The sequence below is a fragment of the Nuphar pumila genome, chromosome 11, assembly GCF_984573655.1.
Source record: "Nuphar pumila chromosome 11, dmNupPumi1.hap1.1, whole genome shotgun sequence".
In the NCBI taxonomy this organism is placed as follows: Eukaryota; Viridiplantae; Streptophyta; class Magnoliopsida; order Nymphaeales; family Nymphaeaceae; genus Nuphar; species Nuphar pumila.
Window position 1 is genome coordinate 17,802,301 of NC_143259.1, and position 121,749 is coordinate 17,924,049.

The 121,749-nt window shown below is 36.4% G+C and overlaps 4 protein-coding genes and 1 pseudogene across 6 annotated transcripts; 3 read left to right on the plus strand and 2 right to left on the minus strand.

Annotated features, from left to right (window-relative positions):
- Positions 1 to 7,398: 7,398 nt before the first annotated feature.
- Positions 7,399 to 33,373, plus strand: LOC149822128 (calcineurin B-like protein 1). Its single transcript, XM_089980797.1, has 9 exons — positions 7,399 to 7,496; positions 8,175 to 8,348; positions 12,558 to 12,640; positions 15,216 to 15,275; positions 16,642 to 16,750; positions 16,879 to 16,931; positions 17,159 to 17,239; positions 17,672 to 17,784; positions 32,951 to 33,373. Exons 2-9 carry the CDS (start codon positions 8,270 to 8,272, stop codon positions 33,012 to 33,014), a joined length of 642 nt encoding a protein of 213 aa, XP_089836923.1. The 5' UTR covers positions 7,399 to 7,496; positions 8,175 to 8,269; the 3' UTR covers positions 33,015 to 33,373.
- A 7,181-nt stretch (positions 33,374 to 40,554) lies between these two features.
- Positions 40,555 to 59,677, plus strand: LOC149822129 (uncharacterized). The gene is made up of 3 exons (XM_089981169.1): positions 40,555 to 40,749; positions 53,166 to 53,577; positions 59,489 to 59,677. Exons 2-3 carry the CDS (start codon positions 53,176 to 53,178, stop codon positions 59,507 to 59,509), a joined length of 423 nt encoding a protein of 140 aa, XP_089837295.1. The 5' UTR covers positions 40,555 to 40,749; positions 53,166 to 53,175; the 3' UTR covers positions 59,510 to 59,677.
- A 5,035-nt stretch (positions 59,678 to 64,712) lies between these two features.
- On the plus strand, positions 64,713 to 69,366 carry LOC149822130 (uncharacterized; annotated as a pseudogene). Its single transcript, XR_016425778.1, has 9 exons — positions 64,713 to 65,022; positions 66,107 to 66,328; positions 66,500 to 66,807; positions 67,041 to 67,227; positions 67,322 to 67,431; positions 68,163 to 68,266; positions 68,375 to 68,451; positions 68,545 to 68,635; positions 68,960 to 69,366. The product of XR_016425778.1 is annotated as an uncharacterized LOC149822130 (transcript).
- A 9,593-nt stretch (positions 69,367 to 78,959) lies between these two features.
- Positions 78,960 to 80,703, minus strand: LOC149822131 (cysteine proteinase inhibitor-like). The gene is made up of 2 exons (XM_089980221.1): positions 80,554 to 80,703; positions 78,960 to 79,145 (listed from the first exon to the last, which is right to left on the minus strand). The coding sequence occupies exons 1-2, from the start codon at positions 80,701 to 80,703 to the stop codon at positions 78,960 to 78,962; spliced, it is 336 nt and encodes a 111-aa protein (XP_089836347.1).
- Positions 80,704 to 95,599: 14,896 nt separating this feature from the next.
- On the minus strand, positions 95,600 to 99,507 carry LOC149822132 (rac-like GTP-binding protein RHO1). 2 transcript variants are annotated; one of them, XM_089980680.1, is made up of 7 exons: positions 99,446 to 99,507; positions 98,716 to 98,803; positions 97,523 to 97,632; positions 97,339 to 97,402; positions 96,651 to 96,715; positions 96,127 to 96,192; positions 95,600 to 95,806 (listed from the first exon to the last, which is right to left on the minus strand). In XM_089980680.1, exons 1-7 carry the CDS (start codon positions 99,491 to 99,493, stop codon positions 95,708 to 95,710), a joined length of 540 nt encoding a protein of 179 aa, XP_089836806.1. In that variant the 5' UTR covers positions 99,494 to 99,507; the 3' UTR covers positions 95,600 to 95,707. The 2 variants fall into 2 exon arrangements, with proteins under 2 accessions (XP_089836806.1, XP_089836805.1); XM_089980679.1 differs by lacking the exon at positions 99,446 to 99,507 and adding an exon at positions 99,085 to 99,312.
- Between the last annotated feature and the right edge of the window lie 22,242 nt (positions 99,508 to 121,749).

The window sequence follows — 121,749 nt, forward strand, 5'->3', positions numbered from 1 at the left end:
TGCAATGTTTGATGTGATTGTATCCATACTTGCATGAAGTTACTTTCAATTTGATTATGACTTCCATGTGAAATTGTATCATGAAAACATGCTTTAAATAAATGTATCGTATTATGAAGTCAGATAGAAATGAATGGTGAGCAGTTTGTAAGGTGAGGTCTAAACTATACCCTGAGTATGATCAGTTACAGGAAGACAAGTTAACTAGAGAGAGTGATTACTATCAATCAGATGATATGTATGACTTCTCTTATGGTCACGATGCCACATATGATATGCATGTCATATCACCATCGGTCGATGACACATGCATGGAAGAATGTGATCCAAATGATATACCAAGTGGATGGGCACCCAATGAAGAAGAAGAAGAAGATGACGAAGAGGAGGAGGAGGAAGAAGAAAAATATGAAAGTCAAACAAGTGATGAGGAAAAATTCTTGAGCTAGTGAAATACATCCTATAATACATACCTCTATTTGATGTGAATGATTCGAATGATTTGAATGTATTAAAATGTATTGCATAAAGTTATTTTTGATTTAATTATGTATCTTTGATAGGTATAGAGTTATGATTTGAATGTATTGCAATGACTTGAATCATTTAAATGTATTGCAATGTTTGAATGTATTGCATAAAGTTATTTTTTATTTGATTATATATCTTCGATAAGTATAGAGTTATGATTTGAATGTATTGCAATATTTGAATGTATTGCATAAAGTTATTTTCGATTTGATTATGTATCTTCGATAGGTATAGAGTTATGATTTGAATATATTGAAATGTATTGCAATGACTTGAATGATTTGAATGTATTGCAATGTTTGAATGTATTGCATGAAGTTATTTTTTATTTGATTATGTATCTTCAATAGGTATAAAGTTATGATTTGAATGTATTGTAATGATTTGAATGTATTGCAATATTTGAATGTCTTGCATGAAGTTATTTTCGATTTGATTATATATGCATGAAGATATATAATTATGTAACTGATCCAATTGTATTGCAAGTTAAGGATAAGTTATCCATGATTAGCAAGTGATGTCATATCTTATGTTTTAATGTATTGCAATATTTGATGTGAATGATTTGAATGTATTGAAATGTATTACAATGATTTGAATGATTTGAAGGTATTGCAATGTTTGAATGTATTGCATGACATTTTTTATTTATTAGAATATGGTTTGTGGAGGTTACAGTGGCCGAGCACCCAGTGGTAGCCAGTCTCAACCTTCATTTTCATGGGTTGCTTCGATAGGTATATTATTTAATAATTGTATACTTGATTAGTTTAAATGCACATTGTGTAAATTTCTAACTTATTTTTCTATAAATGATGTTTCGCCTACACATGACCCGCCTACACATGACCCACCTACAAGTCATGAGACAACGCTGGATGCAGGGTCTTCTCAGTCTGACACACGACGACTCATTCAAATAGTGTATATCGATAATCAACCGTAAGTATTTCATTTTCACTTATCCTATACTTATCTTATAAATATTGTATATTGATAGTTAATGTATACCAATTCATGTGCAGTGCGAGGTTTGAGCTACAAGAAGTAATACAAGAGATTAGGCATTCACTAGTTCAACATCTATCAGGATCGATCGCTCAATGAAAAGAGTATTCAAAGGAGGTGTTGGACAGATTGTGGTACTCATTCATGCTATACAATCGTTTCTTATAGTTAATGTGTTTCATATTTAATTTTTTGTTATAGTCATGTCTACTAACTTTCTGAAATTATTTGTAAGCTTCGAATCGCTTCGCGACTACAATGGAGGGGCATGATGCAAGGAAGGTGTGGCAGAAGGTGGTTGCCAATCAATTCGCGACTACTATCAGGTCAGATGTTTGGGATGCAATGTGCGACAAATGAGCGATGCATAAATTTCGAAACCGCTCAGTGAAGGCTGCACATAATCGAGTGAAGATGCCCGATGTCCATCTACACACAGGTAGATCTAGGACTTTTGAGAGCAACCAGAAGAAAATGATAACTCATCAATATATATATTGTCAATTTTATAAGTATTGTTGCATACATGTTAAATAAATTTTTTATCATTTAACTTTGCAAGAAGCAGAAAAATGATGCATTATGCCATACAAGGAAGTGTTTGTTGAAACACATAAACGTAAGACCACAGAAGAGTTCATATCAGAGAAGGCGAGAACCATAACGGTATATATTTATTGTATTAATAAATATTGTAATATACAAGTTATCATAAATATTATAATTCTTAATTATTAATCCGTATTGTAATCATTACTTTGTAGGAGTCATACGAGCAACAAATGGTAGAGCGATATGACAATGACTCTACTCAGTATCCACCTTTTGATCCTGCAACATAGGTGACTGCAACAGGTGAACCCAAAAAGGGTCGTGTGTTCGGGTTTGGGAGTAATATGAACACCTCACCAGTCGTTGCCTCCTCCAATCACGACTCACAGAGTTCTCCCGCCAGCATCCGACTGACCCACCTAATTCTTGGGATGGTGTCTGTCAGCTTGTTAAGGGCACAATGCATGACTATTTACATGAAGCAATTTTTGACGTTGTTCGTAATGAGTTGTGCAACTTTTTTCAGGACAGAGGAACTTCGTTTGCAGGTGCTTGTCAAGTATGAAAGTTTCATGTGATTTGTTTCATGTTGTTAGATTTCAAGCTAGTATATGCATGATTAGAACACATATTTGCATGATTGAATCATTATGAATTTTTTATGTCAGCCTTAGAACACATCTGAATTCTGTTAATATCCTTCACTTTATTGCTAGCTAGATTATGTGTAATTCACTCATGTTACTTTGATTGCCTTAACTTAGGTGCATTGCATATAATTTATTTCATTATATTTTGTTTATCAATACTAACTTTTATTTTCTCTTGTAGGATGCTGGAGATAATCAGCGTAGAGGAGTTGAAGAGGCAGATCGAGACAATGAAGAAGATGACACATAGAATCTTGTCTATAATTAGATTCATGTGTTGAATTTGTTGTACCTTCTTGTTGTTTCAAAAGAATTTTTTTATAAATGTTCACTTGTAAATAATTAGAACTTGACAAGGATTATAGTGGATCGATAAATTGTTTTAGTTGTTTTTTATATGTATTTTTTATGTGTACTTTATTTTTTATACACAGGAAATATAAATTGTACAAAAAATATAATTTGTATCCAGAGAATTTTTTCTTGATATTTATATTTTAAATAATTTTTTTTTTACTTTTTTTTATTGTTTACGACAGATTAGCGATGGATATTATCCATCGCTATTTAGTATCAACGTCTAATTTCGCGACGGATTAGAGACGGATATTTATCCATCACAAAAGTGAATCAGCCAATGATTTGCGATGAATTTTAATCCATTGCTAATTCCGTCGCTATTGTAGCGATAGATTTTAATCCCTCGCCAAACCAAATCTCCGCAGATTAACGACGGCCTTGCGACAAATCATGTCATTCGCTAATTCATCGCAAATTAGCGACGAAACTAGTGACAAATAGTTTCCGTTGCTAATTAGCGACTAGAATTTTGCGATGAAAGTTAGCCATCGCTAAACTCTACAACGATGGATTAACGATGGATTGAGACCGTCGCTAATCCACAGATTTTTTGCAGTGTTGGCATTAGCCTAGCTATTGAAGAGAGCATTAGAAGAACCCCTTGATCAATTAGGAAAACCATGAAGATAATAACATTTTGCCTTGATATGGCCTAGACGCCCACAATGTTCACATTTTTGTCTGGTGCGCGTATGGGCCATCTTTGATAGGTTGATTGCTTCGATCAATTTTTGAGGCAACTGGTTCATGGGCTGGTGTGAGACGAAGGTCATATTGTCATTCTTTTTTAATAATAAATGAATAAGCCTTGGATATGTTTGGTAATGGTATCATGAGGAGTAATTGACTCTCGATGACACTAAAATTATCATTGAGGCCTATTAAAAATTGAATGCGCCTCTCTTGTTATTGGAGTTCTTGAATGACCTTCATGGCCCCGTACGAGTAAGGTGAAATCTCAATGTATGTGAACATTTTATCCTATAACACTTTCAGTTTGGTGAAGTACACTGTTACTGAAAATTGTCTTTGATTGAGATTGATTATCTCTTATTGCATTTGATATATTCTGAGAGCGTTCGATTGAAAGAACCTCTGATGAAGCTCTGTCCAAACCTCAACTGCAATTTGAGCATAGATTACGCTAGTTTCTAGATCATTGTGAATGAAGTTGAGTAACTAGGATAACACCAAATCGTTGCATCGTTCTCACATAGCAACATTTAGTGATGATGATTCAGGTTATGTGATTGATCCGTTGGCACTTAGTGTCATAATCATTGCTTTACTCCACATCGAGTATTTGTCTCCAATAAGTTGTTGAGACACTAAGGATATCCTCGGGTTATCCAAGTGATGAAGAAAAAATGGACTGACTGTCGATTCTTATGTGTTCTCAGAAGAACCGACACCGTTGTCAATGCTATCATAAGCTATTGAGGATAACTCGGAAACATTGCACATGGAGTTTATCTCACCTTACTATCACTTAAACTGATAGGATATTGATCCTCCTGATTATCCATGAGATTTGGCAAAGAAACGAACTATGATGCTTCTAGGGATCTTTGGCCAGCACAATAGACTGTCTATCACGATGAAAAGCAAGAGTCACCGGTCAAAAAAATCCCCGCTCTAATACCATGAAAAAAGTTTGAAATTGAATTTTTGATCAAAATTAAATATCCTTTACAAAAGGTAAAATACATACATACAAATGTCAACCTATTTTAATAGACCCTTTTTCCTAAAATATAGGTAACAAACCAACAAATCGTTATCAGCAGATAACGACTTATCTTGGTCGATCTTGTCCCTAAAATGTATGTAACAAATCAGCTCCCTAAAATGTAGGTAACAAATTGTAATGCCTCCAAAATTTTAACTTTAATTATTGTTTAAATAATTAAATTTCGAGACCACAAACGGTGATCCTCAAAGGGCCCGCTTGTTTGGTAGGAGTTGTTAGTGCATGGTACCTTATGTTGGGACATTTTCTTATGTTGGAACATTTCAAGTTCAAAACCCAATGGCACATTGTATAACTAGTGGGGTCTGCCTAACCCGTCTTGCCTATAAATAAATAAATAAATAAAAAAAGAAGGCGGAGAGAGAGAGGGTGGAGAGAACTACAAATACTTGTAAGAAGTGGATTGATTCTAAGCTAAAGTCGTTCTAGGTCCAATTTCCACAAAAATCTAACAAACTACACTCGAGATGGCCTATTTTTTCAGTAAAATGATGTAAAGTGTGGGAATCCACGACCCCAACCTTCGTGGCACCCGGATTCGATCAAGGTTCCACTCACTTGATTAAGCCGGATCCAGATAAGGAATGAGGAGGATCTGATGCATCAATATCTCACGCCACTTGTGATATTCATTGCCATGAACTATACATTTTGTAGTTTGCCAACTAAGGATGCAAAGGAATCGGATCCGAAACAGCTGAATAGGAGAGTCGGATCAACATCAGATCCAGAACAGCCAAAATTTACAAACCCGCCACCCTGGATCGGACTCATTTGCATCCCTATTACCAACGAGAAGACATTTTCTTCTTTAGAAGCTTGTGATGTAATAATGGCCATATAGAGCCTTAAAAGTAGCAAAGGAGATGGTAAGAGACATCATTTTTAGCAATTTCAAAGTTCTGTTGGTTAGAGCACGTCACCTTGTGTTGGGACGTTGCAAGTTCAAACCCCAAATGGTATGGTTGTATAACTGGTAGGGTCTGCCTAAGCCCAGGTTTTCTATGTTAAAAATAAAAAAAATAAAAAATAAAAAAAATAAAAATAAAGCGACATCCATTTTTTTGGAATAATGTGGTAGAAGCAGCTACTACACGTCATTGGAGGTGTTGCAGGTTCAAAACCCAATGGTACAGTTGTATAACTGTTAGGGGTCAGGCTAATCCCGGCTTGCCTTTAAAAAAAGAAAGATCACAAAGAGTCAAAACAGAAGCAGGTGGCATTACCCATTATTGATAACAATCTTTCAACAGCTTAGACTTTGTGAATCAAAGGACAAAAGCATCTTAAAATACCAAAAGGAATCTCTAGTGAATCACCTCAAGGAACTTATTGAAACCTAAAAGTCACGGATCTTTGGCATTGCATATATGGATGTAAACGGTTCAGATTCAAATTGGATCTCGGCATTATTGAGTTCAACTTAATCGGATCCAGCATAATCAAATTCATACTCGGATTTTAGTTGGATGGGCATCAGCCAAAACAGAACCTGGAGGGTTGAGCACACCTAGGGGTGGGCAATGGGCCGGGAGGCTCGATGGACCAAGCTGACTAAGTTTGGGTCAAGGTTTTAAGTCCAGACCCATTAGCTACTGGGCTGAAACCTGATTCATTATATACATGGGCTGGGCTTGGCTCGACCCATAGACTTTCAGGTCAACTAAAATAGGTGAGTGCAGACCAGAATCAAACTGATGTCTCACTCGGAACTGGGTATGGTTCATCCTGAAAAGTCTTGCAAGGATCCGATCCATCTTGCTTGCCCATATGGCCATTGTGGGCCGTCGTCGGCGTCAAAGGCTGCGCCATCAGTTTAACCCAAAAAGCAAAAAAAGGATGGCCCCGCGTTGCTGAACGTGCTTATTTTTTGCGGAGAAGGAATTAGTTGGATTTTGAAGAGAGAAAAAAAAATGATTTTGTCAAAAAAAATATCGATTTTATTATAGCAACTTAAAAATAAAAATAAAAATGTATCATCTTACAAGTTTTCGGCACTTTGCAACATAAAAAAAAGAATACAAATTTATCATCTTACAAGTTTTAGGCACTTTGAGTTACAAGTTTCTCAAGTAATTGAGACGAGTTTTATGAATATTTTGCATTTTTTATCTTTTTTAAATGAGTATTAGTAAGATTTAAATGCAAGCAAATACATATATTTTAATTTAAGTATAAAATTTGCATTTTTATATATATTAAAAAATAAAAATTCACTTCAAGAAGGTAGGGATGGCAGTGAACCGGGGCAGAGGTGGGGGACAAGGTCTCCACCTGCGCCCCATCTCAAAATCAGGATCTCCATCCCCACATGGGTTTGAATTTTAACCTTCATTCCGGATCCAAACAGGGCAAGGCAGGGCAGGGCTCCGTTTCTCCTCGGTCCATTGTCATCTCTAAAGAAAGATTGGGAATGATATCAATAAAAGATTTCGCTCCCTTTTCATATTTTAAAAGATTTTTTTTAGGACACGAGAATCCCGATCTCCGGCGTCCCCATTTCTCGCCTCCTAGACCATCGTTCGTTCTTCTCTCTCTCTCTCTCTCTCTCTCTCTCTCTCTCTCTCTCGTTAAGGAAGAAAGCTACTGATCCGATCCGTCCGCCTCGCCGGAGAATCTCCTCTCCTATTTCTTGCCGGCCGGTAAGCCGTTTTCCTGCGTTCTTTTGGCTCGTGATTACCGATTAGGGTATACTTTTGTTCCATTGGCGGAGTTTCGGTTTCGGATTCTCAGCGTTTTTGGAGATCTTTTTCGGGATTTCCGTCTTCTTTTTCTTTATCGTTTTTTCCCAATAAAATCCGCTTGTTGTTTTCCCAAACGTTTGTTTTTTTTTCTTTTGGCTTTTGTTGGTTGAATTACTTGTTTTGTGGGAGTTTTCTCTTGTTCGAGAGTTGCATTCTTGGCTTTTTTTTTTCTTTCTTTTTGATCTGCATTGTGATCTTTCGATCCTAATATTGGTATACTTGGTCGGATGTTCTTGATTCTTTTAGAGTCTTGAACTTCTTTTTTGGTTGATTTCAATTTAATTTTATTTTAGTGAATCCTTGTTGATTCTGTATGGATTCAAGGGTGTTTTTTTAATGTTTTATGCCTTAAAGCTATTTGATCTTCTGGAATTGCTTTCCCTGATTTCGAATTACTTTTTTCGTATAAAATTCGGTTCTTAGGTGGAGATGTTTTTGTGTGAACTGTATGTGATACGCGTTTATTAGCCTTTTTTCTGACGATATTTTTAGTTGTTCTTTGTTTTTTTTCTTTAATTGGGGAAGTTCATTTTGCTTTATCGTTTGATGTATACGGTTTTTCTTTCGGTTTTATAGGTGTAGATGTTTTTGAGGCATCTTCACGCAATCTACGTCTGTTGGCCTCTCTGAGTGCCTTCGATTCTGAATCACTTTTCAGCCGGTTACGCTCAATGGGCTGCTTCCAGTCGAAAGTTAGCAGGCAATTTCCAGGATATGAGGACCCTACCCTTCTGGCCGCACAAACAGCTTGTAAGTTTCGAGTGGATCGTTCGTGCTCGACGTCGCATGATAGGTTTCGTTTGTTGATTTTATGGTTTATTTGTGTGATTTTTAGAGATGAAAGTGTGTTTTGTGGATCATGTGATATTGATGTCTACTGGGGTCAGTGGCATTTGTTTTTGGCATCCTGGTGATTAGTTGCATCCATAACTGTAGAAGTAGGTTTGTAAATTTGTTTGGTTTTGAGTGCAACTTCTGGTGTTTAGTTTGGAGAGAATATCAGTTGAAGTACGGTTCTTCGTTACTAGTTGGAGGACATATGGATTGGACTTTGTTTGTGGTTGTGAGAGAAAAAGTTTGATATAGAATTCCATTTGAAGTTGTTAAACTCTGGCTCAAAGCGTTGAGCGTGATAGTTGGGTTGGTAGAGTCGCACACTAACTTTGGTTGAAGGGCCCACGCAGCTATCCCTCCAGCTTGCCTATCAGGAATGAGAAGAAAAGGGCCTAAAATGTGTTAGTTGGAGTTTATTTGGTTGGTCCAAGTTCAGCAGCAGTGTTTTCTTGGCTCGATTACTCAGGCGGTTCAGTAGGAACGGAAGAAGATGGAAATTGTGTGAATTGCTTACAAATAAAAATAGAATAGTGCGGAGTGTGAGAGGATTAGGGAGGCATTGGGCAAGAAGGCGAATCGCAGGTGACTGTAGAGAAAGTTGTTCAGGTGACTCAATCCCAATTTCCGTCTTAGATTTTTTGTTCAGTAGAGTCAATATCTTTGTAATTAAAACTTGTCATGCTTTAGATTTTTTGGCCAGACACCTAGCAAAATTCGCTAGGTCGAGGATGACAAGAATTTGGAAGGATCACCCTCCCGACTGGCACCCTTTAAGGGTATAAGTTTACTGTACAAAGCTTGAATTTAGTGGAATGAACCGGTAGGGGTCAGCCTAACCCCAGCTTGCCTTTCCAAAAAAAAAGAGAGAGAATAGGATGGGAACAGAAATAGAAAACATACAAATGACCTGTGCTTATGCTCATGAAGTATTTTTGATGGGCTTGCTGCATTGAGGTTCAGTCCTAGTGAGAAAATAATGAAAAGTGAGGTAAAAGTAATGTTTAATAGACTTAAAACAATGAGGAGTGATTATCATCTTAAAACAATATTCGATATAAGCAGTAGTAGTATGATGTGTCAAATTTGAAACTACTATGAATTTTCGACCTTCAGTTTTTGGGCAATAATAGATCAATAATCTTATAAAAGTCACACTAAAGTATTATTGTAGCCATCAATTGAGGTGAAATGCATGTGATCTGCACGAATAGTTGAAAGTCCTATCTTTTACGGTTATTGATCGTATAGGGCATTTATTGTTCCTTGAATTATTCACTGCATGTAATGTTTATTCAGCTAACTCTTGGTGCAATAATCCAAAGATTTATTTATTTTTATTCCTAAAATTAACAGATTCTTTTCTTTGTTCCATCCTTATATTTTAATTGGATAATATGGTCCTTTATCGATTTCAGTTAATTAGATGTGAGACTTTTCCTTTATTTTCTTTTGCATTTCAAAATTTTTATGTAAGCGTGCTGCGTTGCTCAGCTCACTACTTCCACTGAAATGCTAGCTTGCATACATACCAAGAAATATCACTGATAAGTGCAAGTTGTTGGTTTATATTGGCTTCTCAGTTGAGAGCATATATTGGCTTAAAATAAGCTGCTTATATAAACTGTTCAACTATTGATCTTTGCAGATGTATTCATGTGGCCAACTCTCAAACTAGCCTCAGTTTCTCGCAATATTTAGCAGCCTGATTATTTTTTTACACTTATGCATGCTAGGACATGTTTTAATAACTGTGCTGGCTGGTGGATGTCAACATACAGGCGAATATGAAATACATACCAGCGATGATGTAGGTTTCTGCTTTCACGTGCAAGCATATGTCAGTTTTACTCCCTTTATATGGGAGTGTGATCTATCTAGGAATCCATTCTGTTAATTAGATTAATATTAGCAAATGCCACGTTAGATGTGAAATCACGATGTTACTGGATGCATGGTAAGTTTCATGCTTGCTTTATAACTTATTTTCATGATCAGCACTCAGCTTCTACTTGATATATAGCTGTTCAAGTTGACGGCTGCTCATGTTTACTGAGTATGCTAGGACCAACAACTTGCACTTACCAGTGATATTTCTTGGTATGTATGCAAGCTAGCATTTCAGTGAAAGTAGCGAGCTGAGTAGCTCAGCACACTTACTGACATAAAGATTTTGAAATGCGAAAGAAAATAAAGGAAAAGTCCCACATCTAATTAGCAGAATTAGATAAGGGACCATATTATCCAATTAAAATACAAGGATGGAACAAAGAACAGAATGTCTGTTAATTTTAGGAATAAAAATAAATAGATCTTTGGATTATTGCACCAAGAGTTAGCTGAATAAACATTACATGCAGTGAATAATTCAAGGAACGATAAATGCCCTATGCGATCAATAACTGTAAAAGACAGGACTTTCAACTATTCGTGCAGATCACATGCATTTTACCTCAATTGATGGCTATAAGAATACTTTAGTGTGACTTTTATAAGATTATTGATCTATTATTGCCCAAAAACTGAAGGTCAAAAATTCATAGTAGTTTCAAATTTGACACATCATCCTACTACTGCTTATATAGAATATTGTTTTAAGATGATAATCACTCCTCATTGTTTTAAGTCTATTAAACATTACTTTTACCTCACATTTCATTATTTTCTCACTAGGACTGAACCTCAATGCAGCAAGCCCATCAAAAATACTTCATGAGCATAAGCACAGGTCATTTGTATATTTTCTATTTCTGTTCCCATCATATTCTCTCTTTTTTTTTTGGAAAGGCAAACTGGGGTTAGGCTGACCCCTACCGGTTCATTCCACTAAATTCAAGCTTTGTACAGTAAACCTATACCTTTAAAGGGTGCCAGTCGGGAGGGTGATCCTTCCAAATTCTTGTCATCCTCGACCTAGCGAATTTTGCTAGGTGTCTGGCCAAAAAATCTAAAGCATGACAAGTTTTAATTACAAAGATATTGACTCTACTGAACAAAAAATCTAAGACGGAAATTGGGATTGAGTCACCTGAACAACTTTCTCTAAAGTCATAAAAAATACTTCATGAGCATAAGCACAGGTCATTTGTATGTTTTCTATTTCTGTTCCCATCCTATTCTCTCTTTTTTTTTTGGAAAGGCAAGCTGGGGTTAGGCTGACCCCTACTGGTTCATTCCACTAAATTCAAGCTTTGTACAGTAAACCTATACCTTTAAAGGGTGCCAGTCGGGAGGGTGATCCTTCCAAATTCTTGTCATCCTCGACCTAGCGAATTTTGCTAGGTGTCTGGCCAAAAAATCTAAATCTTGGCAAGTTTTAATTACAAAGATATTGACTCTACTGAACAAAAAATCTAAGACGGAAATTGGGATTGAGTCACCTGAACAACTTTCTCTAAAGTCACCTGCGATTCGCCTTCTTGCCCAACACCTCCCTAATCCTCTCACATTTAATGAAATATGTTCGTAACTGATATTTAAAAATAAAGGAGCAAAAAATCATCTTGAAAAATATGGTATCTTTATTAATTTGGAGTTAGATATGCATTTACTTAGTCAAATATATTCCCTGTACATGCTCCTGCTATGATTCCCATTTTTTGGTCTCCCACTCCTTTTACATCGTACTTGGTGATTCCTATGTCTGTAGGTAGTTATCTATCTTAATATGTCATCCTGTGGTGAAGTTTTCGTAGTTTTCAGAATGTGTATCTCAAATTTTCACGGGTCAAGTTTAATGTGAATGGATAACATCACCTATGTGTCAATAGCTGTGTTCTAAGTTATGCTTGATGAGCATCTTTCATTTTCTTTTTGCTAATATTTTAATTATGAAGCACTCATGATAAACAATTGAATTGTGGTAAGCGATTGATTGTTGTTCATCGTGCAATGTACTTCTGCCAGAAGTTTGATTAATATTTTCGCTTGAAGTTGCTTATTTGTTCATTTTCTTGAATTGCATATTTTTGTTGAATCTATGCCCAAAGCTTTTTATTTACCAAAGTATTCTGTATCTAACCAAGTGTTTAATCTCAATGTCTTTCTCTTTACAGCTTTTCTATGGGTTTTCTTCCTGGATGCATCAATGAAAATAGCTGTTTGTTTCTTCTTGTTTGTTGTTTACAGTCAGTGTTAGTGAAGTGGAGGCTCTATTTGAGTTGTTTAAGAGCATAAGTGGTTCTGTCATTGATGATGGGTTGATAAACAAGGTAATTCACAAATAGTTATATTCTGTTTTGTTTTGAAGAGCCTTTCTTCCTTTATATGCACCTTTTAGCACTTATTGATTTGGCTCATCTTCAATGGTATATGTATCAAGTAAATCATTTTTATTTAAAAATTAGTTAAATTCATTCCTTGTATCTTATTTTCTAACAAGTCCAATAATCACTCACTTCATTATATGTTACCTAGACATGGATGCAGGTGTTACTGTCAAACACATCGCAGCTTAAAAAAATAAATATGTGGTCGTGGCTAGATATATACAAGGGTATACAGTATCTACACACACCCCTGTGCAGATATGTTGAAACTTCAAACTAAAAAGGGAGATGGCAAAACATGTGTGTAACATCGAACTATAAAAAGGATAAAACATATTTTTACATTGAACTGCAAAGCAAAAATGTGCCAAATTGGTAATGCAATTTATGGAACTGTAAATCAGTAAGATACAAATGCTTTACTGTAGTTATTTCTTTGATGGTTCAAAGGAAACCATAAAGATATGGCCATTACAAAGTAATTAAGGTGCCTAGAATTGTATACCAAATTAGTAAAACTAATCATAAGAAGTATGTTTATGTCCAAAACAAAAAAATCTCACAAGTACAATTGGAAAGAATATTTGGTTCTAAAAGTGCCAGTGTGTCCAAAGCAGCTAACTGGTAAAATCTCCAGGTAGCGTAGCTTTTTTGCAGAACCCAACTTGGAAGACAAAGCAATGATTAAAAAGACAAATATTTACTATTGTCTGTCATTTTACTGTGATAGAAAAGTTAATGTGCCAGGCAGCAGAGCAAAAATGAGATGCTTTGAAAGTCATTGTAGTATCTTTACAGTGCCATAATAATGTTGAATTGACATATTTTAACTATTTGTCACTCTAAATCTGTTGTAGAAAGTATTTGTGGATTATCACCACAAACATTGTCACTTACCATTGCGGGTTGTTCCTATCTGTCAAGTAGGCTGGACCTGTTTTCCCTCGATCAGGTCCAGTCATCTAGGATCTTTCCATCTAGCTTGATACTAAGTTTGGTGATCTTATCAGGTGGGTATATTTTATGTTACACTCTGTCCAGGTTTGAGCTGCCAGGCTGACTGTCCTAGCTCTAACTTCCATCCCTATCTGCCATCAACATGGTTCCGATGGAACCCACCTGGTTTTAAGCTGGCCATTTGTGTGGTTGCTCAATACCTCAACCATCTCGGCTACTTTATTCTTGGTCTTTCAATTAGAAAGAATGGTCCTAACTTGCATCTCCAGGGAATGGCTGAGCTATTTGCTTTTAGCAGTATTGCATCTTCCCTCCCGCTTATCTGTGTAATGTTCATAAAGTTCAAGGAAAAATATTGTTAGAAAAAGGAAGTAAATGTTACCAATGTTTAGTTGTTTATTGTTTCCGGGCAAGAGTCTCTAAAGCTTTTGTATGGATATAAAGGTCTTTGAGGATATCAATGACAATTCTGTACTCCCAAATATTGGATCATTATAGTTTGATCCTGCGGTGTGACATTGATGAGGAAACCAGGATATTGGATCTCCCCTCTCAATGAGTCTGCACTCTGCAGGCAAAGCATGTCGAGCAGACCTCAACATAAGGCATCTAGTGTCATATAAATATCCGCCTTGACTCTGGTCTGCTTAAATGTGGGGAAAAGGTATTATGCCTTCCTTTTAGCGATTTGGACAAATATTTGTTGGAAGGCAAAAGGTGAGACAATTTGAGAATTTTATTAGGTTTTTCTGGGAAAAAAATATTTTTCCTTATTCATTCATGATAGGAAGATGGGTAGAAAGAAGAGGGAAACATGTACCGTGTGGTTATAGAGAGAGATATAGTCTTCTCTTTCGTGGTTATGCATTTCTAGTTGTGCTCTTTCATTACCCTAGTTTCTAAACGAGACATTTATAAACTATATGCCCAAGTGCCAAAAACGAACCGCCGGCCTTGCACTCCCTTGTTGGGATGTAAAAGATTCAGGTTACATATCTGATTGAATCCGAATCTGTTTAGCCATGCTCGGAACAGATACTGGTATCCGATTACTAATAGGGCATAAGTGTATATCTGTATCCAAATCCAAATAAAAAACCCATGGCCAACTTAAAATCTGATAAAGTCCACTCCAAACCAACTATATGTAAATATCTATCTGATTATGGTATGGGTTCGGTAGAGGCACTTTACATCTGAGTCCAAACAGATTAATTTAGATCCCACTATGTCTGACCTGAGACCAACCTGTTTAGATCTCTCTCTGTAGCATGCTCGAGCATGTTCATGTATCAGTGAATAATTTATTATCACAGTTTGCCCCTGATTACCTTTCTTTTATTCCTTTTTTGTTATGTGCGTGTGGGAGTGGGGCTTCCGGGGGAGGGTTGTTTAGTTGGGTGCATTTCAGTTCTTCGTAGACCCATAGCTTTTTGATAAATCATGTAATTCATTTTTTTTTTTAATTCTCGTCATTAAGTTATGGGAGATCATGCCTAGTTTTTTTTCATGGAGAAATGCAAGTATCTTTAATATTTTCTTATTTTGTGTTTTCATGTAGGAAGAGCTTCATCTCGCTCTCTTTAAGAACAGAAAGAAGGAGAACCTATTTGCAAATCGGGTATAGTAACCTTTTAGAGATCATTTTGATTTTGTTTTATTCAGTTTGAAACACAATAGAGTGGTAAATATTGTCTATGTTTTATTCAACTTGAGTTTCATCCATACTTTCTGGTAAATATTGTTTATGTTTATTTGTGTTCTCTACGTATGTGTGTGCATACCCACAACTTTTGTTACTAGGTAATATGGTTGAAATGGTTCTCGTTGAAACCTGGAGTTCCTGTCTTCTTGCTTGTGCACCTCTACTATAATGTATGACATCTATCCAGGATAAAGGTTTGAGTGATTTGCCAATAACTGCCCAAGTTATCAGCTATGTATAGAAAGCCATCTGACATTTCAGTAATTACATTTAACTGCCTGTTTTTGTACTAACGTTTTGAAGACATGCTTGGTCCTAAAATCATTCAGTTGACCTTTGTTTAGTTAAATAAAGTATTAAAATATGTTATTTTGTATATCGAAGACCATAAGATGACATAAGATGAGTTCTAAAAAAGACAAAAATGTCATTTTACTTGGGCAGGTATTCGGAATGCATTCAAATAAAGTAGGTGGTTGAATGTAATAACCCAACCATTGGGCAGTTTTCTATAAATGGTTGATATGTTAGGGGCTTTTTGTAAATTTCTCTCAAGTTCTCTTTGAAACAAAGACCAATGCCCAAATCATCTTATGTCTAGAGCATAGTCACCCAGTAGCTGTTATAGTTAACTAAACTCTTTTGGAAACCAGAACTTTGGATTAAAAAAAAAAAGAACATGTTTTGGTTAACTAGTTTGCCTAAAACCTGAGGTTGCAATAAGCTAAAATTAAGTAGGGTGAATTGGCAAAAGTCAAATGAAAAGAAGTAAACCTCTAATCTGTGAAAAGCAACACGACCATGATTAATTAAAGTTGGCAAACCCTTAGCTGGGTTTATCATGGGTCGCCCATTGTTGGTTTTGCATGATTAAATACTATATTTAATAAAAAATTGTAATGTTTGGTGAGTACTGATTTATCAAGCTAATTTTATGTCTAATACTCTAATTCCTTTTCCTTCTAGTATTACTTCCCTTCAGTGTCCTGTAAATACAGTATCATTTTTTTCCTTTTCCAAGATAAACACTGAAGTTGGAAGTAATGCAAGTGCTTTCTTCTCCTTTAGGTTCTCCTTTCTTTTTAATGTGAAAATCATGAAGATATATTTGTGTTCGATATTTTAATATTAATTGCAGAGTAAAAGTGAAAAGAATTTAAACACAAAAGTTTTCTTCATTATGTAGTTTTCTCTAAACTCCTGATATTGGTGAATGATTTGTGATATCTGTCTTTCTTTGCATTGTCCAATATTTTGAGATAGTTTGCAATTTTTTGAACAGATATTCGACCTATTTGATGTGAAGCAAAAGGGGCTCATTGATTTTGGTGACTTTGTTCGATCGCTTAGTGTCTTTCACCCAAATGCACCTGAACATGATAAGATAGACTGTAAGTTGATTGTGATGCATGACTGGATACATGTGCATACATTTTATGTTCAAGTTGGTGTGTTTTGTGTGTATGTGTTCAGGTTGTTCTTAGAATACTTGCTCAAATTGCTTTTTGCCATGCTGCAGTTTCATTTAGACTTTACGATTTGGATGGCAGTGGCTTCATTGAGCGGCAAGAGGTAAAACTGAAAGTTTGGAACTTGTATTGGGCTGCATATTTATTTTTGGAATTTGATATGTTAAACTGATGTGCATTGTTTCTAACGCTTGACTATATGATTTTGCCCCAATTTGTTCAATTAATTGAGAATGAAGTATGGGTTTTTATTTAGGGTTGATCAACATCTACTATTTTAGTTGTTGATTGCAAAAGCTTTGTATTTACATAATTCATCTGCTTTTGCAGGTTAAGAAAATGCTAATTGCCCTTCTATGTGAATCAGAAATGAGATTGTCCGATGAGACAATTGAGACTATACTTGACAAGGTAGCTTACAAAAAATTTCATATGAATTGAAAATTTATTATCCACTCAGCTGCTGTGTAATTAGGGCTGTCAATGAATTGCATCATTATCCATATTTGAGGATTTGGAATGGATTATCTGATTCAGATCCAAATCATTTCCCATATGAGAGGTTCTAAAAACCACAGCAGTTCTGGTTCCCTCTGACAGCAACCATCAAAATCCTGTTAATTTTTCATGTAGTTCCGGTTGAGCAGGATTCTGATCTAACTGGATATATGTGTAGACAGCACTATATGCCGTAGGCACTTTCAATTAGTCAGTTCAAGCACAATATGAAGAATTAAGAACTAAGGCTCCACCTTGTTTGAAGTTTTAAATTTGCTTTCTGGGTCCATTGCAACTATTTGTTTAGCAGTTCAATAATTTAGTGCTGACTCTCAAAATTGACAGACATTTTTGGAAGCTGATGTCAACCGGGATGGGAAGATTGATAAATGTGAATGGCAGAACTTTGTTTCTCGGAATCCATCACTAATGAAAATAATGAACCTTCCTTACCTTAAGTAAGTGGCTTTCCCAATGAACCACTGTTCTTGATTAGCATGCTTGTCTCTTTGCATACCTATGCATGAATTGTAATACTCAACTGTCCATGTGCGTGACATTTCTGCTATTTAGCTGATAATAGAAGCTTTTGCATGATCATGATATATATGGAAGTTCATGGTATACAATCTTTCTTGAATTTGGTGGAAGCTAAAGCAAATAAGTTGCTTGAGAATGTGAATTGTTGATCTATAGTATGCTATGTCACATGGGTGCGGGTGCGCACTTCCAAAAAACCTGGGTGCGGGGGTGCGGCAGGGGCAAAAATGTATATATATATATATATATGGGGTCGGGGGTTCCCCCAGCGCGGGTCGGGGTCCAGTTTTTTTTGCTGGTGTGTTTGTTTGAAGACTTGTTACCCACGTTCCGCTTGTTGTGTACTTTGGCTCAACGGGACAAAATTGATGAACCGAAAGGATTGGCAGTCTGATCGACCCAGCCTGCTGCGTTCTGCTGACTGTCATGATTTAATCATGTCTGAAACTCCCTGGTCTTTACGAAAAAAAATATAAGCGAAAGGTTTGACGTGGTTTGTTGGAGAGAGAGTCTTCACGAGGCCTACGGCGCCACTGCCACGCCACTGCCTAGGGTTCTTCAAATTTCATTTTATATACAGTTGCACACAGATGACAGCTAAAAGAAATTTATTGGATTTGACATGTGGAAAAGAGAGGTCTACACAAGGCTATGGCTAGAGCACCCATCTCGTCAGGAGAAAAGTGAATACTAATAGCCACCAACGCTCTGCCACCACCACCATTATCATTTATTATGGAGAGAGGAAGTTAACAACATGTTTTCCAATGCTGTGAATTAATTGTTTGGAGGCAGGAATAGCATGGGATGCCACTCCAACAAAGCTCGTCAGATGTTGACACAAGTGCCCCTTTATAAAACAAGAGCAGCAGCTGTCAGTAGAATATATATTTTTTTTAAAATTCCGCAGCCCATTTCGTAGGGCAATTTTTTTTTTAAAATCCAAACAAAAATGGACCGAAATGACCCTGGGTGTAGTCAACGCACCCAGGATCGGGTTGACCTCACCCTGTGCCGCACCCGCACTCGCGTCGAGTTGCGTCAACGCGGGTGCGGCACCCTGCTAGCCGAATCCCTATGACATAAATAGTATGCAATAGTTAAGAAGACTGGCAGCATCATAACCAAGGGATCCTGTGCTAGAATCTGGTGCTTATCAGTCAAAGGAATTCTTTTATCTTGAGGCAAACACTATGAAAACATATGGTTACTATATATATGTATGTATTTTCTTCATGTTCTTTGTAATGCCCAGTAGGGGAAAATTAGTCTTTTCACTTGTTAATACACATGTCCATTAGGGACTTTTTTCTTGTTTTTATTATTTTTGTTTTTTGTTTTTTTCTTTTATTTTTATTAAGCATTTGAATGGGCCCTCATAAGAGTCGTTGGGATCCTCCCCAACGGTCACAAGGGGTGTGGCACTTTCAAAAAACTTGGGTGCGGGGGTTAGGGGGTGCGGCAAAAATATAAATTTTTTTATATATATATATATACATATAAAGTCCAAAAGTTGGACATAAATGACCCTGGGTGCGTTGACTGCACCCAGGGTCAGGTTGACCGCAGCGGGTGCGACACCTAGTTGGTGAGTCCCTGTGACATATGAGCAACTTACTTTTTAGAATGCTTATCAGTTTAACTTTTGTTGTAAAAATTCTCAGCATTTGGTTCTTGGTTGCTAAAGTTGTCAATATTGTTGTATTATGTATGGCATATGCTCAATAGTTTAAAAATTTTACGCCTATTGATGGTTTAGTATCTTTATCTTGTCCTGCTGCCCTTCAAGGGTATGTGGCCACAACTTGACAAGTTTAGGAAGGGAAATTTTGTTTTTTAAGATGAGGAATGTTTGGTATCTATGATATGACTTATGACATTTATGGAATGAAGATGGAAAATCAACATTTCACAACTTGAGTGATAGAAGAATCTAATGCCTACACGATGGAAGTGTCTGTGCATAAGTAGACTGAGGATCAATCTTATGATATTTTCTCTGTTGTGTGGATACATTAATATGACGCAGAATATGGTTATTTCATGGGCTTATCCCATTAAGAATCTCATAATGGTATGGATGCGGATATAGCATGAGTAAGCAGGAATCTTATGGTGTAGCTTGTTTGCCAGAAACTGTTACATGATTGTGATCAGATTGAATTGGCAAGAATGTGCATTCTCCATGTTTCTAGTCTGAATTCTTTTCAACCCTCTTCACGAATGCTAATACAAAACACAAAAACTTTTTATTGCACTTGTTAGTTGTAGCAAATGATATCGATAAGTGGTATTTCCTTTTGACTCTAAAAAACTTTTTATTGCATTTCTCTCAATTTTTTTTGTCTGAAAATTGGACGAAAATGACCCTGGGTGAGGTCAACGCACCCAGGGCCATGTTGACCGCACCGGGTGCCGCATGCACACCCGCATCGCATCGATGCGGGTGCAGCACCTGCTTTGCCAAATCTGTGTGACTTAGCAAGAAACTTTGGGGATATGTATGTAGCATCGTTCCGAAACCACAATTAAAGCTCACCAAGAAAAAAAATGAAGAAAAAACTTTGGGTGATGAAGAAAAAGTCAAAGCTATTGAAGAATACCAATCCAAAGTTGAAAATTGGGGAAGTGAGCATGCCAAAATATTGGCATGGTTCATGAATAATGTGGAGATCAAGGTTTTAAAACCCGTGACTTGGGACTCGACTCGTTCTTTATTGACTCGTGACTCGGCGGGTCAACTCGGTGACTCGGACCGGGTTTTGTTAACTTTTGATTTTAAAAGAAAATAATATATAATTTGTCTCAAACCACGTTTTTCAGTAAACAAGAGATGATAAACTGATATTAAGGGGCTCATGTTAAGCAAAATATGTCTGTAGTTGGGACTTTTTAAAATGGTCCATGCTTGGTCTGTACTGAAGTTGATGAGACCTGACCAACTCATAAATGTTGTAATGGCCAGTTCACCAGGTTCTACCTTTTGTAGGCCCAATCCACTTCAAAATCAGAGTTTGATCCTGGCTTAGAAAATATTGGACTTGTGCTTTATGAAACATGCCCACATATCAAAAGTAATCATGTACAATATAGAATTACACTTTTAAGCTGCACTAGGATGACTGCCAGAAAAAATTGGCCACAGTATCTGATTATGCAGAATAGACTCATAAGGAAATCATCTAATAAAAGACAATATTGAACAACAGAATGAGGGGCCGAGGCTTATAGTTTTTGAGATGAAACTATGAAGGATATCCAATGTGCTTTGTAAGAGAAATTCAGCCATACTATAGGCTCAAGAATCACAGTCATAACAAGCATATGAAACTTGCTCATGTAGTGTACACTTCCAACTAGACATAGCTAAAGACAAGTTCTTTTCAAAGTCATGATCCTATTCAGTCATAAAAAATAAATTAACATTATAGCCATTTCAGTAATTTGAAAAATAGAAAGATATTTGAGAGAAAGTATGGGTTACATACTATGTGCGAGAAAATCCATAACAAAATCAAAGAAGAAATCCTCAAGACAACTAATCCAATTATACAAGCCAATTAATTATTCCCTATTGATGTAATAAACATTTTTTTTATTCTGAAATACCCAAAAAATCAAATTTCAAACATCCCTCGTCCGAGTCAAGCCCGAGTTTTGGCAAACCGAGTTTGCCTTGCCGGGTTGACACGCTGGAGGGCCGAGCTGAGCCGAGTCAACGAGTTGACTCGACGAGTTTTAAAACACTGGTGGAGATCAAATTTTTTGCTAATCTAGCCAAATTTAAGAAGGCGAATGGAACATGGTTCTTTATGAAAGATATGTATCCTAAAAAAGACCTTGCTAGGCATTTCTTCTTACAAGAAAAAGTAAACAGAACCAAGCAAGGGGATATGAGCATTAGAGACTATTATAATACTCTATCTCCTCTATGGGATGAACTTGCTCTCCTTGACCCGCAATGAGAAGGAATTTTTTTTGCCATGATGCAAGAGCAAATGGAGAATGAAAGATTTTTTCAATTCATTCATGGGCTTCGACCCAAATTTGAACAACTAAGAGGATCTCTTCTTTATAGGGTGTTTACTCCTATTAGTGAAATTCTTGCCGATCTATGCCAAGAAACTCACTTGGCTCTTAAAAAAGACATTGATGAGGTCCATGCAGTTTTTAAACCAAGAAATAATACGAGGACATACAAACCTCCTCACTTTTGGAAAAATAACAATGGTGGAAGTAGAAGAATTGTTTGTTACCATTGTAATGAATTGGGACATCTTAGACCTGATTGTCTTAAGCTTAAAAAGAATGTGGCTTCTTTAACAGTTTATGAGAAACAACTCTTGCACACCTTTCACCTCTGATGTCACTATCTTATCAATTCCCGGTATGTATTCTTGGATCCTTGATTCGTGTGCTTCCTTTCATATGACTCTAAATGTATTTCTTTTATCCAAACCAAGTCTTAACCCTTTTAAATCATTTGTTTCCACGATCGATGAAACATCTTTAGATTTTAAAGGAGTGGGAAACCTTGAAAAGCTTTTAAACAAAGTCAAAATATTTTATGTTCAAAAAATTGGAATTATTTCAAAACTTAAATCTTTTTTTCATTTCTCAAATAACCGATCTTGAATGTGGTGTCTCTTTTTCACCTACCAATTACTATGTGCAGGATCTTTGGTTTGGGAAGTAGATTTGGCAAGGCCATAAAAGAGGAGACCTATATTATATGAATTTTTTGTCATTACCATTCAAATCATTTTGTAATCATGTCCAATCTAAAGATGTTGTCGCTTGCACAAAAGGCTTGGTCATTCTAGTGTCTTTAAGTTGTATCTTTTTCCTTTTTTAAAAAAAATTTGTAATGAAAAAGAATTTACATGCAATGATTTTTTTCTTGTAAAAATGCATTCTCTTCCTTATCAACATAACAACTTTATTTCTAAGAGACCATTTGAATTAGTGCATTCAGATGTATGGAGACTGACATCGGTTATTTATAAAGGAGGATATTCATATTATGTTGTCTTTATTGATGATTTCACTAGATACACTTGTGTTTACTTTATTAAAAATAAATTCGATATTTTTTTCATTTTTAAAGAATTTTATATCCTTATTCAAAATCAATTTCAAAATAATATAGTAATTTTTAAATTCGATTCTGGAGGGGAGTACATGTCAAATGAATTTCAAAACTACCTTAAACAAAATGACATTATTCGTCAAAGATCTTGTCCTAAAACTTTTTAACAAATGGTCTTGCCGAAAGAAAACATAGGCATCCTATTGAAACAACTAGAATTCTTTTTATTTCTAAAAATGTTCTAAAGAACTTTTGGGCCGAAGCTGCTATTTCCGCAATTTATCTTATAAATAGGATGCTATCTTCATCTTTAAAAAATGTTTTGTTATTTGAAAAATTATTCAAAATATCTCCGAATTTCAAAAGATTAAGAATTTGTTGTTGTAAATGCTTTGTTCTTTTTCAAAGACAAAATAAACTTTCACCAAAAGCTCTTGAATGTGTTTTTATTGGTTACGGTGAAAATCAAAAGGGTTATAGGTGTTATGATGTTAAAAATAACAAACTTTATGTTTCAAGAAATGTGACTTTCCTTGAAAAACAAAATGGATTTGAACCTCAAAAACCCAAGGAAGATATTGATTATTATTTTCTCTTTGACTTATTATCTAGGAATGAGTTTAAAGATTCTAATGATACTATTTGTGATAATGGTTGTGATGACAATTCTCATCAAAATGATGATTCTCTAAATGAAAATCCTAATGATATCCATGTGTATACTCGGACGGCTTGAGGGAAATGAGCATTAAAATGCCTTGATATATATTCACAAAATCTCCCTTTAAATGACCAATTTGAGGAACTCCTACCTCAACGATCCTCTAGAAACATTAGACCTCTTCAAAAATTTGTGTCACATGACTCTTTTTCTCCAAATTATAGAGTTTGTCTAATGCTGTTTAATGATGATACATTCACATCATGAGCCTTCAAATTTTAAAGAAGCTAAGCAATATTCATATTGGGTAAATCGATGCTATGCACCTATAATTAGAAGCACTCATCAATGCTAACACTTGAAAAATTGTAACTATCCCTTTGGGTAGGAAGGCTTTGGTTGTAGGTGGGTTTATAAAGTAAAAATTAAAAGTGATGGGTCATTAGAAATATATAAAACTAGATTAGTTGCTAAGGGGTATGCAAAAGAATATGAAATTGATTACGAAAAAATATTTGCACTAGTTGCTAGGATGACTAGTGTAAGAAGTCTAATAGCTTTAGCATCTATCAAACAATGACCTATTTACCAATTAGATGTCAAAAATGTCTTTTTAAATTAGGATCTTTGTGAAGAAGTTTATATGAATCCTCCGCTGGGTCTTGAAATAGAAAAAAAAACTCTTAAGCTTAATAAAACTTTTTATGGTCTTAAACAAGCTCTAAAAGCTTGGTATGACTGTTTCAGTAAAGTTGTTCTTGATAGTGAATTTACTTCTTGTTATGCTGACACTGCTATGCAGGGGGAGAATGATAAAAGAGGCATTGAATCTATTAAAAATATTCTTAAAAGTAATTTTGATATGTCTGACTTTAGATTTCTAAGGTATTTTTTGGGCATTGAAGTTGCATATTCTCTTAGAGGATATGTTCTTTCTCAAATGAAACTTGCACAAGATGTTATTGTTAGATCTGGATTAACTAACGAAAAGAAGGTGGAGACTCCAGAAGTGATAAATGCTAAGATGAGAGTCAATGATGGACCTCCTTTAGAAGACCTCACTCCTTATAATCAATTAATTGGATTCCTTACATATTTTTCTATTACTATGCTAGACATTTCTCATGTTGTACAGAGTGTCTGTCAGTTTCAGAATTCATATGACAACTGTCATGAGAATCATTGGATATCTGAAAGAAACTATAACAAAGGGCTATTATTATCTTCTTATCTCTAACTTTAATTGCTTATACCAACTCTGATTGGGGCGAAAACCCCCGTGATCATATTTCTAGTACAAGTTATTATGTTTTCTTAGGATAATCATTAATTTCTTAGAGATGTAAGAAGCAAAAAAGGTGTCTCTATCTTTCACAAAAGCCGAATACAGGGCTATGACCACCACCACAGTTGAACTTGTTTGGTTAAGAAGTCTGCTCAAAGATATGTAAGTCATTATTTCTATTCCTTCGAAGCTATGTTGTGACAACAAAAGTGCCATCTACATTGCCAATGCATTTCATGAACGAACAAAATACATTGAGATGAACTGTCATTATGTTCGAGATGAATTCTTAAGAGATAAATGCTAAGATGAGAGTCAATGATGGACCTCCTTTAGAAGACCTCACTCTTTATAATCAATTAATTGGATTCCTTACATATTTTTCTATTACTATGCTAGACATTGCTCATGTTGTACAGAGTGTCTTTCCGTTTCAAAATTCACATGACAATTGTCATGAAAATCATTGGATATCTGAAAGAAACTATAACAAATGGCTATTATTATCTTCTTATCTCTAACTTTAATTGCTTATACCAACTCTGATTGGGGCGAAAACCCCAGTGATCATATTTCTACTACAAGTTATTATGTTTTCTTAGGATAATCATTAATTTCTTAGAGATGTAAGAAGCAAAAAAAGTGTCTCTATCTTTCACAAAAGCCGAATACAGGGCTATGACCACCACCACAGTTGAACTTGTTTGGTTAAAAAGTCTGCTCAAAGATATGTAAGTCATTATTTCTATTCCTTCGAAGCTATGTTGTGACAACAAAAGTGCCATCTATATTGCCAATGCATTTCATGAACGAACGAAATACATTGAGATGAACTGTCATTATGTTCCAGATGAATTCTTAAGAGACACTATTGAACTTCCATATGTCATCTCAGAATACCAACTTGCAGATTTCTTCACCAAAGCTTTACCATCTCTTAGGTTCTCCTTTCTTCTAAGCAAACATTCAATGATCTCAACGTTAGTTTGAGGTGGGGTGTTAAAACATATATATATATATATATATATATATATATATATATATATATATATATATTCTTCATCTTCTTTTTAATGCCCACTAGGGGCAAATTAGTTGTTTCACTTATAAATATGCATGTCGATGGACTTTTTTTTTGTTTTTATTATCTTTGTTTTTGTTTTTTTTTCTTTTATTTTTATTAAGCATTTGAATGGGCTCTCATAAGAGCCGTTGGGATCCTCTATGGGAGCCCCTTTGCTTCTATTAGTTGTATAAAAAAGGGTTTTTGCCCCCAGTTATTTGTAATGCTTTTTGAAGCATTTTCAATAAAGAATCTGTATATTTTTTCAGTCCTCTCCCACTTATATTGTGGGTTCTCATCACTTGCGCCCTTGCCCTTGTGGCTTATTGTATTTATTCCCATTAGTGGCTTCTTGTTTGTATGCTTGTGCATCTCTTGTAGTCCGGTTGTGACATTGTTATTTGCACTAGTGTTTCATTAACAAACACTATGCTTGAGAAGAGAGGGGTTGCAAGGGACTAAGCAGCTATTCTGCTGTTGAACCTTTGATTCCATATGCAGTGTTTGATGTCAGCTTCACAGCTTATGCCTCAACCTAAGCTTCCTATCTAGGATCCACTGTTCTAGTTCAAAATTTCCCTTATTTCTTCTTCCCTAATGAAGAGAATTTGGGATGAATAGGAAATGATGTGAGCAAGAGGTATTTGCTTCTATTCCAAGATTGGCTAGGCTTTCAAAATTCGAGAAATTCCAGATATTGTCTGCTTAGCAGTCTCTAGTCTCAAAATCTACTTATATGGTTGTGGCTTGGAATATTTTATGTTTAGCGGTACATATCTTCCAAAGAACGAAGATGAACTTATTCAAATCTGTCTTGCTTTGGGCATATGTTGTGAAAGCATTTCTCTAAAGCAAAACAATAGATAAAACTCATGAAAGAAACTATTGCCTTAAGCAAAACAAAATGTTCTATTAGCAAAGAAGGAATATTAGGTGAATAGCAAGATTGTGGAGCGTTTTTCAGCCTGGAGAACAAGCTTCTAATCAGATATGGGGCTTTTGTTAATTATGAATGGCTTACCACTGATAAGTATGGTTCTATTCACATTTGAATAATGAGAACTTGATTACAAAGTAAATATTTGTGTAACGCCCCAAAATTTTTAACCCAAATTTAAGAGGATTTTTTTTATAACAGCGGAAACAAGTAATATTATGGGGTTAAACATTCTGGAACATTACAGTGGAGAGAAAGCCAAAACGTTTATTTCATTTCACTATCAATGAATAATGACATCAGAGTTTTAAAAACATAAAAGGAACTTAACTATCCCTGGAACAATAAATCCAAAAATCTCGATCCGATGCCTCATCCCGCAGCCGCTCATAAACCCTATTCTTTACCTGAAAATAGTAAATTGATTGGAATTAGACTACCACGTCTAAGTAGGAAAACTGTAACTCTTAATGCAGGTATACCATGTGTCAAGTATGTGACGTGGGTGCCGTGTGTGATTTTCAACCTGTACAGAATCGCGTAAAGAAGACTATGCAACAACAATAATTAAGTAAAGCATTTTATGCAACAACAACAATTAAGCAATTAAGGCATTAAGCATATTCTGCAACAACAATAACAATAACATGCATAATATTCATGTAACAACCACAATATGAATCCAATTATCTCATAACTACACATTTTAGGATTTCGTTTCATCCCAATCTCAGAATATAAAGCATGCTGAAAGAATATGCAAATGTCTCTTTAATGACTCCACTCACTGTGATACCTAACTGTTCTAAATAATAATTATTTTATCTATTCCCGCGGGTACACGCGGGCCGAGACAACCATCACATAAGAGAACGTTCGGGGGTATATTATTCAAGGTTATTTTATTAACCCGAACATTCTAACTGAGACTGAAATCCTAAGGGAGCGGCCAGTGACCGAGAGAATCTCCCAAAGGCCAAACCAAAACAGGATGCATCCCTAACTTCTGCAGAACAACAAAGAGCTACCACCTAGGACATATTGGTAGTTCGGGTCCCCCCAACTCGGAGGACTGGGGACCATCGAGTCACTTTAGCTCGAAACAGTTAAACACATGTCTCCGGAGTTTTGTACCTCCTACCCTCTCCAAGGTAAGCCCGAATCTGAGTGGGTTAATCTTTTCATTTAATTATTTTTCCGAAGTATGAGAATTCCTTCTACTATCATAGCAGTAGAATTCCCAACCTTAGTCATTTTACCAAGGTGTATAAAACAGTCCCAACACTTTGTCATATTGATTGCATAAACCCACTCAAAGTGCTCCGGTGCCTTTAAACCAGTCAAGCACACAAGCCCCAGTACCTTTAAACCAGTCAGGCCACATAATTTAAATTTAAGTTTTTCTTCAGTCTTATGGTTATTACCCAGAGTGCTTCGGTACCTTTAAACCGGTAAGCACCGATGCCCCGGTACCTTTAAACCAGTCGGGCACACAACACTTAAGATTAAGTTTTTCATTGGTTGCATTGCCATAGCACAAAAGCTAGCAATCCAAGTACCCACATCGGGTATCCATTTAGTTATGCAGACCTGATTCATATACGGACCATGCCATGTAATCTCAAAAGTGTTATAACTCATTACATATATCAATTTCATATGCAGCTACATATCAACTCGACTAACAATTTAATATGCATCTAAAAAGGTACTAAGTATCAGCTTAGTAAGCAACTTCCTATGAAACAGAATATTATCATCAATTAGGCAGCTAACTAGGCAATGAGCATCAGGTTACTATGCAATTTCATATAAAACATAATAGCATCATAATATGCAACTGAATTAATCATAGAGAAACTATTCATAAAATGCCATGCTTTGAATATTACAATTTCATAATCTGTGGTACTTAAACGGAGAAATAATCGTACAAACTTCGAGTATTAACACTTTCAGAACATGTGACAAGTATAAAAATTTAAGAAGTCGGAATATTGACCTGTGTCATACCATATTAGAACCTGCACAGTAGTTTTCATTCTGCCAACGCGTTCTACTTTTCAGACCAATACTCAGATTATGTATATTGTAACCGAGTGCTTGACATCCTCTAACGGGGTTAGTCAAGACTGATTTTCAGGACTCAATTGAAAAGGAAATCTTAATTAAGTCATAACGCTGATACATCTAGATATTGTCTATATTATCAAGAACCACATAGGATATAAATGCAACTATTTCTTTGCTATTACAACATCATGATATCGAGGGGATTGTGCAACCCCCTTTCCAGAACACAAACCGCAACCGACATTTATTATAAATCTTACATGCACAACAAAGAAAGAAAGAACTTCTGACCTTTACATCTAAAACATCACTTCTTTACTAATGAGAAATTCGGAAATTCCATAGGGAAAACAGACACATAATTAATCAATGAGAACCAAGGATCACCACTTAATCAAATGAGGAAGGAAACAATGTGAGGAGGCCATCCTATGAAATAATAGGTTTGCTAAAAGCATTTAAAGAGTCTGTATGGCCATTTAGCAACTAAGCCCAAGTTCTCACTCGTTATCCGAACATATTTGGTGCTTCATCAAATGCAGAAAAACTAAACATACCTAATGCCATTGAATACTTCAATAATACCTTGTACATGTTTTTGAATATGCAAGTTTACTGAGACTATGCATGTGAAAAATGAAGACAGACTTCTCATATTGCCAATCATATATATATACACCCATGAAGAGAAATTGACATTATATTCAATTTATGATAAGACCGTACCACATCTTTCTGGCTACTTACAATAATGCAGTTATTGATTTTTAACAAGAGAAACAACAACGGAATGGTAGCTGCCCTGTACCCAACCGAACAATACTTTCTGGATCTTGGAGTTCAAACAGAATTCGATTTCAATCAGTGCATACAAACTTCATTGTCATCAAACCCCATCCATACCAGTTTCTGTCAAAATTCCATACCTCCCACAATCCATGTTAAGATCAGGCTAACACTGAATAAATAAAAAAAAATGTATATATATATATATATATATTTTTCAGTGTCACTCTACAGATTCAACCTATGTATATGATACAGATTTCATATTATATGTGAGCAAGCATATCAGCAAGCCTTATGGCATATTTTCAAGACTATTGTTCAAAACTCAGTCCACCCGAATAACTGAGTAACTTCTCATAAAGTACTCGAGACAATCATTCTATTGAATCATGGAAACATCGATAGGAAAAATCGATATCTCATAAAGAAACTTTTCACATCGCAATATCGTGCATACGGGACATCCACGCATGAAAAACACCGAAACCCTTTACCTAAATCCCAAGGGTTTGATTTTGGGGTTTTCCTTTTTGGTTTCCTACGCACACACCCGAGCATATGTATAGCTACAGGAAAAGCTACAGAGATCCTACCTGATCCGGCGTTTCTCCTCGGAGATGCCATGGATGGAGGTGTTGCCGACCACCCCTTCCTCCAACAGCCCTGATTTCGGAATTGCCATCGGCTACACTCGCTCCTCTGAAAGAGGGGTCAACGTCGTCGATGTTGGGCTGCCCTGTGAGGTCGCTGGCGACGGCGATTAGAATAATAAGGAGTCGGCGACGGGCTGGGTGGGATACCGCAACAAGCGAGGGCACAGCCGAGAGGGAAAGAGAGAGTGTGAGAGGAAGAGAAGAGAGTGGGAGGAAAAGAGAAACGGGAGGGCCTTTGTAGAAGGTTGCCCGAAAAGGGAGGGTCGTTACCCTCACCTGTGGCGGCTGCACATCCCCCTTCCTTTGCCACTTTGCGATCTCCCCCTTACGAGGGTTAGGGTTCACTCTGAACCCTAACCAACTTTGTTTTATCAGGCAACCCGTATCGGGTTGCCTTATATTACATTCTCTTTTTTTTTTCTTTACTTACCGTATGTACGCAGGGTGCAGTCCGGGTCCGGGTCCAAGACCGAGACCAAGACCCGGGATTCAACCGTGTGTTGGATCAGTGTGTCTCAAACGATATGGATCCTTAACAGCTTTGCAGAGTGGATCCGAAGGTCGGATCCAAATAGATCCAACAACGACTCCACACATTATATTTATTTTATATTATATATATATATATATATTTGTACAGTTATATATATATACATACTATTATACATATATATATATATATATATGTGATTCCTTTGTGGATCCTTACTTGACTTATCCGGATCGGTTCATGGATCCGAATCTCTTTCTTAGGTGTTAAAGTATTATATTTTTATTTTTTGAATGTAACCCCAAATAAAAATTTTATTTGGGTGCAATGACGTTGTTATGGATCTCCCATAAACTACTATGGATCCAAGATCCATCTTGCGCATGAAACCCTTTATGAAATCCAGAGTTTTCTTCACATCATGGATCCGAATTAAGATACTTGGATCCAGACAAAGCTAGTATGGATCCACACATAATTTTGATTGGATTCTACCCTATTTACCTCTTCGATGTCTAGGATCCAAATGTGGATCCAACCATCACCAGTGCTACTTCAGATCCCTCTAAAATGTTATAGGTCTGATATAGAAATTCTTCTTATTAAGAATCTGATTTACACTTCGTTGATCTGCTTCATTCATCTTGGATCCGATATCAAATTTGATCTTGATAATGAGGATCCAATACCAGAGATCCAATCCATTTGACCGAAATCCATTATTAAATATCAAATTTAGTGATCCATCATCTAAGATCCAAATGTAATATCGAAAATCCAAACATGATATTATGAATCTGATATTGAAGATCCAAACAAAATATTCGATATCCAATTACGAATAAACAATTAAAACAATAAAATACCTTTGTACCAGCTCAAGGATATAAATTTCAGGTTTATCAGATAAAATTCACGGGTATTACAATTTGGATGTCTTCTTTCCATGGATCTCAGTTGTAGCTATCTAATTCTAACTAAGTGGCAAGTTGACATGTTTTTCCAATTGAAAGGACATTACTTTTGATCTGTTAGAGTTTTTATTTACTTTAAGGTGTGCTTGAATCATGGTACAAACCCGTGCGGGGAACAAAGTGATCCCTGCACGCTGTGTGTTCCACATTTGAAATACAGGGACAAAGCAGTCCATGCAGGGGCCGCTTTGTCCCATACCGTTGTTTCTTAAGGAGACACCCCCTGGGGATGGGGTGCGACTGGTGTGCTCTGGACAGAATGCCTCTCGGATGTTCGGGCAGTGTTTGTCCAGCACTTCAAGCGTGCCTTTGCATTTACTTTTTTCAAGCACCCTGATATAGAGACAGTATTTCCTTCCAATTTGGCCTCTTCAGTACATCATCTGATACTTTAACATCTGCTTGTATAAACTTTAATGATGTCTTCTTTCTATGCAATCAAAATTAATATTTATAAGAGGATTCTGCATTTTACATTCATTTATTTTTAGTTTGAATATTGCCTTGGCTATCGTTGCATCATCAAAACAATCCTCTGTACACTTTATCTTATAGTGATGCTTGGATCATGGCAATGGGATTTTGCCAGTCTGGGTTGTTAAATATCAGGAACCCTGAATCTCGGATAACCAGATCTCCATATTTAGCAATCATATGACTTGTCACTCAAAAAACACACCCTTATGCATATTATGTGTGTTTTGTTTGCTGTTAATTAAAACAAAAGTTATCAGATTTTCGTTCAGACTAGGAGTAACAAATATTAATAGATGCACGTTTATATGGAACTCCCACATCCTTTGTGCTGTTTTTTATTGGTTTATTGGGTGTGAACCTCCAAAATCTATACTTTAGACAGATGCATCTTTATCTTACCGGTTCATAATCTTCATTCTTTATCTTGAAAGTGAAAGCAAGGTTGCTAAATGTGTGAACTCGGAAAAAATTGTGTGTTCTCCATCATGCTAGCAACTGCTTGTGCTTGTTCAGGAGTTTTTGGTCCGGGCAGTTTTTCTTTTGTGTCATAATACCTTGTTTTCAAATTTTGATTATTATTCTGATTCATTCAGGGACATAACCACAACATTTCCAAGTTTCGTGTTCAATTCAGAAGTTGACGAAATCGCAACATGAGCTGTTACACAAAAGAGGCATGCGTGACCTCACTTTTCTTTTCTTTTTCTTTTTTTGTTTCACTAAAGGGGGCATAGCTTTACAAAAAGAAAAAGGAAAAAGAAAAGGTTCATGAATATTTTGTGGTGTTAGAAAGCAAGTGGTCGTATTCTGTGTCAAGGCTGTGAAGGGTTTTTGTAATCCATGAGTTGATCTTGTAAATGTTTACGGAATTTGGATGTGTTAAGTAGATGGTCCTAAAGATTAAATTTCTTCCTAGTCTTCATGCCTTCTAGAGCTTGATCCTTAAAACAGCTGCGAGCCGTATGCCTGCTCTATTTTATTTATATATGCGACCTGAAATTGAAGGTTTGAAGCACTTCTTTTCTTGTTGCAATGCATGCTTCCTGCTACCATAGTAATGAGAAAAGTGGTATAGAAGATGAAGGCAAAGTGCCTTAATATAAATGTCTCAACTTGGGGAAAAGGAGCTTGATTTGGGTAGTCTTTGTGTTATATTCTCGAGGGAAAACCCTTGTTCAGGTGGTGGAGCCTGCAAGAGATTGATGCTCTGTCGCATGGTCCACCCTGAAACGGTTAAAAGTAAACACCCTTCGGTTGCCTCCTTTGCCCACCAAGGAGCTTGTTGCCTGGGCCTTTTTTTTCTCTTTTTTGAGAGAAAAAAACTGGGGTTTGGCAGATCCCCACCAGTTATACAACCATGGATTCAAACTTGCAACGCCCCAACACAAGGGGACATGCACTAACTGCTCCTGCCAGACAAGCGGAACCTCCATTGGTTGTTGTTGCCTCAGCCTTAAGACAAGGGACGTGCACTCCAGGTATCGAGCTTGAAAGCCTTAAGCCAACCCGCCTTCTTAGTGATGTGGAGCCTTCATAGGCTTTTGAAGTTGATCAAAATTATGAAACTAAATAAGCCTTGCTAACTGTAATAAATTCGATATTCAGAAAGAGGACAACTAGCAACCTGATCTCCTATATCAAGGTCCACCTCTTCAGCTGTAGCCAGGAAGCTTGGATTTTACAGCCATACTAAGCTCATGGATAAAAAAGGGAGGAACAATACAAAAGTAAGGGAGGTGCATTTGTTTCACACGTTTTAGAGGAGAAAACAGGCCATTTGTGCATGACAATGGCCCTGGCGAAGTGGTAAAAGAGAAACAAGTTTCTCTTTGACCACATGATTCATATGAAAGTGGATAGATAACGCCTCGCCCTTTAGGGAAGGGCTTTTCCACCACCTTTTCTAGTGGACGGCCCTTTTTAATGGCTCTTTCTACGGTTTGCTTTCACATGAGTTACCCACCAAATTTTTGACTTTTTCTTGCAACATGAATAGGGATTTCTTTTTATTGTAAATCCTATCCTAAATAATATAAAAGCAGAAATAGAGGCAGTTTATACCAAAAATTTTAATTTCTTATTTCTTTCTTAAATGACATTTGTTTATATGTTTAAGAATGCATTTATAAATTTCAAATCCCATGGGCGTCACTCCCTATGTAAGCCCTTGGAGTTTTATGCTGACATGGACATAGGGCCATCTGGCCTCTTTGAGATTTGAGGCCACACCGCCTAGGGCCTCAAATGAAAAAATATATAACGCTTATATTTCACATGTTGAGGGCCTCCAATGAAACATGACACATGTTGTGGGCCTCATGCCAAGGGCTTCCAATGAACAAAAACTATATGGAGAAATATGGGCCTCCAATAAAATATGCCTAGGGCCTCAACTTCTCTCGAGCCACCCCTGCATGGATAGAGACATACCGTAGTATGACAGGCTGAGCCAGCGCAGCTAGGTCTCTGTGTCGGGGCAGTTTCTCCGAGTAAAATTCAAAAATAAAATGCATTTATAAATTTGTTTAGGCATGTGTATATAATTCTTCAAAAATTAAAAGTTTTCCTTATATGGCAACTCTCTCTCTCTCTTTGTGTGTTTTGGACAACCTTTTTTTTATAGCTACTTAAATATTTTATCCCTCAAAGTATTTTATGATGGTAAACTTTAGGCATGCGTATAATTTTTAAAAGTAAAACAACATTTTCACTCTCTCTCTCTCTCTATATATATATGTGTGTGTGTTTTGGGCAACTGTTTTTTTTTTATCTACTTATTTATTTTCTCTCCTAAGATATTTTAGGATGGTAAACTTAAAAAATTTAACTTCTCTTTTGGCATGTATATGTTTTTAAAATAAAAAATGATTGTACTTTACAACTAATTTGACATATTTTTCGAAATGCTTTATAATTTTTTATATTCTTTACATGTTCAAAACCACAAATATCTATATTTGAAAAGACCTTTTTACCCTTTGCACATGCAAACTTTTTATATATAAACTTCCTCCCAAATATGTAATTTTTTACAGAATAATCTCTCTTCTTATATTTTTATCTCTCTGACTCGATGTAAAAAACTTGTGTTTTTATAGTCATTGGAAAGTTGAGACTTAGGACTACAACTTTTATGTTTTGAGTCAGAACCAAAAACCCTTGTGGGGTTCTCTGAGTTTAAAAAATGGAATAGAAACATACTCTGCAGACCTCAACAACCAAACAATCTATCTTAAAAGGATTTTGACCAATAAAATGAAAGATTTAAAAAAAAATCTAGACAAAAATACCTTTCCAACGACACTTGATTCACTAGAAAATGATGAACGAGTGCTAAGATATAACCTCGACAACATTCCTAAAATAAGAGATGAACAAACATGGTTGTGTCTTTTTTGTCTATTTTTATGATAATTTTTTACTACCTGCATAAAAAAAACTAGAAAAATAGCAAAACAGAGACTGATCAAGAAGTTAACTTTCTAACACCACCAAGATTACTTTTATCTAATGAAAGGTCGGAGAGAAACATTCTCTGAAAGATAGATTATTTAATATAGGCAAGGATAATGAAGTCTGCATAAAATATATGTAGGGATAAGGAAATCTGCATAAAATATATACAAGAATGAGGAGTTTTGCATAAAATATACACAAGAATGTGGAAGGCCACATAAAATGAGGAAGTTCGCACAAAATATATACATAAAATGAGAAAGTCTGCATAAAATGAAGAAGTTCGCATAAAAATAATTGTGAACATTATGTTAAACTCATATCTAACAAAGTTCGTATATACCTTAGAAGTTCACATAAAAATAGTTGCGAATATCCTGTTAAACTTAAAAATTATATGTATTTAAGAGAAAATCACATGTTTAGGAGAAAAATTGCATATATAGGAGAAACTTTGCATATATTTAGAAAAAAATCACATATATAAGATGAACTTTGCATATATTTAGGAGAAAAATCATATATATTGAAATAAAATCAAATATAGGAGGACAATCAATATATTTAAGAAAAAATCATATATATAACAGAAAAATCAAATATATTTAGGAGGAAAATCACATATATATTTTTTGCAAAAAGTCTCTGTTCTTAGATCCATCTCTCTCTCATCCAATGTCAAAAACCTACGCTTTTATAGTCGTTGGAAAGCTGAGACAAATGCCTATAATTTCCATATTTTTGAGTAAGAGCTGAAAACCCGTCTAACGTTTCAGTTTTTGAGTTTCAAAAATAGAATAAAAGCATGCTTTGCAGACTGAAATAGTCAAACAATCTATCTTTCAGAGAAAATTTCTCTCCAATCATGCATCAAATTAAGGTGATCTTGGTGGCATTACAAAGCTAACGTTTTGATCTATCTCTTTTATTTTTATTTTTCTTGATTTTCAATGTAGATAGCAAAAAAACATCATATAATAGAAAGAAAAGGTGCAGTCGTGCTTATTTCAGTCTGTAGGGCATATTTTTATTCCAGTTTTGAAACTAAAAAACAAGAATTGTTTTTGGTTCAGACTCAAAATAGAAAAGTTATACGCCCGTGTCTCAGCTTTGCAACAACTATAAAATTACATATTTTTTATGTCGGATAAGAGAGATACAGATTTGAGAACAATGATTGTTCTGCATAAAATAATTATTGAGAGGAAATTCACATATATTTAGAAAGTCCGCATGTGTGAAAGCTAAAAAAAACTTTAAAACCAGATATTTGCGATTTTGGATATGAGGAGAATAGCAAAAATTATGAAGCATTTCGAAAATCGTATCAAATTAGTGGTATAGTACAATCATTTTTAGTTTTTAAAAAATAAAGCAAATTTCTCTCTCCCCCTATATATATGTGTGTGCTTTGGACAAATGTTATTTTATCTCTACTTACGAATTTTCTCTCTCAAGATATTTTAGGATGGTAAACTTAAAAAAATTTAACAAAAATTTATGATACTATCCCAACAAATAATGTTATTTCACAATGTAGCTGCAAATATTGAAATATTTTTATCATATCCCATATCCACCCACCCAATTTTCATCGAATTTTGATGATTTTACGCTTTCACTAACATTGTGATATAGCAAAACTCAAAAGTTTCAATGAAACTCGGCTTTGCCAATGAAACCGAGATTCACCTTAAATCGAAATAGCGAAACTTAAAAGTTTTAGCAATACTCTACTTTTGCCAATGAAACTGAAATTAGTTTATACATCGAATTAAAGAAACTCAATTTGTGAGACCAATTTTTTTTAACTATTTCTTTTATTCCACCTCACCCGTCATTCCATCACCACCACCACCACTTCTCCTTCATCACCATCACCATTGCTACCACCACCATCATCATCATTGTACCAATTTCATCCATTGTCACCATCATCACCATTGCCGCCACCACCACTTCTCCTTCATCACCATCACCATCACCATCACCATCACCACTATCATCATCATTGTGACCACTTTCATCTTCTGTCACCATCATCACCATTGCCACCACCACCATTGCTACGACTTTATATTGAAATAGTGATTGTGGGGGTTGTGACGGTGGTCACGGGGATGGAGTGTAAGAAAAGGAGTTGTAAAGTTTTGCTACTTTGATGTATAGGCTAATATCGTTTTCGCTAGCAAAACTAGTTTGGCTAAATTTTTTGAGTTTCACAGCTTCTATGTAAGGTGAATCTCAGTTTCGTTGGCAAAGCCGAGATTCACTAAATCACGTTTTAGTAAAAAGGTAAAAAATCGTCAAAATTTTAATAGCAATCGGGTGGGTTGGTACAAGAGAAATATTGTGATATCTTATAGCTATGCTATCAAATATCATTATTTCCGAGGGTAGTACTATCATTTTTTTTTGAATTTTTAACTTAAAACTGCTTATATTTCATAACCAGACAAAACAAAACAGCCACTTCAACCAAGCCTAGTTCATGGAAACCTAGACTGAAACAACTCTTAATAAGTTAAGAAAGTCAGATATAGGCAATCAATTCTAACTTACCTAGCCAACTTGACTGGTTTAAGTCTAGGAGCTGAGGCCCTGATGCGTACGCGAAGCAGATCAGGTCATGCTGAAAATGAGCCTTTTTGCTCATGCAGACATGTGACTGTCTGTTTGCATTTTGGATGAATGCCACGTGGTTTTGTTGACTTTTGAGCTTTTTAAAATGCAAATCACGATGTCAGCATGAGCAAAAACGGTCATTTTCAGCATGACCTGCCGTATGGTTCAGTGTTGGGTCAGGTGATCAATGCAATACCAAATCCGGTTAAGTACATGTGCCCCAATTAGGATGGGGCAGGTTATATGCCCCCAACACGTAGCTACAATGCATATGTGGTGGAGAACACTCAACACCCTCTCAATTGGAAGCAGATCTGAACATGAGCATTTTTGCTCGTGCCGACATCGTGGCCATCAGTTTTGCATTTTAAAAAGCTTAAAAGTCAACAAAACCAAGTGGCATTCATCCAAAATGCAAAAAGACGGCCACGATGTCAGCATGAGCAAAAACGCTCATATGTTCAGCATGACCTGTTCTGCTTCCCCTCAATTAGGATAGCCGTCACGTTCAGAAATCCTAAAACTGAATATAAATATGATTATTAATCGGATCCATATTCAGTTACGGAATTTGACCATCAGGTCCAGATTCAGGATGAACGTGGGATAACATCCAACCTAAGGTTATCAGAAAGGAAAAAGAAAACGGGAAACGTCTTGGTAAACAATGTTTTTTCAGGTGCATGTGAAACAGAAAATGGGAAACAAATCAGGAAACGATTGGAAAACGTTTAAAAAAAGCAATATAATAAACCAATGAAACAAAAAACAAAAAATATGTATCCTACAGAAGGAAAACACTTAGGAAACATGAAAAGCCTCGTCTCTCTCTCTCTCTCTCTCAGGAAAACGGGAGGTGGTGGAAGGCGGTGGAGGTTGTGTTGCTGACGACGTCGCCTCTTCCCACCCTACAGTCGATGCCCTCCCCTCGACCCTAGTTCTGATGGTCGATGCCACTTGCTGTCGCCGCTCGTAACCTTCGTGATCATCGCCCCTAAGATATCTCTCTCTCTATGGACGAAGACCGAAAAGAGGTAGAAGCTGAGAAGGGTTTTTTTTTAATGGATTTTTTTACGGGGGGGGGGGGGTTGGTTAATGGTTATCTAGTGCAGAAGTTAAATGGGGATATTGCTTAACCTTTGAATTGATTAAAAATAAAAAAGAACCCTAGTTCTAGATGGTTTTTTGATTTTTTATGGGGTTATGATTTTAGGTGCATGGTGATGGCGTGATGGGTATTTGAATTTGTGCTCGTAAATCTCTTGGTAGTTATTTTTAAAGCGTGAGTCATATTTTTTACTTGTTAGTTGATGCTTGGTATTTGAATCTTTTGCTTGTATTTTTTGGGTTGTTTTGGGGGTATAGGGTTTCTGTTTTTGGGTCGATGGTGGATCAGCCTCACAGGAGCTCGAAGCCGTCTAATGGCCCCGGGGAGGCCAAGCGGGCAGGGTCGTACGCGAAAGAACGAAAATTTTGATGCTTGAATCATATTCTCTCTCCTTTCTTCCTCTCTTCACTCCATGAAAGAACAGAGATTTCGACGCTTGACGCATAGATCTCTTCAGATCGCGTGCCTGATCGAATTCTGATGTCGTTTCACATCAGAATGTGTTTATCGAACTGAGTCTAGCCCGGGCCAGCTCGGTTCGTTGCCCTCCAAACGAGCTTAACGAACCTATTTTGACTTGGCCATGCTGAGCCTAAACACCAGTGGTACAGCAGTTTATTTGGTCGAGCCTAGCTTGGACTCGTGTGCATCCCTAGATCCAGCAGTCAAAGTAGGATCTAATAATCAGATATTAATCGAATCCGGTATTCAAGCCTGAATGCGAATGCATGTAAATGCCGAATTTTAAGTTAGTCAGATCCGGATTTGATTATAGCTTATCCCATCCGACTCCGAATCCGATTAGATAAGATCCGATTAAGTCGGACTAGGTATTGCCCAGATACGACCCGAGTCCGACCCCTCAAGAGACTCGTTCCATACTATAAAATCCCCCCCGCGTCCTTTTCTTGGGGAGGCATTTAAGGTTCTCTTTCTTTCTCGCGCGCGGGTTTCTCTCTGCGTATCTGGTTCTCGTCTGTTAGAGTGTTTTTGCTGTCCGCGGAGGGAAGGGAAACATGCCTCCTTGCTCGGCCAAGAAGGCGTCCGGAACGCCGACGCCGAAGAAATCCGCTTAGAAGTCCGCAAGGGCCGCGCAGAAGCAGCCGGAGCTGGTCAAAGTCGAGGAGGAGGAGGTCGTAGAGGTGGTGACAGAGGTTCCCGTGCATAATTCAGCGGATTCGAATGGCGCTATGGAGTCGAAAGGTGTGTTTTGCCTTTAGCTTCATTTGTTTCTCGATCTGCCTCAGTTCCGCTGGTTGTGTTCGGTCATGTAGAGAATAGGGTTCAAATTGTTCCTTTTCTGTTGGAGTTGGTTGTTCCCATGTGTTCGCTGGCAAATTAATCGATGCTTAGAGTTTGAAACCTTCGATTTGTTTATGGGATTCTATGTTGGGGTCCTTAGTTCAAGATGCTATTCTTGTTTCTTCTTGAGTAGAATTTTGCAGTAGTTTCTTTGAGGTTTTGTTTTGTATTTTATTGGTGGTTTATTGTAGTTTGTATTTATTCGTTGAAAGGTTTTGTTCTATAGAGTCTGTTATCACTGCAAAATTTTACTTTTGCAAGTTAAACTGACATTTGAAAAAAGGTTTTGAAAATAACTCACCTCTGTTTTTAAAATGTGGGAAAATTTCGAGGAATGTGACTTGCCTGTCGATATGAGGTTCAATCGTTCTTGGTGCCATAACCAGGGGTAATCGAACCAATGATCAATCTTATGCTTTGCTTTGTTTTGCTCAACCGTCTAAATCGTGGTTCTATTTCTTAAATACACAAAGAATCAGGCATCTGATATGAACTTTGGAAAATGCAGATTGAAAATATGATGTTTAAAGAGAACACCTTGAGAATCGTGAGTCATATTTGAGAAGTATTTTTGAAAATTGATTTTTGAAGAAAAGTTCTTTTTGAGAAAATTGAATTCTAAAGAAACTTTAGAGATTGTTGAGAAAATCGATTTTTCTGAGTTTTGAACCCTTGAATTGATCAAAAGGATGGGCGTGTAGCCCTATGAAATCTTTTTATGATGTAATGTAAACCTAGATGATGCATGAATGCATTTTGAGAAAATATTTTTTTGAAGAACTTGAAGAAAATCATTGATAAAAGGAATTTATGTGCCTTATAGAATTTAGATGAAATATATTTGCCGCATATCCCTGACTATGACCACGAATATGTATTGAATATAATTCATTTGATTCTAAAAGGGAAAAATACTTAGAAATTTTTTGAAAATATGCAATGATTTATGAAAATGCCTAAGAGTGTAGGTCATTTGTGGCTTAAAAGAAGATGATAAATCTGGATATTGTTCGTATTCTGACTATGACCACAAATACGAACTCAATCGAGTTTATTAACTCCTTAGAAACGATTGCACGTGCCATTCGTGTAGACCATGATGGGTTTGAATATGCATGAATCATCATCTATTACACAATCATATTATTAAAAATAAACTATATTCAATGCAACCCTAATCTAAGCTGAAAATTAAATTCTTATTCCAATATTTACATCAATAATTGAATTGAAATAAAGAAAAAGGAAAAGGAGAATAAAGGAAAATATAATCTTGAGTGTCCCTACAAAATTAGCAAACTCATTAGTGGATAAATGTCGGCTTTTCGGGATTTATCCAGCAATATTTGAAATTGAGGGATTTATCTAGATATAAGCCTTTTTTCATGCTTCCCTGAAATAAATATAATAAATGATGATGCAGAATTGAATAAATAATAAAAATAAGTAACTTTGAAATTCGAGACTTGGAAAAAAGGACCAAAATACCCTTGAAAATTGTCTTTTATTGCAAAACAGGGTTTTTAAAAAAATATTTTTGTAATTTATTTAATCCGAGGATCAAACGGATTCAAAACGACACCAAATCGGATGTACTGACATGATTATGAACATGATCAAACCCTAAAAATATGATGCTTTTCATGAAAAATTCAGAATATCATAAAAAAACAATTTTTGCCCGTGTTTCGCTTGAATCAGGACTCCGCGGGCATCCTGTTTTTATGATTTAACTAAATAATGCATCAAATGAATTTTAAAATTCGTAAAAATTGACATGGACACTTCTAACTCTAAAATTAAAATGCAATAAAAAATATAATTTTTGAGATTATTTTGATATAAAAATTAAATAAAAATATGAAAATATGCGGCTTTGCCCGCGGGCACGTACCTGTCACAGTGTCAGACCCGAATCAGGCATCAAATAGTAATGAAAAACTGTAAAATTTCACATGGAGAAACTAGACATCTGGAAAAAAAATAATCCTTTTTACAAATCAGAAAAACATCTTCGGTTAGGGAGATACGATTCTGGTAAGTTGTACCTAGTTCCGGCTTATACGTAACGATATGAAACAGATAGATCCGGTTTTGGGTGCAGGAAAATATAGCAGACAATCTTCAAAATTTATAAAATTTTACAAAGACATACTAGAGATTTTGACGGAAACAATCATTTTTACGGATCATCGATCGAATCTCCGGTTAAGGAGAAATCATTCTGGCAAGTTGACCTAGGGCTTAAACAATGTATAACGGTCTCTGAAAAACAGATTCTGATTTCTAATAAAGTAAAAATAGCAAAAAACGTAGAAAAATCTGAATTTTTTTACAGAATATACTAGACACCCTAACGAACACACTACTTTTTACGGATCGTCGATACGATTTTCGACAAGGGAGATATGACCTCGATAAACCGTCTCTGATTCTGCATAGCGTCTTCACGGTGCGGGAATCATGTTTCGGTTTCTGATTTTTTAAAAAGGGTTACAAAACTCAAAAAAAATTAAATTTTTTATTGAAAACCATGGAAAAACACATGATCATGCCCTAAAAAATTTGGATTTTAATAACGAATATAAACTGGGCAAATAATAGCATTATCAGACGGCCAAAATTCGAGATTACGAAGCTAAAACCCTAAATCAAAATAAAACATAATTTAACATGATAAATTGATAAAACATATAAGTAATGTCATGAATCATGATTAAATGTATGAATAACTGAAAATAAACATGAATATGATGAAATAAAAATAAAAACACAGGAAAGCACAATCGAACATTTGATTTGGCTACTAAAAGAGGGATTCGATCCATAGAGGGATCGAATCTTGATCTTTTTTGGACATTAATAAAATGAATATTATTAATGGATCAAAAACGTGTAAGGGACCATCAAACATCATCTGATCATCATCTTGAGGCCCTCACATGATTTCTTGAAATAAAAAAAGGAAAAAGCATGCTAAAAGAGGTGACAATGGCGATTTTAATGAAAAATAAACAAAAATTAAGAAAAGGGAAGAAGACCTTACCTCAAAGCTTCAATGGAGGAGGCTGGAGGAGGAAGAAGACTTGAGAGAGGTGAGAGAGGGATAGGAATATTAGAATTCCTGCAGAAATCAAAGACGAGAGAGAGAGAGAGAGAGAGAGAGAGAGAGAGAGAGAGAGAGAGAGCTCTGATATTGTTGGGAATCGGCAGCCTGTTTCCTTCACACAGTCTGCGCTAATACATCATTAGCATTAATAGGGTTACAATAATTCACATGGACAAAAATGCCCCTGTATTAGTAACTCATTACATTAAAATACAAACATATCGAATGGATATGTATCCTTTATGGAATGGATCCATATCCAGCCCATATTCTAATACCCTCCTTCAAGTTGTGCATGAGAGTGAACCATGTGCAACTTGTTCTTCAGATACCAGAAACGTTGACTTGTAAGACCTTTGGTAAACATATCAGCAATTTGGTCTTCTGAAGGCACATAAACTGGTTCAATCTCTTTGTCTGCTATCTTTTGTCTGATGAAATGTTGATCAATCTCAATATGCTTAGTTCGACTGTGATGAATGAGATTGAATGCAATTTGTATAACACTTTTATTATCACACATAAGTGTCGAATTTGAAATATCCTCCCTCATTTTTGTAAGTAGATGCCTAATCCAGGTCACTTCTGCAGTGGTGGTTGCCATAGATCTATACTCTGCCTCTGTGCTAGACCTTGCCACAACCTTCTGTTTTCTGCTAATCCATGAGACAAGATTTCTTCCAATGAAAACACAGTATCCTGAAACAGACCTCCTCTCATCTGGATCCCTTGCCCAGTCTGCATCTGTATAGGACAGTATGTTATGTTTTGATGACTTCCATGAAGATTGAATATATGTAAGTCCATCGCCTACTGTTCCTGTTAGATAGCGAAGGATGCGTTTGACAGCATCCATGTGACCAGTCTTTGGTTCATGCATGAACTGAGATACTTGATTGACAAAATATACAATGTCTGGTCTAGTAAAAGTAAGATATTGCAACATACCCACTAAACTGCGATACTTGACTGCATCAGGATATAACTCACCATCACAAATACTGAGCTTTTGGTTGACAACACTGGGTGTAGGTAGAGGTTTACAATCTGTCATTCCTGCTTTAGCCAGAAGATCAAGAGTGTATTTGTGTTGAGTTAATGACATTTTGTTATCTTGTCTGTCCACCTCTACACTAAGAAAGTATCTCAGTTCCCCAAGGTCTTTCATTTTGAACTGCATACTCAATTAAACTTTAATTCGTTGAATGTGGTCTGGAGCATTACCAGTGATCACAATGTCATCAACATATATGAGTAAGAAAACCAGGATGGTATCATTCCTGTATATAAACAGAGAATGTTCTAGTTGGGAACGAAAGAAACTATGTTTCTGAATTTCTAAGGAGAAGCTTTCGAACCATGACCTGGAAGCTTGCTTCAAACCATACAAGGCTCTGGTTAACTTGCATACATACTCTTTTGGGTCTCCCTTTGTATAACCTTGAGGCTGCTCCATGTAGACCTCTTCTTTTAAATTTCCATGAAGAAATGCATTTTTAACATCAAGTTGACTAAGGGTCCAGCCGTGTTCAATTGCCAAGCCAAGTATGATGCGGATAATTTCCATTTTCACCATTGGTCTGAATGTCTCATCGTAATCCTGACCATATTCTTGAGTGAAACCCTTGGCTACGAGACGTGCCTTGTACCGTTCAATGCTACCATACGGTTTATATTTAATTTTATATACCCATTTGGAACCAACAACATTCTTATCTGGAGGACGGCCAACTATCTTCCATGTTTGACACTCATGAAGTGCCTCAATCTCCTCATTCATCGCTTCAATCTATTTGTTGGATTGCACAACTTGATGAAAACCAAGTGGTTCATCATGTTTCTCAATCTTGGATAGAAAAATCTGAAAGTCCATAGAAAAGTTGTCGTAACTAACCCATTTTTCAATAGGATGTCTTATCCTGCCTGATCTTCTTGGTGCTTCCTTGTTATCAGGTAATGCAACATGTTCTTCAGCAAGTACATTTGTTTGCTCTTTGGGTCTCCTGGTATACACATTACCTTTGTATCTCAGACATGCTGTTTGTGATGCATCATTTGAAACTGTCTCACCATGTATGCCTTCAGGGATCAAAATAGTATCTTCGGCAGTATGTGAAATAAGTTCAGCACTAAGCCATGGATCATACCAATTACCAGTTGCATCACCATGTTCTCGATTGTAATTTGCTTTACTTTTCATAAAACTATTTTCATCAAAAACAACATTTCTGGAAATTCTAACCTTCTTACTGGCAGGGTCATAACACATGTAGCCCTTATGTTCATCTGCATAACCAACAAATTGGCATATGGAGGCTTTGTCCTGAAATTTAGTTCTCATGGATTTATCAATGTGTACATAACATGTGCATCCAAAAACTCGTAACTCATCATAATCAGGATGTGCACCAAAGAGAACGTAATAGGGAGACTGATTTTCAAGGATAGGCATAGGAAGACGATTTATCACATGAGTGACAGTGTGAAAAGCTTCTCTTCAAAGACTAATGGGCAAGTTACAATCATGCATCATACTCATTGCACTTTCCACAATATGTCTATGTTTACGTTCAACAATACCATTTTGTTGTGGAGTGTACGGGCAAGAAACTCTACGATGTATCCCATTATCTTAGAGAAAATCTAAAAATTCTTTGGAGGAATACTCACCACCTCCATCACATTGGAGAATTTGAATGTTTTGGGAGAATTGAGTTTTAACATAGGCATGAAAATGACGGAAGATGAAAAAAACCTCTGATTTGTGTTTCATAAAGAATATCTAGGTAAAACGAGAGAAACTGTCAATAAAAGATACATAATCTTTGCTTTCAGAAGAGGAAGGATTGGGGGCTGGCCCCCAAACATCAGAACATATTATTTCAAAGGGCATGGATGCTCTTTTATTTATTTGATGAAAAGGAAGTACATGACTTTTGCAGACCTGACAACTGGGACACATTTTATCCTTTAATGAAGATGAAACATACTCTGAAAGAAAACCATTGGACACTAACTTTTCAATAAAGACTTGACTACAATGACCAAGACGAGAATGCCAGAGATCTGACTTATTACATTTGGATATACTTAAGACGCTTTTGGAGACATGATCAGACTTGGGCTTCAGGACACTGGAGGCTGAATCTTCATTGAAGATATACATGTTTCCACGTCGCTCTCCTTTAGCGAACATCTCCTTCGTTTGAAGATCCTTGACAAAGACAGAAGTAGGAGTAAATTTCACAGATGAATTGGTAGAGTCAACAAGCTTAGAAACATAGATAATATTTTTCTTTATATTTGGCACATGAACAACATCAAATAAAGGAATAGATGACTCAGACAAAGGAATCAAGACATTGCCAATGTTTGAAATAGGGTGGTGAGTCCCATCTCCAGTTATAATATTAGATTTACCAAGATAAGGAGTCAAGGTAGAGAACTTACCTGCATTGCCAGTGACATGAGCTGCTGCCCCAGAGTCAACATACCATATTCCATCATCACTCTGTTTTAGATTCAAGTTGGCCATCACAGATAAGAGAAGATCCTTAGCATCATCACTGACTCGAAATGTACCTGCAGTTCCTGATGTAGCAGCATTTCTATTATTTTGTGTTCTGTTCTGATTTTGTGGATTGAACCAACAGTTGACTTTGATGTGACCACGTTTGTTACACTGGTAGCATGTGGGAACATTCTTTGAAATACTGACATTAGGATTTGGTGTAGGTAGTAACTCACGTCCACCCTGGATTGGAGTTCCCCTGCTTCTGTCACGTCCTCCTCGTGAACGATCGACTATTATCTCTGTGGCAAGAACCTCATGCGTAGATGATTGTCCTGCTGAAGCATTAGACCTGCTTTTCAGAGTCATCTCGTACTGAAAGAGTTTAGCACGTAATTCTTCAAAACTGAGTAGCGTAGGTAGACACAATAAGGACGTCACAAGAACATGATATTTTGGTCCCAGAGCATTCAGTGTCTGCTGCACATTTTCTTTATCTGACACTGGATATCCAACTATGGTTAACTGATCTGTGATGCTTTTGACTTGATTTAAGAATTCAATGATGCTCATTGCCCTTTTTTTTAACATCTAAATTCGCATTTGAGAAACAACACTTTGGCCTCCGATATCTGAGAGTAGGTTTGAGCTAAAGCCTCCCACAAAACTTTGGATGTGCAATCATCAGGAATGAAAATCAATACTTCTTGTGATAACGTGGAAGTGATGTGTGCGACAAGGGCCTGATCGCGCTTCATCCAAGAAACAAAGGCAGGATTGCGAACAATATTCGGCAATCCTCTATCCTCTTTGGCTTCAGTTATGATGGATTCTGGGGGCATTGGAATGAAGCCATCCAATTGACTTGAAAGGTCTTGACTTCGAATAAAAGGAGCAATTTGCCTTTTCCAAGTCAGATAGTTGTTTGTAGTTAACTTTTTCGAAACTAGCTGCCCCAAGAAATTGGAAGAAAGACCCGAATTGGCTGAAGTATCCATTTGTAGGCTTGTTGACAACCTTTTTTTTTTTGAGAAATAATACTAGTGACTGAAACTGGGCTGTTTTATCACAGTTGGCAGAAATCGGCACAATGTCACGACAAGGGAAATGGGAGCTCTATAATGAGGATATCAAAGACAAATTCCTGGTTGGAAAACCAGGGAACTGGATATCAAAGGCAGATTCCTGGTTGGAAAACCAGGGAACTCAATTTTACTGAAATCAGAATATAAGACGTTGAATATGATGAATCAACAGGAAACTAAAGAGTAAATTTTCACAACTAAAGAATAATAAAAAAAATATTAGAGGATGATGATGTAAAACAAATGGAAAACTAAAAAAAAACTTCGACCAATATATTTTCACGGTAGAAACTAGAAAGATAGGTATTAGGAGATGATAAAGCAAAGCTGGTTGGAAAACAGGAAACTCGACCTGTTAAGACTGGGCTGCTGAAGAGGATGAAGGAGACTCGGTTGAAGGATGATCCACTGAAGAGGATGATCTGCCGAAGAGGAAGACTGGTTAGATTGGAAAATAGGAAACAGGAAACTTGACCTGATGAAGGAGGTGATCTGCTGAAGAGGATGAAGGAGACTCGACTGAAGGATCGTGCTGAAGAGGAGACTCGGCTGAAGGATCGCGCTGAAGAGGATAAGCTTTTCACATTTCGCTAAATAAAATGAAGGAGACTCGCTGCTCGTTGAAGGATCTATTGTTGGGCGTGGCTGAAGAAGATGAAGGAGACTCGACTGAAGGATTTCAGCCTCTGAATGGGAAAGACTCGGCTGACTGAAGAAGAGATGGAGCCGATGCTGAATGGGAAAGACTCGGCTGACTGAAGAAGATGAAGGCGTGCTTTTCACGTTTCGCTGAAGAGATCTTTGATACCATATTAGAATTCCTGCAGAAATCAAAGATGAGAGAGAGAGAGAGAGAGAGAGAGCTCTGATATTGTTGGGAATCGGCAGCCTGCTTCTTTCACACAGTCTGCGCTAATACATCATTAGCATTAATAGGGTTGCAATAATTCACACATGGACAAAAATGCCCCTGTATTAGTAACTCATTACATTAAAATACAAACATATGAAATGGATATGGATCCTTTATGGAATGGATCCATATCCAACCCATATTCTAATAAGGAAGAGATGCCCTGGTCGAAATCCCCATGGACCCTTTTTATAGATTTTCAAAAGAACATTAATTAGGGTTAATTAGAGAGTTTTATTATTTTTCGAAACTCTCTTAATTAAAACTAATTAAGAGGGGCGATTTTCCTAAAGACTTCTAACCCAAACCAAACCCTAATTAGCTAACCTAATTGATTTGAAAGAGTCTTAAATGTGGCGCCACCTCTGTGGGCCCACATTTGGTTTTTAAAACATTAATTAAAAGTTAAAAACAAGGTTTTAAAAATACTAAAATAAAGGTGGAGTTTTAAAATCAATTTTGACTTTTTCAAAACTTCTAATCTAACTCAAATACTAACTAAACCCTAAACTAACCTAAATACCTTCAAATGTGGCGCCACCTACTGTGGGCCTTATTTGGTTTTTCAGAAAACGATTTAAAAAAAACTTGAAAATAAAGGTTCGGAAAGAAGTTAAAATAAAAGCTAGATTTTGAAAACAAAAGTTTTTAAATCAACTAGAGTTCTAAATGAGTTGAAAATCTCTCAAATGTGGCGCCAGTTGTGTGGGCCCCACATTTGGGTTTTGAAAATGTTAAAATAAAGATTAAAAAGGGTTTTTAAAGCAAGGTTAAAATCACTAGATGAAAATCGAAAGATTAAACAGTCCTAAACTAACCCAAACTCTAGACTATAGTCTTAAACCAACCAAAACTTCATGATAAAGTCCTAAAACTTTGAAAGTCTGAAAGTTGGGTTTTTGAAAGACAAACGAAGGGGTTTTGAAAGATTTTCTCAGAGATTAGTGAAAATGAACAAAATGACGAAATCAGAGTTAGAGTCCTAATCAATTGAAACTCTAGAATAAAGTCTTAAAATTTTGAAACTCTGAGAATTAGATCTGTTTTCGAAAAACAAGTAAAAATAGAAGTAAAAAGATTAAATCAGAGTAGAGTTCTTGACCGACTGAAACTCTTGGGCAGAGTCCTAAAATTTTGAAACTCTAAAGTAAAGTCCTAGAATTTTGAAATTTGATTTTTTGAAAGATAAATGAAGAAGTTTTTAAAAGATTTTATAAAAAATGAAGTCAAGTTTAGAGTCCTAATCCAATTGAAACTCTAAAATAAAGTCCTGATCCGACTAAAACTCTAAAATTTTGATTTCTTTTGAAAGATTTTGAAAGATAGAGTCCTATTCCGACTGAAACTCTGTGATAGAGTCTTAGTCCGACTGAAACTCTAAAATTTTGGTTAAAATGAAAGAAATGAACGAGGGATAAGGCTACTTCTGATTTAAAACCAAAATGAAATTCTGAAAAGGTTTAAAAAGGTGAAAAGACAGAGTCCTAATCCGACTAGAACTCTGAAATACCTAAAATTTGAGAAATCTAGATGAAAGGAATGGTTCAGAAGTGACTCCACCTGGATGGATCCCATTCGAGAATTGAGATCGGTTAAAAATTGAGTTTGAAATTAATCTAGATCGCTTTCTAAGGAAAATATTTTGAAATAAAGGAATGTAAGATCCTGGGGGTTGACAAATGGAAAATGTCGTTTTAAAACCCAGGTTTTCGAAATTGGTTTCGAAAGAGGATTTTAAAACTCGAATCTGGATTGAAGATTTAAAAAAAAATAGAGTGCTGGATCTCGAGAATGACATGCAATGCAATCAAAATACAATGAAATGATATGAAATGATATACAAAAATGTAAACCCTGAGCAAGGGATTTGAAGTCCCGGACCCCTAGCAGAGACAGAATTGAACATTCATGTTTTAGAATGAAAATTGAGGATTGAACATCAGATCTGATATTGGATCCGATCCAAATATGAATTGAGTCTCGGATATAACTAAATTTTTCAAGAAGAGAACTGATCCGGGCTGCAATTATTGATTATACCATTTTGGGAAATGATAAAATGATGTTTCAGACAAAATGATCCAAGAAATGATTTTGCCCCTGTAGGGCATAGAATGACACTAAAAACGAGGTTTGAATTGATATTGACTGGTTTAAACTGAATCCTAAGGTTTCTGAACTTAGAGGAACTAAAGTGACACTGACTCACAGATTCCTCAATTGAATAATCGAGAAATGGTACAATTCTCAGAGAAATGATGAGAAATGATCACTGCAGTGAAATAGACAACGAGACTGCACTGTGTTTGAGCTAGAATGAAGGTCATGAATACTGAGGTAAACTAATTTCAGAACTCAAACACTAGCTCAACTAACTGGATTTAGCTCAATTCCAACTGAAATAGGCTAAAATGGGTTCCTAGACTGCAAGAAATGAAATTGAACTGAAACCGAGCCACTTGAACTTCTGGTGAGCTTAAGTTAGACTCAGGGGAATAGGGTCGACTGAAATTGATTGACTCAGAGACAATTGGTTGGGATTTGAGCTAGAAATGAGCTCATTTCTCAAGAAATGAACCAATTTTGGCTGAAATGGTCAGAAATGAACAATGTTTGCTCATCGTGAGCTCAGTTGAGCTAAAAATGACTGACATTCTAACTGTTATTAACTTAAAATGAGCTTGACTGGATCTAAATGACAGGGATCTCAGGCTACTTAGGGGTAAAATGGTAAATTTTTTGACAAAGCGGGGTGAAATGACACCTAAACCTGGATTGACTTAGGGCTAGACTCCTAAGGAGACTGACATCTGCTGAAGGTGGGTGCTTGAAGATGAACGAGGAAAATTTGGGGTGTTTACAGAGTTTCAGTTATGGGTTTAAGTAATCGATGGATCCTGGAAATACCTGACACATGCTCGAACCTTTTTTTTTCCTCTTTTCATTCTTGGTGGCCTTGTATTCATCTCTCTTTAATAGTTGGTGTTTTAACTCTTATAGTCTTATTACTTTTAGTTACATAAATCGTGTTTATTGAAAGCGCTAGCTTGTGCTTTGGGGAAGGTGATCTGTGGTAGAATTTTTGGGTACTTGTTCTTTCCTTTCTTGGATGCAAATACCATTTAATCATTTTCTCCATTACTCTCTTTCTCTTTTTAAGTTTCCTTTAACTTGTAGTCTGCATGTGCGTCTCTATTGCATCTACTTCCTACATATACAACGCTGCAGAAGGCAAAAACTGCCATGTTCTTGTTGGCTATTAAGCACAAATAGTTAACACTACAGGGAAGGTAGCAGATGAATCGACTTCTGACATGGTCTTATGGGCTATTGCCTATTGGTATCAATTGTTAATGCTGAAAGAAAGATGCATATGCACGTAGGTTCGGTTTATTTCTTCCCTGACAATCATGTTGATCCCTTTGTTGACAATGGTCCATTGCAAACGATGGTTGCATATGAAACAATCCTGAATCTGCAGTTGCTTTCTTTTTTTATATGGTTTGATGAGGTTGCAGTTATTGTTTTATATACAGGGTCTCAAGTCTGACTAATTTGTGTCAATCTGGTCTTTCTTGTCTTTGTTGGGTTCTATTTCCACCTCAAAATTCATAGATTATCGGGTTTAAGCTAATTTTTGTTCTAGCAGACAGCTCAATAATAATGGAAGATGAGTTTTTTTTTCTTTGTATGACATAGGAAGAACTGAATGCTGGTTATGATGATTAAGATAAAGGTGAACACTTGGAATTGGAGGACAACAAATGAGAATCCGAGCCTGAAGCGGATGTTGGTATTGATTATGTTGAACAGAATGATGATCAGGAAGAAATTTAGGAAGTTGATGAAGAAGAGGGTGAGGAAGGAGGAAGATGGTGATATGGTTGATGAGGAAATGGAACATGGGGGTAAAGATATTGACGGTGAAGGGGATGAAGAGCATGATGATGGAAACCATGATCTTGTTGATGCATATGAAGATGAGCATCATGAGGTTGTCAATGAGTGTCAGAAGCAAAAGGAATTTGAAATTTTTGTTGGCGGTTTGGACAAGGATGCTACAAAAGAGGATCTCAACAAAATTTTCAGTCTAGTTGGTGAGGTTACAAAGGTAACTATCCCAAACTGACCCTCAAAAATTTTGCATGAATTTTTTTAAATGAATAAATAATTTTAAAACTTTGTAGAAAGGTATTTAGGGACTCGAGCACATTACTGATTTAATATATACAATTCAACAATCATTCTACACATAAAATAAATAAAATCATGAATTTATATTGAATCGAATTTAATAAAATAATATTCATTTGGGCTACCGTATCATAATTAAAACTCCCAACTCTATCATAATTTGGGCTACCGTATCATAACACTTGCTCCTTTCGTTAAGTCTGTCCTTTCATCATTGAGCCTCAGTACCTAAAAAAAGTTTTTAGGAAACGAGGTAAAAAATTGAAGTTCTCGTAGGAAAAATTCAACAGTAATAAAATTAACATAAATCAAATCAAACATAAGTTTAAGAGGGCTCAACAAACATCAGATATTTAGAATAAGCTTGCAATATAAGCACTTCAATTCAAACAACTAACAATCTCATACTAAATTGGATGCATCAATACAACATGTGACTTTTTAACTTTAATTATCAGTATTGGTTTTGCATGCATGTCCCTATTTAAATGCACACAATGAAATTTTCATTTATATAAAACTCACAGATACTCAAAACCGGGTAAAATTTTTATGATTTAAGGCAGTTCTCAGTGGCATGTTAACATACGATTTATATTTTATTAATTGAGTTCTACACATGCTTCTTGAACGATGTCAGGAATCAATACCATCAATCAGAACATTAGGAATCATCACCTAATGCTGGAACGACAAGAAAATCAACATTCATTGACACCACTTTCTTGGTATATCAATAATTGTAATTAAGTCTAACAACACCACCCCCATGCAAAATGGTGTGAATTCTCTATAACCATGGCTGAGAACACGAACCACACATCGGGTCCTTAGATAAAATAATTCACATGGAGTTTAGTATCCTCACGGTCTCCCATCACCGTCATTCGAGGTTCTCACCCTTTCAGAAGGCTACCAAAGAAGAAAACTTATTATACTATTTGATCTCTGTCACCATTCTTAATCAATTAAGAGTTCTTTACACAAAAACAGTTATGCAAATCAACATGAAATAACAAATTTGGGCCTTTGCATTGTCAATTTTAACCGTGTAATTAATTCAAGGTAATATAAAACATTTTTGCAATGCATTTAAAACATACTATTTCAAGAGCAACATATGCACTTGAGATCTAAAACCTATATTAGGTTCATACATAATCACTCCACAATTTAATGTCATTGCAAAATTTTTCAATGAACAATAATTATACATAAATATTTATTTTTTTTCACTGTGTCACATCAATGCATAATCATAGCACATGAACCATTGCATATTGTAAGACACCATTCAGATTTATCATAATAGAAAAAGTTTAAACTTTTTTTAACGAAAATCAAATTTTGGACAACATAAGAAAATTTCAGATTTTCAAATAAGATTTTCTTAATACATTTAACATATTAGACTTAACGATTTTAACACTGTCTATTAAGCCCAATGCTCAACCCCAATATATATATATATATATAATCAAAGTATGTTCGGCTGTCAGACAAGATTCAGTGTCAGCCGCAAAAAGAATGAGTATTTAACAGATATATTTTTTATGCCAAAAATTTTAGTTTAAAACTGTTCAGATTTCTTGTTTTATAAATCTGGTAAATTTTTTTTTTGAATTAAATGCGCATGTTCAATCATGATATAAATGTCTTCATTTTTATGAACATACGTTAAACTGATTTGGTTACAAATACTATTTCTTGCTGATCAAGAATCAAGTACGATTAAAACTTCCAGATTTACACTATGACCCAACTATGTTTAAACATAATAAAGTGACAGTAAAGAAAAATTCTATACAGGAATACCAAACTGAATACATATCGTGAATATTCAACAATACCAATTAACCTAAATAAAAGACATATATGTACTTTTTGGCTTGACGTCACCTGTAAAGATTGCCCACTCAGCTTAAAAATAAAACAAGTAATTCATCCGCCAAACATGTTTTTTTTATTCTTTTCATATTACCAATGAAATCCCTACATATGACTTTTAAACCCATCTAGAATCCATATATGAATTTCTAACAAAGGCAATCGAACAAACAAACTGATCAGATTTTAGAAAAAAACGCGAATTGAAAACTACAAATTCATCGTGATCCCAGTTTAAGAAACACACAGATTGATATATGTTTATATATATAAACTCAAAAAAGAAGAATGATTCAACCAGTAGGGAATCTTGCCCATAATCATCAGAGTAAATATTTGGTTATATCTCCAAACTTCTAGTTTTGACATAACACAGGCAGCAAGGCATCACGTACTTCAGCTTATTGATTATGCATGCCCACATCAATATATAAGAAATCAACACGAATCCATTTCAGAAATCAAATAACATACAAAATTATAACTCACATTTACACGATTAAAAAAAAAGAAAATCTACTTGCATACAAATTTTTCCTGAATTGAAAATACAGAGTTTATATTATTTAAAATATAGGTTTTGTATTAAATCCAATCAAAATGTAGATTCCAAAACTAGTTTTACATAAAAAAATGTTTTTTAATTCAACTCACAATCTGCCCAAAAACATGTATATAATAGAACCATATTGTATTTTAATTTTAAACCCATGCTTGAATCGATCTACACTAGATCCCACCAAACTGATCTAAGAGAATCCAGTACCTTTGCTGTTTCGAAAGAAAAGGAAAAAGAAGTCGTTGCAAAAGAGAATCCTTCTCAATTTGGTGGGATCTAGTGTAGATCAATTCAAGCAAATGTTTAGAGTTAAAATATAATCTGGTTTCTTTTATATTTTGGGCAGAATGTGGGTTGAATTAAAAATCTCTGTTTTTTTCATGTAAAACAAATTTTGGAATCTGTATTTTGATTGAATTTAATATAAAATCTATATTTTAGATGATGCGAACTCTGTATTTCAGTTAAGGAACATTTTGTATGCAATTAGATTTTTTTTTGTGAATCGTGTAGATATGAGTTATAAATCTGTGTTATTTGATTTCTGAAATGGATTCGTGTTGACTTCTGATATATTGATGTATTCATGCATAATCGATAAATTGAAATATGTCATGCCTTGCTACTTGTGTTATGTCAAAACCAGAAGTTTGGGGATATAAAAAAAAATTTACTCTGATGGTTATGGGCAAGATTCATTGTTGCTTGAATTATATTTCTTTTTTGAGTTTATATATATAATTATATATCGATTTGCGTGTTTCTTAAACTGGGATCATGATGTATTTATAGTTTTCAATTTGCATTTTTTTTCTCTAAAATTTGATCAGTCTGTTTGTTCGATTGTCTTTGCTGGAAATTCATATACGGATTCTCAATGAGTTTAAAAGTCACACGTAGAGATTTGATTGGTAACCTGAAAAGAAGAAGAAGAAAACTTACTTGGCTGATTAGTCTCCTAATGAATTACTTGTTTTATTTCTAGGTTGAGTGAGTAATCTTTAGAGGTGATGTCAAGCTCAAAAGTATATATATATATATATATATATATATATATATATATATATATATATATATATATATATATATATATATATATATGCCTTTTATTTATGTTGATCGATACTGCTAAATATTTAGGCTTTGTATTCAATTTGTTTTTTTTATAAAAAGTTTTCATTTGCTGTCAAACTTTATTATGTTTAAACATAGTTGGGTTATAGTGTAAATCTGAAAGTTTTAATCACGCTTGGTTCTTGATCAACAAGATACAATATGCGTAATCAAATCAATTTAACGTGTGTTCATAAAAATGAATTTTTATTGCCCAGGGCAATCGACATCTATGTCATGATTGGACATACATATCTAATTCAAAAAAATGATTTACCAGATTTATGAAAACAAAAAATCTGAACAGTTTTAAACTAAAATTTTTGAATTGAAAAATATATCTGTTAAATACTCATTCTTTTTTAGAGCTGATAGTGAATCTTGTCTGATAGTCAATAAGACTTTGATTATATTTATATAAATATATATGTATAACTTGATATTGAACTTTAGTAATTTTGTCCCAGTTTTGGTTGAAAAGATAAATTTGATTTTGGTGTCATTTTATTTTAATCTAATTGGTTATATATATATATATACATATTGGCGTTGAGCATTAGGGCTTAATGTCTACTCTTAAATTCGTTAAGTTTGATATGTTAAATGTATTAAAAAAATCTTATTTGAAAATTTGATTGAAAATCTAAAATTTTCTTATGCTGTCTAAAATCTGTTTTTTGTTAAAAAGAGTTTGGATTTTTGCTATTATGATAAATCTAAATGGTGTCTTACAATATGCAATGGTTCCTGTGCTATGATTATGTGTTGATGTGATATCGTGAACACAAATTTGAATATTTATGTACGACTGTTGTTCATTTAAAAATTTTGCAATGTCATTAAATTGTGGAGTGGTTATGTATATGTTGCTTTTGAAATAGTAAGTTTTAAATGCATTGCAAAACTATTTTATATTGCCTTGAATTAATTACACTATTAAAATTGACAGGGCAAAGACCCAAATTTGTTATTACATGTTAATTTGCATAACTGTTCTTATGTAAAAAACTCTTAATTGATTAAAAATGGTGAAAGAGACTAAGCAGTGTAATGAGTTTTCTTTCTGGTTTTATGAAAGGGTGAGAATCTCAGATGACGGTCATGGGGGACCGTGAGGATACTAAATTTTGTGTTAATTATTTTCTCAAGGACCCGATGTGTGGTTTGTGTTCTCGGGCACGGTTGTAAGGAACTCACACCACTTTGCCTGAGGGTGGTGGTGTTAGACTCGATTGCAATTATTGATATTTCGAGAAAGTGACATCAATGAATGTTGATTTTCTTGTCATCCTGGCATTAAGTGATGATTCCTAATGTTCTGATTGATGGTGTTGATTCCTGATGTCGGACGAGGAGTATGTGTAGGACTTAATTAATAAAATACAAATTGTTTGTTAAGATACCACTGAAAATTGCTTTGAACCTCGAAAATTTTGCCTGTTTTGAGTATCCGTAGGTTTTATATAAGTGAAAATTTAATTGTGTGTATTTTAGTAGGAACATGCATGCAAAAACAATACTGATAATTAAAGTTAAAAAGTCAAATGTTGTATTGATTCATGCATCCCTAAATGCTTAATTTAGCATGAGATTGTTTATTCTTTGAATTGATCTGCTTATATTGCAAGCTTGTTCTGAATATTGATGTTTGTTGAGTTTTCTTAAACTGATGTTTGATTTGATTTATGCTAATTTTTTTATTGTTGGATTTCGAGAGGGTCTCATGCGAGAACTTTGGTTCTTACCTCATTTTTTAAAACTTTTTTTTAGGTATTGAGACTTAGTGATGAAGTGTCCGACTTGCTGGAGGGAGCGAGGGTTATGATACATGACTTTTGACAGAGTTGAGAGTTTTTATTTTGGGGGAATATGTTGAATCCTAAATGAGGATTATTTTATTAAATTCAATATAAATTCATGGTTTGATTTATTTTATGTGTTGAATGATTGTTGGGTTGTATATATTAAATATGTAATAGGCCTAGGTCTCTTAGATACATTTTCACAATGTTTTAAAATTATTTATTTGTTTAAAAAAATTTGTAAAATTTTTCTAAGGTCGATTTGGGGTAGTTACAGAGTTAGAAATCATAAACTCGCACTCTAGAAGCAGTCTCTGCATCATTGATAAAAAGTATTTTGTGAATTTTTATTTCTTTATTGTCCTAAAATTATGAAAATTGTTATTTTGGTAACATAGACAATTATAATTAAATCAGTGTATGATGATTTAATTTGCATGCTTGATGTGATTATGTTTCTTTGGCAGGATCAATCCCAAGCTATGTAACATAGACTCTTCTAATAAGGCACCGCACCCGCGTCACACTCTCACCCATGTGGATACGATACTTGGACACGACTTCCTTTGTGTCTGGTGAAGTCAGCCACACTGAGGTCCATTTCTGTCCAAAGGTAAATTTAGTTGACCCTAACCAAGTCCAGTTTTATCTATATATATAAATACATAAATGTTGACTCCTACATATAGTGTTAACTTAAAACTGTTAATATATATATATACACCATCCCCGTAGTCCCGCACCCAAGTTTTTTTAAAGTGTCACATCGCCATATCCGCACCCATATCCACTCACACCTATATAATATAGATCCTAAGGTATAGTTTAATAATAATTTTTTATTTTAATTGATTTTTAGATGTATACTCGTGACCACGCAAACACTCTTGAGAGCTAGTAGGAATAGAGGGACTTCATGACGAATACAGCCTGACCGAGACAATCATTACATATATTCAGGCACAAACTGCTCAACTTGCACCATGCGCTAACCCCACGCCAGTCGTGACCCCTAACACTACGAGAAGTTTCTAAAGTTGGATCCGCCAACTTTTTTTCGGAAGGCCGACCCTGAAGTCATCGAGAGCTGGGTCGAGGAGATAAAGCATGTTTTTCGCGTTCTGCCCGTACTAGAGGACAAACAGACTGATTTTGGCACCTAGCGTCTGAAAGGTGATGCCAAGATATGATGGGACACACTTCATAAAGTGAAGTTCACCGCGGTGGAGTCTATTTCCTGGAATATCTTCTGAGATGAGTTTCTGAAGGCCTACTTTCCCTCGTTCGCTAGGGAAAGGATACAACGGGAGTTCTTCGAGTTGATTAAGAGGAACATGAGTTTGGTGGACTATACCACCCAATTCCGAAGCCTTGAGCGTTATTGCCCTAACCTGTTTATTGATGACAAGGCGAGGGTATCGAAGTACGTGAGAGGACTCAAGGATGGGATACAGGTGCGTGTAATGACTAGTCGTCCTACTACGTTTAGTGATACAATTGAGTTAGCTTCCATCCTGAATGAGGAGTGAAAGCGATTCAAGGGAGGCCAATCCAAGAAAACGGGTGACACTAGTAATGGTGTAGCTCAGAAGCATCCACCTACTGGTGGTAAGACATAGGGTGCACAACATAAGAAGCAAAAGACTTAGCAGGGGAACCACCAGAACCGTCTCCAACATAAGCATCCGCAGCAGGCGAAGGTACTACAAACATGTTAGAGGTACAACAAGAGTCATCCTTTCGATTCATGTCCTCTTTTTACTGAGCTTCGCTATCAGTGTAAGCAGTTAGAGCACATTGCACAGTACTACCCGAACAAGCCAGGAGTCCAGGGCAATCAGCAGTAGCAGGTGCAGAGGAAGACCAATGGATGTGTGTATGTCATCACAGCTACAGAGCAAAACAATCAGAGCGATCTGATCGAAGGTATTATCATAGTTGCAGATCACCTTGCACGTGTTATGTTTGATTAAAGGGCAACCATTCTTTTATATCTTCTTTTTTTGCTGGATTGCTTGACATTGCATCATCTAGCTTAGAGACTGCATTAGAGGTTATATCTTCGATGAGTGTGTCTACTCGTTATGCTAAGTACCTTTCCACAGTTCGTGTACTTATTGAGGGACACGAGTTGTCTGTCGATCTGATATTACTCGAGATGATATTTTACGATGTCATTTTGGGCATAGATTGGCTATCTCGTCATAACATGACTCTTCAGTGTCGAGGTAAGAAGGTGTGCTTAGAGCGACCCGATCTTTTAGCATTGGTTTTTCAGGCGACGTAGTCGATTGGCGAAGTGAAGATCGTATCTGCATTGAAGATCTCGAAGTATTGCAAGCATGGGTGTGATGTTCTTTACGAGTGTGTCCTCTACGGATAGCCAAGAGGTACCATTTGAGCAGTTGGACGTAGTCTGCGGATTTCTTGACGCCTTTTTATATGACTTACTGGGTTTACTGCCTCACCGTGAGATTGAGTTATTGATTGAGTTAGTGCTTGGAACGACACCGATGTCACGAGCACCGTATTGTATGGCATCTACTGAGCTCGTAGGCTGAAGAAGCAGTTGCAAGAGCTTCTTGACAAGGGGTTTATCAGACCGAGTGTGTTACATTGGGGTGCATCAGTCTTATTTATCAAGAAGAAGGACAAACCCATGAGGCTTTGCATTGATTATCGGTGAATAACAAATACCCTTTGCCAAGGATTGATGATCTGTTTGATCATTTGCACACAACAAAAAGTGTTTTCGAAGATTGACCTTCATTCGCGATATCAGTAGTTGCGGATCAAGGCAGTGGACATCTCGAAGACGGCTTTTCGGTTCAGATATGGGTATTATGAGTTCTTTGTGATGTCTTCTGGACTCACGAATGCCCTATCTGCATTTATGGACTTGATGAATCGAGTCTTTCGGTTATGGCTGGATCAGTTTGTTATATTGTTCATTGATGACATCTTAATTTATTCAGGAAGTGAGGAGGAACACAAGAAGCATTTAAGGATTGTTTTGCAAATACTGAGGGAATATAAGCTCTATGTTAAGTTCTCTAAGTGTGAATTTTGACTCGATAGGGTTATGTTCTTCGGTCATGTCATATCAGGGAATGGTGTTGAGGTGGATCCGACGAAGGTGAAAGTAATATTTTCTTAGGAGCAGTCGAAGACGGTCACAGAGATCAGGAGTTTCTTAGGATTGGCTGGATATTATCGTAGATTTATCTAGGATTTCTCTCGTACAGCTGCTCCGATGACGAAGTTGTTGCAAAAGGGGTGAGGTAGAAAGGGGTGAAGTTTGTTTGGACGCTACGTTGTGAGGAGAACTTCCAGGAGCTAAAGAAGAGGTTGACCTCAACTTCAGTTTTGATGCTACCATCAAGATCAGGAGGTTTTGTGGTTTATAACAATGCTTCGGGAACCGAACTAGGCTGTATCTTGATGCAGCACAAAAAGGTGATTGCTTATGCTTCTCGGCAGTTGAAGGTGCATGAGAAAAATTACCCGACACATGACTTCGAGTTAGCAACAATTGTCTTTGCGCTGAAGAATTGACATCATTACCTGTACGGAGAGCAGTTTGAGGTTCTCTGACCACAAGAGTTTCAAGTATATTTTCACGTAGAAGGATCTGAACTTGAGACAACACATGTGGTTAGAATTCTTAAGGATTATGAGTTTTTCATTGCTTACCATCCGGGTAAAGCGAATGTAGTGATTGATATACTGAGTATGAAGACTTTGGTTTCGGTCGTCCGCTTGATTGGACGAGGTTGAGATTTACTTAAAGAATTTGTCAAGTGGTAGTCGTTTGCAGATCAAGTCGGATGTATCCATTGTGCAAGGATGTGAGTGCGTCTCAAGTTCATAGATCACATTTAGGCATTACAGTAAGATGATCCTGACTTTGAGAAGTTGTGTGAGAGTGCTCGAAAGCCGAATGCGCAGTTTCATTGCGAGGAGGACGGGACCATTATGTTTGGTGATAGATGGTGGGTTCCGAAGGCTCTTCGAGAGGAGTTGATGAGTTAGGCCCACTGGTCGAAGTATTTTGTTCATCCTAGTAGCACCAAGATGTTGAAGGACTTAAAATTGACTGATTGGTGGAATGAGATGAAATGGGACATAACAAAGTTTATGTCTCGTTGTCTTACTTGCCAGCAAGTTAAGATCGAGTACCAGAGGCTTGGTGAATTATTATAACCGTTGTACGTCTCGAAGTGGAAGTGAAACGACTTATTGATGGACTTTATAATGAGATTACTGTGGACCTGTCGTCAACATAATGCTATCTGGATGATAGTAGACCGACTGACGAAGAGTTTGTACTTTCTGCCGATCAAGGTGGGTCAGACCTTGGAGAGCTTGGCAGATTTGTACATCGACGCGATCGTTAGGTTACATGGTGTACCACTTTTAAACGTGTCAGATCGAGATCCTCGTTTTACGTCACATTTCTGACGATAATTGCAGGATGCTTTGATCATCAAATTGAAGTTCAACACAATTTTTGTACTATCCAGATGGACAGACTAAGCGTACTGTTTAGACTCTCGAGGACATGATGAGGGCATACACACTGGATTAGGATGGAGACTTGTGAAACTTGTAGAGTTTTCATACAATAACTTTCATGCTAGTATTGGTATGACCTCATATGAAGCTTTGTATGGTAGGCCTTGCATATCCCTATTATGTTGGGATGAGGTCGGAGTTAGAGCAGTTGAGTCTCCAGAGTTGATCCAACACTATTTAGATCAGGTGTGATTGATTCGCCAATGAATGATGCTGCACAGAGTCGACAAAAGAGTTACATCGATCAGCGGCGCAGGGAGCTCAGTTTCACAGTGGGTGAACATGTTTTTGTTTGGATATCGCTGATAAAGAGCGCTTTCAGGTTCGGTAAAAAGGGAAAGCTTAGTCCTCGGTACGGGGGACCTTTTGAGATCCTTGAGTGGATTGGTGAGTTGGTGTATCGAGTGACACTTCTCCTCAGTTTTCCAGATCCACGTCTTTCTCGTCTCGATGTTGAGGAAGTATTTTCCAGACCTCTTGCATGTTATTTAGTACGAGGCAGGCAAAATACAATTGGACTTGACGACGTAGGAGAGACCGGTGGAGATTGTCGATTACCAGGACAGGGTGTTTCAGAGCAAGACAATTATGTTGGTGAAAGTGCGATGACAACATCACAGACTGGACAAGTGCACCTAGGAGCTTGAGACCGATCTGCCCGAGCATTACTCATACTTATTCGGTACATTATAATTTTGTAGACGAAATTCTTTTTAAGGGATAGGGATATAATATCTCGCAATTTTTATCTAATTTTAGAGTTAATAAATATAATTTTTTATTTAAATAATTACATTTATTAACTCTAAAAATAGATGAAAAATTGCAAGATATTACAACAGAAGTTAGACTGATGATCAATTCTCTGACTAAGAAAAACAAGGCTTTGTATCCCTACGTTTTGCAAATGTGGAACAAGCTAAGCGAGCCGTTGAAGAGCTAAAGAACCCTATGGTAAATAATCTGCTTTCCCCCCCCTCCTTCTGGTTTCTTTTGCAAGATACACTGAATTATTTCTGAGGAAACTTCTTTTCAGGTTAATGGAAAGCAGTGTGGTGTTTCTCCTAGTCAGGATACTGACACCCTCTTTCTGGGTAACATATGCAAAACATGGACAAAGGTAGCTGTATGTAATCTGAAGTTTAATTTGCCATCTACTACCTTTTTTTCAATTAATTATGAGTCTTAAATTCTTAAAAGAGAAGCTGAAAAGCTATGGGGATGAGAACATTGAATACTTGACTTTGGTTGAAGATTCAAATAACAAAGGAATGAACAGTGGATTTGGTTTTTTGGAATTTTCTTCTCGTTCGGATGCTATGGCTGCTTATAAGCGCTTGCAGAAGAGAGATGTGTTTGGTGTTGACAGGACTGCCAAAGTTGCGCAGATTCATTTATTGAACCTGATGATGAAGTTATGACCCAGGTATTTGCTGTTGGATTTGTACATATGCTTACTGCTTCACAACTTTATGGTCATGATAGACATCATTGTTCATTTCCGTATGCTATCTTCAAACTACAACTTTGCAACAAGGTATTCTCCTTGTGGTCCTGTGCGTGTTGGATCTGAGGGCTTATTGATTTGTGCTTTGTGCTATTATGTCTTGATGGGCAAGTAGCATCCTAGATTAGATATGACGCAATTTCATGCCTTATGTGCATCCCTCTCTCTCTGTGTTGATATCGGTTACGTTTGACTGTATCCATTCTAGTAGAAACATCCTGTCTTATCACATTTTCATGATCTTTTGTGGTTCAAGCCCTACGGATGTGATATACATGGTTTGTTTAGTCCAACACATGTCTTGGGTTGGCCAATGTTGTGTTAGCAGGTTTTTTAAGAGCTTTAAAGATCAGCAGTTCACAATGTGCTGAAATTTCATGATTAATAAACTCATTTTTTGCATTGGAACAATCTTTCTAAGTGTGATTTTAATAAATATACCATACCGAATCTATGGGGTAAAATTGATCAGATCAAATTCACACCTGTGGTTTTCTGCTAGAAGGTACGGTATGATTGAGTGTAGACTATGGTACCCGGACACTCCATTTTGCCCTCTGTACGACACGCATCGACACCCGGACACATCATTTTACCCTCCGTACATACAAGTTTGTATTTAATTTATAATTATATTTTCAGTATATGCTATATATTTTAGATATAGCATATATATTTAGATTATATTCAGTTTATTATATATATATATATATATATATATATAGCCATGTCCCCATACCCACATTTTTTGGAATTGCCTTCTCGTACCCTTCGGACCCGTACCTAGGTGACATAGTGTAGGTAATAAGGGTTAATTGAATTTTAATCTTTTATTGTTAACCCTTTCAGTATTTGATTGATTGAAATGATCAAAACACATTAAAAAACAATGGTATTTAAGAGAGCATGTTGCTATTTCGGGTTAAAAAGTTCCCACTTATGTTTTCATGTTAAATTTACAAAATTTCCATTTGTTGTTGATATTTTTGTTTCATTATTTTAGGTTAAGACAGTTTTTGTGGATGGTCTCCCCGCTTCATGGGATGAGGAGCGCATAAAGGGGCAACTTAAGAAGTTTGGGGACATTGAAAAGATTGAGCTCGCACGGAATATGCCATCAGCGAAAAAAAAGGATTTTGGGTTTATCACTTTTGATACCCATGATGCAGCAGTTGCATGTGCTGAAGGCATTAATAATGCTGAACTGGGTGAAGGTGACAAGAAGGTTAGTCGAACTGTTTTTTATTCTATTAGGTGTTTTTTTCTTGGTACCCAGGTGGTCCTCATGTTCTAAGGATAAATATAAGTTTTTTCATTGTTTTTTATTTCAACGATGTTCAATTCTACTCCATTCTGAACATAACTGGTTAAAACATTGTTATTATTTTTTATTCAGGTGAAAGTCAGGGCACGCTTGTCAAGGCCACATCACAGAGGTAGAGGAATAAAGCAAAGTGTTATAGGAGATTATAGGATAGGACATGGTGGTAGTCGTGGTGCTAGGGCACCGTGGAGCCATGGTGCTTTACGCTTTGATTCTCGTAGATTTCCTGCTCGTGTCCCACATGGAATTACAGGTTGTGGGCCTCCTATAAGTGGCCATGGATTTAGAAGACCAGTTGGGTTTTGGGACAGGCGGCCTGTTGCTCCGCTGGTTCCTGAGAGAGTGCGGCACGGGCACCTGCCCCCCGTCAGAGTGGTCATGTAACAGGAGGCCACCTGGTATGACTGCTTTACAGCTTTTCTTTCTTGTGTGTCATCTTTTGAGTGTGTGGATAACAGTTTGTGTATATATAATATTGTCTCCCAATAGTTCCTGCTTACCCCAAGAGCAGTTCAAAATGAGGCTATGGTAGACAGGATGAGCTTCCTCCCAGATGTAGACCTGCCGCAGATTTTGGTCCCTGAACACCTCCTGAGAAACAACCATCTTTCAGGGATGACTATCCTCCTCGTGGATCTGGTTACTCTGACAGTGCAATACGAAATGCATCTCGTGGTTCTACAAGAGGGGCATATGAAGATGAGGATGATGGGTGGCATCTTGAACGGCCTCCAAGCTATCGTGATGGACATGCTCGTGATTATGATTCTGTTTCAGGATCGATGCGACCCTACTCAATGGTAGGTGATTTTTATTGTTTCTAGTATACTAGTTCAAGTCCTTTTTTTTTTCCTTCTCTTGACTGGAGGACTAAATCATGCTTTTATGTGCAAGAACGACATTCCCTACCGATATGCTGATGCTAGTCTGTCAAGGGCTCGCTTGGATTATGGAGTTGGTGGTGCTTCAGCATACAGTGATGATTCTTATGGAGAATCTGCAAGGTGCATTGACATTCTTTCATTGCTGAATTTTGCTGCAGTGCCAAAAAATGATATTGTCTATACTTGTATCTCTAAGAATTCAAATAACAAACATTTGTAATTGAATAGTTGTTTTCATTAATACATTGGTATAACATGATTTCGGCAATTTGATCTATATGGATACACAACAGTAAATAGTAATTAACAACTAACAACCTCTTTTAACACACACACGGAGCCACTTGTTGTGTTAATGCTAGTCAAGTGTACTCTTCTTTTTAGAGTTGGGAGAGGATTCAGTCTTAGTCCCACAATGCATCTTTTGAGTTTTGGAAGGGAAGAGCTTTGGTGGTGGTATTTTACTTGAGTTATTTGGGTTGATTAAGTTCACTCCTATATAGATGAGTCGAGAGGAAGACTAGTTTTCTTGGCTATGGGAAGGGATTCCACCCTTCTTTCAGCTTGAATGTCAAGGCTTTTGTTTATAATTTTATAATATAAAATACAAAATGGACTTGACGATTGATGTTGTTGGCCTTGATTGTTTCCATTTAATGTGATGATTTATCATGAATGTTTTTAATCATGATAGACTCTGTCAGTTATGCAGAAGTTGAAATATACTGCATGGTCACTTAATTTTTTTCTATTGTAAATTTTGTTGCAAATTTGAGAAAACATTAATTGAAAATGTTGCTAATATTTTTTACTATGCTTTGACTTGAATTACGGCCTAACTTGTTTTGTAGGCTAGGTGGGGGCTCACACCTATACAGTGGATCCAGTCGCAGTTCCCTAACAGGGCATGATACACATGGATTATATGCTAGCCGTGGCATGAGTTATGGTGGAGGTAGTTTTCCTTGCAAAATGGGAATTGCTGCTTAAATAAGATTTTTCTTTTGATTTCATTGACTACATGATCTTTCTGTGATGTTGGATTTTGTGTGCACATTCACAGGCTCAGTTGGTGGGGGTGATGTTGGAGGCTTGTATTCTTCACGCTATAGGAGTGACTACCTTTCTGGTGGATCTGATGTATGATTCCAGTAACTTGTTCTTATGTTGAAAAAAAATTGTCTATAGTTCTAATCTGGATGTTTTGTCATTCCCACTACATTTTCGTTGCAGGTTGGTGGTTCTTATTCATCGCTTTACTCTAGCCGGGGATTGGGTGGCAGTGGATACTTGAGCGGCGGTGGCTCAAGGTCATACTATTGAGGTGTGCCAAGTGCTTTTGTTATTATTATACTACTTTTACTACTACTACTATTGCTATTATTATCTTTACTTCTGTGGTGATCACTATCAGCACCGCCATTACTGCTGCTGCTGCTACTGCTACTATTTCTATTACTACTACTATTATTACTATTTTGCCTTTAGTTTCTTTGATTGGTAACCAATATCAAAAGGTTGTGGAGCATGCCTTTGCATTTGGAGCTTTTATCTTTGGAAGGAAAATGTGGCTTTGGCTATTATATGATGATCTGGTAGGTGAGGTTGAAGCTTGTTGGTCACATGCAGTATTGTCTTTATGGCACAGATATGGCATCAAATGGAGCTGGTATAGGATGTGGATTTGTTAAAGCTTATTGTTGATGCCTACAAAGCTACAACGATGAATCCAAGCTTTGGTTTGAGAGCACATTTCCAGGAATTACATCTGATGGCATTGAAGAGTAAGGCATGCTTGTAGGAAGTATGCTTCAAGATTTATGAAGCAAAAGTTTGATAAGCTTTGAGCTGTATTTGTTATTTAATGAGAAATGATGGATCCTCAGTTGAGCTTTTTGCCTTTTGAGTGTTCAGTTTATGGGTCATGAGAACTTAACAGAGAGGAAGTGTAAGAGCAGTATGTACTAGATGCATATTTAATTCTCTCTCTTTCTATGACCTTATTTCATGGATGGAAAATGGGGCTATATGCTTTATGAGATATCTGTGAGCATCATACAATGTCCTTTTGCAGCTCTTTTTTCATTGACCACATTTCAAGTTTGATGGTGCATCATCGGCTATACAGTCCACACTAATGATGAGAATGTTCTTTTAACTTCTAAAACTGAGAATGGAATTACTCATGATATTAAGGAAGCCTTGGATCCAAATTCAAGTTTCTATGTTCATATTTTGTAGATCTATGGTACAGTACCGAATCTTTACATTAGTTGCAAGTGGAGACAAGTCCATGTAAATAAGAATCTTTGGACTTGAGCCTTCGATAGTACATTTCAAATGGCAGCCTAGATATTTGCACTTCTGGCGCTTGCATGTTGATGCTGGAATGGCAGCAATTATTGATGGGTTGCAACGAAAAAAAGTTATGTTGGTTACAGATGGGTGTTGGACTGGTGATTTTCTGTGGTATTGACACCATTTTACCGAGAATTGATTGTGCAGTTGGTATTGGTTATCGATGCTCCATTAAGTTTTTTGCTTTGTGGAGCAACAGGAACCTACTACTCTTTTTTACAGAGGATCCATGAGGAGTTTTTTCCTATGTCACGAGGACACAAACAGGGACATGGATGAGCTTCAATATGAGATGCATTTTTTCAAAAGTTTGGACTCGCGGGTATGCATTTTTTAATCATTTGATGGGAAATAAGTTTTCATATTTTGACATATAAAAGTATATTTATTGTTGAAAATATTATAAAAGAAAGTTGTAGAAATTTATAAGATAATGTCCATACATGTCATAGCGTATCACGTGGGTATTTTCTAATACATTTGTCAAAAAATTGGAGGAACTTGGCTGTGATGGTTGTTATTCTGCCTGTTGGATATGTGATCTATCCTAAACCAGGGTTGGATGCATCTTTATTCTGTATGGTCCTTTGTTCCATATTTTTTATGCACGAAGGCCGAAAATTATAGGGTTTACAATGTTTTATTTTCTCTATTTGCGTCAGTACTCCTGTCCCTCAAAAAGCAATCAGAATTTTCTTAGTGGTGAAAGTTGAATGGTTGGTTGAGCTACCTTTACCTTTCACTCTTTGCTGCTTAATTTTGTCTTTTTAGCGTGCCCGTTCTGGACATTGGTTGTCCCCTTGTGCATATCTTACGGCTTCTTCCAAACCTTTCCAATTATAAATCGAAAGTATCATTCTTTTTTAGTATCAGCTTTCAGCATCTCTTTTCAATGCTAGCGTGCATATGTTCTTTCTGTGTAAATGATCGAAAGGTATAAATTTTGTTTTGTATTTGGCTGGCATGGTGAAGGAACGTCATGTTCCTGCGGTTGGGTCTGCTTATGTCTCCGAAGCAAGAGGTCTGCTCTGTATGGCATTTATATCTTGTGAAGCTGGGTTATGTTGTCTCGTTAGCCCATTTCCATGGTAGCTTTGTCCCCTTCGAGCTTTTTCTGCCTTCCCTGCAACTCTTTTCTGGTCTCTGGTCTCTGGTCCTATTTTCTGTTCTCCAGTATCATATGCCTTTATCCTAGGATGCATAGTTTCCTTCAGTTTTATGTGCATCCTTGCATTTTTTCACTTTCATCCATGGGAAGGGTGGGACTTGTGCTTCTTTGTCATACCCTAGTGAGGATTTTAGATGGTCGGAAGCCCTTGCAAACCTTGCTGGTTTAGCGCTGCCTTAAAATCTCAAGTATGGTCTGATGCTCCTTATCTGCCTGTCCCATGGTTGAGGGAGATTCTGGAATAACAATTATGCAATCTGTTAGAAAGAAGGCTTTGCAACCTGCCTTAAACTAAGCATGGTCTGTTCCCTATCTGCCTGTCCTTGGTTGAGGAAGATTATGGAATACCAATTGTGCAGTCTCTTAGATGCTAATAAGTGCACGGATTTGTTCTCTCCTGGTACCTCTGAAATTTTGCAGGGTGCTCTGTTGAAGTGGAGCTCTCGACTTGCCTCCTTTCTGCAGGAATATTGTATATTTACGCATGGTGTTTTTTTTTTTTTCTAAACGTGTATCCTGTGGCGAATTGCAGAGGCTTTGAAGAAAATGAAATCAAGAAGGGCAGTTGGCCCAGATGGTATACCTATCGAGGCTTGGAAATGCTTGGGAGAGAAAGGTTTAGAATGGTTGACAAATCTTTTTAACTTGATTTGGCGAACAAATAAGATGCCTAATGAGTGGAGGAAGAGTACTTTGGTGCCTTTATATAAGAATAAGGGTGATATACAAGATTGCACAAACTATCGTGGTATAAAACTCATGAGTCATACTATGAAACTTTGGGAGAGGGTGATTGAGTCTAGGTTGAGGAAGGTTGTCATGATATCGGAGAATCAATTTGGTTTTATGCCTGGAAGATCAACTATGGAAGCTATACATCTTCTTAGACAACTTATTGAAAGATATAGAAAGAGGAACAAAGATTTGCATATGGTTTTTATTGATTTAGAGAAGGCATACGATAGAGTACCTAGGGACGTTCTCTGGTGGACAATGATGAAGAAAGGTGTTTCTCTCAAGTACATTAGTATAATTAAAGATATGTATGAAGGAGTAGTAACCAATGTCCGCACTTGTGGAGGGGTGACAACCAATTTTCCGATAACGGTTGGGTTACATCAAGGATCTGCTTTAAGCCCTTTCCTATTTGCGATAGTGATGGATGAGCTTACGAGATCAATCCAAGAAAATGTACCGTGGTGTATGTTGTTTGCTGATGATATTGTTTTGATTGATGAGTCTAGAACTGGGGTTAATGCTAAGTTAGAATTATGGAGACAGACATTGGAAGCTAGAGGTTTTAAGTTGAGTAAGAGTAAGACTGAATATATGGAATGTCGGTTTAGTAAGCAACGAAGTAGTGATGGGAGTGTAGTGAAGCTTGGTGAGCAAGATATACCGGTGAATGATTATTTCAAATATTTGGGATCCATCATTCAAAAGTATGGAGAAATTGATGGAGATGTAAATCATAGGATAAAGGTTGGGTGGATGAAATGGAAAAGTGCTACTGGAGTGCTGTGCGATCGTAGAATGCCATTGCGGTTGAAGGGAAAGTTTTATAGGACGACTATTAGACCCGCTTTACTATATGGTACGGAATGTTGGGCTGCCAAGAGACATCATATTCAAAAAATGAGTGTAGCTGAGATGCGGATGCTTAGATGGATGTGTGGAAATACAATAAAAGATAAGATTCGGAACGAAGAGATACGTAAGAAGGTAGGTGTTGCACCAATTGAAAATAAGATGCGAGAGAATCGTTTACGGTGGTTTGGACATATTCGGCGAAGGCCTAATGATGCTCCAGTTAGAAGGTTGGAGAAATGGGAAAATATATTAGTTAAAAGAGGTCGGGGTAGGCCTAGGAAGACTTGGATGGAGATGATAGGAAAGGATATGAATGCTTTGAACCTCACCGAGGACATGGCGTTGGATAGAAATGATTGGAGGAAAAGGATTCATGTGGAAGACCCAAAATGAATTTCTTTTTTGGTTCATATCGCTGACCCCAATTGTTTTGGGATGAAGGCGTAGTTGTTGTTGTTGTTGTTGTGTATCCTGTGGCGAACTAGGGGCAAACCCATTTGATGTTCTTGCTTGTTTCGTTCATATGTTAATCTGCTGTATCTTTGAACCAGTTTACGTCTTATCTGATTGAACTATTGGTATTAAAAATATGTTGGATTTCTTGAGCATTGATTCTGTACGTGTAGTGAAACATGCAAGCGGTCCTTGAGCCCATGCCAAAAATAGACGTAGCATGTTGCATAATTGCTCTCCCCAGTGCTTTCATGCTCTCTTGACTATTTACGAGCAGTATCTGTTGCCAAAACACTGCACTGGGAATATAGTTGTCAGCTGACGGTGCATGTCAACGTCTTTGGCAAGAGGATGTTTTTGGTGGATCTGTCTTTAACACAACATTTAGCAAAGCCATATTTTGGAAACAGATGGAAATGGTGTTTCAGTTCCAATGGTGGACATTGAAGTTTTCCCTGGGCTGGTCACAGAAATGTTGGGATTTGATTTTTCATGTGGTTGGTTGGCGTGTTTGGGACATTCCCAATCTCATTTTCCATGAGGATCTATTCGAAGGCTAAACGGGAGGTGTGGGCTATCTGTGTAAAATGTTTCAACCACATTCTAAAGGATGAACACACAAGCAGACTTGTGCATGTTTTGATCAGATATCACATCGTCCCATCCTCTTCCATACTTCGTTTTCTATACTAAGGCTATACTTCGTTTTGCTTGAGAAGCAAATCAACACATCAATAAGGCATGTTTCCATGATCAGTTCTAGCGATGTTCGTCTTGCGAAAAGCTCATATTTAAGGCCACATTTGGTCAATTCAAATTGTTTTGAACTTGTGTTGCAGTTTCCTAACGCTCTCTGCTGATTTGCTGTTTCACCAACATGCTTTGTTTGTGTTGCCAAACCTCTAGACTTGAATGGAGTTGGCAACCTCTGCCCTACAACACCAATCATAAAAGGATATTTTTAGCAAATCCATCCACAATACCACATTTTGGGAAAAAGATGGAACTGTGTTTCTCTCTCATTGCAAGGCACCCAACCAGCGTGTTGAAGCTATTCAAGAAGTCATTTGACACAGTGAAATCTTATTGAAACATAATGACGCCGGGCACATAAATTAATTCATACCGGCCTAAAGTTCAATATTGTAATGACATTTGGGTAACACTAGTGAGTCCTACACCCTCACTGATGCCTGACAAGCCTTTGATTCAGTCCATGATCCAGCTGAGTTTGCATGGTTTGTAGCCATGAAACTCCCCCATTACTCAAGATGGGCTCTCATGTCAGTCGTCTTGGCCTTTATAATCTTACAGCAGTTTGCGTGCATTGTGACCACCTCCCTTGAATCCCTACTCTCTTTTTTTTTTGATAGGCAAGCTGGGGTTAGGCAGACCCCTACCAGTTATACAACTATACCATTGGGTTTTGAACCTGCAACATCCTAACACAAGGTGACGTGCACTAGCTGCTCCTACCAGACAAGCGGAGTCCCCGTTGGTTCAAATCCATACTCTTCTTACAGTACCCTCCAAAGTAGAGCGTGTCTAGAAACCTGAATCTCAGGCCTAGGTGTTCAAAAACTCCATCGCTCGAGTATTTCAAGCACATCTTGGTCATGCATGAACGTGAATATGTTCCAGCTTTCATACCATACGTTGTATAGCTTGATAGTCTTGTTGTTCGAGCACACAAAATAGAAGCCGCCGTTAAGTGAGGTATCATATGGTCGGCCATTATTTCTGTCACAGTTCATCTGCACATCATATTCGGTGGAGCCTCAGGAACTGGTTCGGCAACCACAAGATATCAGCATCCTATGGGAATAAGGATGACAATTAACATTGCTGTGGATCATATGGTCAATGGTGCATCCATTGTGATCTGTGATTTTATCGGAAAATTTCGGCAGGGCAATTTCTTGCAGTGCTCTTTTAGGAAAAAATGCCACACTGCTCTCACCCTATGGGGCACTACTTGTTGGGGTAATTTGTGGCTTTGTCTTCCCTCATAAGACCTGGGACCACTTAGAGTTCCTCTCTTATATTATTAAGGAAACCCCACTTAGTGTTTCTCTCCTATGTTGTCAAGGAAACCCCCACTTATTCAGGGTTTTCCTCTTTGTTTTGGAAACCAAGTGCTAGATGTTTGTATAAGTATAGAGGATGGTTTCAAAGTGTGTTTTTTCAAGAGAGGTTTTTGAGGGTTCTTGTTCACAAGTGTCAAGGGTGGCTGTTCAAATTGCAATAAATGAGGAAAAATAAGGTAGTGTAGATTTTAGTTTCGACTTGTTGGGTCGAGGTAATCCTCATTAGCGGCATATTAGTTTATTTCTTCTTGTTCTTGAGAGCCCTGCAACAATGTATACTTATCGATTTTAATAAAGATTTCTCTTGTAATCTTCTTGTACACGTAGGCGGTTTTGCCGAACCACGTAAATTCAGTGTTGTGTGCTTGATTGCTTTCTTATTCTTTCGTTGCATCATGTGTTTGCACATCTTGTGTACCCATAACTTGGTATCAAAGCGAGACTCAATCTTAAGGCTTATTCACGATGACAAATGAAATGATGTAAAGTACGAGATCAAAAAGTTTAATGGAAAGATGAACTTTAGGAATGAAAGATCTGTTGACCCAACAAGGGCTGATTAAAGCTCTTTTTGGAAAAAGTAAGAAACCCAATGATATGTGTGAAGATAATTGGAATGACATATGTGAAAGAACTATTAGTGCTATTTGACTTAATCTTGTGGACGATGTTACTTTATAATGTCAAAAATATAAACTCTGGCTTGAAGATATGGTTGAAATTAGAGACCTTATACATGACAAAATTATTGACTAATAAGCTTTATTTGAAAAAACAAATATATGCTCTTCAGATGGTGGAAAGCTCAAATTTACAGGACCACTTGAATGACTTCAATAGGATCTTAACTCAGTTGTTGAGTTTTGAAGTAAAGATTGAAGAAGAAGATCGAGTTTTGTTACTTTTGGTTTTTATTCCTCCATCCTACGATCACTTGATGACCACTCGCTTATTCGGAAAAAAGACTCTTGAGTTGGATGGGGTTACTGCGGTTCTTTTATCGAATGAGATAAGAAAAAAGCCCGACACAGATTGGCATCAAGGAGAAGGGATTTTGACAAAATTTGATTTAGGTAAAAAAAGAGGTAAATCGAAGTTATGGGGTCCTGAAAATAGAAACTAGTCGAAGTCAAGAGGAAAGAGCATTCTTACTTATTATTACTGCAAAAAGAAGGGACATATGAAGAGGAAATGCAAGAAGCACAAAGAGGACATTAAGAAGGAAAAGAAGGGCAAGGGCACAAAACATGCAAGTGTGGCAGTCAACATAAATAAGGTAATGGTGCAAATCTTTTTTTAGTTTCTGAAGGTATGAATCAATTCTCATATCACTGGATTTTGGATTCTAGATGCTCATATCATATGTGCGCACATAGAGATTGGTTTGATACCTATCAGGATTATGATGGTGGTTATGTTCTTATGTGTAATGATAACGTGTATAAGACCAGTAAAAATAAAGATGTTTGATGATGTGATAAAAACCTTGACTGATGTGAGATATGTGCCTAAACTTAGGAAAAGTTAATTTTTTTTAGGTATTTTAGATGTAAGTGGTTGCAGATTTGCAACAATAGGTGAGGTTCTTAAGGTGACTAAAGGAGCTTTGATAGTCATGAAAGACCAATTGACAAGAAACTTATACAGGTTGATAGGGAACACAGTTTCAGGTGGAGCATCTATGACCATCAATGAAGAGGCCAATACAGATCAAACTACTCTTTGATATATGCAGCTAGAGCATACGAGTGAAAGAGGTATGATTAAACTTTATAAAAAAATTTTGTTGACTAGTGTTAAGTCATGCAAATTAGATTTATGCAAATATTATGTATTGGAAAAGCAATGTAAGGTGACTTTCAAAATTGCAAAGCATACAAGTTGTAACATCTTAAATTATGTGCATATAAATGTGTGGGGGCCTCCACTAGTTAAATCTAATGGTGGGATTGAATATTTCATCACTTTCGTAGATGACTACTCAAAGAAAGTCTATGTCTACTTTATGAAGAATAAAACAAAAATATTTTTGAAATTCAAACAATAGAAAACAGAGGTAGAGACACGGGCATGAGAAGTGATAAAATAAGGTCAGATAATAGAGGAGAGTACAAGTCTAATGAGTTTATGGTGTTTTCTATAAATGAGAGAATCACTTATCACTTTACCATACTAGAGATGCCTCAACAGAAAAGATGAATATGACTCTTATAGAAAGGACTTAGATTGAAGAAAAGTTTCTAGGCAAAGAGAATTAACATGGCTTGCTTTATTGTTAACAAGTCACTATCTAAAAGAATTGATTTCATGACTCTACAGGAGATATGAATTGATAAGTCAATTAATTATTCTATTTTGAAAGTCTTTGAGTGTCCTGCTTATGTTCATTTGCATAGTAGATAATGTTTCAAGTTATATGCTAAGTCTAAACTATGCATCTTTTTTGGATATGAGAAGGAGGTGGAGGGGGTAAAAGTTATGAGGTTCTAATTTTCATAATATCGTTATAAGTAAGGATGTTGGGTTTGATAATGAGCATATGATAAAAGCAAATAAGAAAGATTACATGCAACAGAAAGATGGTGAAAAGAAATACGCCATAGAGGTGGAGATGAATGAGACCGATCTACCAACAAAAGAATATGTGATTTCTTCTCAAGAAACTCCTATCATGGTTCAAGAGCAAGAACAACTCTGTAATTTGGCAAGAGACAGGAAAAGAATGACCCACAAAGCTCCAGTAAGGTGTGATTTAGAAGATATGATTTTCTTTACTGTTGGTGTAGGCGATCCATAATGATATCAACTCAAATGATAGCTATAAGTGGATGTTGGCTATGATAGAACACCCAACATCAACCTTACAATAAGGAATGCACACTCAGGTTTCAAACTCATGACATCCCTTTAGCTTGTTAATGTTCACAAGTTGCCCCTACCGTATGAACCCGTTGGTGATATTATGGGATTCAGACCCAACAAAATGCACAAAAGTTCAGCACATCAAAAAATCTTGTTTCCATATCAGTTTCTCTTCAAGCTTCACAAGCGAAAATTGGTGTAAGTCCCAAGGGGTTTGGTGCAATGGAATGGGACTTGGGCCGCTAGATGGGTGGTCGATGTTCCAATCCCATGAGTGTCAACCCCTTGCATTATAGCCGAAGCAAGGCAACTCCCTGGGGTGAGGGATCTAGGAATTGGTACAGGTACGTGGTACGGGTACAACTTAAAAATTTTCAGGTATATTTTTATTTGAAATGCGTATTGAAACGGTTTCAAAAAATTATCAATTCAAGTTTTTAATATACATTGATACAATTTCTAAAAGAATTGGTACTAGTTTCTCCAAATTTGATACAACGTATATATTTTTATAAAGATACTTATAAATTAAAATGAATAAACATAGTATGTAAACCAATCATTATTGTATAATAAATTTTTTACAAATCATAATATTTAAAACTCTTAATAAAAAGTGTTTTTGTATAATAAAATTGTTGCTTGTATGAAAAAATGTTAATAAAAACAAACTTGATACTCATTTATAATATAATAAAAATGTATTTCTGTGTAAGATGGTACTCTTTTCTCAAATAATTGAGACAAGTTTCTTAAACATTTGATACTTCGTATTATGGTTTCGAAAATGAGATTCGTATCGGTATCTGGTATTGGTATGCCTGATAAGCGTTACACTAGGGTGAATCGAGTAGCAATGCAACTATAGGATTCACCACGGTTTTACACCACCGGAGAAGCAATCATAGGTTGACAAGCATTGACTAGTGCGACCAGGTCCCTTACTCCAGGGGTGGTTTCTCAATTCTTCATGAAAAAAAAAGAGAGCTTGGTAGAGCTAAAACGTGTTTAGTTTTTTATTTATTCCAAGTCAGATACAATAGTTCTTGCTTCTTATTAAGCTCTCGGAATTGGTAATTTGTTCATATGGAATGCAAGAAACACTAGTTCTGCAACATACTTTGTCCCTACTAAATTTTCTTGAATTCCAGTACTTGCTTGAAGTTCTCCCAAGGCTTGACCCATATCTTAGCTTCAAACTGTTCAGTTTGCCCATGATTGTCAACAACTTGAATAACCAAGTAGTTCATGATCCCTGCCACCACTTGTGACTCTGCAGACAAGACCTTTGAGAACTTGAGTTGCTCCATGGAGTTCTACACAATCAACAACAGCAGAAAACCTTATGTAATCATTTAAAAGTTTACCAACTTGGGACCTTCAATTACTAGTGTGTGGGGATGGCTGGTTTTTAAAAAATATCATGTTGGTTAGTGATCCATGGATATGGCTATCTCTATGCTAAATTTTCAGAAAAAGATGGCCCATGATTGCAGGTTAAAGTTTCTCTAATGGTACATTGCTACTCATTTCCCCAGGACTCGATTCCAGACTCATGCCATCTCTCATAGTTTATGCCATGATCGGAAATCTCGTTTTCGGGAAAATCTCAGCAAGGGTAATGTGTAATTTTAAAGCCCATTTGTTTGGTGTAGTTTTCATAGGAAATCGTTGAGCTGGTATCCTTTTCCCTTTCTTTCTCATCATGGATGATCAAATATCCTATGTCATGGTTAGAAAGTGCCGTGCTGGCACAAGTGAGCCCGAGTTTTTTCCACCATCTTTCCCTTTTCATGTGGAAATCTCTTCTTACCTCTCTTCATATAAAAAAAAACTTTCATGAGAAGGATGAGCCGGCAGGAGTACTTTTTCCAACTGTTTTTTCCATAAAAGACTCCCCCCTTTCATGAGAATGAAACAAACAGGACCTTAAAATTTTTTGTTAACGCCAGAAAAAAACTGATTTTATCAATTTAACATCGCAATAAAAAAAATACTTTCAGAATAGATATATTTTTAAAATATCACACTTTTTTATAATTCTTTAAAAATGTCACACTTTTCGGTATTATAATGGCCTTTCGCAACTATTGCAACATTTGTGACTATGGATTATGCATCATCATCATTTGGCCAGCACCAACAAATAATCAATTTTCTGAATGGAGTTGTATGTAGTTGGTGAGAGCACTTGTACATAACCAAATTACTAGTTATATTCCATCACCACCACACGTCATTATGTGTCCCAAGTACTCATCCCGATCACCTAACTACGTCTCTTTGATGAATTGGGATCAGGTGCAACGTGATTGCACAATTCAAGTGTGCTGCTACACCTGATCACCACCCATTTGCTGTTAGGGCCCCACAGCTGATAGGTTGTATCCCAAAGATTGTTGGTGATCATGTGCAGCAGGACACTAAAAGTGTGCAATAACATTGCATTGCACCTGATCCTCCCTCCTTGATAGCTGGAGCACAGTTCCCAAGTGAGATACGCAGTGGGGATTGAATATAACTAACGATCGGTTATATATATATATATATATATATATATATATATATATATATATATATATATATATATATATATATATATATATATATATAGACCATAACCACTCTCATAGTTAGTGCGGGATTGAGGGTACAAACTGGACCAACTACCACAGACCATTTTTCAATGGAAAGAGATTAAGAAATTGTGGTAGCATGGATTACCTGGCAGTATTGTGCTACTGCATATTTTGCAAGCTGTATGATATCCTCATCCACAGGGGGATCGTCAGTGCCAGAGTTGAAAACTCCTCCTGGACGAGCCATGGTAATTGGTTGGCAAACGAGGAGCATGAAAAATGTGAGCAGAGCCATCTTTAGAAGAAATTGAAAGCTTTCTCCCTTCCACATTGGTGGCCACATTTTCTATATATCTTTCTCTTGATGCCTGAAAGTGTGCACCATATTACTTGCTTTCTTGATCACGGGCTTTTATAATTAAGCTAGTATGTGGGATATCGTTTCTTTGTCGATTCTTGTAGGAATCTCTCTCTCTGTCTCTCAGAGCAACGGTTTCTCATAATTTATGCATGACCAAGCAGGACAATTCTTATCAGTAAAGCAATCTCAAGGGTAAAGCTCTCTCTCTTTCTCTCTCTCTCTCTATATATATATAGTTTGGTCCTACAGTATATTAGAGAATAAAAAAAGTGCCTATGAGAGTTTCACGAAGAGGATTGAGATAAGGTGCAATGTGAACTTTAAACCATCTGCTGTTGGGTCCCACAGCTGACAGGCTATGCCCTAAAGATGGTGGGTGATCAGGTGCAGTAGCACACTAAAAGTATGCAATCACATTGCACGTGATCCTCCCTCCTAACCTGGTAGATTCAACTCGTAAACGTCACCAATAATATATCATGAGTTCGAAACATGTTCACATCCTTTACGGCAAGGCTGAAGTGAGATGCATTTTCATCTGCTGTTGGGCCCACAATTGAGAGGCTGTCAATCAAAGTTGGACCGCAATCAGATATGCAGCGGTAAACTCAAATTGTGCAATGTGATTGCACCTGATCTGCCCTAGGGGGGTCTGGGATTTTTGCACCGATGCGCTTGCGTATTATCGTCAGAGGTGCCTTGTATGCATGAGATGAACGACAAGCTAAATACCATCATTTCATCTTTTTGCTTTAGATGCTGCTCATCTATCTGATTTTTTTTTTGTCCAACCATGGTGTTTGGGTTGTTGTTCCTCTAACAAATTATCGTGAGAGGTCCCTCAGACCTGATCCCGTTTCTTTTTTTCTAACATATTCAAATCCTAAGATCACATCGCGTAAAATGCATTCACAAGGAAATTTTGGTGTTTCAAACAGAAAATTGAAAAATATAAACTGCAAAACCATCTGAAATTTAATTGGACTTTTGACTTGATGGTTCTCCAGATGGACCCCACCGTTCTTTTTCATTGAAAAGATACAATCCAAAAGCCAATCACTATCATTTGGACCAAGCTGAATCCATGTTGAGGTCTAATTGGGTCAAACTGTGGTTTTTAGTTCATTCAAAGGGTCAGATCAATATGACTAACTATATATATATATATATATATATATATATATATATATATATATATATATATATATATATATATATATATATATATATATGAGTAATGCACTGGTTCCCACTTTCTCGTTCTGACCCTTCAAAATCATAGTTTTTGGCATTTTTTCTCAATTCTAGCACTATAAATGTGCTCTATAAGTTTTGTTTAATGGAAACTGGTTTTTGTATCACCAGCTGTATACATGTCTTTCAGGTGATCCAAAATCAATGGCTACGAAGGCATCAAAATTTTCAGGCTCATAAAAATATATTTTTTAGTAAAAAAAATATGATCCAAGAGTCGATTCCCACTAAATCGAGCATGCTAAAAACATCTAATGGTTCAGATCTATCATAAAACACTACAAACTATGGGCAGAATGGGGCAGATTGAGAAAATGGGGCCATATATATATATATATATATATATATATATATATATATAGAGAGAGAGAGAGAGAGAGAGAGAGAGAGAGAGAGAGAGAGAGAGAGAGAGAGAGAGAGCTATATGGCATTTTTTTGAAAATCCGACCTTACGGATGTGTTCTGCATAATTGATTCACTAGAAAACGACTCTTGGATCACACATTTTGGATGAATAAAACGGTTTTTGGAGCCTTGATTTTTTTTTAAAAAAATTATAGATCGTTGATTTTAAAACCTTATAAAAACCTATCCACACATCAGAATCATATAATCAAGGACCCGATTCCTATTAAAACAAGCATGTAGAACACATCTGTAAGGTTAGAATTAAAAAAAAACAAATTTTTTGAAAATAACCCATCTGGTACGGGTCAGGCATGGATGAGATCGGATAGCTTCCCATCTTCCTATATATATTGCTTCTGAAGCACCTCTTTCTTTTTAATAACTGTTGGATCTTTTAAGATCCAAAATGGTTGTAATGCACTTTAAATATGCATGTATCTTAAATGCTAGTTGTATGCTTTCCAAATTTTTGTTGAAAGAGAATTTTAACATTAAAATACAAATTACTTATATGGCTCTCTCTCTCATGCACACATGCATAAAAATCTCTGAAGATTTTTTCTCCACTTACGTCCATCGAAAGTCATATACCATTGGATTTCAAGATGCATTACCATGTTGGGGTAACGATGATCACTGCGAAGACTTTTGGACAAGTGAAAAGGTAAGCGAACAAACCTCTTATCCAAGGTTTAGGCTTAACATTCCTAACATGATTTGTCTATTGATTTCTAATATATTGTATCCATTCACAGATATTGATTCCTACACTCTGGCAAACTGCTGAGCATTGGGTCTCTCTTTGACTATTCCATATTAAGAGTTTTTGGATGAAAATATTTTATTCTTGTTAACAATGTTGATAACCTTTCACCTAAAGTTGTGCAATGTGTTTTTCTCAGCTACGCTGAAAATAAAAAACGGGTACAATACTATAACCTCAATTTAGGTAAATTTTATGTTTTTTGAATGTTACTTTTGCTGAAAAAAATATTTTCCTAATACCCAACTAGTTAAAGAAGTTGAATATTCTTTGTTGTTTAATCTCGTTCCTGATAAGAGAATGATATCAATGTTAATTCTTTTGATATGCATGCTCCTCAACATAATGATAAAATTATATGCGATAATGTTGATTCCATGGAGGACAACGAAGAAAAAAATATTAAGCACACTAGAAGAGTTGATCCACACCCACCTAGTGCATTAGATAAGTATCAACAAATAAAAAAATGTATTAGAGATTCATCAACCTAGACAACCTGGTAGACCTGGCAACCAAGCAGTTAGGCAGCCGGTATACCTCCCAGTAGATTTGTGTCATACGAGTCTTTTTATCTCAAATATAGATCTTGTCTAATGCCCATATTTCATAGTATATGAACCCTCTTCCAATAAGAAATCTTAGGATTACCGGGAATGGATTGATGCTATGCTGAAAAACTTTTAATCCTATTGTTAAGATGACCTCAGTTAGAATTCTTATAGTTTTAGTTTTAATTAAAAAATTAAAATATCTATTAAAGATATGTTAAAATTGTTTTTCTTCAAGAAAATTTATGTGAAGAAGTGTTCATAAATCCCCCACCAGGATTGGAAGCACCTATGGCTAAATCTATCAAAAGTTTTTATGGGTAAAGTCCTTTGTCTATGAAAGCACTGTATAGACTTAAATAGGTCCCCTAATCATGATATGATAGATTTAATAATGTTATGCTTAATCTTGATTTTAAATCTTGTTATACTGACGTATCCCTATTTATGAAAAATTATTTTGCAAATAATGTTTTACTTTTCTTATGTGCTGGAGAAGACAAAGTAAGCATTAAAAAATAAAAAAAAAAAATAAAAAAAAAAAAAAAAAATAAAAAAACAATTTGAAATGTTATATTTGGGGCACCTATGCTGGGAATTCAAGTTACTTTCTCACCTAGATAATATTTGTTGTCCCAAATTAGGTTTAATGCAGATTTTGTTGAAAGGTCAAACATCACTCATGAGAAGAAGGTGGATGCACATGAAGTGATCAATGTCAAAATGAAAACAAGTTCCAACGAAAACAAGTTTCATTCGGTGCAATTACTTATTTCACTATTATTAGATCTGACACATACCATGTTGTGCATCTTGCGGGTCAATTTCAGCACTATCCTATATCGGTTTACATGAGTGTCATTATGATAATCATCAAATATTAAGTCTTCTACAACTAAATGATTATTCATTCCCTCTACCTCATCTTAAGATTTAATTACTTAGTCAATTTTGAGGTGAGGATGTTATAATAGTAGACATTCTGATTTTTGTACTTTTTAGGGGGCTTTTTAATCTCACGAGAATAGAAGAAACAACAAAAAAGTATCTATGTCATCCATGAAAGTAAAATAGAGTACTAATTTAATAGGTCTGCCCCTATCAAGTAAAATCCTGGGTGAGTCAATATTTTTATCTAGATTAATAAAATTGTAAATTTGTGATTGTCATGTTGTTTCTGGATCTAGTTTCTGCATAATCAGGTCATTCTAACTACGGTTAACATGAGATCATATGTGCCCTTATAATGTGGAAAAGATAACTAAGGGTGCCATTGGATTGGGTTTGGTCAGACCTCTGATATGAGATATGACACATTAGTTCCTGCAACAGATTCTTAAGATCAGATTTGAAAGTACATTATCCGACTAGATTTGCATATTGGATTATTTTTGGATTTTGATGGGATTTGAATTAGATCTTTGTTTGAGTTCTGATCAAATCTGATCTCCTTGTAGTTTTCATATGTAATCCTTGATATCATTCTTATTTTACTGGATCCACATTACTAAGTGTATTTTCGATATGGACTTCAGGTATGAATTTGGATTCAGATCCAATGCACAAAACTCAGTTTCAGATCCATTTTCACCCCTAAGATATAAAACTTTCAAATGTGCTTCATTCTGTTATGAATGTACTCTCAAGTCTCAATAAATGATACAAAATGCATTTTTACATGGTCTGTCTCTCTAATCTAGTTTGGATCTCACAATGATAGTAGTTTTGACACAATTTAACCACATAGATGTGTTCAGCATGCTCTATTTAGTAGGAACCGACTCTTGGATCATGATTTTCAAGGAAAAAACATGTTTTTATGAGTCGTAAAAATTGATGCCTTTATAGCCATTGCTTTTTGGATCGCCGAAAAACCTAAATACAAGTTGGGTTCCGGTGATCCAAAATCTGGTTCCTACTAAAAAAAACCTGTAGATCACATCTATGGTGTTAGATGTGAGGGAAAGAAAACATACACCTCATTTGCTCGGTAGTTTGCACCTACAAATGAATGTAGCAAATCTTATATATAGTTGCCTACTACTTTTTAGCCTTTCATGAGTGAACGAGTGCTTTTTGGTTGCTTTGTGCAAATCCGACTCTACAAAATGTGTTTAGAAAACTATGTTTGGATCATATTTTTTCAACAAAAATAAACATGATTTTTAAAACTTGAATGTTTATGAAAATCTTAGATTGCCTATTTTTAAACCTTATAAAAACCCACCTGCGTGTTGAAATTAAACGATCCAAAAGTTGGTTCCTATAAAATCAAACATATAAAACTTTGTATGGTCAGATTCAAGCAAAACATGAAAAAACTCTTCAAAAGCCCGGTAGACTGATAGTAGGGCATAAAAGTGATAGAACAGACTCTCTCTCTCTCTCTCTCTCTCTCTCTCTCTCTCTATATATATATATATATATATATATATATATTTATTTGAAGGTATGAAACTATTGAGCTAGAAATCATAGGTTCAAGTTTTATTGACTTAATCTGACCGCATAAATGTATTCAACATTGTTCAACGAGTTTTTTTTTGTCACGAAAGTTTAGTGCATTGTGAGCTACTGATTTTTAAAGCCCTTAAGAAACTACTTAAACAGCACAATCACATGATTTAAAACTCATTTTTTACTAAACGAACATGACAGATCACGTCCATAATGTTTGATCTATTAAAAAAACTAAAAAATATGAAAAGCAGTTGATTTAAATCCAGATCTCAACTCGATTAGAAGGGTGGCTGGATCTGAATCCAATGTTGTTCATCATGTCGAAATATGGTAAAAAATTCACTGGCGAAAAGGGGGGTTTTGCATGTAAAATAGGGCTGGCAAACAACCTGAATGATCCAAGCTTGGCCTGTTTGGGCTCGGCTAGTTAAGGGTACATCCCAGCTAGGGCTCGACTCATGAACTAGTCATGTGCTGAGCCGAGCTTGTTATGAGCTAATCACAAGCTGACTCATTTTTTAAAAAAAATGTTTTTAAGTACTTTAAAGCTTGATAATATTATAAAAAATATATAATATGTATAATAGTAAAATGAGCCTATACGAGTTGAGCCAAGCCGAGATTGTTGGGTCGTGTGTTTCACCGTCGGTCCGGAGTCGCCGGCGCCTCAGCCACCAGCCGATCGGAGCCCCTGCAAAATCAAACACACACAGAATGTGTACCTGAGGCGGCCATTGCAGGAGGGCAGAGGATGTTGCCAGAGGGGGTTTCCTTCAACTCAGCCGGTCTGCAGCCACCACAAGCACATGCCTCCGAATGCCACCGGTGAGTCAACCTTTTCCCCTCTTTCACTGTGTTTTTCACCGTATACACATATTTGATTTTCCCACACTTTTTCCCGTATGAGGTTGCTCATGAAACCTCCCTTTTATAATCATCGAATGAGAACAGTTAAGCAATCGTTCCCCTTTTATTCGGTAATGGGTTTAACGGAAGGAGAAGGAGTGTTACCCACATCGTGGGTAACCACCACCAACGTGGTGGTTTATCCCAATATTCTCCCACTTGTTTCGACGATAAACCCTTTAACCAAAAAACCTTATGAGAATAACTTGATGAATAAAATGACCTTTTTTATTCTATTCTATAGGTCCTTAGTTGAATCTCTAATCCTTATGAGATTAACAACAAACATAATGAGAATCAAAAGACTGAAAGTGATTACTTTATTTATATGCATATGTCAAAAAGAGTTTAACAATCCTATCCTCATTATATGTTCGAAATATAATCCCGATGCTAGCCCTTTAGTAAGAGGATCAACGATCATCTCTTTAGTACCAATATTAACAATATGCACTAAATGATTTTCCGTTCTTTCTTTAACAACAAAATACTTCAATTCTATTTGCTTACATGACGTAGTACTTTTGTTGTTGTTTGAAAAGGACACCACAACTTTATTATCACAGTAGACCTTCAGTGGTTTCCTAATGAAATCGACCACCTTTAACTGTGATATGAAGTTTTTTCACCATATAGCCTGCGAAGTAGTCTCGTACAATGCTATGAATTTTGCCTCCATGGTGTGGGCAACAATGGTCGTCTGCTTTCCACTCCTCCAAGAGATCGCGCCCCCAACAAGTAAGAAGACGTACTCAGTAATAGACTTTCTACTATCAAGGCATCCTCCTAAATCCGCATCTGAGTAGCCAATGACCTCGAGGTGATCAATTTTATGATACGTCAACATATAGTCTTTTGTCCCTTGCAAGTACCGCAAGACTTTCTTTGTAACCTTCCAATGGGGTAAACCTGTGTTAGACTGAAATCTGCCAAACACCCCTACTGCAAAAGAAATATCTGGTCGAGAACATGTCTGCAAGCTGCCAGCATATGGATAAGCACTCATATTGCTTTATCAATATTGTTCTGTGGACAATCCTTTAGGCTCAACTTGTCACCTTTTGATATGGATGTAGAACTAGAAGAACAATTCTCCATCCCATATCGCTTTAACACCTTATCTATATAGGATCTCTGGGAGAGACTTAGAAAACCTTTTGCTCTGTCTCGACGGATCTCAATGCCAAGAACATAAACAGCCTCACCCATGTCTTTCATATCAAAATGTGATGCAAGAAACTATTTTGTCTCTGAAAGCAACTTTATATCGTTGGTTGCAAGTAAAATGTCATCCACATACAACATCAATATAATGAACTTACTCCCACTTTTCTTAGGGTATATACATTGATCAATAATATTTTCTGTAAACTCAAAAGTCACAATGACTTGAGAAAATTTAATATACCACTGTCGGGAGGCCTGTTTAAGTCCATATATTGATTTGTTAAGCTTGCAAACCAAACGATCATTTTTAGAGAAACCAAGAGGTTGTTCCATGTATACCTCTTCATTCAGATCCCTGTTGAGGAACAATGTTTTCACATTCATCTGATGTAGCTCTAAGTTATAATGAGCTACGAGGGCCAAAATTATCCTCATTGACTCCTTAGTTGAGACAAGAAAATGTCTCATTATAGTCAATGCCCTCCATCTGGGTGAATCCTTTAGCAAACAATCTTGTTTTATGTCTCTTTATGTTACCTTTGGAGTCCTTCTTGGTCTTAAAGACCCATTTACACCCTACGGGCTTTACTCCTTTAGGTAACGTGACAAGATCCCACACTTGATTTTTAGCCATAGAGTCTAACTCTTCTTTCATGGTTTCTATCCAGTGCGAAGATTGTTTGCTTTCAACAGCTTCCATAAAAGTCAACGGGTCATCATCCATATCTATGAAATCACCAGGCTCCTGAAGGTACACTACATAATTAGGATGTATGGCAGATCTCCTAATCCTTGTGGATCTTCAAACAGGTCGTTCTTCAGGCTCAGATTGAACCTGATCATCCTATTCGTGCTCTTCCGCATTGTCCACAATAGGTTCATTTTGGATTTATGCATTAACAATCGAATGATAAACCACACCATCATTAGGAATAACAATGTGGTATCTTTTGATGTTTTCCTTAACAGGTGACGAAACTAGATCCTGTACTTCCTCAAAACCAAGGCTTTGAAGTGCACTCAATTCTACTGAACCATCTTCTAGGAATTTTGCCTTATCCATTTCAACAATCTGTGGTGAGTGAGATAGGCAATAAAACTTGTACCCTTTTGATCTTTCTGGATAACCAATGAAATATCCAATGGTTGTTCTTGGATCAAAGGCTTTAATGTGGGGGTTATACAATTTAGCTTCTGCAGAACATTCCCATATGTGTATATGAGACAATGATGATTTTCTATCTGTCCACAGCTCGTAAGGAGTTTTAGGTACAAATTTCGTAGGAACCTTATTCAAAATATACACAACAGTCCTTAAGGCTTCACCCCACAACTTTATGGGAAGTGTTGAATAATTTAACATAGCTCTGACCATTTTCTTAAATGTACGAATTTTCCTTTCAGCTACACCATTCTGATAGGCACTACCAGGCATGGTATATTGAGGCACTATGCCTTTCTCTTTGAGAAATCACGCTAATGGTCCTTCCCTTTGCCCCATCTCAGTAAATCTACTATAATATTCGCCACCTCTATCAGACCTGACTATCTTAATAACCTTATCAGTTTGTTTCTCTACTTCTTTCTTAAATTCTTTAAACATCTGAAAAACATCAGATTTTTCAAAGATCAAGTAGAGATACATATACTGAGAATAATCATCAATAAAGGTGACAAAATATTTTTTGCCTGTGTAACAGGAGAAAAACGGTCCACATACATCCGTATGGACTATTTTCAATATCTCACTACTGCGTTTGACACCCTCTTTATATGTGTTTGTATGCTTAGCCTTTATGTAATCAACACATGGGTCATTGTCGGTAAAATCTAGAGATTTCAAGATCCTTTCATTTACGAGTCTCTTTATTCTCTGTTCAGAGATATGACCCAACCTTCGATGCCAAAGCATGTAAGATTTATCATTTATCAAGCTACGTTTATTTCCAACCAATGCGTATTCAGAAGTCAGAGACTCCGGAGTTTGGATCTTCACATTCAATCTATATAAACCATCATAAACTGATGCAGAACCAATTTCAATTGAATTTCTGAATATGAACAATTTAGAATTTTCAAACTTAAAACAATATCCAAATTTATCCAACTTTGAAATCAAAATTAAGTTTCTACTATAAGATGAAATATAAAAGACATTATGAACATCTAAAGCTACGCTTGTATCCAGAGTAATCCTGCAGGTTCCAACACCCTTCATATGTGAACGCATCTTGTTTCCCGAATAGATGCTTTTCTCATGCATTGTTGGTTCCCTTCTGCTCAGGAACATCTGTAGATAGTTGGAAATATGAACAGTAACACCAGAATCAATCCACCAACTATTTTCAGGAATTTATAATAAATTACATTCATGAGAAACTAATGACAAATTACCTCTCTTTTCCAACCACTTCTTGTACTTTATGCAATCTGCCTTTATGCGTCTCTTCTTCTTACAAAAGAAGCACTTTATGGGAGCAGAGTTGGATTGTCTGTCTTGGGATGACTTATCCCCGGTTGGCTTCTTCCTAGCATTTCTCTTAAATGCATTCTTCCTTGGTCCTACCTTGGATGTATGAGAAGTCATATGTGCACTGTGCACCTTCTCCCCTTTCAACCTCTCTTCTTCTTCAACACACTTGGACATAAGTTCATTGAACGTTCATTCATCATTATGTGTGTTGTAAGAGATTTTGAAAGGTCCGTATTCCAAAGGTAAGGACGTTAGAACCAAATACACTAGGAAAAAATCAGAGATGGTGAGCTTCATGTCATTTAGCTGAGACGCTATGTTCCTCATCTCCAAAATGTGATGGCGAATGTTTTCCCCTCCACTATATTTTATAGATATGAGTTTTGACATCAGGGTACTGGCTCTGGCCTTGTTTGAACTCACAAACTGTGCCTCAATGACATTCAGAAATTTCCTCATTGTTCTGCATTGTGGGATAGCACTGCGAATATTCTTAGCTACTTTAGATTGCAGAAGCAATAAGATAAGCCTATTTGAGCGCTCCCACTTCTCAAAAGCAATCTTTTGATCAACAATGCTCTGATCAGTGAGGGCAGCGAGTTCATCTATCCTTAGGGCCAGATCTAAATCCATATACCCTAATGTAAAAAGAATAATTTCTTTCCAATCACTAAAGTTAGATCCATCAAGAAAATGTATAGAGCTTGAGCCATCTAAAATCACAGAACTAGAAACTGCATGACAAAAGACACGTATCAAGAAGCATTCATAGGAGACTAAAACTTTAATGAAAAAAGCAAAAGAATAAAGGCCCTTGATATGCTTATTTCCAGGCTAGTGAAGGGGGTCATCGGAGTCCTACTTTGGTAAGAGCTCTGACACGTGAAACCACTTCGCCTATCGACCATATTCAGTAAAACTAAGGTTCTTGTGAAGTTAGATCATCAACACAAGGTACCTTTGGATACACATGTGTGATGTATCTCGACACATTTACCTTATTCTACCCTACTTAAATTCCAAACACAATAAAACTACCTTTGGGTCATTTATCGTTTCATAAATATAAGTACAATGTGGATATCAGCTTAAACTGTATGATAGTATAAAATTCTTTGATGACATACGTGTTTTCAGTCATTTTGGTGACATGAAAACACTAAGCCATCTAACTATCCTTAATGTCAATATGAAAAAGAAAAAGAAAAAAAACAATATCTTGAAATGGTCCGTAAACCGAATGGACCAGTCATATGACCTTCAAAATGGTTTGAAAACTGAATAAACCAGTCATATGTATCACGAACCAGTCTTAAAACACTCTGAACCGGTCTGAAACAACCCCGAACTGGTCATCCAAGGGTCCAAACCGGTTCTAAACCTTATAAACCGGATCAAGTATGAACAAAAGTTCACAAAAACCCTATAACTGTATGCCAAAATCTTTGTATTCTCTTATATTTAAGAAAACAGGGACTTAGTATCTCGGAACCTGTAAGAAACTGAAAGGAACCGGTCAAAAACAACTCTGAACCAGTCCCGAAAGGAGGCCGAATAAGTCTCTGATCCGGTTCAGGCCAAATAGTGCCTGGACCCTGCTGGATCTGGGTCAGACCCGGTATAAACTGGATCTGGGTCGGATCCGGCTTGGACTGGATCCGAGTCAGACCCGATATTTACTGGATTCGGGTCAGACCCGATTTGATCTGGATCCGGGCCAGACCCGGTACTAACCGGATCCGGGTCAGACCCGGTAATAACCAGATTCAGGTCTACTCGGGGTTTACTGGATCCAGGCTAGACCCGGTAATAACCGGATCTGATCCGAGTATAATGGATCTGGGTCAGACCTGGTTAGACTTGATCCGGTCGAACCCGATATTAACCAGATCCGGGTCCGAACCGAATACCGGACCCGATCCGGTTCCACCCATTAAAAAACTGAAAAGGGGCAGAAAACCCCGATTTTTCTCAAAAGAGGGGGTTTCCCCATCTTGCAGCCGGCGACCAATGTCGCCCGTCGGCGACCCACGCAGCCTGCCGGCGACCCACGCCGCCAGCTGGCGACTCACGCAAGAGCCTCGCCGGCGATGAGCACCAGAGCCCCGCCGGCGACGCACCACCGGCAAAAAATTGCCGCCCGACACAGCCTGCTGCCCTGAAATAGGACGCCGGAGTGTCTCGGATGTCGCACGTCGCCGAATGGTCTTTGACGCCAGCGAATCGTCCGTCGAAGACTCCATTTTCCTGGCGATACAACAACCCAATGGCCTCAGGTAAAAGAAAAACCCGAAACCCCTTTAATTTTTATTTTTTATTTTTGTTGTCTGTCGCCCAACGATGACAGTCGCTGACTGCCGTTGACTGGCTGCAGAATCGCCCCACGACAATCTGCCATGCCGGACGGCTAGAGCACACCCCGCAGCGGATGCAGGGTGTGGGCCCATAACCCAATGTTGGGTCGTGTGTTTCACTGTCGGTCCAGAGTCGCCGACGCCTCAGCCACCAGCCGATCGGAGCCCCTGCAAAATCAAACACACACAGAATGCGTACCTGAGGCGGCCATTGCAGGAGGGCGGAGGATGTTGCCGGAGAGGGATTTCCTTCAATTCAGCCGGTTTGCAGCCACCACAAGCGCAGGCCTCCGAATGCCACCGGTGAGTCGACCTTTTTCCCTCTTTCACTATGTTTTTCACCGTATACACAGATTTGATTTTCTACACTTTTTCCCGTATGAGGTTGCTCATGAAACCTCCCTTTTATAATCACCGAATGAGAACGGTTAAGCAATCGTTCCCCTTTTATTCGGTAATGGGTTTAACGGAAGGAGCACTTTATGGGGAGCGTTACCCACATCGTGGGTAACCACCACCAACGTGGTTGGTTTGTCCCAACAGAGATTGCCATGTTCATGCTCGACTCATTTTATTTACCTAAACAAGCTGGCTCCTAGCTCTGCTTGCCGAGCCAAGCTTTTCACGAGCTGAACGGTGAGCTGCTCGTCTCATTTCCCAGCCCTACCCTAGTGTCAAATTACATATGAACAAATCTACTCTATTTAAGGAAAATATTAATTTGAATAAAAAAAACACTTCAGATTAATCGAAGTCGACTTAAATTCTGATCGTGTTTTAAGATCAGTATCAGGAATAAAGATGCCACTCTGGATCAGAGGTTCAACTGAATCCAAACCATTTATCACAGGACAAGTTTTGCGTGTGAAAATACAATTTAACCAGATGTGATTCTAATAAAGGAAAATATTGATTTGAATCCGGACAAAGTCAGTTCAGATGAATCAAAATCGACTCGAATACTCATTCTGATCTTGTTTTAAGATCCATATCGGGAAAAAACATGCCGAATGTGGATCAAAGGTTCAATCAAATTCAATCTATTTATCACCCTAACCATCAAGCTTAAGAGAGCCGTGAGGGGAGTGACCTGAGTCTGGGCTATCAGGTTCGTCCTAGGGCCCAACCTAATCAAGGATGAACCCATGAGCTTCAACCATGATTAGACTGGCCTCAAGTCAAGTTGGGCATGAACACACACACACATAGATGCATGCCTTTATATGATTCAAATCCATCAGGAACATACTTCCATCCCACTAATAACACAAATCAAGTTCCTTTCATGCATGACATCCATGCGATTATGATATCACAATAATATATATTTACTTGTGTGAGTCTGCACATCTACCTAAAAATGTGTGTGAAGTACATGTTGATCACAGAAACACTAGATTTATGTGCAACTCTGGTCATGTGTTTGGATGTACTTGCATGACTGTGCGCATGCGCGGATGAGTGAAGGTATGACCATAATGACAAACATTTTTTTTCGGCAAAATCTAGTTTGTCAAAAACTCGTGAGAACTTGAAAATTTTTCATAAATCTCACATTTTTTGGCAAAATCTCGACAATAAAAAAATAAATTTAAAACTTTTAAATTTATTTTTATAAGAAAATATTAATAAAAAATATTTAAAAATAAAACTATATGGGTTTTTCATGATAAATAGCCATTTAAAACGTAAATATTGCATTAAATCATGGTATTTATGTTTTTTTCATAAATCTCGCGATATTTTGAAAATCTAGCAAAAAATTGCCGTTTTAAACTTTTAGGCAATTTCCAACAATATCATCACGAGATTTTCATAAATCTCGCGATATTTGTTACAGAGGGTACGATCAACATGCTGAGTCACGTGAATTGAATTGTTAAAGTAGGACCACTAGACTTGCTTTGATTGCACTTCTATTGAATTACTCCCATGTTGTGGACCTTGCTTGTTCAACAATGTGAGGTGATTACCAACAAACAATAATGACGGCAAAGAGTAGCAGAGACTCCTCATCATTTTGCCTTAATAAATCCGCCACAGAAATTATTACATTTTATGATTATAGATCATATGCCTTGCTTCAGGTTAACTTCATGGTGATGCTCATCCATGGCTTCAAAGTCAGGTCAAGTAATTGAGGTAATCTCAAGAACTTTGTACCCAAAGTATGAAGAACGGCCATTGGCAAGACCAATGTGGGTCTACATGGGCAAATTGTGCCCTGGTGAGAAGGGCCTACCAATAACTGTGCAGACTCAAAGAGAAGACCAAGTTGGCAAAGTAGTCCAACGTAGTTGCCAAAAAAGTGAAAAGAAAAGATAAAGCGTTCGCAGGAGGTTGCTGACTTTAAGTTGAAGAAAACACTAAATAAATTGTGCAGCATCAACCATTCATTTCTTTGTGACCTAAAAGCAAGGTATGTTGCAAAAGCAACAGGAAAAAAAAAAAAAAGTCAGTCTTATGTTATAGCACTTTTGTAGATTCAAACATATGACACACAAAAAAGTAATATTAGGGCCATACTGCAGGACTTCCATTTAGTACAAGAACAAAACAAATATATTAAAAGAACCGAGTACATTATCCATCACGGTCCAAACTAGAGAATACGGCAAAACCTTTGGCGTTTCCTCTGTTTCTTGAGTTTCTGTGGCTGAAGAACTGCTTTTATAGCAGCATCAAAAACACTTTTAACATTCTGCAGCCAAACCAAATTTTCATACAATTATCTCCTCTAAACAGGAAAGAATAAAAACACAATTTTATGCTAATTATTTGGTCTATCGATTGTTTTCTCCTCCATAGCATTAAAAAGACGATTCTGCTTGCAACATGGATGACATTTATTCAAGACGATAAGCTTTCATGCTTAACACATTTGGTTCTGCTACCATATACTGCTTTACCATAACTTAGGTTTCATGTTTTGCATCTAAAAATACAACCTCTTCCAAGAATGAACATATAAAAATGCCTTTTAGGGAAGTACAATCAGAGTTATGTTGAAAACAGTGGTACCTGTTGTGTTTTGGAGCTGCACTCTATGTATGCCACTGCATCTATGTTCTTCCTGAGCTCTTCACCCTAAGGCAAAAATCATCACATTTAGTTAAAAAATGATCGAAGAGGAAGAATGTTCAAGTAATGACTCCCATGATAAAGATACTACAACGGAATCAAGAGATACAGGAATCATGACATAGATTGCCAATTGAGAAATAGCAGACAAAATCATAACAAAAAGGAAAATAACAGGACTTAAAAATCATCCTGTGGCTTGGAACGGCATGCTAACTGAAGCTGGTCATGAACCCAAAAACAGCTCATGTTGGTTTACATAATGATTGCAAACAACTGCAGATCGACTCAGGCTGAGAAATTGATGCAATCAGTTAACTTAGATGAGCTGTCAGAGTCCACAAATATGATACTTAATATTCAATAAATATTCTTTAAGTTTGCAACAGAAATGACTGATTTGGCATTGGGTTGCCGCATAATCCCAACTCCCAAGTTGGTTTGCAGAGACTTCAAACACTGACCTGCACAGTAAAGATGGTAGTTGCACCAGGATGATCAATGAAGAACTGCCTATCATCTCTTAAATCTGTTCATCCACATATGTCACAGTATCAAATGGTTATTAATACTCTAGATTTAGAGTCAATTTCTTCGGTAGTCACCAGAATAATCCTAAAATTTTCTGAGTTATCAAATCATGCACCTCATACATAAGGGTTTACCAGGACTTCAGCACCTCTAACCATATGATTAGCCATTTTTATGAAAAGGACGCATCAATAAAGTGATTATCAAATGAACTGGCTGTGTTTGAGAGAATAGCAGGTCTGTGGGAAATGACATGATATAAACAAAAACCATACACCAATTCAGGTTAAGCCCTTTGAAATAACAGAATCTAAAACAATTTGGTTGGATATTAACAGTTGCAAGAATTTGTTGTGTCAGTACATTGAAAAGTCAGCCTGTCAATACTAATCTAGTAACAAACCTACACCTTTTTGAGAAGAAAAGAGCAGGCAAATAAAAAACTGAGTTTGAATGGAACAATGAAATTTTGGTTGTTGAAGGGTAGATAACAACCCTATTCTAGTTCATTCTCAAGTGTGCGCAGACATTTTGATCACAAGATGAACTGTGTAGCATTATTTTAAAAGCCAACCATTCTCATGAACCAAAGAAGAACAGGAACAAGGAAACAGACAGAACCTTGCTTGGTGCCCACCAGAACAATGGGAACTGATGGAGCATAATGCCTCAGCTCAGGAACCCACTGTTTGCAGCAAGAAGATGATGAAAAACAATAAAGAAAAAAGAAGTTTAACAGCCAATTTAAAGATGCATAAGTCAAGTAATATATTCAAATTAATGCAAATGAGATAAATTTGAATACCTTCTTCATTACATTCTCAAAACTTGGTCGGCTGATGAGAGAGAAAGCAAGAAGAAAGACATCCGCACCTCTGTAACTAAGTGGCCTGAGCCGATTATAGTCTTCTTGGCCTTCATAAATTAATTTAAGATACTTTATTCAGTTGAATTGCAAAGGACAAATAATTTTTTTGAGCAAATAAAAGAGGAGAAGAAAGAGAAAACAAGATCTTGGACTAAGCAAAAGCACAACAGAAGAAAAAAAGAGATAGTAATAACATCAGCTACCATTTCTCCAGAAAGAAAGATAATGAGAGAATTAAAGACTACCAAGAGACCTACACGGTCTATGACGAGATAGAAGAGAGGTATTGACTGTTTAGTATAAATGAGGCCATCCGTGTAAAAACTGAACATGGAATAAGGTCATACTTCTTATACTAAAAATCTTTGGAGATCTAATAAGCACAACTGACTAATCAAGAAAACATAATTAAATCGGTTTGACCAGTTTGACAGAGTATCAATATATACAAATTTAACCAGAAAAGTGGAATAAGTTTGGACACAGTTCTGCTCCACTACGTAATATCCCAGTCCATCCTACTACTCTGGATGAGTGGAAGTCTCCCAGAGGGAAAAAAATACCTGCAATTCAAATTTTCTTTCAAACCAAACTCCTGCTGCTTAATTTTACCGGTAGATTTATTAGACTACCTTCCATTTTCCATGTTGACGTCAATTACAATAGGATCGCTTGAGCTATGGCATCTGTTGAATGTATGACAGTACGTATATCCATTATGTCTTTCACCAAACTCCAAGTAACAGGATTTATAGACCAGGAAACCATTTACATCTGATCTTTCAAACCAAATAGCATTAATATATTCTTCTTCTACTTCTCAAAATAGCCGAAGGCCTCCCCACTCCTTCACCATACCCTGGTTTCATCATTAAAACTGCTTGCAGCAAATTAAAGGGGAATACGGATAAGAAAATGGGTTGCATGATCCTGCCCGCATTCAGAATGACAGGATGAAGCAATTTACACATAAAGGACGCAAACAGACCCCCCAAAAAGAAAACAAATATATATCATGCCTTCCATAAACAATTTAAGTTCATTAAATGTTCTGAAAAGAATGTGGCAGGGAAATGATACCATCAAACTGTATGATCAATCTAGAGAGAGAAAAGAACGAAGAGGATCACCTGCAGTGTCCCATAGGCCCAAGTTTACAGTTAGTCCATCCACCACCACATTTGCACTAAAATTGTCGAAAACAGTGGGAACATAATCCTGCAAAGGACGTTGATAAAGCGTTGGTAATCCCTTATTTTTATCTTTTTTTTTTCTCCAAGTGAAGATATAAAAAGCAACCATCAAAATGCTCAAAATAAAAACAACAAGGGAATTGAAGAAAATGAAGTACCAACTACCAATAATACTAGCAATATATCAGTATAAGCAAAAGGAGGAAAAAAACAGTTACTAACACGAATAGAAATGGTCAAGAAGAACAGAAGAGGTGGGTAGAGAGAGAGAGAGAGAGAGAGAGAGAGAGAGAGAGAGAGATGTACGGTAGGGAAGGTGTTGCTTGTGTAGGAGATGAGAAGGCAAGTCTTCCCAACAGCGCCATCACCAACAGTTACACACTTTATGAACTTTGAGTGGGTGGAGGTGCTCATTTCATGCGAATATCACCTAATCCAGAACGCTAAGATCAACTCTCTCTCTCTCTCTCTCTCTCCCTCTGTTGGGTACAGAGAAGAGTGTATGGAATGAGAAATATAAAGGGAAAACAGGTAGCTACCCCTCAATGGGTTTTTGGTACAAGAGGGGGAGGGAACGAGTCACCATCTTCTATGCTGTCTGACAGGAAGGCAGAGGCAAAGAACACCCAAATTTTTTTTAGCAGTGGGAGGAAATGATTGTGTGTACCTTTATCCAACGCGGAGAGAGAGAGCGCGCATGCATGCAATATCCCATCTTTATCCGGATAAGTGGGATGAGCAAAAAAGATGCCACAAAAACGGAGAAGTGGAGCACCAAGCAATATCCCATCTTTTCCAGATAAGCGGGGGGGGGGGGGCGGGGCGGGGTGCGGGGTGGGAGCAAAATTCTAAACGCCCCTCAAAGATTTGGGTCTCACTGATTCATGGAGGACCCAAGATCCGAATTATACATGCAGCAAAATTAGGCTGGTATTTTCACGGAAGTTTGGACACTAGGGGCGCTTTTGTGTGAAAGTGGGTTGTTTTCTGCATAAGCTCATCTGCGTGCATTTTTGCGGGGCCCACAGTGACAACACAAACATGCTATTTTACACACACGAGGTGGGTTCATGCATAAATGGTTTTCGATGGAGTCTGATTTTATTTTCACGAGAGTGAAATCCATAGAGTGCTACGGCACCCCATTGCGATGCAATGGGTGAAGTTTGTATTGGACATGTTATCATTGCAAAATTTTACTTTTGTAAGTCAAACTAATTTTTTGAAAAAGTTTTAAAAATAACTCGTTTTTATTTTAAAAAAATTATGAGAAAGAGACTCTTCTGTCCGTACGAGGCTCAACCGTTCCTAGCGCCATAACTAGAGGTAATCAAACTAAAGATCAATCATGTGCTTTGCTTTACTCAACTGTCTAAATCATTATTCTATTCCTAAATGCACAAAGAAGCACGCATGTACTATGACTTAAATTTTTTTTGACTAAAAATATTATGTATGTTTGGAATATTTTGAAAATTCTTAAAAAATGGGATGATTGGAAAATCATTTTTCACACTTGGAAAATATTTTTGAAGAAAAAAAAGCTTGAAAAATCATGAACTGAACTTAGAAAAGATTGAAAAAAGGAAAAACCTTGAAAATCGATTTTGAGAAAAAACCGGGTAACTTTGAGAAAATCGTTTTTTCTGAGATGTGATTCTAAAATATATCAAAGGGAATGGGTATGTGGCCCTATGAACTCATTTCATGATGCAATCTAAACCTAGATGATGCATGGATGCAACTTGTGAAAATATTTTTTAAAGAATTTGAGAAAATCTTTTGTAAAAGGATTTTGTGCCTTATAGAATTTATATGAAATAAATTCGCTATATATCTCTAACTATGACTATGAATATATATTGAATATGTCTCATTTGATTCTAAAAGAGAAAATATTAGAAAAGTTTTAAAAATATACAATGTTTTCTAAAGATAGCCTAAGAGTGTAATCTGTTTATAACTTAAAAGAAGATGATAAATATAGGTATCGTTCGTATTCTAACTATGACCATAAATACGAAGTCCACCGAGTTTATTAACTCCTTAGAAGCAAGTGCACATGTTATTCATGTCGACCATTGTGAATTTAAAATAAGTGCATGAATGACAAGCAACAACAGTTATATGTCAAAATTAAACTATATGCAAATGCAGCTTAAGCTAAGCAGAAAAAAAAATTCTTATTCCAATATTATAATTTACATCAATAATAAATTAAAAAATAAAATAAAGAAAAATATAATCTTGAGTGTCCCTGCAAAATTAGCCAACTTGTTAGTGGACAAATGTCAGTTTTTCAGGATTTATCCAACAATATATGGAAATTTAGGGATTTATCTAGATATAAGTCTTTTTTTATGCTTTTCTGAAATAAAACTCATTAACTGACATAATGAATGATGCATAACTAAATAAATAATAAAAATAAACAACTTTGAAATTCAGAATTTGGATAAAAATGATAAAAATACCCTTAAATTTGACATTTATTACAAATAAGAGTTTTTTCATAAAAGATTCTTGTAATATGCTTGATTTGAGGATCAAACAGATTCAAAATGATGCAAAATCGGGTGAAGAGAACCCTAGTATGATTATAAACATGATCAAACTCAAAAATCATAAAAATAATGCATGAAATATGCAAAAAAGATAAAATTTGCCTGTTTTTATGATATGACTAAATAACACATCAAATGAATTTAAAAAATTATAAAAATTGACAGGGACACTTCTAATAACCTTAAAAATAAGATGCAATAAAAAAATACATTTTTAGGATTATTTTGAATATAAATATTAAATAAAAAGATGAAAATCTATTATTTTACTTACAATTTTGTACCTATCACAGTGTCAGACCAGAATTAGATATTAAACAACAATTAAAATTTTTGAAATTTAATAGAGAAAAATCAGATAAATTAATGAAGATAGTCTTTTTTACAGATCAAAAAAAGCATCTTCGGTTAGAGAGATACAATTCCGGCAAGATGCGTTTAATTTTGTCCTATGCATAACGATGCAATAAAGACAAACCCTAGTTTTAGTTTAAAAAAAGGTAGCAAAATAGAATAAAAAATTATAAAAATATCACAGAAGACATTAAACATGCAGATAAAGATGTGGCTTTTTACGGATTGGGAAAAAGATCTCCAGTTAGGGAGATACAACTCGTGCAAGTTGACCTTGCCTATGAACTATGACTAAAGGTTCAAGAAACAAAAACTCTGGTCTCGGGCTTCAAGAAAATAAAAAATAATGATAAAAATTTATAAAAATCACACCATGAAAATTAGACACACAGAAAGAAACAACCTTTTTTATGGATTGAAAAGATCATCTCCGGTTAGGGATAACTCGCTCCGGCAAGATGAACCAAGATTCAAACCAGTCTGGCAATTCAAGAAACACAAGGTTTGAGTTTGGGATAAAGAAAAATAGAAATCGACTATAGAAATTTATGAAAATTTTAAAGGATAGACTAAACACTCTGACGAACACGACACCTTTTATGGATTTGAAAAACAATCTCCGATGAGAGAGATATGAACTCGACAAGTAGCGCTTGGATTTACACAGTGCCTAAACGATGTAGGAAACATGTTCTGACTTTGATTTTTAAAAGCAGGGTTACAGACCTCAAAAATAACTGATTTTTTATTGAAAAAAATACACATATGCATGATTCTACCATAAAAAATTTGGATTTAAATAACAAATATAAATATGTAAAACAATATCATTATCAGACGGCCATAATTACACATCTCAAAAATAAAAGCCTAATCGTGCTATATTTTGATTTATGCATGTAAAAATCATAAAAATATGAGATCAAGGGCTTTTGATCACGCTTGAACATGTAGATGATGAAAATAATGTAAACACAACATGAAAAAGTAAAAAAAATCACTAGAACATGGATCGAATTTGATTTAGTCATTAAAAGAGGGATTTGACCTATAGAAAGGTCGAATCTTGATTTTTTTTGGAGCATTTAACAAAATAAGCATGATCTAAACCTTTTTAACGGATCAAAAATGTGTAAAACATATTAGATGATCAATAGATCATCATCTTGGCACATGAAGACAAATTCTTGAATGAAAAGAATATGAAAAAGATGAATCAAAGGGGCGGCAATGGTGTAAAGCATAAAAAAAATCGATAAAACTAAAAAAAGAGAGGAACTCACCTTGGGCTGCAATGGGGGATCTGTTGGAGCAAGGAGGACAGCTTGAGGGAGAGAGAAGGCAATGAGAGAGGGATGAGAGAGATTCCTTGGTCGACCCCCTATGGCGGGTATTTATAGTTTTTCAAAAAACCTAATTAAGAGAGTTGGATTTGTTTTAAAGAGTTTCAAAAAAATCCAAAACTAAAAGGGACAATTTTTCTTTGAAATTCTAACCTAAACAAAACTCAAACTAATTAATTCTAATTAAACCTAATTGACTCTTAATTATATTATATTGTTTTGATTGATGAGTCTAGAGCTGGGGTTAATGCTAAGTTAGAATTATGGAGACAGACATTGGAAGCTAGAGGTTAAGTTGAGTAAGAGTAAGACTGAATATATGGAATGTCGGTTTAGTAAGCAACGAAGTAGTGATGGGAGTGTAGTGAAGCTTGGTGAGCAAGATATACCGGTGAATGATTATTTCAAATATTTGGGATCCATCATTCAAAAGTATGGAGAAATTGATGGAGATGTAAATCATAGGATAAAGGTTGGGTGGATGAAATGGAAAAGTGCTACTGGAGTGCTGTGCGATCGTAGAATGCCATTGCGGTTGAAGGGAAAGTTTTATAGGACGACTATTAGACCCGCTTTACTATATGGTACGGAATGTTGGGCTGCCAAGAGACATCATATTCAAAAAATGAGTGTAGCTGAGATGCGGATGCTTAGATGGATGTGTGGAAATACAATAAAAGATAAGATTCGGAACGAAGAGATACGTAAGAAGGTAGGTGTTGCACCCATTGAAAATAAGATGCGAGAGAATCGTTTACGGTGGTTTGGACATATTCGGCGAAGGCCTAATGATGCTCCAGTTAGAAGGTTGGAGAAATGGGAAAATATATTAGTTAAAAGAGGTCGGGGTAGGCCTAGGAAGACTTGGATGGAGATGATAGGAAAGGATATGAATGCTTTGAACCTCACCGAGGACATGGCGTTGGATAGAAATGATTGGAGGAAAAGGATTCATGTGGAAGACCCAAAATGAATTTCTTTTTTGGTTCATATCGCTGACCCCAATTGTTTTGGGATGAAGGCGTAGTTGTTGTTGTTGTTGTTGTTGTTGACTCTTAATTATATTCTGAAAAATCTCAAATGTGGCACCACCTATGTGGGCCCATATTTGGCTTTTAAAACCCTAACTAAAGGTTAAAAACATGGTTAAAACTTTAAAATAAAAATGGATTTTTAAAATCAATTAGGCTTTAACTTTTCAAACTTCTAACTTAAGTAAAACACTAACTAAACTAACCTAAACATCTTCAAATGTGGCGCCCCCTAATGTGGGCCCCATTTGATTTTCAAAAATGATTTTAAAACTTAAAAATAAAGGAGTTAAAATAAAAGTTTTTAAAAGCAATTTAAAATGAAAAATGAAATCAAAGTTTTAAATAAACTAAAGTCCTAAATGAGTTGAAAATTTTCTCAAATGCGGTGCCACCTATGAGGGCCCCACTTGAAGAAAGTTGTAAAAATTGAAAATTGAATCGAAAATCAGGTTTAAAATGAATCTAGATAATTTTTCGAAGGAAAATATTTTTGAAATAAGGAATGTAAAGCCCTGGAGGGTTGGCCAAATGACAAATGTCGATTTAAAACCGAGGTTTTTAAAATTAATTTCGAAAGAAAGGTTTTAAACTCAAGTTTGAATTTGATATTTTAAAAATAAGAGTGTTGGATCTCAAAAATGACATGCAATGACATGAAATGCAATAAAATGATGACATGAATTGATATGAAATGATATGCCAAATGTAGACCCGGGATGAGGGATTTGAAGTCCCAGACCCCTGGCAAAGACAAAGAATTGGAAATTCTTGTCCGAAGATGAAATTGAGTATTAGATATCAGATCTGATCCAAATGTCAATTAAGTCTTAGATATAGCTAAAATTTTCAGGAAAGGTATTGATCTGAGCCTAGATTGGGAGTTGTACTAGCTTAAAAAATGATAAAAATGATGTTTTTGGATAAAATGTTTTGAGGAATGATTTTGCCTCTGCAGGGCGAGGAGTGACACTGAAAAATGAGATTTTAACTAGCTTGTACTAGTTTAAACTAGATTCTAGGGTTTTTAAACTCAGAGGAACTAAAAAGATACTGACTCAACTGAACTTCTGGATTGAATGATCGAGAAATGACATAATTCTCAATGAAATGGTGAGAAATGAGCATTGAAGTAAAATGGGTAACGAGACTGCACTGTGATTGAGGTGGAATGAAGGTCAGAAATACTAAGATGAACTAAATATGGAGTTCAGACACTAGCTGGGCTGACTGGACTTAGCTCAGTTTCAGCTGAAATGAGTTGAAATGGGCTCTAATTTTTCGCAAACCCGCAATGCGCCAGACTGCTCAGTCTAAACAGCCCAACGGTCAAAGGTTGCACCACAACACTTTTCTATGTGCTGAATCATTTTCATTGGCCTTGCGCACCACCTCGTGCACAACTGCCTAGCGAAAGCTGATCAAGCACATCTTCAAGTATGCATTCCACATAGTTCATACCGTTTAGTGTATAGCCGTTCTATACCAGCTATCTCTTTCGAAAGCGGCACAAACTTTGCCTTAGCCTTGCGTGCCATGAAGTGTCTTGCAGCTCCATGCGCATGACATAGAAAAACCCCACCACTGAAGGGACAAGGCCTTGTGGCCCCTAGTCCGAAGACCAGTTGATGATTGAACACCATAGTGAAGAGCATCACCCAAACTCATTCGTCGGTGCCTAGGCATTCACTCGCCTAACTTTGAGTCATCATACTCGGTTGGAATCGCCTAAAGTGATTCCTAGGAGAATTTGCCCTAACCCACACGCACCCCCGTGCATCCAACCGCTACACATGGGAAACTCCAAGTCGAGAGGTCTATAACAAAATCTCCAAAGGCAACATCCTTTGATCCGCTAGTACTGCATATCCAACCAACGCTCTACGTTTGAGCCACCACCCAAAGGTGCACTAACGCCAATATCGTTGCTTATCACGTGTGGTGCTGTCATCGCGCATCACCGATCAAGCCAACGCATACTGCGCGTTGCTACACTCGATGCGTTTACCACTCAGCAGAGCTTCGCACTACACATGCCTCATTCTGACAGTTCGGGACAGACAATGCCTTTGATTGCAAACTTATTTAAGTTTTGCAAGCATATTGTGATATTGAGCAATGATGCTCCTACCCAATCACATTTCAACTTTATATGATACTTCTTCCCATACATTTTATGTTAGAAGATATATTTTTTTAATTGGAAAACCTATATATGATAGGTACTTAAGAGCAAAGTTCTCAAAAATATTAAGTTAAACACAAATTTTATCTACTTTTAGAACGCTATTTCCTACTTTATGCTTTCATCTTCGGTGCCTGACGCTGGGGCTAAAACTACGAATCATACCCTGTTTGGAAACTAGTAGTTGGGATAGGAAGTGACATTTTAGGAAGTGGCAGCGGCTAAATCCTGGATTTGACACTCTTAATACAAGTGGTAGCTGTCAATTTCATGCTTTAGTGTAAATACAATACTTTAGTGTAAATACAATGTCACCTTCCGTCCCAAAGGCATTAACTCCCATCCCATCTACCATGTTGTAGTTTAATCAACTTTTTGACAAATGCATTAACTCCTATCCCAGCTCTAGATTCCAAACAGGCCAATAGAGTGAAAAACATGGATTTAGCACTTTCTATAGTACCCATTTATGATACTCTTCAATAGTGAACAATAAAAACTATAGATCTTGCCGTTTGGGTTTATATGTGTGCCTGGACAGCCATCACAGGGATATTCCAACTTGGCCCGTATCCTTTTATGTGCACTTCTTTATAAAAATTAAACAAGAAAATGATGTATCCCATGTATTTTTGTTTGTGACTGTCCTTGTGACTGGAGTGTCAATGGGTCAGGTTTGACTTAGACCCAACAACTACCAAACCCATAGGGTCAGGGTTAGGGTTACAGTTTGGTGGTAAACAAGGAGGTCAGACTAGAATCTAAGTCAGACTCAAAGGGTCTGATTAGTATATGGAGCTGGGTATGGTTTGTAAAATTTCATACTAGATCTGGGCTCAACTGGAGTTCTGACTAAGACCCATAATTTTTCATTGTAAAAAAGATAAAATAATATTATTTTACGAGGTATAGTCTGGGTTCAGACCTGATATCAGAATCTCAAATCAAATATGGGTTTGGTCTCACTTGGGTCCGAACCAAGCCTGACCCATTGACACCCCTGACTTAGGTCCATTGGGATAAAGAGACTTTCTCATGGGGAATGCCTCTTTCTGATATCATTGTCCATGAATATTTTCACTGAAACATGGGAGTAACATGAGGCTAAAACCAACAATCCTTAAGGCCGCATTTTGAGAGTGAAAAAATTGATATATGATATATTTCATACAAAATATTCTCATGTTCCAAACTAGCAAATTTTTTCATGCAATGTTAACACACACATGGAAGGGCGACCATCCAACAAGAAAAAAGTTCCAAAATCTACAACCAAAGATGATCCAACGGCTCTCCAATGTTTGGGCATTTCATGGATCAAATTTTTATGTGTGGTCTTTATATTTTATTTAAGAAAAAATATGCTTTACGTTAAGATTTTACATCTATAAATGTTTTCCAAAACACAAAAAATTAACAGCTCACAATGTATTTAAAATTTTAAAATACAAAGTGTTATAGGCTGTTAATTTTTAGCCATTTGAAAGCACATCTAAATATCAAAAATACATAATCTAGCAAATGTTGTTACTAAATAAAATAAAAGTTTAATATGTAGAGTCAGATTGATGAAAAACTCCAAATTTAGTAGCGATAGCAGTAGACCGGGGCAGGGAACAAGGTCTCCACCCTCGCCCCATCTTAAATTTTTGCCCTCCATCATCGCCTTCATCCCCGCATGAGTTTTGATTTTAACCTCCATCCCCGGTCTATTTTCTGTTTCATGTCTTCCATCCCTGGTCCAAACAGGGCAAGGCAAAGCTCCATTTTCCCGACCCTTCTGTTGATGCCACCTTCTACCGTTAGAGAAAGGAGAGAAAATAAACGAGAGCTCCCGCGACTCATTAGAGGAAGGAGAGTGGAGAGATTCGAGAAAGGGTTTTACATTAGGGTTAAATATATAAGATTTTATAATATGTATAAGGGTATAATAGTAATTTTTAATAAGGATTCAGAATGGGGTGAGGCGAGGTAGGGTGAGGGCAAAAGTAAGTGCATCTCTGCATGGGTTTTGATTTTAACCTCCATCCCCGATCTATTCTCATTTTATGTCCTCCATCTCCAACCCAAACAAGGTGAGGTGGGGTGGGGCCCCGTCCGTCCCCCCCCCCCCCCCCACACACACACACACACACCCCACCACACTCAGCCCATTGCCATCCTTAAAATTTAGAGAAGGAATGTTGTTTGATAACCGTGGGTTGTCCAACCCATCCAATAATCTTCTAGGATGGGATGGCTCACCCCTTGGGAGGTCTTCTTGATTTTAGTAAGTTTTGACTTAGTTTAGTAACTTTTTAAAAAGGCTTTCAATTTAAAGTTTTAAATTAATTTTTAATTAAACCTTAAGGTGCCACATAGGATGGGCCCTACGGGGGACGACCTACCTATGGACCTCTACCCTTTTATTGGTTTTAGTTAAATCTCATTTTTCATTTTAAATTTTTTTTATTAATTAATTTTATTAGTTATTTTAGACTTTAAAATTTTTGAACACCACATTTAAAATTTTAAATGAAATGCCTCTACATGCAATACAAATCATTTCAGATGCATGTGAAATTCTTTTAATTATTGATTTACTATAATTATCTAAATTTTTTTCTCAAAATGCCATTTTCACTAAAAATGAATTTCGAAAGTGATTTTCACTAGGGTCGGCAGGACACATAGTCGTTTTGATTTTTTTTTTAAATCTAGTCTATTTATTTTATAATGCTTATTATCATTATCCAATTATCATTTATAGAAATACTCTAAAAAATTTACAAAAATTCTACGAAAAACATTTGGCAAGAGCAAGCTCCAGCATTCCCCCGTAATGTGAAAATAGATTCATACCCCGTGTGAATGGATTTTTGTAGGAAAGCCATGTAATAAGTTTTTAGGAACTCGTGCCCCTTCATGTGAAGAAAGTCACGTTCAACTTAGTAAATGGTTGACTCAATCAGTTGGGTATCCGACCCATAGGGGTGTCTACCAAACCCACTCAAATAACTAGTATGGGCTCATTCCACTTTTATCAAATCAAGAAAATGAAATTCCAAACCTACATCTGTATAAATTTAAAGAGTTTATATTCATTAAATACACATGGAATATTGGGGTCATGCCTGGCTGGGTCTGGTATTGAACAAAAATAATAACCCAAACCCGACTCACATAACAAACCATATTATGAGGATGATGCAGGTGAAGATGTGGACTTGGATGGTTCTTACCCTGAAACAATGGTAAAAATGCTTTAATGGATGCTCAATGAAGGGTATAGAAATTGTAAGATGATCTATGAGTCCTGTTGCTCACTTAGATTTCCAGAGTGTTACAATTAGGGATGTCAATGGGTTGGGTTTACCCGTACCAAACCCTATAGGGTATGGGTAAGGTGACAAATAAGAAGACGTGAGTCTCGACCCGAAGGTCCCATTAATACATGGATCTGAGTATAATTTATGAAATTTTATAACACACATGGGCCTGACCCATGTTTTGATTAAGACCAACAAATTTTCAATGTAAAAATGATAGAAAATTAGTATTTTACTGGGTATGACCTAGTTCATGTAGTTCTTATCGGGTCCGAGTATGGTTACTCTTATGGTGGGCCTGATTAGATCCAGTCCTGGACCCGACACTATACCCGAAAATTGGGGCCAACTCTAGTTTATCCAGGCCTAGTTACCATGCATGGTTTCACATGCTAGATTTTACAGCTGAAAGCCGATCAACCCACTCCAAAGCATTTTTGTTTGTCACTCCCTCGTGCTCCACTCTCTGACCACCAAGCCTCTCTTTGAGACATTTTCCCACAAATGATTGTCCCTCTGGCACCGATGGATCAAGGCCTCAGGTTCGAGTTTATCTGAATAACATTCAGGTCAACATCTTTTATACCCATACCTGGTATTTGATTACAGGTTAGGTAAGGTATTGTAAACACCCCAAATTTTTCTCATTCATTTTCAAGCACCACTTTTCAACACATGCCAATCCCCTTAGGTCAGTATAGGAGTCTAACCCTAAGTCTGTCCTAGTTTAGGTGTCATTTTGCCCTTTTTGTTAGTAAAATTCTCATTTTACCCCCTAGGCCACTGTCAATCAGAGTCAACCAAGCTCATTTTTGAGTTCAGAGTAGTTAGAATGTTTGTCATCTCTGTCTCTCTTGAGTTCACGATGAGCAAATCTTGTTCATTTCTGACCATTTCAGCTAAAATTAGTTCATTTCTCAAGAAATGAGCGCATTTCTAGCTCGAATCTAAGCTAATTGTTCTTGAGTCAGTCGATTCCAGTTAATCCTATTCCTCCGAGTCTAATTTGAGCTCACCAGGAGTTTAATTGGCACAATTTCAGTTCAAATCCATTTCCCATAGTCTTGGAGTCCATTTTAGCCCATTTAAGCTCATTTCAGCTAAAACTGAGCTAAGTCTAGTCAGCCCAGCTAGTGTTTGGGCTCCAGATTTAGTTCATCTTAGTATTTTTTACCTTCATTCCAGCTCAAACATAGTGCAGTCTCGTTACTCAATTCACTTCAGTGCTCATTTCTCACCATTTCACTGAGAACTGTGTTATTTCTTGATCATTCAGTCTAAGAGTTCAGTTGAGTCAGTATCTTTTTAGTTCTTCTAAGTTTAGAAACTCTAGAATCCAGTTTAAACCAGTACAAGCCAATTAAAACCTCATTTTTCAGTGTCACTCCTCGCCCTGCAGGGGCAAAATCATTCCTCAAAACATTTTATCCAAAAACATCATTTTTATCATTTTCCAAGTTGGTATAACTCCCAATCTGGGCTCAGATCAATACCTTTCCTGAAAATCTTAGCTATATTCGAGACTCAATTCACATTTGGATCGGATCTGATATCTAATACCCAATTTCATCTTCGGACAAGAATTTCCAATTCTGTCTCTGCCAAGGGTCTGCGACTTCAAATCCCTCATCCCAGGTCTGCATTTGGCATATCATTTCATGTCAGCATTTTATTGTATTTCATTTTCGAGATCCCGCACTCTTGTTTTCAAAATATCAAATCCAGACTCAAGTTTAAAACCTTCTTTCAAAATCAATTTCAAAAACCTGGGTTTTAAATCGCTATTTGTCATTTAGCCAACCCCCAGGGCTTTACATTCCTTATTTCAAAAACATTTTCTTTCGAAAAACAATTTGGATTCGTTTTAAACCTGATTTTTTATTCAATTTTCAATTTTTACAACTTTTTTCAAGTGGGCCCCACATAAGTGGCACCACATTTGAGAAAATTTTCAACTCATTTAGGACTTTAGTTGATTTAGAACTTTGATTTCATCTTCTATTTTAAATTTCTTTTAAAAACCTTTATTTTAACCCCTTTACTTTTAAGTTTTAAAATCATTTTTGAAAATCAAATGGGGCCCACATTAGGTGGAGCCACATTTAAAGGTGTTTAGGTTTGTTTAGTTAGTGTTTTACTTAAATTAGAAGTTTGAAAAGTTAAAGTCTAATTGGTTTTAAAACCCTTATTTTAAAGTTTTAACCATGTTTTTAACCTTTAGTTAGGGTTTTAAAAACCAAATGTGGGCCCACATAGGTGGTGCCACATTTGAGATTTTTTAGAATATAATTAGGAGTCAATTAGGTTTAATTAGGATTAATTAGTTAGAGTTTTTTTTAGGTTAAAATTTCAAGGAAAAATCGCCCCTTTTAGTTTTGGATTTTTTTGAAACTCTTTAAAACAAATCCAACTCTCTTAATTAGGTTTTTTGAAAAACTATAAATACCCACCATAGGAGGTCGACCAAGGCATCTCTCTCAGCCCTCTCTCATTGCCTTCTCTCTCCCTCAAGCTGTCTTCCTTGCTCCAACAGATCCCCCATTACAGCCCAAGGTGAGTTCCTCTCTTTTTTTTTTTAGTTTTATCAATTTTTTTTATGCTTTACACCATTGCCGCCCCTTTGATTCATCTTTTTCATATTCTTTTCATTCAAGAATCTGTCTTCATGTGCCAAGATGATGATCTACTGATCATCTAATATGTTTTACATGTTTTTAATCAGTTAAAAAGGTTTAGATCAGGTTTATTTTGTTAAATGCCTGAAAAAATCGAGATTCAACCTTTCTATAGGTCGAATCCCTCTTTTAATGGCTAAATCAAATTTGATCCATGCTCCAGTGATTTTTTTTTTACTTTTTCATGATGTGTTTACATTATTTTCATCATCTACATGTTCAAGCATGATCAAGAGCCCTTGATCTCATATTTTTATGATTTTTATATGCATAAATCAAAATATAGCATGATTAGGGTTTTATTTCTGAGATATGCAATTCTGGTCGTCTGAATATGATATTGTTTTGCATATTTATATTCATTATTTAAATCCAAAATTTTTATGGTAGAATCATGGATATATGTACGGTTTTCAATAAAAAAATCAGATTTTTTTGAGGTCTATAACTTTGCTTTCAAAAATCAAAGTCAGAACATGTTTCATGTATCGTTTAAGCACTATATAAATTCAGAGGCTACTTGCCGAGTTCATATCTCACTCATTGGAAGTCATTTTTCAAATCCGTAAATAGTGTCGTGTTTGTCAGAGTGTCTATTTTATCTTATAAAAATTTCATAAATTTCTACAGTCAATCTCTATTTTCTTTTGCCTAAACTCAAACCCTGTGTTTCTTGAATCGCCAGGCCGGTTCGAATCTTGGTCCGTATTGCCGGAGCAAGTTCCCTAACCGGAGATGATCTCACCGATCCGTAAAAAAAAGTTGTTTTCATCTGTGTGTCTATTTTTTATAATGTGATCTTTATAAATTTTCACCATTGTTTTCTATTTTCTTGAATCTCGAGACCAAAGTCTATGTTTGTTGAACCTTCAATCGTAGTTCATAGGCAAGGTCAACTTGCGCGGGTTGTATCTCCCTAACCGGAGATTTTATTCTTGATCCGTAAAAATCCATATCTTCATCTGCATGTTTACTATTTTTTGTAAAATTTTCATAATTTTTTATTCTATTTTTCTACATTTCTTTAAACCGAAACTAGGGTCTATCATTATTGCATCGTTATACTTAGGCCGGAATCAAACACATCTTGCCAGAATCGTATCTCCCTAACCAAAGATGTTTTTTCTGATATGTAAAAAGGAATATCTTCAATAATTTGTCTAGTTTTTTCTTGTTAAATTTTATAAATTTTAATTACTGTTTAATATCTGATTCTAGTCTACCACTGTGGTAGGTATGAAATTACAGGTAAAATAGCATATTTTTCATCTTTTTATTCAATATTTATATTCAAAATAATCTCAAATATAAATTTTTTATTGTATCTTATTTTTAGAGTTATTAGAAGTGTTCATGTCAATTTTTATGATTTTTGAAATTCATCTGATGTGTTATTTAGTCATATCATAAAACTAGGATGCCCGTGGAGTTTCGATTTAACCAGTACACGAACAAATTTCATCTTTTTTGCATATTTTATCCATTATTTTTGTAATTTTTTGAGTTTGATCATGTTCATAATCATACTAGGGTGCTCTCCACCTAATTTCGCATTGTTTTGAATCCGTTTGATCCCTAGATCAAGCGTATTATAAAAATCTTTTCTAAAAAACCCTATTTTTAACCTTGTTTTGCAATAAATGTCAACTTTCAAGGATATTTTGGTCATTTTTATCCAAATTCCAAATTTCAAAGTTGTTTATTTTTATTATTTATTTAGTTGTGCATCATCCAATATTTCATTTAATGAGTTTTATTTCAGGAAAGCATGGAAAAATGCTTATATCTGGATAAATCCCTGAATTTTCAGATATTGTTGGATAAATCCTGAAAAACCGACATTTGTCAACTAACAAGTTAGCTAATATTGCAGAAACACTCAAGATTGTATTTTTTTTATTTTCTTTTCCATTCTTCAATTTATTATTGATGTAAATTGTAATTTTGGAATAAGAATTTCCTTTTCAGCTTAGCTTAGGCTGCATTTACATATAGTTTAATTTTGATATATAATTGATGTTGCTTGTCATTCATGCACATATTTCAAATTCACAATGGTCGACATGAATGGTACGTGCACTCACTTCTAAAGAGTTAATAAACTCGGTGGACTTCATATTTGTGGCCATAGTTAGAATACGAATGATACTCAGATTTATCATCTTCTTTTAAGTTACAAACACCCTACACTCTTAGACTATCTTCAAAAAATATTACATATCTTCAAAACTTTTCTAAGTATTTTCTCTTTTAGACTCAAATGATATATATTCAATATATATTCGTGGCCATAGTCAGGGATATAGCGAATTTATTTCATATAAATTCTATAAGGCACAAAATCCTTTTACAAAAGATTTTCTCAAATTCTTCAAAAAATATTTTCACAAGTTGCATCCATGCATCATCTAGGTTTAGATTGCATCATGAAATGAGTTCATAGGGCCACACACCCATCCCTTTTGATATATTTTAGAATCCCATATAAAAAAAAATGATTTTCTTAAAGTCACCCAGTTTTTCCTTAAAATCGATTTTCATGGGTTTTCCCTTTTCTGATCTTTTCTAAGTTTAATTCATGATTTTCCAAGCTTTCTTTTCTTCAAAAATATTTTTCAAGTGTTAAAAACGATTTTCCAATCATCCCTTTTTCCAAGAACTTCTAAAATATTCTAAGCATACATCATGTTTTCAGTCAAAAATTTCCTAAGTCATAGCACATGACTGCTTCGTTGTGCATTTAGGAATAGAATCATGATTTAGACAGTTGAGTAAAGAAAAGCACATGATTGATCCTTGGTTTGATTACCCCTGGTTATGGCACCATGAATGGTTGAACCTCGTACCAACAAGCCAGTCCCTTTCCCATAAATTTTTAAAAACGGAGGTGAGTTATTTTCAAAACTTTTTCAAAAGATCAGTTTGACTTGCAAAAGTAAAATTTTATAATAATAACATGTTTGGCGGCCGTGATGGGACATGTCTTTGCCTTATCAAACTTGTGCTTTGCTCTATTCAACTTGTCAAAATCGTGTTCTACAATGTCAACTCTATTTCATGTGAACCTAGGAGCCTAGAATAAAACCCAGTTGACATGAAAGCATGTATACTTAGGCATGGTTTGATAGAATCGATTGAGAAGGCATTATTCATGCTCACATATGCTTAGGTCTCATATAATCTTCCTCAATCTAGGATCTGATTGAAAACATTGTTTGTTTCTCATAATTTTTCAAAAATCTACTTCTTTAGGTCATTAGAGCCTTCTATTTTCTTGCATGTTGATCATTTTTCAAAAACAACCTCATCTATCTTTACCTGACCATCACGTTGTTGGGCTTTCTTTTAGAACCATAGTTTGGGACAAGGCCTCAGAACTGGGCCACCTATTTGGGTCAAACCCCCCTGCCACATACCGAGGATCATAGTCCAAAGTATTTCGGCAGGCGCTCAAGGATGTTGGAAAACATGAGCCTAGACCCGAAAGAAATTCTTTTTATGCCATATACATCGAGCTTTGGCTCAGATATATCGGCATAGCATGATTGGACACAGATGATCTGAGCCTTAGAGTTAGGATTAGGGTCCTACAACCATTTCAAAACTTGTGCATATAGAGTCAGCCTTTTAGGGAATGTTGTATGCACATACTTGTTTGTGCAGAATGTGATGTGAATGTATCTCTGCTATTTTCCTTTTATTTTTTCCTTATCACCTTACATTCTCTTTTATTTTTACAATGATTTTATCAAAACCCTAGACACTTTTTCAAAATTTTCTCTAATTTTCTCCAAAATTTCAGGTGATTTTTTTTCCTTCCTTTCATCTAGATCTTGAATTTCCAGCCTTGTTTTGATCTTGCCTGCAATTCTTTTAAAAAAAAAATCATGTATATTCCTCAAGTCTTGTTTTGATTTCCTCTTTGTTTCTAGTCTATCTTGATGGCATCCAGTCAGCTTGATTCGGTCTTTCCTGAGGGTCATATCTCTTACGAGGTACAACAAGGTCTCCTTGAACACCAAATATTTTCTTCCCCGATGGTATTATTTCGAGCTCAAAAACTTCTCCCGTATGTTCCCAGACCATCTAAGCGACTGCGGATTAGAGCCGGTAGCGAATGTAGAAAGGCATATCGTCAATGACAATTTGATTCAAGCACTGGCAAAGCAGTGGAATCCACACACCTGTGCCTTCTGGTTCCCGTGGAGAGAGATGACTATTACTGGATGAATTTTCAGAAATTATGGGTCTACCTGAGCCAACTGATCAACTAGAAGATCTATTAGAGCAACAATTTTGATTAACGTCAAGGGACTTGACCTGTAAGATGATTTAACCCGAATGACTGGACACAAATCCTGGCCATTGATAGATGCATATGAGAGTCATTGCGTCGACTTGTTTAAGCTATACCGACAGTATGAGGCATTTGAGGAAGTCGACTCCTTATCCCGAGCAACGCGAGAAAGGATTCAACATGCCATGATTATGTGCATAGTAAGACTAGCCTTTTTCCAGGATGGACAAAACTACATTGACATCAGAATAGTGCAGCTTTTGCGAAGATGGAAAAGTCAACAGACCAACCGGCTCTCGATCGCCATGGCTGCACTTGCATTTTTGTATCGTGGATTGACCTGCTTCATGCTCAAAGATTCGATCTTAGTAGAAGGGTGTATCTACACATTACAGTCTTGGTTCTTTCAACATGTGCCAACTCGAGCAAGTTCATTTAGATAGAATAGCAAGGAGCCACTACCTATTCTTCGGTACAGATTTTTGATCGAGAACTTCCATGAAGAAGAAATCGTGTGGGACTATTTTGACCGTCGAGAGTCACCCTCTCAATACACTTATGCGCATGGCAAGTAACTCAAGTTGCTTAGACTGTTCTTCTCTATCTATTACTAGCCAGAGCAATGCGTCAAGCAGTTTTCGTAGAGGCAGAAGCCTATTGATACTCAAATGTTATCGGGCATTGTGCCAAAATTTGATCTAAAGTCTGCACAATGGTCCATAATATACCACTTTGGTAAATATAGCTGGGGTTCTTTTATCGTCCTTACTATTTTTCCTGGTCCTCGAGTGTTCTCTGATTATCTTGAGTGGTGGCAGATTGTTTGTCTACCCCCTCTTTGTCGAGTTTATTATCAATAAATTTATTTTCCTTCAACAAGTTTCAGTCTATCATGGTTTGATGACCTCGCCTAGGTAACAAGACATATCTTAGTTGCTTACTTCTTTCATTAAGAATGACAACGCAATTTTCAAAATTTCAGTGACGACCCAATCTCTGGTAATGGGGTATCCTTCAAGTTGTCGACCTGATTCTCACTGAACATTTTTCCTCTATTTATTTCCATCGAAATCATCATTCTTAAATTCTAACCATCCACCTCATTCTGCAGAGAGCATCGGTATTCCTGAGTGGTTCAGACAAGATCCGGCTAGAAGACTGCATCATCTCGATGTGTCAGTTAGAGCAGTAGTAGCGAGCAAGAGATGAATTCTCCAAAATCGGCCAGAGGACAGGGTCAGACAAACAAGGATGGCATCGATCTCGCCACATATCAGTTGTTCAAGAAAATGATGATTAAATTGATATCTGAGCAAGCTGAAGACAATCCCAGAAAGGCTCTTGTCAAGAAGAAGGCACCTGTCACCTTCTCTATAAACACTACTCGCAACAACGACAGCAAGGCGGGAAATTCTAAGCCCGATAGAGGCAACGTTGAAAGCAAAAAGAGAAACACCTTCAAGCAAGACAAGAAGCCATTCAAGTCGAGCTCTCACCGGAAATCCTTGTAGAAAGAAAAGATAAAGCATGACGGTTGAGGTTAAGACCATGAGTTCATTCCTCTAGGTCAGTTGCTCGAGGAAATTCTTGAATACCTGCTCGCAAAAGATATGATCAAATTTCCAAGGGTTGCTGATCCTCTAGTCACCCTAAGAAAGTAGAAAATTGTTTCTGCAAGTTCCACTGAGCAATGGGGCACGATACTGAACGTTGCTTCGTCCTGAAGAACATCATCCAAGACCGCATCAACAAGAATCTCTTCATTGAGGACGAAAAAGATGAACAGTCGACTGTCCTGGCTAAGCCTCAGCAGAAATCAAGCGCTCAACAAAAGATACAACATGACGGTTGGATCCATGACAACAAATTTACCCCATTAGATCAGACACTCGAGAGTATTCTTGAGTAGATGCTCGCCAAAGATATGGTCAGACTTTCGAAGGCCACTTATCCTTTTGTCACTCTGGAGAAATGGAAGGATCGATTCTGCAAGTACCACCGAGCATTGGGGCATGACACAAAACGTTGCTTTGTCTTCAAAAATATCGTGCAAGATTGCATTGATAGAAAGATTCTTGTAAAAGACAAGGAAGAGAGTCAACCAGCTACCTTGTCGACACCCTTCCCTGACCACTCAAGAGGATAATGATGCCAATGCTCCCTCATCTCTTTCATTTTGCTTCCGTCATTTTGAAGGGACGATGTAGTCTAAATTCTTTCCTTGATTTATTGTTCATTTTCCAATGCATCAATAAGATATCAATTTTCCTCATAATTGGTGCTATATTCTTTATATATTGTTGCTCTTTGCCCTTTTGCAATATGTCTTTTGTGAAGAGTGATCTCTTTCAGAGTACCTCCCAAACCAATCAAGAAGTTTGTTGCATTGTTACCTTTAGAGAGCGTTCTTCAATGACAATTATCCTTTTCCCCTAGTTACACTGGGGCATCTTTTGAAAATTTATTTTTTCCTCAAAATGTCCTGTATGCAGGCAAGATCAAACAAAGTCTCTCATCATTCATTTGCATTTATTCACATTCATTTGCATCATTTGCATCAAATTCATTACCCATTTAGGATAAGGGATAATCTGAGACCTTGGCAGTTGTCTAAGTCATCGTGAGGGTGAAGATTAAAAATCTTTCATCACTATCATCAAGCATTATCAAGTATCATCTTTTATTTGCCTGATCTGCATTCATTTGCATTGATCGACCTTTTATTTGTCTGATCTGCATTCATTTGCATTGATCGACTCTTTATTTGCCTTGATCCACATTCATTTGTGTTGATCAACCTTTATTTGCCTGATCTGCATTCATTTGCATTGATCGACTTTTTATTTGCCTGATCTGCATTCATGTGCACTGATCAACCTTTTATTTGCCTGATCTGCATTCATTTGCATTGATCAACCCTTTATTTGCCTGATATGCATTGATTTGTATCGATCAACACTAATTTGCCTTGATCTGCATTCATTTGCATTGATTGACATCCATTCGTATAGACTTGCATCTTTTTGCATCAAATCCATTGCCATTTAGGATAAGGGATAAATTCTGAGTCCTCGACAGTCATTTATGACAATTCCTCATGAGAGTGAAGTTGAAAATGCCCACCACAATCTTCAAATATCTTCAGAGCGCTGACCTTTTTTTAAATCCAGTCTTACACTGGTCGAACCTCTTAAACCCAATTTTTACTGGTCAATGTTTTCAAACCCAATCCACACTGGCATAGTTTTTCCTTTGAAGATTTGAGTTTCGACTCAAATTTTCTTTCTTTCAAATCCAAAAGTTGGTCTAGTATTTCCTTTGAAGATTCAAGTTCCGACTCAAATTTTCTTTCTTCCAAAATCCAAGTAATGGTCTAGTTTTTCCTTTGAAGATTTGAGTTTTGACTCGAATTTTCTTTCCTTCAAAACCGAATTGGTCTAGTTTTTTTTTTTGAAGATTCGAGTTCCGACTTGAATTTTCTTTCTTTCAAACCCAGTCCACGCTGGTCTAGTTTCCTTTGAAGATTTGAGTCCCGACTCAAATTTTCCACTTTCCTTTGAAGATTTGAGTTCCGACTTGAATTTTCTTTCCTTCAAATTTGAATTGGTCTAGTTTTCTTTAAAGATTTGAGTTTTGACTCAAATTTTTCAGTTTCCTTTAAAGATTCGAGTTCCGACTCAAATTTTCTCTTTTCTAATTTCTGAATTTTCCAGTTTCCTTTAAAGATTTGAGTTTTGACTCAAATTTTCTTTCCTTCAAATCGGAATTGGTCTAGTTTCCTTTAAAGATTTGAGTTCCGACTCAAATTTTCTAGTTTTCTTTGAAGATTTGAGTTTTAATTCGAATTTTCTTTCTTTCAAAACCGAATTGGTCTAGTTTTCCTTTGAAGATTTGAGTTTTGACTCAAATTTTCCAGTTTTTCTCGAAGATTCGAGTTCCAACTCAAACTTTCTTTTGAAATCTAGCTTTTGAGTTGGTCGAACTTCCAAATTCAACTTCATACTTAATGCCTATTTTTATCAGTCAAACCTCCGGGTTACCAATTTTTATTAAGCAAACCTTCAGGTTACCAATATTATCAAAAGTCTATAATTTTCCCAAACTTCGAGTTGCATTCGCCAATCATGGTCGTCCAAGATTCAACCTTCGTGTGAGACTCATTCTCAATTGACTCATTACCAAATATCAATCATCTTTCTTGCAAGGGACCCTTTCTTACAGGGAGAGTTTAAGGGAGCTTGTTCTTTTCGCATGTCTTTATTGTTCATTTCCTGAACCCCTTTTTAGGGAGAGTTTGAAGGGACTCGTGTCTTCGCGAACAGTTTACAAAACAATCTTTATTGTCACACACGGAACCCTGTTTTCAGGAAAAGCTTCGACGGGAGCTCATTCTCCTTGTGGGCCCCCAATGTCTTTTGTTAGGCCATCTCGTCATCGAGAACCCTTTTTCGGGGAGAGTATGATGGACTCACTCCTCTATGACAATTCATTGACCTTATCCAATCAGCCACCTTTCCATAAAAGAAGCTTAAAGTTAGGGAGTTTTGACAAAAACTTAATTTCTCTTCAAAAGTTCGTTTTGCAAACACCTCCTCTTCAGGGAAGAGGGAAGTATCTTTTATTACCCGTTCAGGTAAGGGTCAAGCCTGAGTCTCTCATTTGAGGAAAGAAGAATCTAGTTACAAATGTGTCAACTCGATGTCAAGCAATTTCTTTCACCAATGATTTCAGGAACATTTTGCCAATTTATCATAAAAAACATGTGTTGATCTCAAAATTTTATTACACAAAAATTTTACCTCAAATTACTTTCAGTATTCTTTTCAAAAGGACAAAGAATTTTGCGAAAAAAGAATAAAATTCAAACCTTTTTTGTTGGTCAACCAAAAGGATGAAAAAAAACCCTCGATATGATTGATAAAGGAAAATTCAATGATGTTGAAAAGTCATAAGTGAATTGGTATTGATCACAGCTATGACACATTTTTAAAGATCAATTCTTCTGGTAATAAGGCAACAAAAATATCTTGGGTAATAAAAAAATTCACTCAATCTCAATATCTCTTCAATCATTCAAGCTGTAATTAACTATCTACAAAAGAGATCTCTCAATCATTATCAAGTTGAAGACTGATGGATGAGTTAGACTACTGGGGCCAAAGGAGACTCAGATCATCTCCAAGTTGAAGGAGCATGTGACATGTCCTTCCAAGG

Bases quoted from the DNA above. Each gene is read 5' to 3' on its own strand.
- LOC149822128 (XM_089980797.1), top strand. From the start codon at position 8,270: ATGGGCTGCTTCCAGTCGAAAGTTAGCAGGCAATTTCCAGGATATGAG. The intron at 8,349-12,557 runs GTAAGTTTCGAG...TGTTGTTTACAG, and splicing joins TCTGGCCGCACAAACAGCTT to TCAGTGTTAGTGAAGTGGAG. The intron at 16,932-17,158 runs GTAAAACTGAAA...CTGCTTTTGCAG, and splicing joins GCTTCATTGAGCGGCAAGAG to GTTAAGAAAATGCTAATTGC.
- LOC149822129 (XM_089981169.1), top strand. From the start codon at position 53,176: ATGCTGGTTATGATGATTAAGATAAAGGTGAACACTTGGAATTGGAGG. The intron at 53,578-59,488 runs GTAACTATCCCA...TTTCTTTGGCAG, and splicing joins TAGTTGGTGAGGTTACAAAG to GATCAATCCCAAGCTATGTA.
- LOC149822131 (XM_089980221.1), bottom strand. From the start codon at position 80,703: ATGGCTCTGCTCACATTTTTCATGCTCCTCGTTTGCCAACCAATTACC. The intron at 79,146-80,553 runs GTAATCCATGCT...TTGATTGTGTAG, and splicing joins CAGTAGCACAATACTGCCAG to AACTCCATGGAGCAACTCAA.
- LOC149822132 (XM_089980679.1), bottom strand. From the start codon at position 99,192: ATGAGCACCTCCACCCACTCAAAGTTCATAAAGTGTGTAACTGTTGGT. The intron at 97,403-97,522 runs GTATTCAAATTT...TGCTGCAAACAG, and splicing joins TTGAGAATGTAATGAAGAAG to TGGGTTCCTGAGCTGAGGCA. The intron at 96,716-97,338 runs GTTCTGTCTGTT...GTGGATGAACAG, and splicing joins TCTGGTGGGCACCAAGCAAG to ATTTAAGAGATGATAGGCAG.